The following is a 104,333-nucleotide window of genomic DNA, read 5'->3' as shown; positions in this document are numbered from 1 at the left end:
GGGGGAGTCAATTAGATCACCCCGGCCTCAGGGAAGCAGGAGAAAGAATCCAACGGAATGGAGGACAAAGATCCGGTTTCTGGGGCAGTTCCAAAGCAGACAGATAGCAGCCAGGTGCCCCGAGCTGAGCAGACAGTGATCAGGTGGGTGGAGGCCCCACCCTCCCTCTCCACCCCAGCAACAGCTGGGGAGCTGCCAGGCCTGGTTCCAAGAGCTTCACCTGCCTTGGGTCTTTCTTAATCCTCAGCCCCCACTTTATACACGAAGAGTGAGGCCCCGGTGAGACGGCTGCACTTTCCCCAAGTCACACTGTCTATCCTCCCCGCTAACCACCCTCTCTTGGGCCAAGTCTCCTCCCCGACACTTCCCAAACTGGACTTTGAGAAGGGCTAAAAATCATGGGGCTCAGGGGTAACATTTCATGAAACCTTTAATGAAACTGAGGGAGGGGCACGAACAAAGGGTCTGGGCACGGGGCACAGGCTCTGGGGCGAGGGAGATGGGCGTGGGACGGGGCAGGGGCTCTCCTCTTTCCCGCAGCAGCCCTCCCCCAATCATCCCACTGACGGGGGAGGGACACAGGAGACGGAGCCATAAATACGTCCAGAATTCCAGAGAGGCAGCGAAGGAAGAAAGGGGCGGGGCCGGGAATCTCAGAGAGGGGGCAGGGGCAGGCCTGGGCCGCCTTTGTCAGGGGGCCCTGGCTCCTTGGGTGGCCGTGGGGGCCCCGGAGGGTCCCCTGGCTTGCGGCCATGCTTGCGGAAGTAGCGGTAGCGTTGGACGTAGGCGCGCACCAGGTTGCTCACCTTCACTGGGTTGATCTCCCCACTTTTGCTGTGGCAGATCTGGGGGGCAAGGGGCAGCCGCAGTCACCACCAGCCCCCAGGGCCCCAGGGTGGGAGGCCCGCCCTCAGGTCCAGGCTGTCTGAACTTGACCCCCTGATGCCTGCTGGAGGAAATCCTATCTCCCTCTCACCTTCCAGACTGACCCACCGTCCCTGTCTGCCTGTCTGCTCACGCCCATCACGCAGTCTCCCCCCGCCCACCCCGTGCATCTGTCTCCTCTGGGCCCCACCTTGTGGACGGCCTTCCTCAGGATGTCCTTGTACTCCTCCTTGGTGATGTCCTTCTTCTGATAATACGGCTTGATGGCCAGCTTCACCTCCTCCACCGCCCGCTCCTGTGTGTGCAGCTTCTTCAGATACTGGGAGGTGGTGACAGGGTGGGAAGGAGGAACAGCAAAGGCTGGGTGAGTTTCTGCAGAAGCCTGCCTCCACTCACCAGCCTGCCGGTTCAAACTTCCTGCCCACCCAGCTACTCCCGGAGGTGAAGTCCTGATGAGGGTCTGCCCTTGCTGCAGCCGCCCCGCCAGCCAGGCCAGGCCTGGGCCTCTCAGGGTCACCAGCATTTCCTCCAGGCTGGACCCTGGGCTGGCCCAGGCATCCCTGATCAGGATCCACGTGTCCGCTGCCCTTAGTCTATCAGGGAGACAGACCTGAGCCAGGCGGCTGCTCCCTGCTGCCTCAGAGAGATGGGGGCAGCAAAACTGAGGCCTGGGAGGGCAGGACACCCCACACTTCAGGGCAGGATCTCCCTGGAGACAAGAATGCCAGCTGTCGGGCAAGCTGCTGGGGGAGCCATGGCCACCCCAGGGCGTCTCCTCAGGCCTCCCCAGCCCCACAGCAGTGGGTTTGAGACATGTGGCCAAGAAAAAGGGGTCGTGGCCCACCTCTGTCTCGGATGTGCCGAGACGACGACGGCAGGGCACAAACAGGGCAGCCTCCCCGGTGGCACAGGGACCTGCTGCTCGTCACAGAGCCCATACCGTCCCTGTCCTGCAGCCCATGGCACCGGCCCCAGGCAAGCGTCCATCAAAGCTGTGGCCCATCTCTGTTTATATGGGGCTTACAACACAAGGGTTTGTTCTGCCCGCCTTCTGGCACCTCACGCGGGCTGCAGAAAGGGTGAACAGCGCCATCATCTGGTGACAATAGTGACCAGCGTCCAGACCGAAAAAAAGGCACACAAGCCCTGAGACCCAGGAGCAGCCAGCTAGAGGAGCAGAAAAAACCCCCACTTGCCCTGTATCCTTTCTTCCTCCCTCCATCCACCAACAGACGCTTGATCTTTCGTTTGTATACCACCCCGGGCCCCGCTTACACAAAAAGACTGGGGTCAGAGAAAGAGACAGTTAACCAAGGGGCAGACTGCAGTGGGTACGTGCATAAATACCAGTGTGTGTTCATATCCATCTATCTCTCTACCCCCACCCCTATATGAAACTCTTAAAAAACCTGCCTAGGACCCCTTTCCCACCCTCTCGTCTAATCAAGAACAAGTTTCCTTCCTTACAATTGAATGACTTCCCTTCCATCTAAGTCCTCATCTGCTGGCATCAGTCCACAGCTCTCCTCAGCCCTGCATCTCAGTATCTGGCTGCGATCTCGGCAGAACCGTCACCATCAACCCACCTCTCCCGAGCCCAGTTCACCTTGTCTGTGTCCCCTCGTCCTTCGGAGCTGCTGCTGCCCTCTCTCTTGTCAGACGCTGCAGCCAGCCCAGTGGGGGTGGGAGGGGTGGAGCCGCAGCCTCCCAGGGGGAGGCTGCCAGGCAGCAGGTAGCTGGAAGGGCCAGGGGGCAGACCCAGGGAGGTGGGCACAGGAGCTGGGGTCACTCCCAGACTCGAGGGTGGCTTCCTGTGGCTGAGGATCTGTGGGGAAAGTTCGGAGGATAAGCAGGAGGGGACGACGGAACCGGTACCCCTGCTCCCGCCCTGATTTCCCAACAGTCCCAGAGGCAACAGGCTCCTCTTCTGGTCGATACTCTGCTCCAGAGCCTGCCGGGAGCTGTAGTCCTCTCCTAACCTGAAGCAGGGGACAGGAAAGGGGGCAGCGGGGACTCCTCCCCAGGAAGCCCACCTGGTTGGTGGCCTGGATCAGCTCCTGGGCCTTTGCTCGGCTCGCCAGATTGGCTTCTTCCATCTTGAAGAGAAGTGCAGTCACTGCAGGAGGTGGGGAGCGGGAGTTGATGCGAGAGGAGAGGGTGCGCCTCCCCCAACCACTGCTGCCCCCTCGCTCCCACCCTGGCTGCAGGTCTCCGCTCAGGACCAACCAGGAGGAGTGGGCCTCAGGCACTGAGAGCCTGCCCACAGCCTGTGTTCTCAGGACTTCAGGTGTGTGGGGTGGGGCTGGTCCCGAGCCCCCGTGGCCGCTCCCCACATCTGCAGTCTAGCAGACTACTGGCGGCCCCTAAGGGACCCTGCTCTCCCCATTCTTCCCAGTTCCTCCACCAAGCCTATTCCAGGCTGCCTCTATGCAGACCCCAGGACACAGACCACCTCTCCCGGCTGTGTTGGAGTAGCCTGGCTGCCTGCTGCCCCTGCGACCCTGCTGCTCTCTTCCAGCACACCCAGACGTCGTGGAGTCTTCTGGACAGATGTTGACTGGCCCTCGCCCACCTGAGGTCCTCCTGGTCCTGGTCATTATACACCCAGCCCTTCCAAGGTGTCTCCACCACTGCCTCCAAGCTCATCCCCAAATGACCTCCTCCTCCTGGATCCCGTCTGTCTGCCCCCGCCTGCCCTAGGCCCCTGGGGGACACTCACAGGCCAGGACGCCGCTGGTAGTGCAGTCCACACCTGCGGGCAGGTTCCAGGGCATGGGCGGAGGCAGGGTGGGCAGCTGGGAGACGCGGGGAGCAGGCCCGTCCTCCGCCCCCGAGTCACCAGCTGTGGACCCTGCACTTGGGGCGGTGCTCGGTGCGGCGGCCGCCGTGCTGGTGGCTGTGGTGGTGGCCGGCTGCTGCTCCTCCTCCTCTTCCTCCTCCTCCTCCTCTTCCTCCTCCTCCTCCTCCTCCGCCCCACCTCGGACCCCAGCCTCCTCAGCGGCCTCTTCTGGCAGGAAGGAGACCTCGGGTGTCTTGCAGCTGCTGTCCACAGTCTGCGAGTCAGGCGTCAGCGCGGGGGGCGGAGGGGCCACCTTGGGGGGCGGGGTGCTGGGGGCCTTGGCTGCCCGCTCTTCCCCGGACCAGGAGGTCTCCTCAGCCCCCTTGGCTCCCGCCGCCTGGCTGCAGCTGTCCGCCTTGGACTTCTTCAGCGTCACCGGGCCACTGCTGCCCCCACTACGGATCTTTTTCCTAGTCTTGGATGGCTTGGTCTTTCCCTTGGTCCCCTTGGTTTTCTTGGCCCCAGCCTTGGCCTTGACCTTGGTCTTTTTGGGCTTGGTGCTGCCCTGAGCTGCTTTGGCCACCTCCGCAGAGGCCCGCTCGTCTGGCTTGAGGAAAGGGGAGCGGCTCTCTCGGTCGCGGCTGAACTTGACTCCGATGGAGCCCAGGCCAGCAGACGAGGCCTCCTTGGCCGGCGTGGTGCTGCTGACGCCCTCGCGGATCAGCACTGCCACCTTGGACTGCAGCTTCACCTTCCGGGAAGATGACGAGGATGAGGAGGACGAGGAGCCCGAGCCGCTGCTGACCGGAAGCTTTGGCGGGGGCCCCGAGGAGGGTGCCAACTCTTTGGGGGGCCGGGCCTTCTTGGACGACCTGTCCCTGTCCCTGTCCCTCTCCCGGTCCCCACCGTCCAGCGCCTTCCGCCGCGATACCTTCTCCCGGGAGGAGGAGGAGGAAGAGGCGGCCCCCGAGCGCCGTCGGTCCTTCTCGCTGCTCTTGCCGCCCCGCTCCTCGGCACTCAGCCCCTCCGAGTCGTACAGGACCTCCCGCTTGGGGGATGAGGCTGGGGCCGGGGAGGGGCCTCGGGGGTCAGACTTGTCTGGCCGGCCCACGGTGATGGTCCGCTTGATGGCGAAGAGATCGTGGTCCGTGAGGTCCTGGATGGAGGGCGGAACGGCCCCCCGCCGGCGGCTGTCCCGGTCACTGCCCAGGGAGGTGGAGCCGGAGGGCGGCTGGGCCGGGGTAGGGCCCTTCTCGCTGTCCCCCGAACGCTTCTCGCCCCGGGACCGCGACCGCTTCTTCTTCTTCTTGCTGCCACCGCCATCGCGGTGCTTGCCACGGTGCCGCTCACGGCGGGAGGACGAGGAAGATGAAGTGGCTGGAGGCGGTGAGTTCGAGCGCCTCCGCCGACGCCTTTTCTCCCGGGACCGCGACCGGCGGCTGCCCCCGCGGCGCCGGTCGGTGCTCCGCGAGCGGCGGCGGGTGGAACGGGACCGCGAGCGGCGGCGGGTGGACGATGAGGCGTGGGAACCCGGCTTGCGGTCCCGCGAGCGGTGCTTCTTGGAGTCCCAAGGGGAGGCCGGGGCCGGCGGGGCGGGCTGCGCGCCGGAGGAGGAAGAGGCGGCCTCCTTGGCCTCGCCACCGCTCCGCTTGCGTTCCCGCCTCGACTTCTTGCGGGTGGGTGGGCCGGTGGGGGCGGCGGGGGCGGGGGCCGCGGCCGGTGATGGTGATCGCTGCCGGTAACGCTCGCGCCGCTGGGTCAGGATCTTGCGCCGCAGGTCCAGGCCGCCCCAGCGCGTGTCGGCGGCGGGCGGCGCGGGGGCCGGCTCCCCTAGGTCCACCTGCAGGGCGCCCTCGCCGTCCGACTCCGCGTGCAGAGACAAGAAGTCGTCGCCCTCCGGAGCCCGGGGGGCGGGCGGCGGGGGCGGGGGCTGGGCCGCAGGAAGGGCCACGGGTGGGGGCCGCGCTGCCCGGCCGCTGGCGCGGAAGAGGGAAACCGCCATTCTGGGCTCCTCCTCGGGCTGGACAATCTCGCCCTCCTCAATCTCCGAGTCGCCCGGAGGCAGCAGAGGGGGCGGGAGGGCAGCTCCGCCAGCTGTCACCACCTCTACAGAGACCTTGCCTTCCCGACAGGCCTCCGCCTCAGTCCCCACTACAAAGACGCGCCGGCGGGTGGCTCCGTCAGCCCGGGTGGAGTCGGCCTGGGGCGGTGTGCCAGGGGCTGGAGTCGGCTGCAAGGGCTGGGGGTCGGGCCCCGGGCTCTCGTCACCTGGGAAGTCCTGGCTCAGGCTGTTGTCGTCGTAGATGCCTGCCAGGGTCTCGGAGATGCGGCTGATGCTCTGTGACAGGCCCTCCTCCTCCTCTTCTTCCTCTTCCTCCTCTTCTTCCTCCTCAGGTGAGGGAGTCCCCGCTGATGAGCTGGGGTTGGAGCCTGTGGGCTCGAAGGGGTCGTACTTCTGCTCCGGAGCAGGTGGTGGGGAATAGGCCTCGTCGGTGGGGTGGAAGGGGTCATAGATATCAAACCGGGGTGCAGGAGGAGCTGGGGGGGCTGGGGGTGGTGGAGGGGGAGGCGGGGAAGGGGAGGATGAGGAAGGCGAAGGGGAGGGGGAGGAGGAAGCAGAGGAGGGGGCAGGGGGAGGGGCAGGGCCCCCGTCTCCGGTGCCCAAAGTGAGGAGGTGGCGGGCACAGGTGGGTCGAGAAGAGTCAGACTGCGGAGAAACTGCAAAGGAAGAGCGGAGACAGCAGGGGTCAGGGGCCTGTCCTCGTGTGGCAAGGGGCCTGCAGGCGGTCAGCACCCCGTCTGCTGGGCCCCCTCACTCAGCCCTCACCGCTCCAGCAGGCACTGCCCCCAGTGCTTCACGGAGTCAACACGGAGGATGCTCCTAACAGCTCCATGCCGTAGGTACTATGACCCAGAGTGGCAGGATTTCTCCTGAGGGCGCAGTCAGCATGGTACAAGTGACCCCTGGAGGCTGCCCTCTCATATCCTGAGAGGCAAGCAGGCCGGCGACCCAAGACCACCCTGACCAACAAGAGCACTGACATTCCCACAGGAGGCATGGGCTGGGACTGGAGAGCCAGGTTCCAACCTAGCGCCACCTGCAGGGTCAAGCCCCTCTTATGGGAATCCATCCCTTTGTACAGAAGGCCTGAGAAGGTGAGGAGTGGCAGAGCCAGTAAGCCCGGACAGGCTGAGTCCTCATGTGCCCCCGGCCATCTGATGAGCCCCATCCCAGGGGCAGTATCTGCTCAGGACTCAGACATCAATGACCCGGCCTAGCAGTGGGCTTTCCTCCCTTATTTCCTCTGCGCTCCCGAAATCTTGCTTTTGAAGCACTTCATGGCCTCCACACCACAAGTCATACACATGTAGAGCCAAGTGACCAGGGCTGCCCCCAGGCCAGGTGATGGGGCCAGGGTTCAGACACACACATCAGAGTTCAGAGGCCACTCTCTCAACCACATGTAACAGCCAGGCTCCTGCCCCAGGAGGGACCTCGGCAGGGTCACGTGGACCTCAGCAGGGTCACGTGGACAGTGCTGGAGAAGCCCGGGGCTGAGAGGGTAGCACCAGGAGCCACTTTCCACCTGGATCTGAGGCTCCAGCCCTCAACCTCAACCTGCCCACAGGCAAGCGACTCAACCCGTCTGCCTCAGTTTCCTCATCTATGAAATGGGAGTCTACTCATTCATTCAGCACTTTTTTCTGATCGCAGATTAGGAGCAGTTTGGGGTACTGAGAGATAAAAATCTCTGCTTTCAAGGACTCTCTGGCCAGGAGCTCTGACAACCCTAGCTGTTATTACAACCACCTCAGGCAAAAACCAAGCCTGCAGACTGAAGCAAAGCAAGACATCTGCTTCTTTACTTTTTTTTTTTTTTGCAAAATAGGACTACAGGTGAGTTTCTTTTCTTTTTCTTGCATTCTTAATATATTCCAAATAAAAACCAAAAAACACCTAAGATAAGAAAAACAAGCCCATGGGCTTCCCTGGTGGTCTGCTGGATAAGAATCCACCTGCCAATGCAGGGGACAGGGGTTTGATGCATGCCATGGGCAACTAAGCCCACGTGCCACAACTACTGAACCCGTGCTCAGCAACAAGAGAAGCCACCGCAATGAGAAGGCCACACGCCACCACTAGAGAGTAGCCCCGCTCCCCGCAACTATGGCAAGAGCCCGAGTGCAGCAGTGAAGACCCAGCACAGCAAAAATAAATAAATAAACCGTTAAAAAAAAAAAAAAGACAACAGATCATAACCTCAGGGTCCTACTGAAGACAGCTATTCTGTTCCAGACATATCTAAGGATATCACTTTGGCCCAGGGGCCAAATCCCACCAGCCATCTGTTTTAGTAAATAAGGTCTGACTGTAAATAAGTAAATAAGGTAACAATACCCGCCTACTTGTTTACTTATCCCCTATGGCTCCTGATTCTAAAGGAAGAGGGTGGCCACTGGTGACCCAGGCCTTAGGATTCCGGGCTTTCACTGTCAAGGCCTGGGATTCAACCCTTGGCTGGGGAACTGACAGCCTGCTTGCCGAGTGGTGCAGCCTAAATGAATAAACTTTTTAAAATGATAAAAGAAATGAAAAGACCCCTGAAGGCCCCCAAGAGTCTGATGGGCCCCCAGCACCATGTTCCCTGAGTCTAGTGGATAAGGAAGTCACCCTGCATATGTGAGGGAAAAAACAGACAAAACCTGACCTGCTTCACAGGGTGTGCGAGCCGCTGGCAAAACAGCTGCTCACAGCTGACCCACTGCCCTGCCTTCCTCTGCTCCCCACCACTCCCGATATGTATGGGCACGCAGAGGAGAAGTCTAAACCCAGGGTTCTCATCAGGGCCCCAGCGACCAGTGGCAGCAAAACCGGGGAATTAGTCAGAATCCACCTGCAATGCAGGAGACTCAGGAGACGTGGGTTTGACCCCTGGGTGGGGAAGGTCCCCTGAAAGAGGGCATGACAACCCACTCTAAGATTCTCGCCTGGAGAATCCCATGGACAGAGAAGCCTGGCAGGCTGCAGTTTATAGGATTCCAAAGAGTTAGACACTACTGAAGTGACTGAGCGCACGCACACACACATCCCTGGGCCAGGTCATTCATGGATTAACAAATCCTCCGTGGTGATTCAGACGCCCAGAGTTGGGAGACCCTCTGCTCTACAGTGCTCAGGGGTTCAGCCTGCACTGTGTGTGGGGCTGGGAGCAGACACTCCCTCAGACAGGTGCCCACCTCGGAAGAGAAAAACTCCAGCTTTACAGAGAAGGCCCCAGGCCCAGGACCACCATGAAGCAACTGCCTGTGCCACCTTGAAGAAGAACCTTCCCTCGTTCAGACTTTTCTCCCCCTGAAGTCAGCGCTCCTGAGAAGCCCCCATCCTGGAGAGCTGAATTCCTAACACAGCTACACTGACACGCAGAGCCCTGGACAGGCGCTCACTGCTCCCGGGCAGTAACTGTCAGTTTCAGCTTTATTTACATTGACACGTGCGTGCTTACGGCCTTTCCTGAAGTCCAGTGGGAAAAAGACGTTAAAGTACAGGTTTTGTCTAAATGACACAAACTGCACTACCACTGCAACCAACAACAGCTAAGGCCCCCTCAAGGCCTCGGCTGACCCCTGCCAGGGCGATTCTGGCCCCACATACCCGTTTTGCCTGTCCTCCAGGCCCTGAGACGGGGCAGCAGGCTGGGTACCGGCAGAGGGACTGGATCCCTGTCCCCAATTCGGACCTCGGCCACCAGCTCCAGCATGTCCTCGCTTCTGCAAGACAGGGAGGGCGGAGCCTCAGAGGTGCATCCAACCCCCATGCCGGGGCCTCTCCCAGTCCAGCAGCCCAAAAATACTCACTCGCCAGGCCGCAGGTCCATGTGGCTAGGAACCCAGGTGTCTGGGGGATCCAGGATGCTCACCAGGCCTGCAAGGAGGCCGTCGGCAGCCACGTCCAACACCTGGAATAGGCCAGGAGGGGCTCCACCCTGTCCTTGCTCACATGAGGACCACACATCCCATTTCCCCAGGCCCCAACCTCTCGGTAACCCAAACATCTGAGACAATAAGAAAACACGAGGATCCAACCAATTCCCTCAACCTGACTGCCCCCAGGACCCAAGGGACCAGGCCCTCAGACACTCCCACACTGCCCCTGATCACCACCCCAGATCCAGGAGACTGAGTCCCCAGCCCCATCTCTGGGGTCCAGGCCCCAGAGACCTTCCTGCCCCAGCCCCAGGAGTCCAGGTAGCTAGCCCCGTCTTCTTACTTACTGTAGCCGTGTCAGTCCCCCCAGATTCCTGGGAACGGGGCTCCGATCGTGGGCTCCGGCAGCGCCTCCATCGAAGGCCATGACACCGAGAGCCATCTGGAGAGAGATTGAATGGGGGACTGGAGACAGGGGACTAGAGGCAGAGACCTGACAGAGCAGAGAAGAAAGAGACTGCCTCACTCTTGACAAGAGAACCGAGAACATCTGCCTACGTTCCCGGCCTCCATCCCACCATCTCCCAACCCAGGTCCCACCGACACTCTTCAGAGGCCCCAACTCTCTCACCCGATTTGTCCCCTCAGCCATCCTTGGGATAAAGTCCAGACAGGTCAGCCTAACCTCTGAGCTTTGCTGTGACCCAGTCTTCTCTGCCCGCCAGCCCCAAAGACCCATAACTCAGTCCAGCGGCCTCTGGGTTGTGTGCCTGCTGCCTCTCAGGCTTTCCTCTTCACCAGACAGTGCTCCTACGGCCTTAGAGACCAAGGTCACCTGTCACTTCCTTGCCGAAGCCTTCCCGGACTCCATCTCTCCCCACACTAGCCTAGTTGGGCTGCCTTGGGTTACCTCTGTGAGGGGACTGTGTCTCCCCTCCACCAGACTGTGAGCACCTCCAAGGCAGCCACGGAGGCCAACCCATCTGGGGCTCCCTGTGCCAGCACCAGTGGGGGCACCCGGGAGACCTCGAGAAATCGTGTATGAATGAGAGCAGGAGGAAGAACACAGAGATGGGGCAGGAGTCTCAGAGGAACCAGACACCATCATACCTTTATCATTTGGCAGATCCCCCTGCAGGGAACTCCCCACAGCCTGCTGAATGGCCCGCTGAAGGCAAGGTGAGAGGGAAGAGGGTGGAAACAAAGACAAATCAAAGATGCAGGCCAAAGGTCACAAGCTCTGCTGCTGGGAGACAGCCACTCCAGATACCTCTACAACCAGACTCAAACCCTACAGACAGGCCAAGAGTCCTGGCCCCCAAACCTCCTCCCCCGGGGGTCCAGGAGTCAGGGCCCAGGAATCTGGGCTCCCCACCCCTCTCTCCCCTGGCCACAGGCATCTGACAGCCTCACCAGGATAAAAGCAGGAGGAGAAAGCGTAGGGTCTCTGTCTGGCGGACCGTCGCCCCGATCCTCGCCTGACTCTTCCGTCTTCCCTCGAGACTCATCCTCTTCCTCCATGGTCACCTGGTGGAGGAGTGGAGCAGAGTCTGGAGTGGAGGCCCATGGGCAGCACATGGTGGTGTCAGGTGGCGGAAGGAGACGATGGACTGGAGGCCTTGGGGGCCCCCAGTACTGCATCTGCTGCAGCATCCCTCCTCTCCCAACCCCACCTCACCCCTGGCCAGGGCAAGTAAGCCCCAGGCCCAGGGCAGACGCTGGAGGGGCTCAGGCAACTCTCTTTGTCTGAGTTTCAGTTGCCTCCTTTGTCAAAGGGCGGCCTTCCCAGTATATGTCCACATCCCACTCCCCAGTCCCCACAGCTTCCCCCACAACCAAACTTTAAGACCCCACAGGAGCCGAGACTCTTTTCTGGTGAGTTGTGATGTCAAATACTGCATCCAGAAGTCTCGGAAACCCACCTTTCCCAAACTGAGATACGTGCCAGTGTGCTTGCGTGTGCCTCAAACACCACGCCACTTCCTCAAGCATCGATTTTCCTCCATGGTGAGGGACCCAACAGAATGTATTTAAACACACAAGATGGAACTAGGATAGAATGATCTACAAAACCAGTATGCCATCTTGAAGATGAAAACACCCATTTCAGGAATGCTGTCCACCAGACACCACAGGGAACAACCTCTGATCACCTAGCTGCCCCCTGTATGGAAGCGTGGCTGCCTTTGTGTTGTCACAGAAATTCTTAGATAACACGCAAAGGTTGAAAGATCACTCTTCAGACTGATTGGGGGGGCTTGATTAGGGCTTCAGAAAACATGACTGTTTCACTGTATGTTTCCCTGCAACCATCAAATCTCCTACTCTGAAAACAGCATCCAGTCCCACAGTTCCTAGAAAGTGTCAAAACCTCTAACCCCCAACTCCATCCACTTAACTCCAAGTGGGTCCAATAGGAAACTCTAATTCAAGAGAAAGGAGACTGCCTCCTGACACAAGAGTTAACAGCCCAAGCCCTCTATACAGAGTAACAATAATTGTCATTAGCCTTTAATGCCCAGGTTTCCCTTACTGTGGTCTCCCCCACACTGCTAGTTGCATACCTGCAAAACAAAGAAAGCTCCTGGTCGGCCTCATACCAGATTTTCAAAAAGCTCTTGTGCCGCCTCCCAGCTCTCTAAGAGCTTGTACCTCCTTCCCTAACTCCGAGAGACACCTCTCATCCTGATCAGCGGCCCCCCACCCCGCCCCCCAACAGTTCCCAGCCCTGGAGCTGCTCTCGGGCTCCTCTGGGGGGAAGCACATACTATGTATGGTAGGGCAGTGTCTTAAGAGGTAAGAGATACTCAATCAAGACTGTGGCTGTTGACTACAGACCTACATAGCCTCAAACCCTCTGTGGTATCAAGATCCTCCCTCGTGTATTTAAATATGCCTCAGGCTTTGCAGACACACCCTGGGCTCCTTACTTCTTTTAAGACCTGAGAAGCCTCTGCAGACACTGCTTGGTCACTCTAGGTCAGTTTCCCAAACTTGGTAGCAATTCAGCGCTTCACAAATAGCTTGTCATCAAAGCAAATTGAACACACAAGGTTCTTCACCATACAGCACAAGTAGATGGAAATATTATTAATGGGATTTGAGTACTAAGTTCGTATGACGGTGTACCTGGGTCTCAATGAAAAATGTATTTCTCACTGTAGATCAAGGTCAAAAGAGTTTGAGAAGCACTGCAATAGATGGGTCTAGATGATCCTATGGACTTTCCCAGACCAATGTGGGCTAATTTTAACTCTCTCTGTAGCCCCAGGGCCATGCAGAATTTTTCAACATTTTGCATTTCAATTACTTTCCAAAGGACAAGTACAACACAGCCCAGGAAAATTTTCAAATCTCTTCATTGTCTTATTTTCCATGCAATTATCGGATCCCCAAAGGCATTCAAATTTGCTCCAGACATAGACTGCACTCCTGCAGTCACACTCAAAGCCACCTAGATGGTTCCAGGTCTTTCTAACTGCCCCAAGCCTTCTGTCACCCAGACTAGACACTCCTCAGACAGCTGGAGACCCATCCACGCCTCTCAGCACATCTCAGGATTTGTCTCCTTCCCTTAGTGGATACATCCTGCTCCTCTGGGTGACTATAAAAGACTTCCCAGTCCTGAAACAGTTCTTCAGAGCCCACCTAAATGGCTCCTACCCATGTAGGTGAGCCGCATCCTTAGGTCAGCCCGTGCACACACTTCCCAGCGCTAACAGACATAGCCCAGGCGCTATAGTTGGCTCTGCAGATACTTCCCAGCTCTTGAAGATCTCTATAACCCCTGGGACATATCTCAAGATCTCAAGATGGCCCCAGAACCCTCTAAACAGACCCTAGCCTCCGGTCAGCTCATAAAGACGCTCAACAGTGCCCACAGAAATGACCCAAGGCAGCTATATGATGGAAGGCAGGCTTCAGTCTCAGTCCAGGCCCTGTGGACGCTCCCAGTCCTTTCGGGGACGCCCCGTGGATGCCCTCCGGCACCACAGACGCGTCCCGGGGCCTTCAGAAGGCCCCTCTCTGGGCGCCAGCTTCTGCCGCCGCTACCGGGCCCGAGGCCACCCAGCCAAGCCCTCCAGGCCCTGCGGCGTGCCGGGAGGACCCCTGGACAACTAGCGACCCGACTCCGCCCCGCCCACCCCAATAGGCCCAAGCCCCGCTGCCCGGACCTCCGCCGCCATCTTACCCCGCCGCTCGGGCTGCGGCTCCGGCCCCGGCGCGGGGCGGGGCGGGCTGGGGCGGGGCTCGCGAGCAGAGGGAGGAGAGGGGTGGAGCTAAAACGCCGCCGAGCTTGCCGGGACTTCAAGTACCGAGCACGGTGCGGCGAAGGCTGGTGAGAAGGCTCCGGACTCAGTTTCCCGGCAGCCAACGGGACACATGGGCAGGGTGCGCGCGATGCACGCCGGGAGGCGTAGTCCTCGCGTCGCCTTTGCCGCGAGGGGACGGCAAGGGGATGAGGGGTGAAGTGGGCGGGGTTGCGGTAGCCCGCGATTAGGCCCCATAGTGCCCTGCACGCGCGCGGAAAGAGCGGCGGTAAAGGAAGTGACGTAAAGAGCGGTCAGCCTGACAGATGCAAGGGAGTTGTAGTTCCGCGGAGTGTGCCGTAGGGAAAAAAATGCAGGACTGGTTGGGAGCTGCCCCGCCTACATTCTAGGGATCCCCGAATCCCGATACCAAGTCCTCGCTAAATTTAGAACCTAGGAGCCCGACCCTACAGCCTCCTCCTCATTTAGGACAGAAAAGCCCAAACTCCTCTCAGAGCATATTTCCCTCCTCCATGGGACTGTTGTTCAGCCGGTAAAGAATCCGCCTGCAATGCGGGAGACCTGTGTTCGATCCCTGGGTTGGGAGTATTCCCTGGAGGAGGGCATGGCAACCCCCTCCAGTATTCTTGCCTGGAGAATCCTCATGAACAGAGGAGCCTACAGTCCATGAATCTGGCGGGCTCAGATTGCGTCCATGGGGTCGCAACGAGTCGGACACGACCTAGCGACTAAGCACACATGGGACTCAGAAATCTGAGCCCTTCTTGGTTTTTAGATCCAGGTCTCAAGCAAATATCTTACACTAACACAGGTGTTCGGGTTCACTAACCCCCTCGGGTCCAGAACTTTCGGTCCCTAGCCCCTGCAACCACTGGATCCAAGAGTCTGGGTTCTCAGTTCTCTCCTTTACGAACCTAGTACTAAGGACCCCCTGGTCCCCTCCTTCCAAGGATCCAGGAGTTCAAACCTTCAGCCCAATTCTCTCCTAGGGACTCAGGGGTCTGGGCTTCCCTCCTAGAGACCTTGGGGTCTCAGCTTTCTCCTCTCTCATGACCCAGACATCTTGACCCTAGACCGTTCATAACCCAGGCATCTCGGCTTGAGTGAGCTGGCTCATGAATTAGGAATGCAGTGATCTCACGGCCCCTCCCTGCCCAGCTAGCCTCTGTCCCCATCCAGGGCCCCATCTTCCCTCCCAGTCTGTCTTCCGCTTGGCTGGGACAGCAGGGACCGGAAGCCTGGGTCCCTTAGCGGGCGGAGCCTCCAGCAACCAGCCCAGACATCCGGGTCGGGAGCCTGGCTAGGATCCCAGGTCGGAGGCTGAGCTTCCCCTCAAGACTTGCTCCTTTCTCGGAGCGCGCCTATATACGGCCGCGCGCGAGTCCTTGAGCTCCGCCTACTAGAAGGAGGCCTCCGGGATGGCGTCCTAAGAAACTGCATCCCCGAGTTTCTTCTTTGCATAGCCCCACCCCGAACGAGCTTCTCAACCCGTCCGCCGAGAGAATGAGGCCTTTATTAGCATAGCTCCGCCCCCAGGCGGCCCGGCAGCCGAGAGCGCGTGGCGCCGCTCCGGGTGAGCAAAGCTCTCTATTAGCATTCTTCTGCTCCACTTGGAATTCCCCTTCTTGGCTAACCCCGGTTGCCTACCCTTATTAGCATAGCTCCCCCTATCCCCAGGCCTTGCCTCCTCCTTAAGTGTCCGGAGACACAAGCCCTTCTCGCTGGAGCTCATGATTATGCAGTAGCCTTATTAGCGTGGCCCGCCCCTACGCCCCGCCCGGTCCCCCCCCAGGCGGTAGCGGCGGCAGAGGCAGCGGTGGCGACATGAGCAGCGGGGCGGCGTCCGGGACAGGGCGGGGGCGGCCCCGGGGCGGGGTGCCGGGACCCGGGGACCCCCCACCCAGCGAGACACACAAGCTGGTGGTCGTGGGCGGCGGCGGCGTGGGCAAGAGCGCGCTAACCATCCAGTTCATCCAGGTAGAGGGCCCTCACCCGGGGGGGTGCCCCCGGGACCTAGAACTGAGCCCTTTGCGGGATCCCAGAGCTCCCGTTTCCCCTCGACCCATCACTCAGCCCCTCCTATGAGGCCCTCTAATCTTAAAAGAAATCCCCTCAGATGTGACTCTGAGCCCCTTGTGGCCTCCACCACCCCCCAAACACGAGGGACGTTCCTCCTGTACTTGTGTCCTGAGACCCATCACCCCATCCCTAGTACTCAGAACCCCGCTTCCCTGCTGACCTGACCCTGGGTGCCTCCTGGGAGCACCTTAAATCCAGAAGTCACCCCATCCAGACCCTAAGCACTCTCATGGGCGCCCACCCCCCCCATGGTGCCACCTCCCCCCAGCCTGAGCCCCATCTCCCCCAAATCCCAGATCCCAGCTTCTCCTCTGAGCCACCCAGAACCTAACTGGGAGAACGCCCCTGAGATTCCCCTAGTCAGATTCTGCCCTCTGGCCATTCCAGAGAACTCTGAGATCCCAAGTTCTGGGAATCCCCCATCCCTCCAGACCGAGACCCTCCCCCCTGCCAGCCTTCCCCAAGGAAAACCAACCACTCTTGCATCTTGAGTCGTCCTCCACTCCGATTCCCCGAGTCCCTCTCTGAAAATCTGGCTAGTCCTCAAATCATCTCCATGGAGCAGGCCCCCAGATTCTTGACACCTCCAGACAGACCTGCCCCTTGAGAGTGTCTCTGATATGTTAAATGCGTCTCCAGGGTCTTTAAGACTCTCTAGACTCTGTATTCTAGGGCAAATCTCCCAGATGCTCCTGAGCGCAGCCCCCAGTTCTCACCACTGAGCTTCCCCTTTGCAGACACACCCCTCAGTCCCCTAGGGCTAGATCCCTCCCTCATCAAACACTCCTCTAACAGGCAGAATGCAGCCTGCAGACCCCCAGCTGCCAGGTCATCACTTCTCTCCTGAAAACCCGCCTCTGCGTGGGAAACTTCCACCCCATTACCAAGAGAAACCCTCCCACCTCAGAGAAACCCGAGAAAGGTGTCTGTCTGCTACTGAGACGCTACCACAGAGCTCTCCACCAAGAGACCCCACCCAGCACCTGCCTGGGAGCCCCTGTCTGTGTAGAGAAAGGCCCCAGCCCTGGGCCCCTTGCACCCAGGGGAAGACCCAAAACTGGCCCAAAGCCTGGCTGGAGGCGGGCGGGACCGGGCAGGAAGGGAGGGGCCGGCCTGCGGGCGGGGCAGCTTCTCGCCGCCGGATTGGAACCGGGACCTTCCCTTGGGAGGAGAAACTGCCCGAGGAGAAGGAGGAGGAGGGGAAGGGGGAGGAGGAGGGGAACGGGGAGGAGGGGGGGAAGGGGGAGGAGGAGGGGAAGGGGAGGAGGGGGGAGGAAAGGGAAGAGAAAAAGGAGGAGAAGAGAAAGCTAGACAGGCAGATTCTGCACAAGAACAGCTCCCAATAACCAAGCACCTACTATGCCCAAGTGATGTGTTGAATACTGAACAGGGGTTTTCCCTGAGCCTACAGCTATTTTTATCCTCATTTTCCAAATAAGAAAACTGAGGTTCAGAGAGGGGAACTGATTTAGAAGGGAAGTGATTCGTCCAGTGCCACACAGCCAGGATGTAACGACGACGCCAGGAATGTACCTTATACCAGAAAAACAGAGAGAGGACCAGGAGACAGAAGAGCCTGGGGAAGGCAATGGGAAGGCCCAGAGACCCAGAGAGAGGGAGACAGACTCAGGGAGAGGAAGAGACCCAGAAGGAAGGAGGCCGATAAAGTCAGGGCTCAGAGGCTGGGCTACGTCACCTTTGCTGGGGTGCTGCACTAACGAGGTCCTCTCCCCGTCTCACCAGTCCTACTTTGTGTCTGACTACGACCCCACTATTGAAGACTCCTACACGAAGATCTGCACTGTGGATGGCGTCCCAGCCCGGCTAGACAGTGAGGGCGGCAGGGGCGACGGTGGGGGGAAGGGTGGCAGGGCTGAGGGCTCTTGGGGGTAGCTGACCAGACCCCCGTCCCCTTGGAGACCCTTTTCCCTCTCTCTGCAGTCCTGGACACCGCCGGCCAGGAGGAGTTTGGTGCCATGCGGGAACAGTACATGCGTGCGGGCCACGGCTTCCTGCTGGTGTTTGCCATTAATGACAGGCAGAGGTGAGAGTGACAGGATGGTGGGGGGGTGGGTAGGGAGGGGGCGCGGGCAGAGAGCAGCTGGCTGGACCTCTGGCTTCATCTGCAGTTTCAACGAGGTGGGCAAGCTCTTCACGCAGATCCTTCGAGTCAAGGACCGAGACGACTTCCCCATCGTGTTGGTTGGCAACAAGGCGGATCTGGAAACACAGCGCCAGGTCTGGGATTTCCCCCCTACCCCCGACCCCAACCCCATCTCAGTCTGGGAGGTTCCTTCTGGCACCACCTCCTGAGGCTCCTCATGTCAGCATCTTCTTCTGACTCCCTTGGTCTGCAGCCACACACCCCACTAGTCATAGCTTCTCAGTCCCCACCGTTGCCCACATGGGAGTTCTCAGGAGAAGTGGCTGAATGGGAAAAAGGAAAAAGGGTGCCTCCCCCAGGGTCTACCAGCCCCAGCATTGTTCTGTCCTGACCCCTCCTCTTGTTCCCACCTGGAGCCTGCCCTTCACCTCCTCTGGATTTCTCCCCTCCAGTCAACCTCCCACTCCACCTGCCCCTCCCCTGCTCACACCGCAGCTCAGCCACCTGGCCTTGGATGCCCACCCCCGCGGCCCTGTCCTCTCCGTCCTCTGTTCTCACCATTTCCCTATCACACAGACTCTGATTTCCACACAGAACTCATCTTTTCGATTAAGGCCTTGGAGCTTTGCTTGGGTCTCTGCCGGGAACACCCTGACTTTTCTCTGCCCGACAACTCAGGAAGGTCTGTGGAGCCTTCTCTGACTCCCTTCTTACATGGCACCCAGCCCCTTGGGCTCCTCCGTCGTGATCACCAGGGACCTTTTCCTCTACACTTGAGCCTCCGCAGTACGTTACCCCAGTTAGAGCACACAGTGTGTCTTTCTGCCTCCCCACCCTGGCTGGGACTAGCCTTGACTGCAGGCACCTGACTCTTCCGTATCCCCCTTGTGCCCCAGGTCCCCCGATCTGAAGCCTCCACCTTCAGTGCCTCCCACCACGTGGCCTACTTTGAAGCTTCTGCCAAACTGCGCCTCAACGTGGATGAAGCCTTCGAGCAGCTGGTGCGGGCCGTCCGGTGAGCTGAGCCCCCTTCCCGTGATCCTCCTCATCCCCTAAGCCCCTACTCCACCCAAACTCACCAGCCTTTTCCCACAGGAAGTACCAGGAACAAGAGCTCCCGCCCTCCCCGCCCAGCGCCCCCAGGAAGAAGGCCAGAGGCTGCCCCTGTGTCCTTCTGTAGGGACCAGCTGCTCTCACTGAGCACCCTTCCCGATCTGGGTCTCCCAGGACACACTACACCCGCACCCGCAATTCCTGGCCTCCCCCCCGGGGGCCGTGACCACCCTGTGCCTTCTGTCACCGCTGCCTTCCCCTACCCGAGCCCAAGGGTGAGGGCTCCCGGGCACCCGGGTCACTGCTGTATATAACTCCCCTCCCCAGAGAAATAAATGTCACTGCCAAGGAGGTGTTTTTTTATAAAAGGGACCAGGTGAACTCCAGGCCTGTGCACACTCGCTAAAGCCTAGCGCCACCAAGAACCATCGGATCTAAGACCGATTTGCTCAGGGCAGGGTCCAGCTGAGCCAGCCGTCTGACCCCCCACTTCCTCTCTTAACAGATTCCACCCTCTTCTGTCTAGGTGGGCATTTTGTTGGGATGAGGATAGTTTGAGGGGGGACTTCCCTGGCAGTCTAGTGGTTAACACTTTGCCTTCCAAGGCAGGGAGTATGGGTTGGATCCCTGGTCAGAGAACTAAGATTCCCACAGGCAGGCAGGGAGGAGCTGGTGACGGGGGCAGGGGTAGGGGGGCGGTAAATAAAAAAATCTTTTTTTCTGGTAAGTTCTAGAACTGCACTTTTCAGTCTGGTAGCCAGAAGCTACATGTGGCTATTTAAATTAACTTCAATGTAAAAACTCAGCTCCTGAGTCACACAGCCACATTCAAAAGCTCAGTATTCACACGTGTGACTTAGTGGCTACTACCCACACCCCACCCCCACCGCCATGGGCAGGGCACACACACAATACTCTCATACTGCAGAAAGGTCTGTCGGACAGAAGTGGTGTTCTAGACCTTGGAGACAGGCAGCAACTGCTACAAACCGTGCCCACCTGCCTCCCACCTCCAATGTGTATTGAGAAAGGCGGTTTGGCTGCGGAGGGGAGAAGGCACAGGTGGGCTGAATGGTGTTTAAGCCGCCGACAGACAGGTTCTCAGTTCCAGGAAGCTCTCGTTAGGATGACATCTGACTCTCAACCTTGAATTCAACTGGAGGCTGGTGTGGAGGCACCCCCCTGCCAGCCTCTCCTCTGGGGGTGGGGGGGTGGGGCTGAAGTATAGGGTGACAATGGTTTGGGGATCAGGACCCCCAATTCTGTACTGCAGCTGCTAACTTCGAAGACTGGAGCCAGAAGCGGAGAACACCACTCCCCCATTGCCCAGGTCCATCAGACAGGCCATCTTTTTTAAAAAATACTTCCTTATTTGGCTGTGCCAGGTCTGTTTTGCTATGTGGGATCTAGTTCCTGGACCAGAGATCAAACCCAGGGCCCGTGAACTGAGAACGCAATCAGCCACTGCACCACCAGAGAAGTCCCAGACAGACCATCTCTGAACTCCAACAAACCAAACCAGAAATCCCAACCAAGATGTCCGTGTCTCCTGGAACTTTGGTCCCCGCCTGACTACTGTTAAACAGTCAATGATCTCTTCCCCCCACCCCTACATCGGCTAATTCTCAACAGAATCTCTGGGCCCTGATCCCAAAATGCTCCCTTCACACCCATCCACCCACCCCAGAACCTGCTTCCTGGTTCTGGGGTGGACGATGACCCCGCGTGGCCCCTCGCAGCAGGCTGCCTGGGTTCCAATCTGGTGCTGACCCTCCTAGGCAAGTGCCTTTGTGCGTGCTTCTGTTTTCACATCTGCAGAGTGGGGGAGACTGCAGTTACTTCCCACTGACTTTAGGAACCAAACCTGCACCCAGAGGATGAAAGCAGCGCCTGGGAGGTACTCTGCGCTCAGGAGCAATGACAGAGTTCTCCAGTCTTGGAAGCATGAAGGTCCCTCTGTATTCCAGATTAGAACAATGATTAGCTAAAGATCCCTTTCCGGGTTTCATTATCACAGAATCCTTGGCCTGGGTTCAACCTTCTGCCCTGGGAATAAGCGTGGCTCAGACATATTGTGCTGAGTTTCCCCTCCCTTCCCCAGCGTCCACTCCCGCAGAAGAACCTCTGTTCAGCAAAGGCCTCCCCTGTGGGACGGGGATGTTTCATTTAAGATCTGATATCTCCACCTAAGCCCCAGTCAGGGGCGAGCTCCTCTCAACAGGAACCTGGGGGGCCCCTGCTAACTCCTCTCCCCCCAGCTCCTACCAGTCTCGCCGCTAGCAGTCTTTTCTGTGTTGTCTAATGGGGTTAAGTTCTGGCTGGGACACCTCTTTTCTCAGAAGACCAAGATGCACTCCGAGAAAGTGATGAAAGCTACTGCTTGCCCCTAAAAAAGGCACAGATACAAAACCCACATGACAACTGGCAGGCCATGTTTGGAAAGTTTGCAGCCACCACCATGCCAAAGCTCATCAGACAACAGCGAACAGGCTGGGCTGGCCCAGTTGGCATCTGCCTACGTGAAGTGTGTGCCTGTAAGTCTCTGGATCCTGCCCTCCCCTGGGCTTAGCAGGGCTTGTCAGTGATTTCAAACCCCTTGGGAGTTTTAATGTCCCCCGCTTTAACCATCTTTGTAGTTCTTTGCTTCTCCTCCCTTTCACCATCTCTTGGACCGTTACCAAACCTCTCCGGGTCTCCTGCTATGCACTGAACAGTGCTTCAAACAAATAGCTTTCCTTTGTCTTGACAGCAGCCCATTTTACAGATAACAAAGCTGAGGGTAGAGGCTATTATCCAACTTGTCTGGTCAGTGCTGGAGCTGATATAGGAATTTGGACAGTTGAATTCTGAAGGCCAACCACAAGATAATTCTGTCCCCAAAGGGATGATACTGCCTCCGCAGGTCACCTTCTGAACATTTCTTCCAAATTCTACCCTGGATCTCTACTCTGGGACAATCCAGGGACCTTTGGTCCCAATTTGACATCAGCAGCCCAGAGTCAAGAAGTGTGACTCCCTCACAGAGGCTGCACTCATTTGCTATAGTCAGAGTTCAAGGACACTAATGACTCATCTTAATTCCATGATTCTAGAAAGTAAATGGCTCATCATTCACTCTGTCATGGTCCTCAGATGTTACTAGCAGTCCTCTATTCTATAAAACCAGGTCTCTAGAATTTATCACATTGGTTATGATCTAGCCAATATCCAAGGTTCTAGAAGAGGGGTTCTTCCTCAGTTTCATCTGGAAGAGAATCTAGAATGCGGATAATCCACCTTACACTTCCTGTTGGGTCTCTACCCCTTGACCAGCCACCCTCAACACTGACTCCAGAGTTCTAAAATACCAATGGTCTCCTTTTGAGGATGCGTTTGCGATCTAGAACAATGGCTTACTCACTACCTTATAGGCTGGGTTCTAGAAGACACCAGTTGACCTCCAAATTGTTAACACTCTTATTCTTATTCTAGAACATTGTTCCTGAAACTTGAACGCATATTAGAATCCTCCCAGGATTTTATTTTAAAAATGGGTTCTGACTCAGGGCTGAGAAAGAACCCGAGTCTACATCTCTACCAGCTCTTTGAGGATTCCAGGAAGGTGTGAAAATACAGGAATTCACATTCAACTCTGCAGGCTGACCTCTAAAATGCCAACCCACTTAGGATCTTACAGTTCCAGGGTTCACCCTGGAACCCTTACTTCAAGTTCAAGAACCCTCAAGCCTTGGGAGCCAAGAGAAACCTGGTTAACTCCTGACACCCATCACAGCCTGGACTGGTTTAAAGGTAACACCCCAAATTCATATACTTTCCCCTTCACAAAGTAGAGCTTGATTCCCCTCAAGTGTGTGCTGGGCTTAACGACCCTCCTCTAATGAACAGTGTGGCAGCAGCAGTGGAGCACAGTGTCTGAGTTTAGGACGTAAAGATTAAGTGGCCTTCTCCTTGATCTCTCCTTTCAATCATGCACTCTGGGGGAAGCCAGCTGTCACGTCTGGAAGACTCTTAAGCCATCCTATGGCACAGTCCACACGGCAAGCAACTGAGGCCTCCAGCCAAGAGCCACATGAGTGAGCCACCTTAAAGCAGACCCTTCAACCTCAGTCAAACCCATGAGGGCTGCACCCTCACGACTGACCCTAATACCACCCAACTAACTGGCTCCCAAATTCCTGAACTCAGAAACCCTAAGGTATAAATGTTTGTTGTTTTCAAGGTATTAAGTTTTGGGGTGGGCTAATTTGTTACCACAGCAAGACATAATGGAAAACAGTGACCCCAGCCCAACCACCTTCCAGGGCTCCAGAAAAGCCACATTCCAGATTCCAGACTCTGCCCATGCCAGCCACCCCTCACCCCCCGCCCCGCCACGTCGCAGGACAGAGGCACTCCAGCCAGCCGATAAAGTGTTTGCCGTTGGGTTTTCGTTTGGCTGGTTGTGTGTACACAGTGTATACAAGTTGAGTTGTACAGAAGCCCAAGAAAGAGCAAGAGACGAAGGGTGGTGGGGAGATGGGAGCAGAGGGGTTAGAGAGAGGGAGGAGGAGAGAAGAGACTGATAAAAAATAGAACCACATCCAGATGACAAGGGGATGGGGGTGGAGGGGGCAGACACAGACAAATCGCAGTAGAAAAGGAGTGGGAGGGGTAAAGGGAGGGGACCCTCCTCCCCCCTCCACCTCCCCAGACCCCCGCCCCAGGTATGTACAATAAATAAGATTAAAAATAATTAACAAGATGCGTTTTCCCCCTCCCACCCGACGCCAAATGCCCTGGGGAGGGAATGGCCTTTAGCAAAGATCTTGGCCTGTGAGGGAGGGCTTGCGGGGAGGGGGAAAGGGGTCCCCCAGCTCTCTGAAGCCGCCCGCCCCCCTCAACCATACATAGACTTTTCCTATACATTATGTACAAGGTGGAGGGGGCTGGGGCTATGGCCATGGAGGGGGGATCGGGGCAAGGCGGGGGAGGGAAACCGTTACTAAATAGACATTTATACATATATATAAATAATTTCTCTGTACACCCGACAGTGGGAGGAAAGGGGAGGGAGTGGAGAGGGCTTGGGAGGTGGGGGGAGTCGAACTTTGAACCCTGCCCTGCGGGGGCAGCACAAACACACCCTGACCAATGACCCCCCCCTTCCCCAGCAATGGGGCCCAGGGGTTAACTCCTGAGGGCACAGTTCTGTCCCCATTCTCGGTTCATGGAGGAGGTGGCCCCCCCCAGGCCAGGGTGGGGTCACCCGCAGCGGCTGTGGGCCTGTGCTTGGGCCAGCAGGTCGCTGAAGGAGTCAAAGAGCTGTTCCAGCCACGGCTGATTCCGCATGCACTGCTGGACTACCTCCTCCTGGCCTAGGTCCTCTGCGCCGCCCTCGATGGCCAGGGTCTGCAGGGGATTAAACGTAGATCTGGGGTGGGAGGGGGCTGGGGGCCTCAGGGTCAGTGTCTCAGGGAGAAGGGGGCTGGGAGTGGGACTCCTGGGTCTGAGGGAAGATGGGTCGGGGACCTGGACTGCCAGGGTCCAGCCAGGAGCCTGTGATGGGCAGAATCCCAGAGTGATACGTGCGGGGGCGTGCGTGGGCTCACCTGGTCCCGGCAGCGCAGGAAGGTGTGGTACTTATAGTGGTGGAGTGAGTGGTAGAGCGTGTAGTATCCCGATTTGTCCAGTTCAACCTTGAACTCCTGGGCAAGTGGAGTGGAGAGGCCTCAGCCACCCTGCCCAGCATGAGGCAGCCCCTCCTTCCACGCCCCACCCAACCCCGCCCTCCCTCCCAGGCCACGCCCCCGACCCACACACCTCCAGCCCAGGCCCCGCCCCTGACCCACACACCTCCAGTCTGGGCCCCGCCCCTGTCCCCCCACCTTCCCGTCAAGGCCCCGCCTCTCCGGTTACCCATCGCACCTGGGCTCGGACCACGCTCCTCTTGAGCTTGCTGAGCGTCTTGCGGTTGTAGGGTTCCCCGGCTGGCCGCAGCCGCACGGCCCCCTCCTCAGGGGAGCCCTCCCCACTCTGCTCCACTTGCAGCTGGGGGAACGTGTGCAGGGCGTCCTGCAGGAATCCGGGGGTCAGGGGGACCTCCTTGGACCCGCCCACCCCAGACCCACCCACCTCCCCGGTTCTGAGATTCCGAGTGGTCAGATGCCTGGGTTTCACCCAGAAAACCCGTCAGAAAAGACACAAGCATCTCGGTTTCCTCCAAGGACAGCAGAAACCTAGGCCAGGCTGGTGACCCTTATCATGCGCTCTGTGGCCCAGCCCAGGCCTTTCTGAGACTGCTAACATCCCACCCAAGCTTCCAGAGTCACTTGCAAGTCCTACTCAATATTCTGAGTTGGCCTGAAACCCAGAATCCCTAACATCCACCACAGAATTATACAACCAGACTCATATTCCATCCCATAATGCTCAGACCTACCCTAATGTTCTACCATGTAAATTTTTTTTTGTTTGGAGAGGGGGGCATGCCAACAAGACTTACAGGATCTTAGTTCCCTGACCAGGGATTGAACCTGTGTACTCATCAGTGAAAGTGTGGAGTCCTAAACACTGCACCACAGGGAATTCCCATTACAGTGGAATTTTTAATCCTAGCACAACACCCAGCCCTGTTTTCTCAGAGCCAGACGAATAGTCAATCCCAGGATTCTCAGAGTCACCCTGACATCCCACCCAGAGTTCCTGAACCAGATTACCCCATGTTTTCAGTCAGGCTAATATCTCAATAAGAATTTTTAAAGCTAGCCTAAAATCCATCCCAGAATTCTCAGAACTAGACTAACATTCGCCCCCCACAAACCTTCAGGGCCAGACTAACATTCCATGGCTGAATTCTGAGCCATCCTGATATTTTACAGCCCAATTCTCAGCACCACAGTAACATCCCCATCAGAATTCTCAGAGCCAGATTAGTGTTATCTCCCAGAATTTCCGGAGCCACCCTAACTTCCCATCCCAGAAGGGAAATTACATAGACAACTTCATGCTCCAGCCTGAAATTCGAAGAGCCTGAATTATGTTGACAAGAGAAGCCATCAGAATCTGCTCAACACTCTGCCCCAGCGAGCCCTGGGTCCAGGCCCTAGTTCACCTTTTGTCCCCAAATTTGTACTCCATAACCACGCTCTGCTGGGCCTGCCCAGCAGCCCAGCCCAGACCTTGACAGTGACCCCTCCAGGCCATCCCAGCTTTTCTCTATCTGGGTGGACGGGGATGCTGGGCCCAGAGATCCCCATGGAACATCTCAGCCTTCCACTATTCTCCTGGCCAAGCCTGAGCCTTCCAACGATCGCCCCCTCCAGGGCCCAAAGCTATGGGAAGAAGCACAGTGGCTGACGGGCACGTGTCTCCTCTGGGCCTGAGCTCTGGGTCCCAGAAACCGCTTGCCCAGCCCCCCAAGCACCTGCAGGGCTGGGCTCAGCGACAGCCGCTTCAGGACTTTTTTCTTGTGCTCATTCAGGAGGCCATCAATCTTCCGCATGGGTGGGAGGTACAGCTCGTCTGAAAGGGGAGGAGGGACATCATCAGAAGAGCTTAGCCCCACAATGATACACGGTGGGAGGAAAGCAGGGGTTGAGGGTCTGGGTTCACTTACCATGTGTGTCCTCCAGGGCCTGGATCATGTCTGGGTCAAGTGCCGTGCTCACCAGCATCTCCACGTAGCTCCGGTACATTTCCCGCATCGCCCGGGTTTTCAGCAGACGCCCAGGTACTGCCCGCTCTGGAGGGGAAGAAAAGAAGACATGGATCCATTATTCCAACTTCTGAGTCCGCTGAGGGAAGACTCTCCAATACCAGAACAATAAACTCTAAGGGTAAATCACAGGTACCATCACGAGCTCAGCCTGGCAAGTCAGGGAAGGCTATTAAAGGTCACACAAGCATCAAACCTTGAGATCAGAAAGAGAATTCCAGGTCGGTGACCTTTGTGTTTGACCAGTTCCATGAAGTTTCTGTAAAGTCTAAAGCAGCAGCAGAATTGGTTTCCAAACCAGTGAATCAAGTTCAAGAGATCATATCACAAAGGACAAGATTGAGGGAAGAGGTGGGAACTGAGACTACAAAGGTTAGTGTAGGCCAGACCACGTGGGGCCTCCAAAATGAGGAGCAAAGGGCAGGGGCTTTTTTAGGGAGGCATCCTAGGGAGCCATGGGAGAGAGCTGTGAGCAGGGAAGGGTGAAGGTAATTGGAGACCAAGCTTTCCGAGGCCATGTTGATGGATCAGAGGGGGAGACCAGAGGCCAGGACAATGGAGCAGCTAAGAAAGAACAAGGCGGGGATGGGGCTGGAGGGACAGGTACAGAGATTTTGAGGGGCAGGAGGGCCAGTGTCTGGGCCAGGGCTGTGGGACAGGGCAGTGGTGGTGGGGGCAGTTGGGGTCAGAGGGGTGGGACTGGGGGTTTCCCAGCTGCAGAGGTGAGGGAGGGGCCTGGAGGGTCTGGCCTGGTGAGCAGGTGGCTAGTGGGGCTGCGTCTGAGATACAGAGACTGGGACCTGCTCCGTGAACTCTGGGAGTGGGTTGGGGGTAGGCTGGGAGGGTGGCCAGGGTAAAGAAAGGAGTCTGAGGCTCACGGAAGTGAAGGGAGCCTGCCAAGTTGCTTGACGGAAGGTCAAGCAACAAGATGGAATTTTTGTAGTGTATGCTACCTGGTTCATGGGATCTTAGTTACCTGACCAGGGATGGTACCCGGGCCCCTGTGGTGAAACCTCAGAGTCCTAACCAGAGAATCCCCCAAGGATAGCACTGGAGGGACACCCACTAGCAACTCAAGGAGCAATGGGGAGAAAACAGAAGCAGGAGGCCCACGCATGTTCTTAAGACCCCAAAAAATCCCTTAGGAAGAGGCCTGAGAAATGGCCGCCTGATTTATCCACATGGACGGTCCTCGCTGACAGCGGTTTCAAGAGCCCAGAGTGACGACCTGGCAGCAGAAGTCACACCCTGTCAAGCCTCGGCCTGAACCTTCCTATGGTTCCTGTCTCGCTCGAGATAAAATCCTGCCAGTAGGGCTGCAAAGTCCCAAGTTCCTTGTCTCTCCAGGATCTGGTCTTGTTCCTTCTCTGCCCTCACTTCCTCCAGCGCCTGGCCTCTTTCCTGATCCTCAGACACGCCCAGTCCAGAATGTTCTCTCCCCTAATGTCACACCACCGCAGCCCTGTTGCATTCAGAGCTTGGCTCCAATGTCACTTCCAGAAACCTTCCCCCACTCCCCCCTCTCCAGAAAATAATCACCCAGGATCCCACTCGGATCCTGTTTACCAGATTTATTTTTCTCTACTGCCCTTAATCCCACCCAGCCTTACACTGATGATTTTTCATAGTTTTCTATGAAATTCTATTACATAACATCTTTATCTGATCGATTCCCCCAGAGAGACTAAACTCCCATGGGGATACATGCTTTTGTCTACTCTGTGCAAAGTTAGAACCCTCAGTTCATGGCACATAGTAGGTATTCAATTAACATCTGCAGAAAGGGGCTGAGAAAGCCAGATTGAGAATGGACTAAAGGAAGGGAGAAAGGGTACAGCCCCTTCTTAGAACTTTCATTGTGAATCCAAGGAGACGCATCAGCTTCTAGCACAGAGAGTCACCAGTCTTAGACCAGTGAGAGGGTTGCTCTGAGGTCTCCTTGTCTGGGCAGAACCTTCAGGGCATCCAGACAGGAGTCAGGCTCACCCTGCCCTGGAGGGGCTCCTGGTGAAATGGGGTGTATGGACAAAGAACCAGACTGAGAGAAAGATACTGACCCTTGGCTGGGGAACAGCTTCCCCAAAGGGTGTAGAATTTAGTTTCTCCCATTTCATAGGTTCAGAAAATTCTGGGCTGTCCACATAGGTTCACAGCAGCAGTAGCCAAAAAGTGGAAAACAGCCCAAATGCCCATCAACTAGTCCATGAATAAATAAAATGTGGCATATCCAAGCTATGGAATAGTATTTGGCCTTAAAAAAGAATGAAATACTATAAACAACTATGTATAATAATAAATAAGCTACAGGGATATAGTGTACAAGCATCAGAAACATAGCCAATATTTCATAATAACTTTAAATGGAGTATAATCTATAAACATATTGAGTCACTATATTGTACACCTGAAACTAGTATTGTAAATCAACTGTAGTTCAATTTAAAAAAAAAGAATGAAGTACTGATACACACTACAACATGGACGGACATCCAAAACACGCTAAGCAAAGATGCTAGTCCTTCAGGAGTGCACATCGTGTGATATCCCTTACAATGAAATATACAGAATAGGCAAATCTACAGAAATTAGTAAATTACTGGTTGCTTAGGGATGAAGAAGGGGAGTAAGGGAAGTGATGGACAAAGGAAGCAGGGTGTCTTTCAGGGGCAATGAAAATACTCTAAAGTAGTTGATTGCCAGATGGATACACAGCTCTGACTATACTAAAAGTCAAACAATTATGGCTTTTAAATGGGTGAGCCACACGGTACATGAATTAGATGTACAAAACTGTTTTAAGAAATAAAAGTCCTGCAAATCTGGGCCTTTGATTAAGCTCCTCCCTTGCCAGCATCTTCCCCTGACCCAGCTGTAACCAGCCAAGGGGGTTTCCACCTGGTCAGAATGAGCCCACCACCCACAAAAGACTGGATTTCCCAGGCTCCTTTGCAGCTAGACGTGGCCATGTGACGAGTTCTGGCCAGTGGGATAACGAGGAGACCGGATGTGGGCCATCCCCAGATCTGGCCCTGAGCTGAAAGGTCAGTCATACCCCTACCTTTGGGTCCTTTCCTACTGGCAGGACTGCAGCTGTGGGGCTGCTGAGCTATGCCTCCCACCACGTGCTTGACGACAACAAGCTTGGGGGTGGCAGAGCAACAAGAGGAAAAGAAACCTGGACCTGGACAACCTTGAGAGGAGCCTCTTATTCTCCACAAATCTTCTACTTCATCAGGACTTCGATGGAAAGAGAATTAACTCCATCTCTCTCATTTGACTGACTAGCTGTATATTTAGCCTCCGTTAAAACAGCTACCCCTGTACTACACCTGAAAGAGTAGGTGACCTTGGGCAAGTCACGGCACCTCCCACGGCCTCAGTGTTCTCATCTTTAAAATGAGGATAATAAATAAATTAATTAATTTAAAAACTGTTGAAAATAAAATGAGGACAGGGACTTCCCTGGTGGTCCAGTGGCTAAGACTCCCATTGTAGGGGGCCTGGGCTCGCACTCTGGCTAGGGAACTAAGATCCCACATGCCACAACCAAACCCTGGCGCAGCCAAATAAATAATAAATATTTTTAAATGAAATGAGAATTCTAAAGTACCTAACCCCACAGGGTTTATCTAAAGGTGAAATGAGCCAATGTGTAAAATGCTTAAAATGATGCCTGTCACTTAAAAGCACTAAGTCAGCTATTATATTTTTATACATATGTGCACATATATTTTTGTTGTTACTGTCATAATAAACCAGACATCATTCTAAGCAATGGAGCTCCCATCTGGTGCCCACTATAGTCGAGTACCCTCGTACATGCTCTACTGTGAACACCCACTTGACTTTATTATTAACCCATTTTACAGGTGAGGTCACTGAGGTGCTGCCACCCACTTCCTAGAGTCACCCAGCGGGTCATAGGGAACACCACTGTCTCTGGGCTTCCAGGACAGATGCTGGTCCCCAGTTCTCCTCAGAACCTGCTTACGCGTGTGCATGCTCAGGCGCTTCAGTCAATTCTTTGCAACTTGCAACTATTGGACTCTTTGCAACTCTATGGACTATAGCCCTCCAGGCTCCTCTGTCGATGGGATTCTACAGGCAAGAATAGTGGAGTGGGTTGCCGTGCTGTCCTCCATGGGATCTTCCCGATCCAGGGATCGAACCCCTGTCTCAGGTCTCCTGCACTGCAGGCAGATTCTTTACCCACTGAGCCACCTGGGAAGCCCCAGAACGTGCCTGTTCTGAGACAAAACAGTATGGAAGCACAGCCTGAGACTCTGCTGGACGCAAGCCAACTCAGGTGGGATTCCACACCCAGCTGTGAACTCTCTCTACGTCAGTTTGCTCACCTGTATTTGAGGATAATATGGAGTATCTATTTCATAGGGCCACGGTAAAAAATCAAGCAAGTTAACATGTATAAACAACTTATGGGACAGCCTATCACGTGGTTAGGTGCCAGATAACCATCAGCTATGGCTATGATTTTTAACTCATTACTACCATGACTGTCTGCTGATGCTGCCTGGAGTCCTCTGTATAATAACGACCCATGCCTCTTTCTGAAAACCACAGGGTCGCCTCCCCACCAGCCCCACAGCTGCCGATGGCCTTACCGTCCTCACTGGGGGCCCCGGGGGATGACTCCGAGTCCGAGGAGCTGCCCGGTGGGCCCCCGCCCGCTGAGGCGTTGCCTGCCGCCTCCTTCAGCCACTTCTTCCTCTTCTTGGGGGGCGGCTCGGCCTTCACCTTGGTGGGTCGGGACTTGGGCAGCCGGGAGGTGGCGGGCTGGCCCGTGGTAAGGTTACGATCCGGCCGAATCTGCCGGGCACCCATGCCCCGCTCGCCCCGCAGCGGCCGTTCTGCGCGCGTTGCCCTCTCTTTCTCCTTTTCCTTCTCAACGGGCCGTGGTGGCGACGGCTTCGCGGGGGCAGGGGGCTCAGGCATGGCCGTGTCAGTCGTCTGCTCGGGGGGCTTCTCGGACGTCGTTTTGTCAGGGTTCTCGGGCTTAGGAGGTGGTACCGGGGCCTTGGGGGGCGGTGCGGAGCTACCCCCAGCGGACATGGGACCCTTGGCCTGCCCAGAGCGCCTGGAAGGAGACATAGATGGGACTGTGCTCAGCAGCCCCTGAAACGCAAATTGTCCCCCTTGGGGTACCCCGGCCCCCACTACCTAGCCCACAGCTGAAAGCACAGACTCTTGCGGAGTTGGTTTCTGTCCCCATCTCTCTGAGGCCCCCACTCTCAGGGTCTCTGCACCCTCTTCCCGACTCTTGCTTTCAAGCATTTTGTACTTTAAAATGGTTGATCTTATGTCAATATCTTAGTATGTTTCACCCCTAGGCCTGTTGGCACCACCTACGACCTGCCCCGCGGCCTCCAAGGTACCTGACAGGCACTGGGGGCCGGTGCCAAGGTTTCCGAGCACAGACCCTCACGTAATCCTTCTTGTTGACGTTTTCCAGGAACTTGACGTACAGGCGCTGGTACCGGTTTTTGGCGTCCCCGAAGTACCCCAAATACTACGAAAGCAAAGGAGCACGTGAAGAACTCCGTCCCCTGCAGATGGGCAGCCCAACGCCCTGAACTCCCAGCCCCACCCTGCGCTACCGCGGGAGCCTGCCAGGGGCTGGAGAGCAGCTTCTGGACGCCTCGTAGACCCACAGTAAATCAGAGTCATGTGTGAGGGGGACCCCGGCTCCCCCCGCCCCTGGCCCTCGCTCTCCTCCACAGGCTCACATTACTGGTGGCACAAAACTGTCGCTGTCCATCCTTGATCTCTGGAGTGAATTTCTGCAGCAGCGCCTTCTGGACTCGCCAGATGGGTGGGGGCTCACGCCCAGTCTGCAAGGCCAGCTGAGGAGGGGCACAGCAAGACCACAGGGTCAACCCCCACCCCAGCCCTTCCAGACCCAATTCCTGACCTCTCTCCTCCCTTCACACCCCCTGAAGAAAAAAGACATCGTCGTCAACAAGAACCAACGAAGACCCAGCTGATGGGTATCTTTGGCATCCTGATGCTCTCAGCTCTGGGGCTGCAGCTTGAATCTTGCCCTGCCTTCCTACAGCTCACCCAACACAGAACTTCTCTGACTTGCCATGGAGTTCCCTCCCAATAAACCAAATACACCTAAATACATCATACAGCATAGCTTCGCCCAGCCTGCCTTAAACGTTCTCAGAACACTAAGTCATCTAACACAAAACCTATTTTATAATAAACTGTAAAGTATCTCATGTAATTTATTGAATACTGGACTGAAAGTAAAAAACAGAATGTTTGTCTGGACACGGGAGGCTTGAAAGTGTATCACTTCTTTACTCTTGTGATTAACTGCGTGGCTGACCGTGAACTGGAGGTTTCTGTTGCTCCCTGCTACTTGCCCACCATCACAAGAGTATCAAAGCATGTATCATTAGCCGAGGAATAGAAAAGAATTCAAAATCAAATGCGTATGGCATTTGCATCACCACCAAATTGGAAAATCCTGAACCGAACCACTGAGGACAATGTGTATTTCCAACCGGGCTGTTCATTCTACTGTTTTTTGTCTGTTTCTTTGTATTGAAGTATAGTTGATTTACAATGTTGCACTAATTTCTGCTATACAGCAAAGTGACTCAGTTATACATATTCTTTTTTTATATTCTTTCCCATTATGGTTTATCACAGGATACTGAATATAGTTCCCTGTGCTATAGAATGTAGTTTATCCATCCTATATACAACAGTTTACATCTGGTAATCCCAGACTCCCCATCCTTCCCTCCCCACCCACGACCACCTTGGCAATCACAAGTCCGCTCTCAATGTCTGTGAGTCTGTTTCTGCTTTGTAGTTAAGTTCATTCGTGTCGTACTGCAGATTCCACATGCAAGTGTTTTCACATGGTATTTGTCTTTCTTACTTCACTCAGTACGATAATCTCTAGTTCCACTCATGTTGTTACAAATAGGCCGTTCATTCTGTGCTACCAGGTTTTACTTATCATAGCTTTATGGTGTGATTGTTGTTGTCGTTCAGTCATATCCAGCTCTTTGCCACCCCATGGACTGCAGCACGCCAGGGTTCCCCGTCCTTCACCATCTCCTGGAGCTTGCTCAAACTCATGTCCATTGTGTCGTTGATGCCATCCAACCATCTCATCCTCTGTTGCCCTCTTCTCTTGCCCTCAGTCTTTCCCAGCATCAGTCTTTTCCAATGACTTGGCTTTTCACATCAGGTGGTCAAAGTACTGAAGTTTCAGCTTCAGCATCAGTCCTTCCAATGAGTATTCAGGGTTGATTTTCTTTAGGATGGACTGGATTGATCTCCTTGCAGTCCTGCAGTCCAAGGGACTCTCAAGAGTCTTCTGCAGCACCACAATTTGAAAACAATTCTTTAGCACTCAGCCTTCTTTATGGTCCAACTCTCACATCTGTACATGACTACTGGAAAAACCATAGCTTTGACTAGATGGACCTTTGTCAGCAAAATGACGTCTCTGCTTTTTAATACTCTGTCTAGGTTTGTCATAGCTTTCCTTCCAAGGAGCAAATGCCTTTTAATTTCCTGGCTGCAGTCACTGTACAAAGTGATTTTGGAGCCCAAGAAAATAAAATCTGTCACTATTTCCACTTTTTCCCCATGTATTTGCCAGGAAGTGATGGGACCAAATACCACGATCTTAGTTTTTTGAATGTTGACTTTTAAGCCAGATTTTTCACTCCCTTCTTTCACTCTCATCAAGAGGCTCTCTAGTTCCTCTTTGCTTTCTGCCATTAGGTATCATCTGCATATCTGAGGTTGCCAATACTTCTCCTGGCAATCTCGAGTCCCACTTGTGATTCTCTCAGCCTGGCACTTCATATGATGTACTCTGCATATAAGTTAAATAAGCAGGGTGACAATATACAGCCTTGATGAACTCCTGTCTCAATTTTGAAGGAGTCTATCATTCCGTGTCCAGTTCTAACTTGACCTGCATATACGTTTCTCAGGAGGCAGTTAAGGTGGTCTGGTATTCCCATCACGTTAAGAATTTTCCACAGTCTGTGGTGATCCACACACTCAAAGGCTTTAGCGTAGTCAATGAAGCAGAAGTAAATATTTTTCTTGAATTCCCTTACTTTTTCTATGATCCAACAGATGTTGGCAGTTTGACCTCTGGTTCCTTTGCCTTTTCTATATCCAGCTTATACATCTGAAAGTTCTCAGTTCACGTACTGTTTGGAGCCTAGCTTGAAGGTTTTTGAGCAATACCTTGCTAGCATATGAAATGAGCACAATTGTACAGTAGTTTAAACTTTCTTTGGAATGAAAACTGTCCTTTTCCAATCCTGCTGTGTTTTCCAAATTTGCTGACATATTGAGTGCAGCACTGTCACAGCACCATCTTTTAGGATTTTTAAATAGCTCAACTGGAATTCCATCACCTCCACTAGCTTTGTTCATAGTGATGCTTCCTAAGGCCCACTTGACTTCACACTCCAGGATGTCTGGCTCTAGATGAGTGACCACATCATTGTGGTTATCCGGGTTATTGAGACCTTTTTTTGTATAGTTCTTCGTGTATTCTTGCCACCTCTTCTTAATCTCTTCTGCTTCTGTTAGGTCCTTGCTGTTTCTGTCCTTTATTGTGACCATCCTTGCATGAAATGCTCCCTTGGTGTCTCCAATTTTCTTGAAGAGATCTCTAGTCTTTCCCATTCTACTGTTTTCCTGTTTCTTTGCATTGTTCACTAAGAAGGCTTTCTTATTTCTCCTTGCTATTTTCTGGAGCTCTGCATTCAGTTGATGTATCTTTCCCTTTCTCCTCTGCCTTTCGCTTCTGTTCTTTTCTGTTATTTGTAAGATCTGCTTGGAGAACCACTTTGCCTTCTTCCACTTCTTTTTCTTTGGGATAGTTTTGGTCACTGTCTCTTATACAGTGTTAGGAACCTCCATCCATAGTTCTTCAAGCACTCTGTCTACCAGATCTAGTTCCCTGAATCTATTCTGGAACAAGCCATCTGCATGACTCAAGGAAATGACAGGATCTGAGCACTCACGCACCCACCGTCTTTGAGATATGGTGATGGGGACCACGGTACGGCAGAGAACAAGGCTGACAAAGCCTTTTTCGGGGTCGTCATTACAGACATAATAAGACAAGCAAAGAAACAAAACAGGGTGAAGTAGTGGCTTGTGCCTAGAAAAGACACGTGGCAGGTAACCTGAGACCATTTATTTCATCAGCCTGTCCACTGCAGGGCTGGACAGTGACACAAAGGCTCCCTAATCCACACTCCCCTTAGCATACTCAGACCCCCATCCCCAAACCCTTATGTATCCCAGTAGGGCACTGAGAGAACAAAGGATGTCAAGCCCAGAATTTGATCTCAGGGAGTAAGAGGGGTACCTGGGAACCAGGCTTGGGCATAAAAACAATAACAGCACGAGTAATAAATGTGCTGATGGCAGGTGTCCAGAAGCCTAGAAGGACTCAGGACTCAGGCTCAATCCAAGAATGCTTCCTTGAAGAAGTGACACCTAAATGAGGCTGTGTCTCCCTTGAGGGGGCTGGGTGATGACCAGGGACTGCCAGGTAATCTGTAGGACAGCTATGGCTCTAGAAAAGAGCAACTGACAGGCATCAGTAAGTAAAGAATAAGAATACAGTGGGAAATATGCACTGGGCTTTGTGATAACCCAGAGATGAATGACAGGCAAGCCCTGGCATCCAAAGAATCCACAGTCAAGTGATAAACAGGACTCAGATGATAACGCCAATGGATTGATCATGGCTGCCCTGAGCACTAGGCTCAGGAGCAGCAAGTGCTGGGATCAGTTAGTGATGTCTGCCGCTGACAGCAGCTGCAGCTCAGAAGCCTGAATGCCACGTACTGGTTATCTACTCTTGGTTTTTGGTCAAATGTTTTCACATCCACGAATTTTTGTATCCTTCACATCAGCCAGGGGAACAGAGAGGAGGAGTTAAAATAACCGAATGAAAATGAGGGCCAGAGAGGTTCTTGGCTGCAATCTCATTGGAGAGAATGAGGCAGAAAGGGGAAAAAAAAAAAATAAGGAGGCAGGATGAGACAGGGCTGTGAACCTCTCACCCCAAGTGCGTTCCCCAATGATGCCACAGTTTTCAATCCTCACTCCTGGCTCCTCAGGTCGAAGCCTAAACATCAAAAAGTCTATTTCCAATCCTTTTCAAGGACTGAAAAGTTGATTTACATCCTGCCTGCTCTAGAACCTTCCACCAGGGCCCCCAAAGCAGATTCCACAGCCTGGCACAGAGACTGCCTCAGTTTCCTTTCCTTTCTCCCACCCCAGGCCATCCTGGGGTGGTCCTCAAAGCTCAGCACCCAAAGCCCAGACTCTCTGATTTTCAAGTCTCTGAATATGCAGGGGCCCCTGACTAGGGGTGCCTTTTTTTCCCTCTCATTGTGAATACAATGTTCCTCGTTCCAGTTCTCAGATGTTTTTGAAAAAAATCCATCAGAGCACCTCTTCCTCTGTCTCTTGCCACTGCCAATCTCCTTTCTCTAAGGAGCCAGCTATTTCTCTTAACTGGACGTGGGGCCCTCAACTCACCACATCCCGATTGGGCTTGGCTTCTTTCCCCAAACCACTCTTCCTCCCAGGATCCCACCATCCCCCAATCATCCAGGCCCTGGCGACATCCTCCCTGCCTTCTCCCCAACCAGGGTCCATTAGTCCCAAAGCCACGTCTTTCCTTTCTTTCCCCATGTCAATCAAATCCCAGACCACACCCACTTCCCCTAAGTGGGAAAGTTGCCCCACCCATGGCCCCTATTCAATGGAAGCCACAGCTGATTGGAGGAGACCTGACAAGGGCAGCCAATCAGCAGGCACATCATGAAGCTCATCTTTACTTCAAATGCTGTGCTGGACCAATCAGACTGTCTTCTGGGAATCTGAATGGTGACAAAGCTGAGACAAGGGGAGTAAGCAGCAGGATATGAGTAAGGTAGAGGCACCCAGCTTGGCCATTAGCGAGAAAGCTACAGGTTCAGACACAGGGGAGTCTGTGTCACAGAACTAAGGCAGTGGACAGACTGTCGAACAGGACTGCAGTTTCCCGGCCACCTCCCTGCTGGCCGGGGCAGAGAAGCAGCCAGACAACCCAGAGCAGATTCTCAAGCAGGCACCCCCTGATCTCACCCCAGCATGATCTGGACTCTGCCCACCTTCCCAGCCTCAGCTCCTGCTGTCCAGCCACTTAAGCCCTTGCTTCCATCCCAACAGATCACAGAGACATGCCTCACCACAGGGCCTTTGCACAGACTATTCCCTCTGCCTGGACTGCCCTCCACATACTTTTCTCCATCCAATAAACTTACATGCTCAGAGATCAGCTCCTGATAAATCTTCAACATTCCTAAGGACTGGGAGTTAATATTCTCATGCTCATTTTACAGGTGGGGAAGCTGAAGCAGAGAGGGCTGTTAACCCTATACTGTCCAGTTCAGTAAGCCCTCCCCACACGTGGCTCTTGAGTACTTGAAACACAGTTCATCTGAATCAATGTTCTGTAAGTGTAAAATATAGTCTGGATTTCAAAGACTTGGTAAACAAGAAAGATCGTAGAACAACTCACTAACTCTTCCTAAACTGTCCAGAAACTAAATATTTCAGATGTACTGGGTTAAAGAAAACCCTATGGCTAACCTCACACATCTTTTAACATTTTTTAAAGAAGTGTAGATATAAGAAAATTTGAAATGAGGAACATGGCTCGTATGATTATTTCTACTGGGCTGCCCTTGTTTTACCATAAACTATGGCCAGTGGCCCATTTCTATAAATCTATGAGTTAAGAATGGCTTCTACTTTAAAGGATTGTGAAAAAGAAAATCAAAAAACAAACAAAACCAAAAGAATACCTGGCAGACACCGTAAGCAGCTTGCGAAGCTTAAAGTATTTATTATCTGTGTGCTGTGCTTAGCCGCTCAGTCGTATCCGATTCTTTGCGACCCCATGGACGATAGCCTGCCAGGCTCCTCTGTCCCTGGGATTCTCCAGGCAAGAACACTGGAGTGGGTGGTCATGCCCTGCTCCACAGGATCTTCCCAACCCAGGGATCAAGCCCAGGTCTCTAGCCTTTCACAAAAAACGTTTGCCAAGCTCTATGTTAGAGATTTGCCCAAGATCACTGAGATGAATAACAGAAGCAAAGTTCTGTTTTGTTTTTATTTGGCTGTGTGCCCATGAGGCATGTGGGATCTGTTACCTGACCCGGGATAGAACCTGTGGCCCCTGCACTGAGAGTGTGGTGTCTTAACCACTGGACTGCTAGGGAAGTCCCAGAAGCAAAGTTTACAGGGTGCTTTTGATACGCCACCCACAGTCAGAACACCGGACAGGCTGTAAAACCTGAGTCCTCGCATTATATGAAGGAATTCTAACACAGTCAGCTCCCATTTTACAGATGAGGAAACTGAGGCTCAGGACAGTCAAACCCTAGTCCAGCTTGGAAGTGGCACAGATTTAAGACAATGAGTTTTGCGCCAAAGCTGGGCTCTTAATAATCATGCTGCCAGCCCACCTGGAATCCAGAGACACGAACAAGTCCTCATCTGCACGAGTGGCTCAATCCTGGCGCTCTGAGTTCCCCATCAGAACACATACCCGAGTTGTATTTTAAGCATCTGAGTCCTTGGCTGGCCCCCTCCCTGCCCCATGCCAGCTGGGAGATGGTATCAGATGGCCCTGGCTCCAATCCTGGCTTGGCACTCGCCAGCCAAATGATTCCCTCACCCTGAATGTGAATTTCCTCATCTGTATACTGAGGATGGTCAGGGTCCCAGAGTTTGGCTCATCTGGTCCAGTACTGGGTGCCCAGAGGCACTACCAGTGTTTGCTAGAATTCTAATACCCAGAGAACAGCTGACCCTGGTGCTGAGAGTGTGGGCTCCCAGAGCCAGTAACTGTATCCAGATCCCAAGCTGCAAAAGCCTGGAAAAGCCACTTTAATGCTCTGAGCCTCAGTTTCCTTCCCTGTAAAAGAAGGATAGTAATCCTTATAAAAAAGTGATTATAAAGATAAAATTTACAAGTGGGGCGATGGTTTGCATGACAATGTGAAAACACTTCATGCCACTGAATGGTACACTTAAGAATGGTTAAAACAAGGACTTCCCTGGTAGCCCAGTGGTTAAGACTCAGTGCTTCCACTGCAGGGGGTGCGTGGGTTCAATCCTTGGTCAGGGAACTAAGATCCCACATATGGTGTGGCATGGCCCCCCTCAAGGAAAAAGAATGGTTAAAATGATAAACTTCATGATATGTATCGGTTATCATGATTAAAGAAAAAAAAAAAACAAATTAAATCCTGAATGTGATGTATCCCGAATCCTAACCCCTGGACTTCCCTGGTGGCCCAGTGGTTAAGAATTCACCTGCCAATGCATGGGACCCAGGTTTGATCCCTGGTCCAGGAAGATCCTACATGTCACAGAGCAACTAAGCCCATGTTCCACAACTGCTGACCCTGAGCTCCAGAGCCCATGCTCCACAACAAGACAGCCACAACCAGAGAAAGCCCACGTGCAGCAAAGAAAGGCCAGAGCAGCCAAAAATAAACCAAAACAAAAAAAAAATCCTATCCCCTGAGAACTGGTAGCAGTTCCCATCACTGCTGTTCATTTGACATCATCGCTTGTCCCAGCTGATGGCCAAAGAGTCTCAGAAATCTTGACGTCAAATGAAACGATATACACAGGGCACTAGCAGAGTGAGCACGATCCTGAGGGAGGTGGGAGGACCGGGCAGGGAGGGCACTGAGACTCCAGGCATTGGGAATGGTCCCATCGCTGGAGGAGGGGTGGGGATGTGAGAGGTCACTCGAGCATTCACTCTGCTTTACCACTTACATATCTCTTGTGAATGTTCTTTTGTATGTTATCAAATACCATGATATGAAGATGATAAAACAATGGGTGAGAAGACACAGAGCCTGGGATTGTCGGGATGGGGCGGAGGAGGTAGAATGGTAGAACCTTCCTGGTGGTCCAGTGGTTAAGACTCTGCATGTCCAATACAGGGAACATGGGTTTGATGCTTGGTTGGGGAACTAAGATCCCACATGCTGCGATGTGTGGCCCAAAAAACAGAAAGGAGCAGAAAAAAAATGCCAGGATGGAAAGGAAGCAGGACCAACAAAAAGGCGATAAGGTAAGAGCTGAGTGATGGATACACACAGCCCCCCTACTCTATTTGCTCTGCTGCTGCTGCTGCTGCTGCTGTTGCTAAGTCGCTTCAGTCGTGTCCGACTCTGTGCGACCCCAGAGACTGCAGCCCACCAGGCTCTCCCATCCCTGGGATTCTCCAGGCAAGAACACTGGAGTGGGTTGCCATTTCCTTCTCCAATGCATGAAAGTGAAAAGTGAAAGTGAAATCTCTCAGTCGTGTCCAACTCTTAGCCATCCCATGGACGGCAGCCTTCCAGGCTCCTCCATCCATGGGATTTTCCAGGCAAGAGTACTAGAGTGGGGTCTATTTGCTCTACTCTTTCCATAATAAAATAAAGTGAAAACAACATAGGAAAAAGCACATTAAGCTCATCTCCCGAAACACACTCTTAGTAACAAAGTATAATAATAGTGTCTATCTTTATAATGAATGCAGTCCACAACCTCTCTATCTATAACTGACAAGAAACAACACCCAAGGTGAAATTAAAGTTAAGATACATGGTTCCTGCCCCCTAGTGAATATCCAGTCAGTGACAGTAACCAACATGAAGAATGGCTTTACTTAGCCTTTGGTATCTTGACCAGGGCCATCATGACTTGCTGACCTACTGAGAACTCCTTCTAGCCCATGCCCTGTGAGAAGCACCACACAGGCATCTGAATTCACCTACCCTTATCAAAAGTAAGTCAGTCAGTCAAGTCACTCAGTCGTGTCCGACTCTTTGTGACCCCATGGACTGCAACCCACCAGGCTCCTCAGTCCATGGGATTCTCCAGGCAAGAATACTGGAGTGGGTTGCCATTTCCTTCTCTAGGGGATCTTCCCAACCCAGGGATCGAACCCAGGTCTCCCGCACTGACATTAACCCTCTGATGCAATTACCTTATTCAATGAACAAATGACCACAGGACAGGTCAGTACACTTTTTCTCTAACAAGTAGACAAGAAGTATTTTGGGATTTGCGGGTCAGCTCAGCTCTGCTGCAAATACCCCACTCTGCTATTGGATGGGAAAAGCGGCCTATGTATATGATATGTAAATAAATGGGCGGGGCCATGTGCCAATAAAATTTAATTTCCAAAACCAGGTGGGGTGGGGTGTGTGTGTGTGTGTGTGTGTGTGTGTGTGTGTGTCATAGTGCTCCAATCCCTGTATAAAGTAACTGGAAGTAGTAAATGGGCTGGTGTATATAGAGTATTTAACAGACTTCCCTGGCGTTCCAGTGGTTAAGACTGCCTCCACTGCAAGAGGCACAGGCTCCATCCCTGGTCACAAAACTAAGATCCTACATGCCCTATGGTGCGGCCAAAAGAAACAAAAAAAGGGCTTAAGATGTGGCCTGACACACAGGCATTCCCAAACCATCAGCTGTGACTGTACAGGTGTGTGTTTTCAAAGGTACGGGTCACATCAGTACCTCACCTTTCCATCTATAAGTGACAAGTAGCCTTTACAGCACCCATCAGCTTGTGTTAGAAGCTCCCGCTTCAGCTTTGTCCCTCAGTATGACCCTAACACTCACAGCAAGAGTATGTGGAACAACTGCCAACAATCATTTCACCCTATTTACCGCTGACATACGCGTACACACCCGAGTAACAGCTCAGAGGCCGGGATTCTCCACACTGACCAGCAGGTCCCATCCGCCTGCCCCGCCACGGGTCTCAGGAGGTGCAGGGGGGCAGGCCCCGCCACCGCGGTACATGCAGCCCCCAGCACCGGGCCTGTCATCCAACAAGCGCTCAGCGAACGCTCCGCTCCAGCGGCCGAGGCAGCAGGCTCGCTGGTCGCCCGCGACGCCGGGGCGGGGGGCTCACCTTGAGAGAAGGGATGTCCTCAGCGCGGATGACGAACTCGTCGCGCTCCCGGAAGATGCCCTCCCCGCCGCTCTCACCCGCCTCCTCGTCCGTCTCCCCGCACACGGCCGCCGTCTCCTGCTTCTTGGCCAGGTGCAGGGGCCGGGCGTCTGGTGGCTCCGGGTCCTCGGGGGACGGGGCGGCGGGCTCCTCCGGCGGTGGCGGCGGGGGCGCGGTGGCCGGCGGCGGTGGCGGTGGCGGTGGCGGCGGCGGCACGGGGGCAGGCGGCGACGGCAGGGCCCGCGGGGCTGGAGTGGGCGGCGGCGGCGAGCTGGGTGCGGGGGCCACCAGCGGGGGTGGAGAGGGCAGGACTGGCGGTGGGGGCGGCGGCTGCGGTGTCGGGGCGGGAGGCGGCGAGGGCGGGGGCTTCTCCTCCAGCAGCGGGGGCTCTGGGGCGAGAGGGGCATCAGGGCTGGAGCACCCCCTCAACCCACCCCCCCACCAAACTTGTTACCTGCTGACGGTGAAGTCTCTCAGCCTATTCTGGGGGGGTCCCAACACAGTCCTCTTCCTGCCCTGTACCCCAACATCCCTCCTGATCAAACTGAGCTCTTCACCTAACAACCATCTCTGGCCCCAACCCCCCTCCATCTCCTTCCCATTCCTTCTGTTGCCCTTTCTCCTCCTTCAAAGAGGGTCCTGTCTGACCCACTCACTGTCCTCTCCCTGACCTTCAACACCCACCCCGTCCCCTGACACCCATAACAAGCCCCCGTTCCTTTAACTCCTCTTTCCAATGTCTGAATAGGCTTCCTTGGTGGCTCAGATGGTAAATAATCCATCTGCAACGCGGGAGACCTGGGTTTGATCCTGGGTTGGGAAGATCCCTGGAGGAGGGCATGGCAACCCACTCCAGTATTCTTGCCTGGTGAATCCCCATGGACAGAGGAGCCTGGCGGGCTACAGTCCAGGGGATCACAAAGAGTCGGACATGACTGATCGACTAGGCACTCAGGCAGACACGCCACTCTGGTCCTCATCTTCCCCCGGTCTCCGCAGACCCCCAGTGTCATAGGACAGTTCTGCATTACTCAGTGTCCCCTACCACAATGGCCAGGAGGCCTCTCTGGTCCCATCAAAGCCCCCTCCTGGCTCCCTAGCCTGGCCCCTACAAATCTGGCCCTACCCTGCCCCCCAGTCTCTGAATAGCATTCGCCATCCCAGCACCTCTGCTCTTGTCCCTGAATGTCCCTCCCTGTGCCAACAGCCCCTCGGCTCCTTCCTTATTGCCACTCAACTCCCCAGCAATCCTTCTGCCACACCAGCACCCCTCCCTGAAACTCCAGTGGGGATTCTGAGCCCCTGAAATGGGCTCCCAGAGTCCACTGTAGTCCAGAATTACCTTTGCTGTTTTGAGGCCCCAGTCTTGTGCTTACTTTCCATTCGTTAGTGTCCCTCCTGGGTCATCCCCTCTGTATACCTGTTCCTTATCTCCTCGGAGATTTCATCCTCCTCTATCCAAGCTCTCCCCTTTGCTTTCCTTTCCTCAGCCTGCTCTTCACTCTCGAATTGCCAATGCCCTCTCTTTCCTGTTAAACACCCATGATATTTGAAACATCCCCACCGGCCCAGCCCAACACCTTGAGATCTCCTGACTCCTCAAACTGCTTTTGATCCATCCTTGGGTCCTTAGCTGTGAGCCTTCCTGACCCTTCCAAGGCCCTCTCTTCCTCTGATGCTCTCCCATTACAGCCGATCCAGACACTCTGCATAGAACTTGCCAGTGTTTCCCATCTCTTCCCCGATGCTTTCCTTTTAGTCTCTCACTGTCTTACTCCCCATTTCCCACCTTCCAGAAGACGTCACCATTCCATAAGATTCCTCTGAGCACCCAAGCCTCCTCATTCACTGCTCCAAACACCCTCCCCCAAACCTCATCTCTTTCATCCCCAATGCCCCTATCAAAGCCCCTGAAATTTTGTCCAACACGCCCTCTCAGGACTGAATGCCATTCAGACCTGACTGTACCCCTAGCCTTTCCTGATGCCCCACACCCCACAATCTGACTAGTCGTTGTTGATGCATGTTTCTTTAACCAACCCTCTGCAAATCTGTCTGCTCCCCCAGACCTTCTCCTGTCCTCTGTCATAAATCTCTAACCCCTAGAGGTCTTCTCACATCCCATGTCCCCTCATCAGTATTAAAGGCTCTCTCCGACCCTGTCACCCACCTGTCCCCATCACTTATAACCTATGCTGACCAGCGTGTAATCTATACCATCAGACCTGAGCCCTGAATCTTGGGGAATCCCTGGCCTGCCCCCACAGACTCCCTTCCCAGCTCTTACCAGGTGTGCCACTGCTGCTGGCGCTGGGGAGCCCCGGGAGCGGGGGTGGCCCGGGGACCGCAGCCTCTGCAGCCAAGGGGGGCCCATCCGGAGTGGAGGCGTCCTTAGGCCCGGCCAGCGGCGGGTCATCGAGAGCAGAGATGGCTGAGGAGATGCTCTCCTGGAGGTCCCGGTTCTTGGCAACAGAGTCTTCCTCGTCAGAGGAGAAGGAGGGCAGGGTCTCCAGGTTCCGCTTCAGCTCCTCGTCCAGCCGTTTACAGGGCGAAGGGCAGCCGAGCCCCAGCCCCTCGCTCTCTGCGGCCTCCAGCGCGCCCCCCAGCCCGAAGGCGCTGGCGGGTGGGGGGTGTGGCACAGTGGGGGTGGTGGGGGGCTGGGGAGGCAGGCCCCGGGCCGGCACAGTGGGCGGCACACTCTTAGGGGGGCTGAGCGGGGGTGTCAGGCCAGCCTGGTAGAGTGGTGGATGGCGCTTGCCTGACTTGAGAAAGTCTAGGAATGAAGCCATGAAGCCGGACTTCATCTCAGGCTGCTTCTCCTCCACCTCCTTGATCTTGGCCTCGATCTTCTCCCGAGTGAGGCTGGAGTCCAGGCTGTTGTGGTCAGCTCCCGACACGGCATCACCCGAGGAGGCTCCCAGACCCTCGCCGGCCTTGGGCACAGACAGCTTGATCTAGATGTGGGGGCAGTGGGCAGTCAGAGCCCACGTGTCCCAGCCCCTAAGTTCCCTCCTCCCTCTGACTCAGGAGTCTGGGGCCCCAGGCAGGCCTCTCCCTGCTTAAGACTACGAAGTTCAAATTCTCAGCATTCTCAGCCTGCAGACCTGGAACGCAAGCCCACAGACCCTTTTGCTCAGATTCTAGAATGACAGGACTGATATTCCTCCCTCATTACTCACTGACCCCCTCCCACAAGACCCAGGAACCCAGGACTCCCACAATCAATAGTCCTGCGGGACCTAAAACCTAAGAAAACAAGCACTAACTCCCAGCCTCCCTCTGGACACACAAATTTCAACTCTCAGATCTCTCCAAGCATGGAACTCTGGAGTTTGAGCCCTCTGATTCATTTTCTCCTGGGAGTTAGTTCATACCACATTCTCCATCCTGCCCAAGAACCTCAAATGTGGCCCCAACCCCCAGGCATCATGGTCCTACTCCCCCTCACCTTCAGTGGTTTCAGGGGCTCCAGCCGTGTGCCCCCCGCCTCCTCGGCCTTCCTGCCCCGGCCCCGGCCCCGGCCCCGAGGTTTCTTGGCCCCATCAGCAGGTGCGGAGGCTGAGGCTGGCCCGGCAGTGGTGGGGACCTCCAGTGGGCGAATCCGGGGTCTCCCGCGGGGCCGGGGCGGCCCATCACGCTTGGCCTTGGTGGGTTTTCGACCTCTACGCCGGGGGCCGTCCGGGCCTGGGTTGGGTGGACAGAAGTCAATATCACCCAACGGGGAGAGAGCCGGGCGGGAGCGGCAGCTGGACACGAGGTCAGGCAGGCGCCGGGGGTTGAGGCGGATGTCGGCGGGCACGTCGGCTTTGTCCTCGTCGGCCTCAAACTCATACTCCTGGGCATACAGTTTCTTGGGCGTCTGGAAGGGGGGGTCGCGGCGCCGCAGCAGGTGGAAAGAGGACGTCTTGAGCAGCTTCTTTGGCTTGGTAGAGCAGAAGATGGGCGAGGTCAGGCCTCCCTTGGGCTCCGAGGCAGGGGGCGGCGGTGGCGGAGGGGGAGGCGGGGGCGGGGGGGCTGCCTGGTGCGGCCCGCTCTGGATCAGGCCCAGAGGCTCAGCGTTGACTGTGGAGGGCAGCTCGGGTGGCTTGTTGGGGTCCAGGCCCATGCCCGGAGTCTCAGGGCCGGCTCCGGATGCCCGGCCAGGGCAGTAGGGCCCATAGGGATCATAGGCAGGGGGGCCAGGGGGCGGCCCAGTGCCCGCCTTGGGATCACCGTCGTCCTCGGGCGGCCCAGCCTTGCCATAGTCATCCGCCGGCCCTCCGCCGAACATCTCCTCCATGGTGGGGAAGAAACTGCGCTCCTCGTCTTGGAGCAAGGAGTCAGGGAAGCAGATGGAGGTGAGTGGCACGAAGCGGGGGGCCTTGGTGCCTTGCGGGCTGGGGCTGCGGTAGGCACCGGAGGGATCCTTGCCCTCAGTGTTGGGTGGGCCCACACCAGTGTCACCGGGCCCAGCAGGTAGCGGCTCCAGGGCCCCCAGCAATTCTTGCATGGCACCAGGCGGCTCCAGGCTCTCCTCCGGCCGCAGACGGGGGCTAGGGGCACCAGGCTCTAGGCCATGGCTGCGGAGGTGGGCCTCAAGCTGGAGGGGCATGGGCGGTGGGGGTGGGGGAGGTGGCGGGGGCGGCTGGGGTGCCCCATCTCGGGTGGCCGGCTCAAGGAGGTGGACGCCGACTTTGGGAGCACTGGAGGAGGGGCTGGGAGCGTGGCTGAGGACCGAGGGGAGCAGCTGGGGAGGAGGGGGCGGCAGCACCAGAGGGAGGTCGGGGCCCCCCGCCTCTAGGAGGAGGCCATGGGGGGCAGACTGGGCCGACTGGGCCGTGGGTTGCGGGGGCGGAGGGCTCTTTTGGAGGAAGGCCCCCAGCTCCTTGGCACCTGCCCCATAGTGGACAACTGAGGTGGCCAGCCCCTCGGGGGTCTCGCCACCCCGTTCTGGCCCTTTCTTCTTCTCCTTCAGCCGCCCCAGGCCCAGCTCCAGGGCTGCGGTGGCACCCTCGTCAAGGCTGGCGCTGGTCCGGATGACGCTCTGCAGATGGTACCGCTGGGGGTCTTCCTTGGCCAGCTCATAGGGTGTGCCTGGGGGACCCCCAGCCCCACCACTCCCCCCAAGTCCCTTGGAAGCATCTGCTGCCCCGTCTTCGCCCACCAGGCCATCTGCCCCTGAGGTCCGCGGGGGGCTGGGCGCCTGGAGGAGGTGCTGAATGAGGAATTCTTCATCCTCCGTGCGCTCAGCAGGAGGCCCACCAGGGCCCGCCAGCAGCTCGGAGCCGTCCCCCTTGCCCTTGTAGCCACCTGCTCCAGCTGCATAGCTGCTGGCCCCTGGGGGTGCCAGGAACGGGGCTGAGGCCAGGACGGAGCTCAGGTATTTGCCAGGGGCTCCTGGAGAGCCAACTCCGGGTGGGCGGCCAGGGGCAGGTGGTGACTGTAGCGGGCGGATGATGTGAGAAGGGCTGGCCTCTCCGCCGCCCCCCAGGGAGCTGGGCCCCCAACCGCCTCCATGGCCCGAGAGTGCTGGGGAATGGCCAGTACTGTAGCTGAGCGAGGGGCTGGCCGTGGGCAGACCCTGGGAGTGGGCAGCTGGCCCCGGGTACGGTTCACCCTGCACCCCGTACAGCTGCCCCTGCAGCTGGTCTGGGGAATAGCTCTGACACGTGGCTAGGCCAGGAGGCGGAGGACCACTCGGGGGCTGCTGGGGACCCCCTGAGTAGCTAGGGCCTTTGCTCAAGTCCTGTGCTTGACCCCCTCCGAACCCCTGCCCATAGGCCTGGGGTCCTAGAAGCCCTTGGGGCTGACCGGGGGAATAGGCCTGGCCTCCGGCCCCTCCAGCCCCCGAGGCCTTCCCAGTGGCATAGGCCGCTGCTGGCCCACCTAGGCTCTGGCATTTGGGCGTGGCGGTTGAACGGGCTGGTGGGGGCCTACTGGCACTGCCCGCAGCTGCCCCATAACCACCTTTGCCCGTCTTGTAACCAGGCGACTGAATGATGGGGCGGTAACCTCCACCGCCACCCCCTGCCCCACCTCCTCCGGCTGCCTCAGGGCCCGCAGCCCTGCCCGATGCCCCGGCCGTGGCTCCACTGGGCCCAGCTTTGCTAGGCTCACCAGCGCCAGGGGAGGGTTCCCCACCGCCCAGCGGGCTGCAGGCCAAGTTGGCCCGATGGCCCATGGAGGCGTAGCTGCCTCCACAGCTCAGGTAGTGCTGGAGGGCATGGGCTGGGGGTGGGGGTGGGGGGGGCTGGGCACTGGCAGGCCGCTGGTAGTGCTTGATGACGGTGTCCTGGCGGGGCAGGGCCCGCTCGGAGGGCGGCGGGCCGGGGGCAGCACCCGAAAAGTTGTAGAGCTGTGGAGAGGACTGTTCAGCAGCAGCAGCAGCGGCAGCGGAAGAGGAAGCCAACAGGTTGAACTGAGTCGGGAGGTGGCGAGGAGGTGGGGGTGGGTCTGGGGGACCAGGGCGGTAAGGTGGGGTTTGGGCTGGGCCAAGACCAGCGGGCCCCAGGACACCACCCCCCGCCAGGCGCTCAAAACCTAGCGAGGAGGGCACCGTGGGTGCCTGCGAGGGCTTCAGGTGCAGCACGTCATGAGGGGACAGGAGCCCATTAGCTGGGGGACTAAATGGGGGATCCTGGAGGCTGAGGGAAGAGGGAACTGGAAAGGGGCGGCTGCCAAAGGAAGCCGGGTGCTGATAAGCCGACAGGGCGGAGGAGGATGGAAATGTGCTGGAACCGGGCAGGGCGCCTGAGATGAAGAGCTCCGTGGGGCCTGGCGTGTGCATGGCTAGGGATGAATGAAGGAGGAGACCACAGGTGAGAGTCGACCACAAGCCAGCCCCACCCTGGCCCTCCTGGGCTGGCAGCGGGCTTACCTGTTTGCCAGGAAGGACTGCGGAACTGGGAGAGGAGAGAGGAGGCAGAAGGGCCAGGCTGGGGACCCCGGGACTCCAGGGCCGAGATGAGGTTCATGACGGAGGCGTCGGGCCCTGCTGAGCCTGCGTGATGGAGGCCAGTGTCGAAGAGTCCAGAGAGGCCTGGCAAGGGTTGGGGCGGGGGTTGAGTCAGCTAGGTGGGGGATAGGGCAAGGTTTAAAGGGGAAAAGAGCAAGCCAAAGGCAAGTTGGGTCAGGAAAGGGGGTTGGATGGAAGGTGCAGATTCAAAGAGGAGAAAGTAGGCAGAGACAAGGAGACAGTAAGCAGGATGGAATAGGATGCAATCCTAAGGGCAGGGAGCCCAGGAGGGGAAAGGTAGACAAAGGAGTAGAAATATCCAGAAGTGAAAAAAAGTGGGAGAAACAGAGTTCCTACCGTCCAAGGGAGGGCAAAGGAGTTAGGCAATTCTAACAAGGAAGGGGAAGAGATGGGGTGATACTGGAGCCACTGGAAGAACCAGAGAACAAGTCGAAAGGGGTTGAGTCCAAGTGAGAGGGTCCGGATTTAAAAAAAAAGGGGGGGGGAGGGATAAAGGGAAGGAGCCAACCAAGAGGGTCGTAGGGTCAAACTGGACAACAGCCTGGTTGGTGATCCATTTAGTAAAGGAAGCGGCAGGATCAAAGGAGAACCAATCCGAGGTACTAGAGGCCCGGTCACAGAAGAATCAGGCAAATCTAAGGGAGGAGGGGGAGGTCCAAGAATCGGAGCCAATCAGGAAGAAAGGGAATCAGGAAGAAAGAATTCAGGGAACCAAGAGGATGGACAAATCCAGAGGGAAGGCACCGGGGTGGGCTGGAGAGGCGGAAAAGCCTGGAAGAGAAGGTGGGATTTGGGGGCTGAGAGGACCGGACCAATTGGAGCGAAAGAGGCGGGACCAGAAACGGGGGCGGACGAATCCGGCGAGAAATTGACCAGCCTCAGAACCACCAATCAGGGAAGAAGAGGCAAGGGGCGAGCCAGGACGGAGGGCACAGCCAATTAGGAAGGGTGGAACTTTCAGCAGCCAATCAGCCGCTTCGGAGGGAGGGCCAGGAGGGGCGGGACAAGGGCCGTACCTGCCGGGTGGTGGTTGGTGGCATAGCTTTGCAGTGGGTGGGGGGCCGCGTAGGCCTGGCGGTGTAAGATGTCCGTCTCGGGGTGTGAGGTCCTGGAGCTGCCATAGACCAAGCTGGGGGGTAGGGGGGGGAGGGAGGTGTTAGGGTTTCCTCCGAAGCTGCCCTCGGAGTGAGGAACTCAGCAAATCCCCCAGGGAGTTCGGGAGAATCTTCCAGCTGACTGGGGGTTATCCTCAGGAACCTTGGGCCATAAAGGAAAGACAAGGGAATCGGGGTCCCCAACTTCAAAGATGATCCCCACTCGAGCCCCAGTAAATAGATCCCAGAGAGCCTCACAGACATGCACAGGAAGGAGACAGACAGGCTGAAGAGTCAGGGAAAAGTGTCTTAAGTTGAAAACAGGGAGTTTGCTCCCAGGGCCCCCACCCTGTAGGTGACACAAAGCCCTGGGGCCAACCCCCGAGGGACGCCCCCTCTTCTTCAGACACGTGGGAACAGAGGCCCTGAACCTCACGAATGGTGCAAACCGAGCCAGGGGCAGCAGCAGATTGTTCCCCAACAGCAAGGATGGGGGAGGTGGGGAGAGGATAGGACTCCGGGAAAGTACCAGGTACAAGTGTGAACATGAACGTCGTCCATCCCCCGGGTTGAGGTTCAGATGCATGGGCCCGTGCAAGGCCAGGTATGTGTGAAAACCAGTATTCAACTCACTCGTGGGGAAAGATACAGAGTGAGGAGTCCCACATGGAAAATACTAACTCACGTGGGGTCCTGTCCTGCCAGGCTGGGAAACCCAGGTGTGTGGGGGGAGGGGGGCAGGGGGCAGGTAAAGAGTGAGGGCGTGACACGAACAGCAGAAAAGGGGCAGATTCGCAGGTGAACTGGCTGCCAGCTATGTACGCTTAGGCCCACGCTCACACACACAACCACACACTGGAGAAACAGCCTCGTCTTCCTATGCAGCGGCCCCCATCCATGGCCCCGACTCAAGAGGTCAAACACTCCACTCCTCGCCATCAACTAGGATTCTCTCTGCGGGTGGGGGAGCTCAAGGGGGCGTGTCTCTGATGCCAGGACCCCCCCCCCTTACATACACAGAACCCCAGCTTAGGAAGGGGGCGGGGCCCCGTGCCCACTCAGCTCGCGGAATTTCTGGGGGGGGGCCCCCGCGTAGCGCGGCCTCGCGCAGTCCCGGAACAATAGGATCTGGGGGGGGCGCGCCCCCCAGGTCTGCGTTCTCATTCTCTTTTCCTTCCCACCTTTGCAAGAGTAGAGCCTGGGGCGCGAGGGGGAGGGGTCAGCAAGCCGGGAATCCAAGGATGGGGGGAAATCCAGGCCTTGCTTCGCCAGTCCCTCCCACCTTCCCAAGGCCTCTCTGTCTGAAATTGTTTTGCACCCCCATTTCCCCGCTGCATCTTTCTCTTTGCATGCCGGAGCTGGCTTTGGCGGAGTTTGCAATTTGCAAACTGGGGCGGCGGCGTTGTTGCAAACCGAGGAAGGCCGCTCCCTTGCAAGCCGGAGGGGAGTTTGCGATGCACGCGTAGCCGGGCGGGCCCGGCCGGGCTGGGCCCCCACCCCTTGGCCCCTTCCTCCAGGCCACCCCCGGCTCCTTACCTAGCTTTCGCTGACCTCTCGTAACTCCATCCCGCCCCGGCGCCGAGCGGGTCCCCGAAGCCGGCGCTGGGGTAGTTCCTGTCCATGAATTGGCCGCGGTGGAAATTGGGGGAGGGGGAGGGAGGGGGGAGGGAGGGGGCGCGCGCGCGCTCTCCTCCGCCGCCTCTCCCTCCGCTGTTGCTTTTTTTTCCCCTTCTCTCTCTCTCTCTCTCTCTCTCTCTTTTTCTTTGCAGCCGCCGAAGGCCCGGGAAGGCCCCGGGCGGGGGAGGGAGGGGACAGGGGCGGAGGGGCGGGCAAGGGAGGGGGTGCAGCCGCCGAGCCAAGGAGGGGGGAAGGGGGGTTCCCCCTGGAGGGAAAGAGGGGGGAGGAGGGACCCCGCTGTCTCCGCCTTTGCCCCGGCCCTTGCAAGAGAGAAGGGGGGGCGCGCGCTCAGGAGGGGGCGTCCCGGGCGGCCCCGGGGTGGGTGCGGGCTCTGGGTGCTCGCTCTCGCCGCCGCCGCCGCCGCCTCCTCCTCCTCTGCGCTCACGGTGCAGCCATCTTTGCACAAGGCGGCTGGGGGAGGGGGGAGGGGAAGGGGGGGCGGGCGGCGGGGTGTCTGGCTGCGCTCCGCTTCCTCCCACAATCCCGTGCAAATGCAAAAAAAAAAAAGAGAGAGAGAGAGAGAGAGAGAGAGAGAGAGGCAGACACAGGGCGCTAGCAGGGCCTGGGGGTGTAGGGTGCAGCGTTTGTACAGAAAGCCAGCTCCGCCGTGCGCAGACGCGCCTGGGAACGCAGTTCAGTTTATTTGATTTTCTTTTTAATTTTTGCATTATTTCACTCTTGCATCTCTTCCAAGATGTTTTTATTTGGGGAAAGAGCTCAACTCCAGTCCCCCAGGTGCAGCGCGATCGTGCCCCCAACCAAGCCCGCTTGCAATACGCACCCCCCCCATCTTTTCCTGGATTGCAAAGTGCCCCTGTGCGCGCAGGGGGAGCGCAGGGAAACACGCGTGTGCACAAACGAGTCTCTGCGTGTCCGTGGTTCGTGACACTGAGGGCGATGGCCGTGTCACACCCTCTCACATGCGAGTCTGTGCACCCGGACTGCGCTCCTGGGTCCGAGTTTTCACGCACTCCTACCCCGGGGGCGGGGCTGGCGGATACCCCCAGGTCAGAAGACCGTGGAGGCCTGCGAGGGGCCGGGACGCGGGAACACGTTGCCTGGGAACTTGCGTGTATCCGTACGCAGCGGAAACACGTGTGCTAGGGTAGGCCTCGGGCCGGACGACCCCTACTCCCATCACCCCTCCGAGCTCAGCTCCGGAGTTTAAGAGGCCTGGGGGTTTCCGGAATCCGGTGCGAATCTGGGGCACGGTTCAGAGAACCCCTGCTCCGCTCCGAAGCCGCTCTTCAGCTGTGTCTCCTGAGACTGCAGGGGGAGGATAACAGCGGAGTCAAAGGCCCGGCTGTTTTTGCCCCATCAACCAAGACCACTTCGACCCGCCCTGGGTGTCTCAGCCAATCCCGGACCCTCTGGGTTCAAGACCCACCCTCCTGTAATATACCAGACATACACACACACACAAGACCCACCCTCCTATAATATTCCACACACACACACACACAGCTGGACCACGCCTCCGTTCTCCAAGCCTCTCCCTGGATAATAAGCTCAAAATTCTAAGTCCCGCCCCTAAGCCTATGCCCCTCCCCGGGCCGTGCCCTCCCTCTGCGCCCCGCCCCCAGGCCGAAGCCCAGCCCCATACCTTGTGTAGGGGGGTGGAGGTGCGTCGTGCACCCCTGAGGCAGCCAGCGCCTGCTCGTAGGTCGGGAGGCCTGGAGGTGAGGGTGGAGGCTGGGGCGTCTGCGGGCTCAGATCGCTAAGGGGCCTAATGAGTTCGACACTGGGGACAGAAGGTGCACTGTTAGCAGGGGAAACCTACAGGAGAGAAAACCTTGGGAGAAGGTCAGACTTAGGGAGACCGAATCTCTGAGGGTGGTAGGGGGACAGAGTAAGGGAGATAGACCAGGGAAAAAGAGGGTCACCTTCAACTGAACTCTGCACACAGAAAAGCACCACGCAATGACAGGCAGGCACAGAAATCAACAGTTGCTGAGACAGGCTTATTCACAGACACATGTGCCCCAATACAGGCAGAGTCATGGAGAAACAGTCCTGCAGAGAAGCAGGCAGACACACACAAGAAACAGACACAACAGAGAAACACTCAGGCGCAAATTTCCCAGATCCACTCTTCCAACAAACTCTTCCTGGAAACCTCCAAATCCACTCCACTTCGAGACGGATGCTCGAGCACTCTCTGACACTCTGCCACTGAGAAAGACACACCTAGACAACTCACACGGACACACACACAAAGACAGCCTCATCCTGTCACCCCAGAAACTGACGTCCCACAGACACCCACAGACCACAGGTTGAAGCCTCATCAGATACAACATCCACAGGATGAAGGTCACTGGTAAACCGGGTACTGCAAAGACAGCCAGGCAGCAAATATTGACGGACTCCCTATTTGGTGCCAAGCACTGTGGATATAATCGGATGCCGCAACCAGACACAGAATCTCACAGACTCTTCACAGGACGATCTCCTCAGATCTTTCAGCAGTACCCACCTGCCCACGATTTGGTCCGTCTCCTTAGGATGACCCTCCCTCCCCTGCTCACCCTGCTCTAAAGCTCTAAAGCCCCCAAAGCCCTCTTACTCTTGAGGACAGGAATGCTGCCTGCGCCCCCGACGGCCATGTAGATACCAGAAGGCTCCTAGGCCGGCCAGGATGATGAGCACAATGCCTACTGTCAGCCCCACAGCCAGGCTTGCGACATCCACTCGTCCACGTCCTGTGGGGGGTGGAGGGGTGGGGGTTGTTTGCAGTTGACATACTTAGTTAAAGTAGGGAGTTCAGATAGACAATTTTCTGAGCCCCCATGCTGAGTACTGCCAGATTTTAGCAAATAATAATGAGGAGACCCAGTTAAATGTGAATTTTAGATAAACAATGAGTAACTTTTTTGTATAAGTATGTCTCATGGAATATATGAGATATACTAAAAAAAAAATTATCCCTGTGTATTTGAGATTCAAATTTAACTGGGGGTGTAGGGCGGGGAGCAATCCTGTATTTTATCTGGCAACCCTGTCCCCTCTGGAATGCAGTCCCTTTTACCAACCAGCCCACAGAGGGGCGGGGCCTCACCAGACAGGTCAGAAAAACTCATCTGTCAAGGCGGACATCCCCTCTCAGTCACAGAGTGATGGGGTTTAGGACTCATGTGGACCCTTGGCTAAGGTGAAGTGCCTTTAGCAATCAAGGTTTCATATCTGAGGAAAAGGGGGGTGGGGCACAGGGAGGACCCTGGCTTCCTGAGGCCTTGCTACGTCTTGCTGCTGAGGAAGCTTCCTTTAGGACTGGGTTGGGGGGAACTTTCCTCAAACAGTAAACCCCAGGCTTTTAGCCCTCTTCGCAAAAAGCTGCACTCAGAAGGTGGCGCTTCCTGATTCGGACACGCTTCAGGTAGATTCAAGAAGCCACCAGGCCTTGATAGGCCTGTAGCAAACCAGTTACCTCCCCTAGCAACCAATGTGAGGATTCTAGCCCAGACTTAGGGCCTGTTGCTAAGGATACACTCCTAGCAACCAAACCACTAGGGGGGTGAGATGCCTGGTACCTGGAGGGGGGTCCTCCTGTGGGCAGGAGGCCTTGGGTCCTGAGCCTGGCTAGGTGTGGTTGCTAGGGAGAAGGCCTCCTTAGCAACCAGGGCAAAGCCAGGATGGAGTTGTGGGGGAGGGGGAACCAACCAGGTAGTGAGTGCTGCTGGCTTCTTTGGTCCGGCCTGGCCAGGCTTGGTTGCTAAGGAGCACCCCCCCCCCCTTAGCAACAAGGCTGCAGCCACCACGGGGGCCTCAGAACTCAGAGGAGGGGTTGGGGTTAGGCCTGGGCTGATCCGGCAGGTGAAGACACACAGGCTTCCAACAACTGGCCTACCCCAGCCCCGTTGCTAGGGAGCAACCCCTTAGCAACCAAGCTGCTGAAGCTCTCGACTCCAAAGATGGGCTCAGGTGGGCCGGGGCTTCTGAGTCTGAGGCCTCAGGGCTGTAACCTCTCCTTCCAACTGTCCCCCTTCCTGGGAACAGGGGACCTCCCCCCAGTGAGGTATAGTGGGATTCTGAGGCAAGGGGTCTAGTCTCAGAGGAAGGGCTTTCTTTGACAACTCCCTCCAGGAACTCAGGGAGCCTGGAATCTGGAGGGAGCCAGTTTTGGGTGGGGGGTGGTGGTTCAGCCTCCTGGCTAAAGCCTTCCCCTAGTTGTACAGGATGACAGAGCTCTCCCAACTCACCTCCTTTACCATTGTAGATGTAGCTCTCCCAGAAGCGATCCTTGAATGGGCAGGAAGAGGGAAGTCTGAAAAGCATCAACTGGAAGATTCCACACCCCCAGACCAGCCCGCCCTGATCTCTGAGGCAGGAGGGCAGAGGGAGTTGAGGGGCAGGACCCAACCCCCAGGTCCTAGAGGGGACTCCTCCGGGGACCCTAGGTCCTCACCGTCAGAATATTGTCCTCAAAGTACTCTCGCGCCTCTTCCCAGGAACATATCTCCTCTCGACATTCCCGTTCCAAGTTCCCTGGCGTGAACAACTCCAGGTCCCAGTAATTGGCTCTTGGAACACGCTTATGGCTGCCCAGGAAGCTCTGTGCCTCTGGGGAGTCCAGGAAGACCTCTAGGCCCAAAAGACACACAAGCCATTAGTCACTCAGTTGTGTCTGACTCTTTGCCACCCCACGAACTGTAGCCTGCCCTGGTTCCTCTGTCCATGAGATTCTCCAGGCAAAGATGCTGGAGTGGGTAGCCATTCCCTTCTCCAAGGGATCTTCCGGACCCAGGGATCAAACCCTGGTCTCCTGCATTGGAGGCAGATTCTTTACCATCTGAGCCTCCAGGGCAACCCAAAAGACATAAGGGACAGAAAACGGAGGTATCCTAGGACTGAGGACACATGTATGTGTGTGTGTGTGTGTGTGTGTGTGTGTGTGTGTGTGTGTGTGTGTGTGAGTCGCTCAGTTGTGTCTGACTCTTTGCGACCCCACGGACCGTAGCCCGCCGGGCATCTCTGTCCATGGGATTCTCCAAGCAAGAATACTAGAGTAGATTGCCATTCCCTTCTTCAGAAGATCTTCCTGACCCAGGGATCGAAGCCTGGTCTCCTGAATTGCACGCAGATTCATTCCTGTTTGTACTACCCCTTAAGCCTGAACTTAAGGGGACGGAGACTATGCGGTCCTGGGGAGGAGGCGACTGGAGCCAGGGTTTCTCCTGGGCCAGAGGAAGGTGGGCGTTGGTGCCTGGACGCTGGCTCTTCCCCCCAACACTCACCTCGGCCTTGCTTCCCACTGGGTGAGGTGTCCAGGCAGGTGGCCAATCCCAGGTATAGCAGCAGCACAGAGGGGCGGCCCCTCATATTTTGTGGACACTAGGAACCAGGTGTGGTTAGATGAGAAGTGCCTCAGCCACTGAAGAATGAGGCCAGGTCTCCCTGATCAGACTCTGTGGTCCATGAATTATAATAAGAGCAGACACTTACGTGGCCTGTAATCTGGACCAGAGACTGTTCAAGGTCATTTACCTCTATCAACTCAGTTTCATTTTCATCACAGTGCTATTATTATCTCCGTTTGATACAGGAGGAGACTGAGGCACAGAGAAGAAAAAGAACTTGCCCAAGTTCACACAGTTTGCAAGATTCAGAGGCAGGATTTCAGCAAATGCAGTGTCCCTCCAGAGACCAGAGCCAGGAGCTTATCTTTTTCCCAGCTGTTCATGCAGCACCCAGCATGGGTTTGGGCACATAGCAGGCGCTCGTAAGCACTTCCATTGATTGGATCCCTTTCTTCCTGATAATCTCCATGTATACCCATCTCTCTGTGCCCATTGCCACATCCACCTACAGCGTTTGTCGCTCAGTCGTGTCTGACATTTTTGCGACCTCATGGACTGTAGCCCATCAGGCTCCTCTGTCCATGGGATTTCCCAAGCAAGAACACTGGAGTGGGTTGCCATTCCCATCTACAGGCGATCTTCCTGACCCAGAGATTGAATCCAGGTCTCCTGCACTGTAGGTAGATACTTTACCGCCTGAGTACCAGGGAAACCTTTCCACCCACAGAATCAGAGTATATAAGAAGTAAAACCAGAGGGGCATATCCTGGGATCCAGCAGTTGAGGGAGGGGGCAATGATCCTGGACTCCTGGATTTGGGGGCTCCAACAGCCAGGTCGCCAAGATGCCCAAGCCAAACTCTGCCTCCAGGGACATCCACTTACCTGCCTAGACTTGTGAGCACTGTCCTCTCCTTAATCGGGGCCTCCTCGGCTAACTGCGGCCAGCTGTGAAGAGGGGCAGGGGAGAGGGGAGGGGAGAGGAACGAGAGGGTACTTTGTTCATTAAAGCCGGCACAATCCTGGTTCCAGGCAAGAGGGGCGGGGTTTTTTATTACCTGCCCTGGGCGGGACTCAGGTAAGGGACAGAGTATTTAAAGGGACCTTATGAAAAAATACATAAATAGAGAAAGGGACCTTATAATTAAGGGTATAACGTCCAGAGCCCCATAGAGAGCCTGGGTCTCCTGACACCATGGGGACACTTAGGGTGTTGGATAGGCGCCTCCTCCCCTTCCCTCCTATAATTTCCTCCCTCCCCACCCCCAGAGAGCTCGCCAGGCTGAGCTAGGGAAATGAACATCTAGATATCTAGTTATCTAGAAACTGGAGGGAAACGTATGCCTTAGTCCCTAGAGATAGGTAGGTATGCCGCAGTAAATTCCTGCTTCCTGAGACAATTTGAAGGGCTTTGACTTCCGATTTCTCAACTGCTCCATTTACAAAGTGGGGACAGAGGAGCCGTCCCTTCTCTATTGTTTCTTCTTTTGCGGCAGAAAAGTGGATGATACATACTTTGGTAAGCGGGCTTTTCAATTTCTGGGCAAAGTGGTTAGTCCTTAAACACAGGCTTGAAGAGACGCAAAGCCTAGGAACAAGCAGGAAATTGCCCGCCCAGGGAAACGCCTAGTGTTTACTAAGCACGCCCCCTATTCACGCCAGTTTCACCGGCCGGAACCCTCGAGTTGCCACTCACGTTTCCGGAGGGAGGGAAAAAAAGAAGGGAGAATTTACTAAGCCAGAAGAGCTATCTCCGCCTTTAGGGGCAGAACTACTTCCGGTTTCTTCGCCGGGCGGAAGCGTCGGAGCGGAGAGGGAAAACAGCGCTCCTTTCCGGTGAAGGGGTACTGTTGAAGTAGCCACCGAGGAAAGAGGGGTCGTCTGTGAGGTGAGTTCCAGGCGGTAGAAGAATATTGTTAGTGCGATTGCCTTCCCATGGGCAAGAGTCTTGTGGTCCTGAGGGAGACTGGGACAATATTTTGAAATCCTGACTTCCTGGCAGTTATTAATAGAGCACTCTAGGTGCCTCAAGTTTGAAGCCGAATTGGAGGTTCTTTAAATCCCTTTAGGTAGCCAAACCTTCATTCGTCAGTTCTCCCGAGGGTGTTAATTCCAGTGCAGACGAATGGGCTGCGGATCCCAGGGCACGGAAGAGACTGGGACTCCTGGATGTCTAAGGAGTGATATTGAATGAGAAGCAACCCCCACCCCCCACCACCACCACTTTCGTGGCCTCAGTTTCTCAGACCGTGATGGGGAGAGCGGGGAAGGGTTGTGCAGTCGCCGCCGCTGCCTCCTTGCACCTTTTTGACAGGCCCTTCCCTCTTGGAGTTGCTGTAGGTTAACGTTTTCCTCTGTGGAGCTTTGGGGTTAGGCAGTCATAGGTTCTCACCTTGATGGTACTGCTGATTCGTTGTGAACTGAGGCCTTGATGGATCCTTAAAGCAGTTTTACTTTAATATTTTATTATGAAAATGTCCCACCTGTCAGGTTAGTTTCTTTCTCTTCCTCCGTTCTTGTCGCGTGGCAACAAAAATTTGGAGCAACGGACGAAAAGGTGTAGAACAACAGACAAGTTACAGCTCCATTCAGCTCAAGCAGATAATCTTTTATTAATCCAGCACTCCGTAGGAGTCCTCCTCATCCTTCCTGTCAAGCCCTCTTGGCTTCCCTTTTTACACTTCAGTCTCCTCCTTTTGGCTTTGCCCCGTTCAAAGTAGGGCTTGTACCGACCATCAGTCAATGAAAGGGAATAAAAATGGGCATATGCTCAAGGCCAAATGATAATTATAAGTTGTATAGCTTCAGGCTGTGTTGGTTATGTCTTAATAGGCTCCTAACTGCCTAACCCCAGGTAAGGTTACTTGGAGAGGCCCCTGTGGTCATGTTATATCCACTGTGTGAATAGGATACATGTGCAGGAGTTGAAAAGTCTCTGTGGTTATATTTGTAGCATATTTGTGAGCTCTCCTGGCTGTGTCTCGGAGTTTAGAGACGGCTTGCATCCCTTTCAGCCAGGCTTCCCCTCGTTGCTCATGTCTAACTTCCTACCTAACACAACTTACATAAAAGTGGGATCATAATATAAAAATTCCTATGTCCAGAGTTTCTGTTTATTAATACTTTTGCCATACTGGCTGGGTATTTTTTTTAATATATAAGGCAAAGCCTGTCTATCGTGACATGTCACCCCTAAATACTTTAGGATATATGTGTAAAAAGCAGAGACATTTTCACAACACTAAACTAACTATACTTCAACTTTTTAAAAATGTTTCAGCAATTTTTTTTTAATTTTAAAAAGCATACAGGCACACAAAAAAGCAGGAACATTTTCTTCCCTGGCCATAATACTATTATCATAATCATATTATCATATTATATCATAATTATCATACTATTATCATAATACTTACAAAAGCAACCCTAATAAAAATGTCAGTTGTTTGAATCAGAATCAATTCAAATAATTGTTTTGTCTTTTAAACTCGTCTTAATTTCTAACAGGCTCCCCCTCCACATCATCCTGTTTTGTTTTTTTTTTTTTAATATTTGTTTGTTTATTTGGCTGTGGTGGGTTTTAGTTGTGGCATATGAGATCTTCGATCTTCGTGGTGGCATGTGGGATCAAACCCGGGTCCTCGGCATTGCGAGCACAAAGTCTTCTTGTCACTGGACCACCAGGGAAGTCCAGTCATTTCTGTTACTATAGTGCTTTTGTGATGTATTGACTGGATGGGTGGTTCGTTTCATTGATTACACACCTACCCGGGCCCTATTGTTGGAAGTCATTAACTGATACTATCATGCCATCTCTGTGCCCAGCCCCCATCCCCAGGTGCCAGGCAGTGCTGAGACCCAGCCTAGAGTCCAGCCTGGGCCCCACCTCTAGAGGACTCCTAGTCTGGAGGGAGAAATTCTGAGATGGCTGTAATGGAGGTAAATCAGGGCATTGTCAGAGCATCAGGAATACCTACCTCAGGCTTCCTGATGGGGCCTGGGAGGAGGAAGCGGATGGGATTTCCAGAGTCGGGTAGGGAGAGGACCAGGCCCATCCACAGGGATGTCCAGGAGTGGAGCCAGGCCCTGCCTGTAGGAGCTGCCCCATTCCACACTGAGAGTCAGCACAGAGCCTGGGGCCACCTGCAGCCAGGCGGCACCAGCGATGGCCGTGGCCACAGACGCAGATGCCTGGGTCAACCCCCGGCTGCACTGGGCACCTTCTCCCTAAGCGAAAGTGAAAGTCGCTTGGTGGACTCTTTCCAACCCCATGGACTGTATTCTCTAGGCCAGAATACTGGAGTAGGTAGCCGTTCCCTTCTCCAAGGGATCCTCCCAACCCAGGGATCGAACCCAGGTCTCCCACATTGCAGGTGGATTCTTTAATGTCTGAGCCACCAGGGAAGCCCAAGAATACTGGAGTGGGTAGCCTATCCCTTCTCCAGGGGATCTTCCCAACCCAGGAATTGAACCAGTGTCTCCTGCATTGCAGGCAGATTCTTAACCAACTGAGCTATCAGGGAAGCCCTGGGATTCAGTGGAGTTAACATGTATAAAAGGCTTATAACAGGGCTGGGTTTACCAGACCTCTTAGATGAATACCAGTCACTATTAATAGAAAAATCTCAGATGTTCCCTTTTTGCTTTTAGGGAGCCTCCCTCCTTCCTGCTTCCGATACTTCCTATATCTGTCTGTGAGTTCCTTGAATGTAATTGGCCCTTTGGGTTCCCTTAACACAGGCCTGCACCCCCTGGGACAGCCAGCAGCATCCATGTGACCCCATGCTCTTCTCGGGAGGGGACTTGTAGCGTCCTTTAGTTCTTTATTTTTCTCATCCTTTAGTTCTAAGAGGGATCTCTGACCTCAGGAGATTGAGGACTCAAACAAATCGACTGCAGAAAAAGACCTGGGGAGATAATAAGGGAGATTTGAATACCAGCTGGATAGTAGATGATGTTAAGGAATTATTAATGCATCCATAGTATTGTGATCATGTTTTTTAAACACAGTAGCCACGAGTCCCCAGAGGCTGTGGCGCGCTTTGATACTTGTCTCAGGGCCCCGAGGGACTGTATTTTTTTTTTTAATCACTTCATTTTAATTAATTTACATTCAAGCACCAATACTGGATTCAGTCCCTGGGAAACTTTTAAGTATGTCTGGTGCAACCAGGACGTGTGATTGTACATTTGCTCCTGTAAATTTTATGAAATCTAAATGTAGGACAAGTTCCTCCAGTGAAAATTGTTCTCTGAGTCGAGACATACTAAAAGAGTGGACTAGACTGTGGATTTTGAAGATTTCATAGGAGAATGGGAGCGGATTAGCCTTTATTCTTGGATTGTGACCTCCCCGGGAGGACTGCCAGCTGTCACGTGACTGAGGGGGCCGTCTCTGGAGCCCCGGTGCCCGGGTTCAAGTCCAGCTCTGTTGCCGGGGGGCTCCATGGGCCTGGTTTCTCCTCTATAAGAGGGGAAGGTTGATAGGTAATAGCTGCTCTTACTTGGCTGTGTCCTCTCTGAAGTGCTAGTGACAGCAGGTGGTAGTAGTTCAACTGAGGAGACCATAAACCTGCCCACCCCAGTCAGCAGTTCTCAAACTTCTTGGTCTCAGGATCTTAAAAATCAGCAAGGACTCCAAAGAGCTTTTGTTTGTGGAAGTTCGATCCATCACAGTTTGCCCCATCAGGGGAGTTCCCTGGTGGTCCACTGGTTAGGATTCCGCACTTCCACTGCTGAAGGCCCGGGTTCAATCCCTGGTCTGGAAACTAAGATCCTGCAAGCTACAAGTGCAGCCAAAGGAAAAAAGATTTGCCTTATAAGATGAAAACAGACATGAAAGGGGCTTTATTGAAATACTCATATAACAAAAAATTCATCTATTTAAAGTATACAACTCTGGTTTTTCATATAATCACTATTTTGGTAACCATCTCCACTTTCTGATTTCAGGACATTTTCATCACTGCAGAAAGAAACCCCATCCCCCTTAGCAGCCACTCCCCACTCCCGTCCTCTCTTCTCCCAGTGGGTGGCAGCCACCAGTCTCCTTTCTGTTTCTATGGATCTGCCCATTCTGGACCTTTCATATAAACGGAATCAACAATAGGGCCTTTTGTACCTGGCTTCTTTCACTCTGTACCAGACATCTTTTAAAGCCAGGGTTGTACAAGCACAAGTTGCCCAGCCTCTGGAAAACTCCAGCAGACACTCATTAGGGAACGAGAGGAACAGAGGCAAACACATACTGGTGTCATGGAAATCGTTCTGTGGGCCCCCTGAAAGTATCTTAGGGACCCCTGGCGTCTTCGCAGACCTTACTTTGAGAACCACTGGCCTAAGCAAGTGGCTTCACTTCTGTCCCTCCGTTTGCCTCTCTCCAAAGTGGAGATGCCGATGAAACAGACCTCAGAGGGTGGCTGAAGTTAGACGATTGATGAGATGAGGCCGCGGGGAGTTGGCCTGGGGGTCAGGGGTCAAGCAGTGTCCCTTGTGCTTATTCCCGTGACAGCCCAGAGAAGTAATGATCCCTCTCTAGCGGTTCCTCTCTTCTCAGAGAGAAAATGTCCCAGTCTACAAAGCCAAAGAGCTTGGCCACAAGACAAGCAGCCCAGTGCCAAATACCACGGAGGGTCAAGGCAGTTGACAACTAAGAATAGAGTGGGGAATTTGTCCCTGCGGAGGTGAACTCGACCTTCATGAGTGGTGATGGGTGGGGGGACGGGGGCGGAAGCCAGGGGGCCAGGGCAGAGGAGGGGGCTGGCAGGTGAGCCGGGGAGGTGGCAGGTGCCAGGTGCCGGCCACCTGCTCCAAAGCTGGGGGGTGAGGGGAAGCCGGAGGAGGGGCCGTGGGTCGAGTTGGGGTGTTTCACCAAGGTCAACCTCTGCACGCAGCACAGTGGCCGTGGCTGGAGTGACAGGAATGTTCCACATCGCAATTGGGGTGTAGTTAGGAGGGTGTATGCATCTGTCAAAACACATCAACTGCGTCCTTACGGGTCTGTGCGTCTATTCCCTGTAAATGTACCTACTGGGAGGGAGACGCCAGTAGGGGGCGTGCAAGGCCCATAAGTTCCAGAAGAGGTTTATGTTTTGAAAGAGAAAGGCAAGTTTCTGAAAGCATCACAAACCAGGGAAATAAAGATGTAGTTGCTTTTTTATATTTTGGGAGCCCCTGGTGGTGCCCCCACCCCTACCTTCTGGATCCTCCTTGCAGCCGGAGAACTGGGGAGAATAATTTCCTGAACATTCCATATGCCAGACTCTGTGTATGACTTCATTTAGTCCACACAGCCATCCAGTTAACGTCAGGTACAGCCCATGGTTCTGCGCACCTCTTACCAAAGGGCTCTGAAAGGGAATTACCCGTCCCAGCGAGGAGAGGGCCCAGGCCAGGCAGAAGGTCTTATTCCGTTGATCCCATCAACCCTCAGCTTGTTCGATTGATTTACTCTTGTTAAAAGGGGCTTACTCAAAAAAAAAAAAAAAGGGGGGGCTTACTCTTGTAATCCCCCTAGTCTTCCACTAGCCGGTAAAGACCCTGCCTACCAATGTGGGAGACGTAGGAGATGTGGGTTCAGTCCCTGGGTTGGGAAGATCCCCTGGAGGAAGGCATGGCAGCCCACTCCTATATCTGGCTTGGAGAATCCCATTGACAGAGGAGCCTGGTGGGCTGCAGTCCATGGGGTCTCAGAGTGGGACAGGACTGAAGCGACCGAGCATGCGTGCATCCGTCCCCTAGTCAATCCCCTCCCTTCCATGGGCAGCCATTGTTATATACATGACCCTTTTGTTTGCAGGTGTTCAAAATGTATTGTTTGGGGCACGTGTAGATTGTTTTCTTCCTTTTTGCCCAGCGTCATGGTTTTAAGATCCACCCATGATGCTCTGTACACACCCAGTCAGTTGCACCTCACTGCTGGGTGGTCTCCTTGGTGGGCAGTCACTGCCCGTTCCACCAGGGCGGGATATTTAGTTGCCTTCAGCTACCCCCCAGGATAAACGACACCACTGTGAACATCCTCGTACATGCGCCCTAGTGGGTGTCGTCTCTGCAGAATCGCCTCCACTCGCTTTGTGGAAGTCCCCCAGCATCCCCTGCGGGGCGCCTCTCGCCAGCCCTCACCCTGGTCTTGGCGCGCGCTCACAGCGCCGCCCGCCGCCCTGGAGAGAGGAGCATAGTGATGTCCGATCGTGGCTCTCCTGTGAGGAGAGCTTGAGGCATCCACCCGTCCGTCTTGGGCCGCTCCTGTAACTCGCCTGTTCTCACCCTTGGCGCGTTTTCCTATCAAGGTAACTGGGTTTTTCTGGTTGATTTACCAGTCCGTTCTCCCTCTAACACTTGTTTTGAAAACTCGGAATTTATTCCAACACGAATGATACGTGAGGGAACAATTTGAGCAACAGGCACACTGCACCTAAGCGAATCCAGACGCGCTCAGTTGAAATGCGCGTGTAGCATCCACACGCACTCGAGAACCCAGAGCATCTGCCCGGCGCTTCGGTCTCCCATGCGTGTTCTTGCCCCACCCATCGCCTCGGATGCCAGAACTTTCCGTCAGATAGCACGTAACCCTCCTTCCACCACCTCAGGATAACTCGCAACTTGTGCCCCTTCCAACACCACTTCCAGAAGCAAACTTCAGGCCTTTCTCAGGATGGAGTGCTTTTTTTTTTTTTTTTTAAAGGTAGAGGCCTTTCTTAGCCATTTAATGAGTGGAAAACTGTCTTCCCCTGCCCCACTCCCAGCTTCCCCATCAGGTCAGATCAGGAACCATAAAGATCCAGTCCTCTCTTGGGCTCCCTCCGGTTACCACCACCTTGCAGCTACCTCTTCCTCCCCCCGGGGATGACAAGGCACGGCAAGAACTGCACAGCGGGGGCCGTCTACACCTACCATGAGAAAAAGAAGGACACAGGTACTGGGTTTGGCGAGGGGGGCAAATGGACCCCATAATGCCCAGGTCGCTCACGTTGCCCCTCTGGTTGAGCTTGGTATGCGTGTCTTTCTCCTGACCCTGTTAACACAGCCCACATGACTGATGGTCATAACCAGAGACATAACAGCCCACACAAGCCAACAACCTTTTCCCTGCCTTGTACATTAAGTGCCTTCCTGCTTGAATTCATCTAAGCCTCCTAAACACCCACAGAGGAAGCAATCAGTGCTGTCAGCCCATATTCCAGACAGGGAAACTGAGGCCCAGAGAGGGGCGGGCACTTGAGCTTGTTCCCAGAGCCAGAAGGCCTGAGGGGAGTCAGCCACGAGCCTCTTCCCCCAGCTGGCTCTCAGGCTGCCTCAGAGCCTGTCTGTCTGTCACACCCTCTGGGGATGAACACCTGCTGTGGGTGTGCCCCGCCCCTGACACACAGACCCCCGGCACAAGCTCCTGACTGCACAAGCGCCCCCCACCTCCGCTGTGTCCTCGCTGTGCCTTTCTCTCCGGGGTTGCACAAGGGCGCATCCCCTGTCCATCCCTCTGTGTGTTCCTGTCCCCAGCGGCCTCAGGCTATGGCACCCAGAACATTCGACTGAGCCGGGATGCCGTCAAGGACTTTGACTGCTGCTGCCTCTCGCTGCAGCCCTGCCACGACCCTGTTGTCACGTAAGCTGGGCACGTGAGTGGGCTGGTCAGGGGGCAAAGGGCAAGGGAACCGCTGGAGGGGCTGTACAGCCAGGGTGCCCTAGGTAAGCCACCTACCCTCCCGGAGCCTCGGTGTTCCCCTCTGATAACCTGGGCACGATCCTAGTGTACTTCGTGGGGTGTGGAAGAGAATACGTTCATAATAGAGGGTAGGGCTCCTGGAACACTGCCAGCCCGTAATAACTGTTCGTGGAGTGCTTCCTGTTAATCTGCCTCTTGATTGCAGAAGCTTCCCTGGTGACTCACATGGTAAAGCGTCTACCTGCAATGTGGGATACCCAGGTTTGATCCCTGGGTTGGGAAGATCCCCTGGAGAAGGAAATGGCAACCCACTCTAGTACCTTTGCCTGGAAAATTCCATGGACAGAGGAGCCTGCTACAGTCCATGGAGTTGAAAAGAGTCAGAGACGACTGAGCGACTTCACTTCCCTCACTTCACTGCAGAGATCCAGCTGATGCCACATTAGCCATACCCCCCAGGCAAACCCTTACCAGGCGGGACATTCCAAGGACTTAGGAGTACCCTTCCAGGAGCCAGGCACAGGCCAGTCCTTTGGTTGAAATATGCAGGGTGTGGACAACCTTGGCCTCCTGAGCTAACCCTTTATGGCACAAGATTTTCCCCTACCCTTTGGAGCACATTACAAACGGCGCAGTCACCTCAGAGCTAAGCAGATCCCTGAGTGAGCTGCTGCCTGTAAGATGCTTAGGGGGTCTCCAGGACAGGGAGCTGATGTTTGGCGGGTGGCTGTTAACTGCTGGCCATGCTTTCTCATCCTCTCTTCTCTTGGCAGCCCAGATGGCTACCTGTATGAGCGGGAAGCAATCCTGGAGTACATTTTGCACCAGAAGAAGGAAATTGCCCGGCAGATGAAGGTGAGCCCGTTTTATGGGTGAAGAAACTGAGGCCAGGAGATGTCACAGCACTTTCTAGAGGCCACAGAGCTCATCAGTGACAGAGGCAGGGTTTGAGCTCTGGTGGTCTGTCTCCAGCCAAGCTGTTGACCACTGCTGCCAAGGGACAGAGAAGCCACCGAGTCCCAAACCAGCTAAATGGGAAATGGTTTGGGTGTCCTACACTTGATGGGAGGAGGAACCAGCCGAGGCAGCAGAGACACACAGCATATGACTGTGCGGCCACCAGCCTGCACCAAACAGCCTCTGCCCGGAGTGTCCCCTGCGTGTGTCCCGGTTTACCCTCCTTTAAATTCAGAGAGCCACCCCGCCCCCACCTAGGGTGCCCCAAACCCACAACCCACAGAAGAGTGCCCGGCTCACTGCTCCCTGGCCACCTGCAGGCCTACGAGAAGCAGCGGGGCGCCAGGCGAGAGGAGCAGAAGGAGCTGCAGCGGGCGGCGGCGCAGGACCACGTGCGGGGCTTTCTGGAAAAGGAGGCGGCCATTGTGAGCCGGCCCCTCAACCCCTTCACGCCCAAGGCCGCCTCAGCAGGGAACGGCCCAGGTGAGAGAGAGAGATGAGTCTGCAGGTAGGTGGGGCGGGGGGGTCCCACAGGTGCCTCTGTGGGTGCGGCATCCCAGCCCCTCCCCGCTGCAGACGATGCCCAACCCGGGTCCAGTGCGGGCCCCGCAGGCAAGGACAAGGACAAAGCGCTGCCCAGCTTCTGGATCCCGTCGCTGACTCCCGAGGCGAAGGCCACAAAGCTGGAGAAGCCGGTGAGACCCGTACCCCAGCACGCGCCCGTGCGTCCTCTTTGCCAGAGAGGGCCAGGTTCACCTCTCTGACCCCTGCCCAAACCAGGGTCCTGAAGGCCCCCTCCCCATCCTCCCACCACCTGGCTCCAGCGCCACCTGCTGACCCTGCCTCCCTCTCCCACCCCCACCCGCAGTCGCGCATCGTGACCTGCCCCATGTCCGGGAAGCCACTGCGCATGTCCGACTTGACGCCTGTGCGCTTCACGCCGCTGGACAGCTCCGTGGACCGCGTGGGGCTCATCACGCGCAGCGAGCGCTACGTGTGCGCCGTGACCCGCGACAGCCTGAGCAACGCCACGCCGTGCGCCGTGCTGCGGCCCTCGTGAGTCGTCAAGGGGACAGCCCAGGGACATGCTGGACGCGGTGGGTGTGGGTGTGGCCCACTGTCTGGGGCGGGGCCCCTGATCCTCACCCCCTCACCCTCACCCTCACCACAGTGGGGCGGTGGTCACCCTGGAGTGCGTGGAGAAGCTGATTCGCAAGGACATGGTAGACCCGGTGACTGGGGAGAAGCTCACGGACCGCGACATCATCGTGCTGCAGCGGGTGAGTGGCGCCCCTCCTCCCCGCCCCCTGGCCTTCCGGTAACCCCGCCCTCCTGCCAGAGGCCCCGCCCTCATCAAGCCAGGGGCCAGGGATCAGCCTCACCTCCGCAGCTAGGGAACCCTCATGGCACCCTCTCCTCCTACAGGGCGGCACGGGCTTTGCGGGCTCCGGAGTGAAGCTGCAGGCGGAGAAGTCCCGGCCGGTGATGCAGGCCTGAGCGTGGGAAACCAAATAAAAGGGGCTTGGACGCGACTGGCCATGTGGCGCCTTCATTCACCGCACCGGAGCCCAGGAGCCCGGGAATGGCGTGCGCTCCGGAATGACTGCTTTGAAAGCGTGGGCTAGGAATGTTTGGTGTGGTCTCACGTTAAGAGTGAAGTCTGAGTGGAATGCAAACGCACAGATGTAAATGGGTTGAGTGGCCGCAAGTCGGAATGTGAGCGGCGACCACCGGAGGGCGCCACGTTAACGGGCTAAATGGAAATCCCCGCGCATTCCTTTTGAGTTAAACCAAATTTGAAGCCTGGGAGCTTCAGCGGCACGTGTCTCCCATTGCAAAGTGTAATAAGACACCCAAAGGTAATGAAGTGCCGTGTCTGTGTGAGAAAGGCATCCAGTCTAGAGAAGGCTGTGAGGAACACCCCCTCCCCCGCCACCTGACGGCTGGAGGGTGGAGAGGAAGAGGAAACCGCAAGTGCAAAAGCCCAGAGGCAGCAGGTGGGTGTGAAGAGTGGGAGGAGGTCAGAGCAACCGGGTATGGTGGACCTGCCTGGAGCTCGGACTCGGCTGGGAGGGCAGGGGGGCCCTTTCAAGCTATGTTTTTAATAACCGTTGAGTAAGAGAAACAGACCCAGTGCAGTGTGGAGAACCAGAGCTAAAAGCTGCAAAATATGGCAAAGAGTGTAAAAATAAAGACTGGAAGTCCTGCCTCTCAGAGCGATCCCCGGGTTCTGTCCTTCCAGGTCTTCCTCTGCCAGGTCTTTCTCACAGGAGTTTTTTCCACCAAAGAGATTTCCATGCACATAGTGTTCCGTTCATTGAACAGTCACTGCTCTTTCATTTTGGAAAATGGTCTTGTCATCTAAAGCCCAGACGAGATTCATAAGTGTCCTTGAATGCTGGGCAAGCTCATGTCTGGTGTAGGACCAGTGGGTGCATCTGGGGTGCTGCAGGGAAAAGTTATCAGTAGGAGGGTGGATCATCCTTGCTTGCACTCTGGGGAGCCCCCAAAACCCAGCATTTCCTCCCTCAGACATTTCTAGAACCTTCATGCCCTGCCCTTGGGATCCCAGTCTCCAGAAACTAGCTCAGGTGCTGCTGACACTCAAGGAGGCCTTGCCCTCTGGGCCTGTCGGTCTACAGTGTGTGTGAGTCCTGGCCACAATCTTGAGGGAAGAATGCTTGTACCCATTTTGCAGAATAGCTCACTGAGGCTGAGGAAGCTTGCACAAAGTCACACTGCTCAAGGTGATAGTTGAACCCAGGTTCCCCCAGAGATCAGCCACCTCTGGATCCCCTCGTTCAGTCCTGCCCTTCCCCCCATCATTTTACGCTTCCTCCTCCCTCAGACTTTACACATGGCCACCCACACACCTCTCCACTGTAGCAAGCTCTCACCCCATCCCTTTATACCCAGAATGAAAAGAGATCAGCCCTCCCTAAACACCCCCAATCCCTGTCCTTCCTAAGAGCCTTTAACCATCCAGAGTCTTTTCTCTTGGGACCACATCCACCCAATGACTCCAATCCCGTTTATGTGTGGTACAGGCCACTCACCACCCCAAATAAAGACTTAAAGGTGCAACTTGGAAATCCCAGATTTCCACAAGGAGCTCAAATCTCACTCCTTAATTCACAGGCCCTTTGAGATACCCTTTCCTGGGAGGGGTAGGGTGCAAGTCAAGGTCTTGGCTCTAAGAGGTTTTCTTTAACATTTCAAATGTAACAAGGAGAGGAAGCAAGAGTCAGACCACAGCAGAAGCTGAAGGGAGGAACGGGAAGTGGAGACAAATTTTGTCTTTTCTCAGCAGAGGTTCTCTAGATGCTGGTCTACAGTTTAGAGCAAGAAATAGGCATGGGGGGGTGGCACTCATCTTGACCATCAGCATCAGCTAGCCCACAGACAGCATTTTAGGACAATTATAATTACTGGTTGAGATTTTTTAATGGGGAGACTTTTCTAGAAAGGGAAAACTATATAGACAGGGAGCAAACTGTTGGTGTCTAGGGGAGCTGGAGGGATTGACTGCAAGAAAGGCTAATGAGAACTTGAGGCGTCATGATGGATCTATTCAGTATCTTAATTGTGGTGGGATGACTGATTTATCAAAACTCATAGACCTATACAGCAAAACAAGTGGACTTTATCTGAATCAAAACTTTAAAATGCAAAAGGGGATATCGTAAGAGTAGATTTTCATATCCCTTTAAAAATGAGCATAGCAATTCCAGTCTTACACATCAGTTCAGTTCAGTCGCTCAGTCGTGTCCGACTCTTTGCAACCCCATGAATCGCAGCATGCCAGGCCTCCCTGTCCATCACCAACTCCCAGAGTTCACTCAGACTCATGTCCATCGAGTCGGTGATGCCATCCAGCCATCTCATCCACGGTCGTCCCCTTCTCCTCCTGCCCCCAATCCCTCCCAGCATCAGAGTCTTTTCCAGTGAGTCAACTCTTCGCAAGAGGTGGCCAAAGTACTGGAGTTTCAGCTTTAGCATCATTCCTTCCAAAGAAATCCCAGGGCTGATCTCTTTCAGAATGGACTGGTCTTACACATAGACCCAAGAAAATAGAAAACATAATGTTCATGCAGAAACTTTGACATGAATGACTTTAGCAGCACTAATCCTCTAATAGCCCCAAAGTAGAAACAACCCGAATGTCCATCAGCTGATGAGTGGGTAAACAAAAGGGGTTGAATCCATGCAATGAAATATTACTCAGACATAAGGAATGAGGTTCTGATCCATACTACAACGTGGATAAGCCTTGAAAGCATTATACAAAGTAAAAAGTCAGACGAAAGGTCATACATACTGTGTGACCTCTGTTACATAAAATGTCCAGAATAGGGAAATCCATAGAGACAGAAAGTAAATTAGTAGTTACCAGGGGCTGAAGGGAGGAGGGAAGTTGAACGGTTCTATGAAGACCTACAAGACTTTCTAAAACTAACACCCAAAGAAGATGCCCTTTACATTATAGGGAACTGGAATGCAAAAGTAGGAAGTCAAGAGATACCTGGACAAACAGGAAAATTTCGCCTTGGAATACAGAATGAAGCAGGGCAAAGGCTAATAGAGTTTTGCCAAGAGAACGCACTGGTCACAGCAAACACCCTCTTCCAACAACACAAGAGAACCCTCTACACATGGACATCACCAGATGGTCAATACCAATATCAGATTGATTCTATTCTTTGCAGCCAAAAATAGAGAAGCTCGATACAGTCAGCAAAAACAAGACCAGGAGCTGACTGTGGCTCAGATCATGAACTCCTTATTGCCAAATTCAGACTTAAATTGAAGAAAGTAGGGAAAACCACTGGACCATTCAGGTATGACCTGAATCAAATCCCTTACAATTATACAGTGGAAATGACAAATAGATTCAAGGGATTAGATCTGATAGAGTGCCTGAAGAACTATGGATGGAGGTTTGTGACATTGTACAGAAGGCAGGGATCAAGACCATACCCAAGGAAAAAAAATGCAAAAAGGCAAAATGGTTATCTGAGGAGGCCTTACAAATAGCTGTGAAGAGAAGCGAAAGGCAAAGGAAAAAAATGAAAGATATACCCATTTGATTGCAGGGTTCTAAAGAATAGCAAGGAGAGATAAGAAAGCCTTCCTCAGTGATCAATGCAAAAAAATAGAAGAAAATACAGTGGGAAAGACTAGAGAACTCTTCAAGAAAATTAGAGATACCAAGGGAACATTTCATGCAAAGATGGGCTCAATAAAGGAAAGAAACAGTATGACCTAACAGAAGCAGAAGAGAGTAACAAGAGGTGGCAAGATTACACAGAAGAACTGTACAAAAAAGACCTTCACAACCCAGATAATCACGGTGGTATGGTCACTCACCTAATGCCAGACATCCTGGAATGTGAAGTCAAGTGGGCTCTAGGAAGCATCACTAAGAACAAAGTTGTGGAGGTGATGGAATTCCAGTTGAGCTATTTCAAATCTTAAAAGATGATGCTGTGAAAGTGCTGCACTCTATATACCAGCAAATCTGGAAAACTCAGCAGTGGCCACAGGACTGGAAAAATTCAGTTTTCATTCCCATCCCAAAGAAAGGCAATGCCAAAGAATGCTCAAACTACCAAACAATTGCACTCACCTCTCACGCTAGTAAAGTAATGTTCAAAATTCTCCAAGCCAGGCTTCAACAGTATGTGAACTGTGAACTTGCAGATGTTCAAGCTGGTTTTAGAAAAGGCAGAGGAACCAGAGATCAAATTGCCAACATCTGCTGGATCATCGAAAAAGCAAGAGAGTTCCAGAAAAGCATCTACTTCTGCTTTATTGATACGCTAAAACCTTTGACTGTGTGGATCACAATAAACTGTGGAAAATTCTGAAAGAGACAGGAATACCAGACCACCTGACCTGCCTCTTGAGAAATCTGTATGCAGGTCAGGAAGCAACAGTTAAAACTGAACATGGAACAACAGACTAGTTCCAAATAGGGAAGGGAGTACGTCAAGCTTATATATTGTCACCCTGCTTATTTAACTTATATGCAAAGAACATCATGAGAAACGCTGCGCTGGAAGAAGCACAAGCTGGAATTAAGATTGCCGGGAGAAATATCAATAACCTCAGATATGTGGATGACACCGTTCTTATGGCAGAAAGTGAAGAAGAACTAAAGAGCCTCTTGATGAAAGTGAAAGAGGAGAGTGAAAAAGCTGGCTTAAAGCTCAACATTCAGAAAACTAAGATCATGGCATCTGGTCCCATCACTTCATGGGAAATAGATGGGGAAACAGTGGAAACAGTGTCAGACTTTATTTTTTTGGGCTCCCAAATCACTGCAGATGGTGAGTGCAGCCACGAAATTAAAAGACGTTTGTTCCTTGGAAGAAAAGTTATGACCAACCAAAATATCATATTAAAAAGCAGAGACATTACTTTGTCAACAAAGGTCCATCTAGTCAAACCTATGGTTTTTCCAGTGGTCATGTATGGAGGTGAGAGTTGGACTATAAAGAAAGCTGAGTGCCGAAGAATTGATGCTTTTGAACTGTGCTGTTGGGGAAGACTCTTGAGAGTTCCTTGGACAGCAAGGAGATCCAACCAGTCCATTCTAAAGGAAATCAGTCCTGACTATTCATTGGAAGGACTGATGCTGAAGCTGAAACTCCAATACTTGGGCCACCTAATGCGAAGTTCAGTTCAGTTCAGTCTCTCAGTCATGTCCGACTCTTTGTGACCCCATGAATCACAGCACGCCAGGCCTCCCTGTCCATCACTAACTCCCAGAGTTCACTCAAACTCATGTGCATCGAGTCGGTGATGCCATCCAGCCATCTCATCCTCTGTCGTCCCCTTCTCCTCCTGCCCCCAATCCCTCTCAGCATCAGCGTCTTTTCCAATGAGTCAACTCTTCGCATGAGCTGGCCAAAGTATTGGAGTTTCAGCTTTCGCATCAGTCCTTCCAATGAATAGTCAGGACTGATCTCCTTTAGGATGGACTAGTTGGATCTCCTTGCAGTCCAACGGACTCTCAAGAGTCTTCTCCAACACCACAGTTCAAAAACATCAATTCTTCGGTGCTCAGCTTTCTTCACAGTCCAACTTTCACATCCATACATGACCACTGGAAAAACCATAGCCTTAACTAGACGGACCTTTGTTGGCAAAGTAATATCTCTGCTTTTCAATATGCTATCTAGGTTGGTCATAACTTTCCTTCCAAGGAGTAAGCGTCTTTTAATTTCATGGCTGCACTCACCATCTGCAGTGATTTGGAAGCCCCAAAAAATGAAGTCTGACACTGTTTCCACTGTTTCCTCATCTATTTCCCATGAAATGATGGGACTAGATGCCATGATCTTAGTTTTCTGAATGTTGAGCTTTAAGCCAACTTTTTCACTCTCCTCTTTCACTTTCATCAAGAGGCTTTTTAGTTCCTCTTCACTTTCTGCCATAATGGTGGTGTCATCCGCATATATGAGGTTATTGATATTTCTCCCAGCAATCTTGATTCCAGCTTGTGCTTCTTCCAGCCCAGCATTTCTCATGATGTACTCTGCATATAAATTAAATAAGCAAGGAGACAATATACAGCCTTGACGTACTCCTTTTCCTATTTGGAACCAGTCTGTTGTTCCATGTCCAGTTCTAACTGTTGCTTCCTGACCTGCATATAGGTTTCTCAAGAGGCAGGTCAGGTGGTCTGGTATTCCCATCTCTTTCAGAATTTTCCACAGTTTATTGTGATCCACACAGTCAAAGGCTTTGGCATAGTCAATAAAGCAGAAGTAGATGCTTTTCTGGAACTCTGTTGCTTTTTCGATGATCCAGCAGATGTTGGCAATTTGATCTCTGGTTCCTCTGCCTTTTCTAAAACCAGCTTGAACATCTGCAAGTTCACAGTTCACGTACTGCTGAAGCCTGGCTTGGAGAATTTTGAACATTACTTTACTAGCGTGTGAGATGAGTGCAGTTGTGCGGTTGTTTGAGCATTCTTTGGCATTGCCTTTCTTTGGGATTTGAATGAAAACCTAATTTTTCCAGTCCTGTGGCCACTGCTGAGTTTTCCAAATTTGCTGGCATATTTAGTGCAGCACTTTCATAGCATCATCTTTCAGGATTTGAAAGAGCTCGACTGGAATTCCATCACCTCCACTAGCTTTGTTCGTAGTGATGCTTTCTAAGCCCCACTTGACTTCACATTCCAGGATGTCTGGCTCTAGGTGAGTGATCACACCATCATGATTATCTGGGTCATGAAGGTTTTTTTTGTACAGTTCTTCCGTGTATTCTTGCCACCTCTTCTTAATATCTTCTGCTTCTGTTAGGTCCATGCCATTTCTGTCCTTTATCGAGCCCATCTTTGCATGAAATGTTCCCTTGGTATCTCCAATTTTCTTGAAGAGATCTCTAGTCTTTCCCATTCTGTTGTTTTCCTCTATTTCTTTGCATTGATCACTGAGGAAGGCTTTCTTATCTCTCCTTGCTATTCTTTGGAACTCTGCATTCAGGTGCTTATATCTTTCCTTTTTTCCTTTGCTTTTTGCTTCTCTTCTTTTCACAGCTATTTGTAAGGCCTCCCCAGACAGCCATTTTGCTTTTTTGCATTTCTTTTCCATGGGGATGGTCTTGATCCCTGTCTCCTGTACAATGTCACGAACCTCCATCCATAGTTCATCAGGCACTCTGTCTATCAGATCTAGTCCCTTAAATCTATGTCTCACTTCCACTGTATAATCATAAGGGATTTGATTTAGGTCATATCTGAATGGTCTAGTGGTTTTCCCTACTTTCTTCAATTTAAGTCTGAATTTGGCAATAAGGAGTTCATGATCTGAGCCACAGTCAGCTCCTGGTCTTGTTTTTGCTGACTGTATAGAGTTTCTCCATCTTTGGCTGCAAAGAATATAATTAATCTGATTTCGATGTTGACCGTCTGGTGATGTCCATGTGTAGAGTCTTCTCTTGTGTTGTTGGAGGAGTGTTTGTTATGACCAGTGCGTTCTCTTGGCAAAACTCTATTAGCCTTTGCCCTGCTTCATTCCATACTCCAAGGCCAAATGTGCCTGTTACTCCAGGTGTTTCTTGACTTCCTACTTTTGCATTCTAGTCCCCTATAATGAAAAGCACATCTTTTATGGGTGTTAGTTCTAAAAGGTCTTATAGGTCTTCATAGAACTGTTCAACTTCAGCTTTTTCAGCATTACTGGTTGGGGCATAGGCTTAGATTACCGTGATATTGAATGGTTTGTGAAGAACTGACTCATTTGAAAAGACCCTGATGCTGGGAAAGATTGAGGGCAGGAGGAGAAGGAGGTGACAGAGGATGAGATGGTTGGATGGCATCACCGACTCAATGGACATGAGTCTGAGTAAACTCCGGGAGTTGGTGATAGACAGGGAGGCCCGGGAGTGCTGCAGTCCATGGGGTCGCAAAGAGTCAGACACGACTGAGCGGCTGAAAGGAGGAGGGAATTGTTAGTGACTAATTAAAGCCACCTGCCTTGGAAGTGTGGCATCTCAACAGCTGGACCGCCAGGGAAGTCCCTGGGCAGCTTTTAATCATAATTTGTTCCCTACAAATTTGTTGCTATGTCTATTGTTTTAATTTTTTTTTAAGTTTTCAAACAGTGTTGTTCAATCGCTCAGCTGTGTCCGACTCTGTGACCCCATGAACTGCAGCATGCCAGGCTTCCCTGCTCTTCACTATCTCCTGGAGCAGACACAAACTCATGTCCATTGAGTCGGTGACGCTATCCAACCATCTCATCCTCTGTCACCCCCTTCTTCTCCTGCCCTCAATCTTTCCCAGCATCAGGGTCTTTTCCAGTGAGTCAGCTCTTTGCATCAAGTGGCCATGCAGCTCTCAAAAAGCTACAAATCTGCCCTATGCCTTCCTATATGGGAGAAGTACCAATAACCTGAGATATGCAGATGACACCACCCTTATGGTCAAAAGTGAAGAGGAACTAAAGAGCCTCTTGATGAAAGTGAAAGAGGAGAGTGAAAAAGCTGACTTAAAACTCAACATTCAAAAAACTAAGATCATGGCATCTGACCCATCACTTCATGGGAAATAGATGGGGAAACAATGGAAACAGTGACAGATTTTATTTCCTTGGGCTTCAAAATCACTGCAGATGGTGACTGCAGCCATGAAATTAAAAGACACTTGCTTCTTGGAAGAAAAGCTATGACCAACCTAGACAGCATATTATTTTTTTTTTATTTTTTTTTTTATTTTTATTTTTTTTAATTTTAAAATCTTTAATTCTTACATGTGTTCCCAAACATGAAACCCCCTCCCACCTCCCTCCCCATAACATCTCTGTGGGTCATCCCCATGCACCAGCCCCAAGCATGCTGTATCCTGCGTCAGACATAGACTGGCGATTCAATTCTTACATGATAGTATACATGATAGAATGCCATTCTCCCAAATCATCCCACCCTCTCCCTCTCTCTCTGAGTCCAAAAGTCCGTTATACACCGCTGTGTCTTTTTTCCTGTCTTGCATACAGGGTCGTCTTTGCCATCTTTCTAAATTCCATATATATGTGTTAGTATACTGTATTGGTGTTTTTCTTTCTGGCTTACTTCACTCTGTATAATCGGCTCCAGTTTCATCCATCTCATCAGAACTGATTCAAATGAATTCTTTTTAACGGCTGAGTAATACTCCATTGTGTACATGTACCAAAGCTTTCTTATCCATTCATCTGCTGATGGACATCTAGGTTGTTTCCATGTCCTGGCTATTATAAACAGTGCTGCGATGAACATTGGGGTACATGTGTCTCTTTCAATTCTGGTTTCCTCGGTGTGTATACCCAGCAGTGGGATTGCTGGGTCATAAGGTAGTTCTATTTGCAATTTTTTAAGGAATCTCCACACTGTTCTCCATAGTGGCTGTACTAGTTTGCATTCCCACCAACAGTGTAGGAGGGTTCCCTTTTCTCCACACCCTCTCCAGCATTTATTGCTTGCAGATTTTTGGATCGCAGCCATTCTGACTGGTGTGAAGTGGTACCTCATTGTGGTTTTGATTTGCATTTCTCTGATAATGAGTGATGTTGAGCATCTTTTCATGTGTTTGTTAGCCATCCGTATGTCTTCTTTGGAGAAATGTCTATTTAGTTCTTTGGCCCATTTTTTGATTGGATCGTTTATTTTTCTGGAATTGAGCTGCATAAGTTGCTTGTATATTTTTGAGATTAGTTGTTTGTCAGTTGCTTCATTTGCTATTATTTTCTCCCATTCAGAAGGCTGTCTTTTCACCTTGCGTATATTTTCCTTTGTTGTGCAGAAGCTTTTAATTTTAATTAGATCCCATTTGTTTATTTTTGCTTTTATTTCCAGAATTCTGGGAGGTGGATCATAGAGGATCCTACTGTGATTTATGTCTGAGAGTGTTTTGCCTATATTCTCCTCTAGGAGTTTTATAGTTTCTGGTCTTACATTTAGATCTTTAATCCATTTTGAGTTTATTTTTGTGTGCGGTGTTAGAAAGTGATCTAGTTTCATTCTTTTACAAGTGGTTGACCAGTTTTCCCAGCACCACTTGTTAAAGAGATTGTCTTTACTCCATTGTATATTCTTGCCTCCTTTGTCAAAGATAAGGTGTCCATATGTGTGTGGATTTATCTCTGGGCTTTCTATTTTGTTCCATTGATCTATATGTCTAGACAGCATATTAAAAAGCAGAAACCTTACTTTGCTGACAAAGGTCTGTCTAGTCAAATCTATGGCTTTTTCAGTGGTCATGTATGGATGTGAGAGTTGGACCATAAAGAAAGCTGAGGGCCGAAGTATTGATGCTTTTGAACTGTGATGTTGGAGAAGACTCTTGACCCTTAGAGTGCAAGGAGATCCAACCAGTCCATCCTAAAGGAAATCAGTCCTGAATATTCATCGGAAGGACTGATGCTGAAGCTTCAATTCTTGGCCACCTGATGCAAAGAGTTGGCTCATTAGAAAAGACCCAGATGCTGGGAAAGATTGAAGGCAGGAGGAGAAGGGGACGACAGAGGATGAGATGGTTGAGTGGCATCACCGACTCCATGGACATGAGGTTGAGCAAGCTCTGGGAGTTGGTGATGGACAGGGAAGCCTGGCGTGGTGCAGCCCATGGGGTGGCAAAGGGTCGCACACAACTGAGCAACTGAACTGAACTGAACTTCCTAAACAGAGTCACCACCTTCTGCCACTAGGTGGCAGTGTGTTATAATTAAAAGCTTTGAGCCACCGGATTAAAAAATTCCAACCCTCCAACAGGTAACAATTATAAACTCTGGATAAGACAAAAGAATTACTGTCTAGGCCTAACCCAAAGTTAAATTAGTCTCATGACATATTTTACTAATGGTCCCCTTTAACATAGGATTCATTTTCTCAGTTTTTCCTGTTAATTGTAATCTCCAGGACAAATATACTTTCCAATGTATGTGTAATCCCTTAGATATCTGTTTCGTTACACTGGAGACAAAAGCAAGCACACTGTCCCTTTGAAGGAAGTTGTTGTTCAGTTGCTAAGTCGTGTCCAACTCTTTGCCACCCCATGGACTGCTGCATGCCAGGCTTCCCTGTCCTTCACTATCTCCCAGAGTTTGCTCAAACTTACATCCATTGAGTCAGTGATGCTATCTAACCATTTCATCCTTTGCCACCCTCTTCTCCTTTTGCCTTCAGTCTTTCCCAGCATCAGGATCTTTTCCAATGAGTCGGCTGTTCGCATCAGGTGACCAAAGTACTGGAGCTTCAGCTTCAGCTTCAGCATCAGTTCTTCCAATGAATATTCAGGACTGATTTCCTTTAGGATGGGCTGGTTTAATCTCCTTGCAGTCCAAGGGTCTCTCAAGAGGCTTCTCCAGCACTGCGATTTGAAAGCATTAGTTTTTCAGCACTCAGCCTTCTTTATATTCTCTCACATTGGTACATGACTACTGGAAAAACCATTCAGTTCAGTTCCGTTCAGTTCAGTCGCTCAGTCATGTCCGACTCTTTGTGACCCCATGAATCACAGCACGCCAGGCCTCCCTGTCCATCACTAACTCCCAGAGTTCACTCAAACTCATGTGCATCGAGTCGGTGATGCCATCCAGCCATCTCATCCTCTGTCGTCCCCTTCTCCTCCTGCCCCCAATCCCTCCCAGCATCAGGGTCTTTTCCAATGAGTCAACTCTTCGCATGAGGTAGCTAAAGTATTGGAGTTTCAGCCTCAGCATCAGTCCTTCCAATGAACACCCAGGACTGATCTCCTTTAGGATGGACTGGTTGGATCTCCTTGCAGTCCAAGGGACTCTCAAGAGCTTTGACTGTATGAACTTTCATCAGCAAAGTGGTGTCTTTGCCTTTTAATATGCTGTCTAGGTTTGTCATGTTGTTTTTTTTTCCCCAAAGTGCAAGGGTCTTTTAATTTCATGGCTGCAGTCAACATCCGCAATGATTTTGGAGCCCAAGAAAACTGAAGGCTGTAAGGCAATCTTCATTGGGGAATAATTTCTATAAGGAGGGTTTTCACCACTTCAGAGGCTTTTTCTGTCTGGGTGGGAAATGCCTCCACTTGTCCTGAAAAAAGACTGTCCACAAGCACTAGCTGGTATCTGAAATTTCCCACAGCTTAAGGCATTTGAGTAAATCCTATGTGCTGATCCTCAGTGGACAGGTTGACGTTGTGTCAACTCTGTGTCAACTCGGTCCCTTCCTTTTTTTCCTGTGTGATAGATATTATCTTGGGTTTCTATTACCATTAAGTGACAACTGTCTTTTTCTCACCCTGCTGTAATACACAAATGCGTGCCTAGATAATTCCATTCTTCTTCCTTGCTTCACCACAGAATAGCTCCAGAGCCAATCAAAGACCCTGTAAAACCACACATAGCAGCTGAACATCTCTAACCATTACAAGATGCCTTTTGGCCTTGGCATCCACCAAGTGGGCTGAATTCTGGGATAAGGCCTTCAGTGATTTTAGGAATCAAGTAAAACCTTTCTCTTTTCCCTGGGCATGTCCCAGTTTGGGACAGGGATGGACAGGTGTGTGTGTGTCTATCAGCAAGTGTGTCTGTATATGTGTATCTGTGTCTGTCTTCCTTTCCTCCATTGGACATCAGTGTGTAAATAAAGAAATGGTACCAAAGCAAAATGAAAGTAAAAACCCCAGACCACAAGCAAAACTCTAAATAAATCCTCAAGTTTGGCCTCGAGGTTTTACGTATCACAAGAACCATCAACTCAACCCCTGTGCAATGTGACTCCTTGGAGAGCTGCTGTATCCAGACCAGTGGCCCAGGAGACCGCAGACAATGGAATTAACACAGCAAAGGTGACGGTACACGGGGCAGAGTCCCAAGATGGCCCCTCAACCCTCTTGTGGAGATCCTAAGAGGTACTGTGATCACACATTGTAACCCATTATCTGCCTCTCAGTCATGGGTCTGTAGCTGTAATCAGATCATTCACCCAAAACGTGCCCTAGACGGTTTTCTTTAGGGATAGTCGGAACATTCCTCAACTTGCAAAGGCAGAAACACAAGAAAAATAAAAAAGCACATGGCACACACAAATGCCAGCATCAGACAAACCAGTTCACGATTCAGGGGAAAGTTCAGCAATCATTGCCTCTCTCCAACAGGGTACCCCACTTCAACACAAAACAAACTGGCTTATTCTGGAGGAAAGAAGCCCCAACTGGAGCAAAAGTTTCCTCCGGCAATGACTTATCCTACTGTATGGAACCCAGCGGCTCCCACAGGTCAATTTCTTGCTCCAACTGCCAAGCGATGGGGCAGCTGGTGCTGCTTTGGGGAATTCTGAAGGGAAGATCCTCAGGACAAGTGGTCCCATGGCTGCTAGGGATTTACCCCAAAATTCCCTAACAGGGGTGGGTTGGCCAGGAGCAAGGAGGCTCCCAGTTGGCTTTGCCAAAACTGGTACTGTTCCCCCCACAACAGGCCAATAAATCCAGAGGTAAGTTGTCAGGGCAAAGAATAGTGACTTTATTCACAAAGTCAGCAGACCAAGAAGGTGGTGGGCTAGTGTGTCTCAAAGAACCATTTTCTCCAAGTTAGAATTCAGACTTCTTTTATACTAAAAGGGGAGAGAGCAAGTCCTGGTTCTGGGTCAGAGCCTGGAGGGGATGTGTTCATTTCTTCCTTCCCACAATCATTCACAGGTGAACCTAAGTAGGTTTCTCATGAGTTAAATAGGTATTCTGGCTTAATGCTCAGTATCTGGGAGGCAATGACAACCCTACACAGCATATTAAAAAGCAGAGACATCCTTTTGCTGATAAAAGTCCATCTAGTCAAAGCTATGGCTTTTCCAGTAGTCATGTATGGATGTGGGAGTTGGACCATAAAGAAGGTTGAGCACTGAAGAACTGATGCTTTCAAAATGTGGTGCTGGAGAAGGCTCTGGAGAGTCCCTTGGACTGCAAGGAGATCAAACTAGTCAGTCCTAAAGGAAATGAATCTTGAATATTCGTTGGAAGGACTGATGCTGAAGCTGACGCTCCAATACTTTGGCCACTGAGGGAAAGAACTGACTCACTAGAAAAGACCCTGATGTTGGGAAAGACTGAGGGCAGGAGAAGAAGATGACAGAGGATGAGATGGTTGGATGGCATCACCAGCACAGTAGACATGAGTTTGAGCAGTCTCTGGGAGACAGTGAAGGACAGGGAAGCTTGGCATGCTGTAGTCCATGGGGTGGCAAAGAGTCAGACATGACTGAGCAACCGAACAACAACCTGGGAAGTAGGTTCCCCGAGATGGGTCATTATGTATAATTTAAGGGACAACCTCAAACCCTGCCCAACCTCTAGAGCCCCCTCTTCAAATGCCTAGTCCCGTCCTTCAACCCAGAGCAGTCCCCCAACTCCCAACACGTTCCTCTCCCAGTCACAGCCACCGAGGCCCGTGTCCCCCCTTCAGAGAGACACACAGGTGAGGCCCCAGCACTGGATTTTATTGCCTCCCTGGCAGAGAAGAGACATCCTTTGGGCAGGTGCTGGGGGTGAGTTCAGGGCACCTGGGGGTATGTTTCTCCGCTGTGTGGGGTGAGGCTCAGATTTGGAGCTTGGGGGTTAGTGGAGGCCTTTGGAGGCTGAGCTTGATGTCGGGGGGCCTTGGTCTGGGCTGGGAGACTCTGCCAGTGAGAAAGGGGTGGTCCCTCATCTCATCATTTGGGCCTGTGAGCCCCTTTGGGGAGCTGGGAGGGGCCGCGGTGTCTCAGGGAGACAAGTTGACGCAGTGGTGAGTCCGTGGAGAGCCCAGGGGCAGGGGGACGCCGAGGTCGGTGTCCACCTCCTGCAGGGCTGGACAGGTCAGGGCCTGGCCACTGGGGCGCCCCAGCTCAGCCCGCGGGGCAACAAGGCGCCAGTGGGCTCATGGGGCTCAGAGCTCGTCGTGGTGCCGTGTCAGATCCTCGCCATAGTTGGTGGCCTGGCTGCCCACGAACATATTCCAGTTGCCCAGGATCTCAGCCTTGCTCAGACGTCCGTCCTGAGGGGGTCAGAGGTCAGGGGACTGGCAATGGACCCCATCTGGGAGGCTCCTCCCTGAAACTAAGGATGGCCTCCCGATCTCCATCGCCCTCTGAGTCCCTGGTCCCCCCTCTTCTCCCTCCCCATCTCAAACTCTCTGTCCCTTTTCCTTTCTCCAAACAAGAACCCCAAAGCCCCAGGCCCGCATCTTGGTCATTTCTGCGCATCCCACAGCGCCGGCCACCCACTAGCCAGCCACCCCTTCCGCGCACCTTGTCTGTGTCGCTCTCGTGCAGTAAGTGGTTGGCCTCCACCAGGGGCTGGTCCTGGGCGGGGGGCAGCACCCAGTGGCCCACTTCACTCCCATCCAGCTTCCCGTCCTTGTTCAGATCCCGGAAGTCCCGGAACTGCTCTCGCTCGGTCTGCACCCAGGCCGGCTCCTCCTCCCCGGGCTCCGCTGTGTACAGGTCAGCTGGGATGGGGCAGTCAGGGGCGAGAAGGGGTGATGTCAGGGGCGGTTCCCAGGACCTCCCAGCATGGTTCTGACATTTCCGGATCCCGGGCCTTTCACTGTCCTTTGCCTTAATTTCTTCTTCTGTTTAAATCCGATTAGGAACATACCTGATTTACAGGTGATCCCTTATGCATGCATGCTATGCATGCTAAGTCGCTTCAGTCCTGTCTGACTCTTTGCGACCCCATGGACTGTAGCCCACCAGGTTCCTCTGTCCATGGGGTTCTCCAGGCAAGAATACTGGAGTGGGTTGCCATATCCTCCTCCAGTGATTCCTATGCTACACTGACTTCACTGATGGATTGGTCATTTGATTGACTGAATCATCCATCCATTTGGTTGACACACCCGTGACACAAGAGTGTGCACTGCTTGGCACATAGTAGGTGCTCATAGGAAGGAGGAATGAGTGAAAATTTTTATAGGCGATCTTCTGAAGCTACACTTTGAACAGCTCACCATATCCAGACCATCCCTCAAGATTCTAGGAGCCCCTCCTTTGTGGCAGTCATTTGTAAATGTTTGCAAAACCCTTCACCCCAAGGGCCCACAGATAGATCTGGAAGACATTACAAACAGACAAGTCTTTTTATACCAGACACAAAGCCACCATAATTAGGACAGAATGCTTTCTTCTCCTCTGGGTTTGAACCAGGGAGCTGTCTTAGAGATGTCATCAAAGATGGAGCAAGCGGGGGGGAAAAAATAATGGAGCAGGTGCTGGGCATACAATTACCCAGTTAACCTTCAGACTTCCCTTTTTTCCTGCCACACCTCACAGCTTGCGGGATCTTAGTTCCCCAACCATGAACTGAACCTGTGGCCATGGAAGTGAAAGCGCCCATTCCTAACCACTGTACCCCCAGAGAAGTCCCGGTCATCATTTCCCATAAGAAATGATGACCTACTAACTGGAAGTACATGGGGTTCTTTTATTTTTATTTTTGGAATTGTGGTAGAAAGCCCACAACCTAAGATTCACCATTAGTGACACTTAGCACATTCTCAGTGTGCAGTAGCCCCCTCCCTCTAGTTCCAGAACATCTTCATTTCCCCAAAAGACACCTATGCCCATTCGGCAATTACTCCCTATTCCTTCCTCCCTCCAGCCCCCTGGAAACTGATTATCTGATTTCTATCACTATGGATTTTCCTACTCTAGACATTTCAAATAAATGGGATCACGTACGATGTGGCCTTTTATGTCCACTTCTTTCACTCGGCCTGATGTTCTCAAGGTTGATCCACATTGTTATATGGATGGTGCTTCATTCTTTTTTCACAGCTGAACAGTATTCCGTGCCCTGGCTGGATCCCCTCCTGTTTACCCATTCATCCACTGATGGGCATTTGGGTTGACTATATATACAGCTCCTACATGGTAGGTGGTCTGTTATCTCCATTTATAAGATGAGGAAACTGAGGCACACGGTAGGTGCTTGATACATGCTTTTCTGCTCTGGCACACCAAAGGAAGTCAATAAATGTTTCCTGGGCCTGGCACACAGTGGGTGTTTGATCAAGATTTGCTGGAGGGCTTCCCTGGTGGCTCAGTGGTAAAGAATCCGCTCGCCAATGCAGGAGTCACAGGTCCGATCCTCGATTTGGGAAGATCCCATATGCCCCAAGGAAACTAAGCCTGTGCACCACAATTACTGAGCCTGAGCTCTAGAGCCTTTGTGACGCAGCTAGTGAAGCCCCCACGCCCTACAGCCTGTGCTCGATAACAAGACAAGCCACCGCAATAGGAGGCTCGTGCACCACGACTAGAGAGCAGCCCCCACACTCTCCGCAGCTAGAGGAAAGGCTAGCCACGGAGACCCAGCACTGCCAAAAATAAATAGATAAATACACAATTAAAACAAATGTGCCCAAACCCTGCAAGTATACATCATCGGTAAAGGCCCCCCAGGCCTGACCCACAGCTGATGCTCCGTGAGTGTTTGGGTGAATGGATTCAGGCAGCCTCCACTTCAGAGGGTCTTTGCTCTAACGGCTGATATGTATCAGCTGCTACCCGTGGCTGGGGAGAGGACAGGCATCCTTGGGGGGAGAGCTGGGTCCACTCACCGATGTACTCATCCACTTGCACGTAGCCGTCTTTGTTCCTGTCCAGATCCTCCAGGGTTTCCTGGGGAGAAAGAGGCATTGGGGCTGAGAAAATGCAGAAACAGAGGCAAGCAGTCAGACAGGACAAAATAATAGGAGTTTGGTCGTTAAGTTCCTTTTCAAGAGCTATAGATAATATTCTGAGCCATAGAGACTTCCCTGGTGGTCGAGGGGCCAAGACTCTGCACTCTCAATGCAGGGGACCCGGGTTCGATCCCTGGATGGGGAACTAGATCCCACATCCTACAACCAAGAGTTTGCATGAGGGTTTCCCGGTGGCTCAGTAGTAAAGAATCTGCCTGTCTAGAGCCCGGGAGCTGAAACTACTGAGCCCACCCACCCATGCTCCACAACAAGAGAAGCAATGAGAAGCCTGCTCACCGCACCCAGACAGTAGGCCCTGCTCAGCGCAACTAGAGAAAAGTCTACCCAGCAACGAAGACCCAGCACAGCCAAATATAAACATAATAAAGTAATTTTAAAAAAAGAGTTTGCATGCCATAACTAAGACCCAGCGCAGCCTAGTACATACAAATAAATACTAAAAAATATTCTGAGCAGTATCCTTTGAGATGTCTAATGTAATAAAGATACTGAAACCCCCACCAGGTGAAACAGGTGGAAGAATTTAACTCCCCCTAGCATGGGCAGGGGGACAGGGGAAATGTCTGGACTTTCCATTCAACTTTGCTATGAACCTAAAATGGCTCTAGAGATTAAAGTCTAGTGGAAAAAAGAAAAGGGAGAAGAGGAAAAAAAAAAAAAATCCTGTCACTCTAGAATACAGACAGTGTTGGCAAAAAAATAATAATAATAATAACAGAAGATGGGGGGCAAGTAGAAATGGCCTCAGAGTGGACACTCCATGTCTAGGGTTGGAATTTTCCTGGGATTCAGCCTGGACAGGGTCTCCTCTAAGGCAATTACGGAGGGGATGATCTTCTGAAGATAGCCTGGGTGCTTGGATCCCCAATGTGAGCACAGAAAGGGGGAGGCCAGGGACTTCTCTGGTGACCCAGTGGCCAAGACTCTATGCCCCCAATGCAGGGGACATGCATTCAATCCCTGGTCGGGGGATGGGATCCCACATGCCACAACCAAGAGTTTTCAGGACACAACTAAAGATCCCACGTGCCGCAACAAAGACCCAGTGCAGCCAAATAAATATTAAAAAAAGAAAAGAAAGGGAGAGGCCAGATTAGGAGAGATTAGACACTAGGGGGTGGAGGGTGGGCACTGGGGGCCCCAAGGTAAACGCTGGGAGGCAAGTCTTGGCGTCAGAAGCCTAGGTCCCAGGAAGGGAGGTAAGAAGCCGGATTCCTCAGGCCCCACTCACAGCAATCACAATGTCCCTCATGTGAGGGAACTCCTCGGGGTGCAAGAAGGCCGTCAGCTCCTCCCGAGTGGCCATCGAGTCCCCATCCTGGTCAGCCACCCGGAAACGCCGCTCGTCCCGAGCCAGCATCTTCTTGTAGGTCTCCGCATCCTCCACGTCATGAAATTCTTCACCTGGGGAAGGAGGGGTCTTGGTGGACTGGGCTTTAAGATAGAGGGATCTAACTCAGGGGAGTCACGGCAGGAAGACCTCCACCGATTAATAATAATTAACAGTAGCTACCTTGTAGTGAGAGCTGATGATGTGCTAAGCTCTTTATCTACAAAACTGCAATTCATTCTCCCAAGAAGCGAGTACAGTGAGTTATTTTTGTTAGTCCTCACTTTATGAAGAAAACTGACTCTCAGAGAGAGGAAATCACTTGCCCAAGGTTATGCAGTCAGGAAGGATGGACTTTGAGTTGACACTGGCCCTCTGGGCCCTGAAGTCACACTCTGGTGCAGTTTACTGACTCAGCTTGCTGGGAACAGAGGAAGGGAAGAGCATTTTCAGCAAAGGAAATGGTATGTGCAGAGTACAGAGATTTGCAAAGCATGGTGAGTTCAGGGGAACTGCGGAAGATCCATTTAGCTGGGACAGAAAATGCAGAAAATTGAAAGTGGAAGGTTGGCTGAGGTGGGGCTGAGGTTGGGTAAGCCTGAGGACCCTGGGGAGCCATGGAGACTGTGAGCAAAGGAAGGTCAGGGTCAGCTCGGAGTGTGGAACGATCCCCCTGAGGGTATGTGAAGAAGTCTGGAGCGGGGCTGGGGTGAGGGTTCAGGTGCCAGAGGATAAGAGCCCTGCTGGGGCAGAGGGCTTGGGCCTGGTGATAAGAGGCGGGAATTCAGAATCAGAGGCAGAGGAAATGGCTTTGGGGTTCTCGGAATGAGAAGTCAGAGGTCAAAGGTCAGGCTGATAGTGCTCAGGCCGTTAGATGTCCCTGGTCAAGAAACTGAGGTCCCCAGTGGATGTCAGGATGAGAAACCAGAGATCAGGGATTGGGGGTGGGCCCTAGTCAAGGGTCAGAAGTCAAAGGTTAGGGATCTGGTTAACGTGGCTTGAGGGTCTCAGGATGAAGGTGTCACAAATGTCCGGGTCACGGTGTGTGAGGGGACCAGGGGTCGGTTCTCGCCGCGTACCCGGCTCATAGTGGCCGTAGGTGGCGTTGCGCAGCTCCTCCCAACCCACACGCCCGTCGCGGTCTGTGTCGTACGTGTTCCAGGCCGCGCTCACTGAGTCCCGTATGTGCCGCTGCTGCGTGTGTGCGATCCACGAGCGGAGCTCGGCCAGCGACACCCAGCCATCCCCGTCTCCGGCGCGGTCCATGCGGTCCACGATGCGCCTGCGAGCCGGAGCGGGCGCACGTCAGTTTCGGACCCCGCCCACCCCGGGTCCCGCCTTCTAGACACTGGAGACACAACCCCATATAGGACTGAAAATGCTGTCCCTGCCGACAAACCGGGGGGAGGAGTCTGTCAATCCCAGGACCACTCCCACCAGAGGGCTCCGCCCTCTCAATCCAGGCTCCGCTCCCAGAGGCGATAACCTCTCTGCCGAGATGCAGCGGGCCTGTGGCTGGCGCTCCGCTCTACAACTCAACGGCTTGGGGGAAGGACCCATGACAATCCAGGTCCAACCCTCCACTTTGGCCCCACCTCTCAACCCTGCGCGTGTTCCATCTCTCACTTGAAAGAGCTGGGAGGGGACGGAGGGCAGGGAGTCACACCGCGCCCATCGCCCGCAGATTCCCTGTCCCAATATCCACTCCGAACTCCGACTGCCACTGCAACACGCGGTCCGGACGGCTCCCCATCCCTGGCCCCGCCCCCTTCCCTGGCTCCGCCAATCTCCTGGCCCGCTAGCCCCGCTAGCCTCGCCCTCTTCCCCGCCCCCTCCCTGGCCGCGCGCGTCTATCTCAGGCCAATATCCCTGCAGTCCCGAGTTATGCTGCGACTCTCCCCTTGCGCCTGGTTTTTCCTAGCCGTTATCAGGCTTTGCCCTATGACTGTCACCCCCAACACGGCGGGCTCGGCCTTCAGCCACTCCTCTCCGAGCTCCAGCCTGATCCTGCACACCTCCATGTCTCAGGTCAAGCCCCTTTAGGCCACCACCTCATGCCCCTTCTCTCAGGCCACGCCTGTCGGTTGCCAGGTTCCATCCCTGGTAACGTCCCGTCATTGGTCTGTGTCCTCGCCCGACCGCTAACGGAGCCCTTCTTCCGGTCTCCATCCCAAAGCCCCTCGACCCAGTTCCCAGAATCCAATTTGAGATGGCCCTGCCTAGATCGCTGACCCGTCCCTCCAGCGTTATGTTGTCTCTGCTCTGCTCCGGCTACCCTGAGGTTCGAGCTGTGGTTAAGAGTTTGGACTCTAGAGCCAAACATTAAGGTTCAAATCCTGCTGCCTCTTCTTGCTGGCCGTGTGACTGTCGGCAAGTCATATAACCTCTCTGTGCCTTAGTTTCCCCCTCTGTAAAATGGGAATAAATAATAGAACATACCTCACACTGTGGATGCTGGGATTAAATGAGTTAAGCCTGGTAAGCCCTTTGCACGGTGCTGGGCATTGTAGTAAGCGCGACCACAAATGCGTTAGCCTACTTCATCCAACTCCATCCATGCACAACATTCTAGTCAGCATAGCTGACCACCACGGACATCTCCACCCTGAGTTGGGATACCCTGGTCTCTTATCTCCCACCTGGAAGACTGCAGTCCCTTCCTCAACGTGCTCTCTACTTCTTGCTCCCTATAGTCTGTTCCCTGCATGGCAACCAGAGGGATCCTGTTAAAACTGAAGTCGGCTCACCTCCTCCTTCAGAGCCATTGCATAGCTCTCATCTCACTGGGTCCCCTGCACAACCTGATCCCTCTGTTCTCTCTGCTACTACCTCCTACTTTCTTCCTCTGCTCACTGGGTTCCAGTCACATAGACCTCTCCCTTTTTCAAATACACCAGGCACATAATTCCCCCTCCTGCCTCAGGGCCTTTGCACTTACAGTTCCCTCTTCCTGGAATGCTATTCCCCCACATACCCATGTGGCTCAAATATCACCTTCTCACTAAGGGCTCCCCTAACCTCCTCTTGAAAATTACAATCCTCCTTCCCCTCCATCTCTCCTACCCCAGACGAGCTTGACTTTCCTCTGGGGTGAGTTGGTCGAATTCCTTGGCCACTTCTCGTCCCAGAAAAGCCTCATGATCATATTGGAAGTTCCCGTGAGCGTCATCATGAGGGGCTTCGCTCAGGGGGGCCGCGTGGTGCACCCTCCCCTGGCCATGAGGGCCGGCGTCAGGAGATGGCTTCCCCTGGGCTCCACGCCTGAGCAGCAACAGCAGCAGCAGAAGTGAGGGTGGCCACATCATCAGTCCCTGAGAAGTGGCGGAGGCTAGGAGTCAGAGTCACAGAGAAAAGGACAGAGAGGGGATGGGAGGGATGGGGACGCGGGCAGGGGGGAGCCCAGGACAGGACAGAGAGCTGGTAGCTGGTTGCAAAGTTTGGGCCTCAAGAAGAGACAGGAAGGGGGAAAGGAAGGCGGGATTCTCAGAGGTTAACCAGCTGTAGGGACCGAATCCTCCGAGGAAGTCCCAGAGAAGTACCCCAAGAGGGTAGGATTCAAGCGGGAGACGTGGCGCACTTCCCACGCGTAGTTCAGGGCAGGGTCGTGTCCAGAGAGAAATCTTGCAGGTTCCCGGGCATCGCTTTCAGCCTGGTCCCCAATCCTCCACCCAAGCGGACCCAAACCGTCCTCCCTGGACAGGCCACCCGCCCCCGCCTGCCTTTACCGGGTCAGATAGCTTCACTTCGCTCTCCACGTTCCACCCTGCGTTCTCCAAAAAGATGCCCAATTTGGCGGCTCTCCAGTCAGGCCCCGCCTCCTGAAGCGCAGAGGCCCCGCCCCCAGCCAATGAGCGCTCTTGAGGGCCTCATGGGGCGGGGCCAAAGAAGCAGGGCGGGCCAAGGGCGCCCCTCGCCACGTCCACAAAGGAAAGCGCGGCTCCGCGAGGCTCGGCCCCGCCCCTTCCCAGTGAAGGCGAAGTGGGCAAATCCGGAGTGACACGGCCGGGGGAACTACAACTCCCGGCAGGCGTCGGGGCGCCCTGCCCGACCACCTCCAAGTTGCTCTAGCTTCAAAGCCTCACGGGAGATGTATTTTTATCTCCTTCCCTCTGTCCGCAGGTTTTAGGAAAGGGAACCTAGGAGCCAGAGGAGGCTTTCCTTTCCCTCAAGGAGGGAACATCTCTTCCGCTACACCAAGAAGTCAGATCAGACTCCAGCCAAGAATTCCTCAAAATGCCTGGCACAAACATCCAGTAAATATTTGTGAAATTTATTCATTAAAAATACATGACTTGGTATATAAAGTTGGCAAATTCCACTATGGCAACAAGTTAGCCTCAGGAGAGATTTGAAGCCCAAGGCTTACACCATTTATGCCCCCTCACAATTCCCTAAAAAAGTTGAAACGATGAGAACACAACGATTCGAGCCTAAACCCATGTTATATGTGGAGCTGGAAAAGAACCATATATATCAGGAAGGGGAACTGAGGCAGATCACAGGAGGAGAAATCCAGAGGGAGGACATCGGGCTCCTTCCAGAGGCTCAAAAATACCAGGATTCCCGGAGGTCTCACAGCATGAAAAGGACCTGAGGACATTAGCTGGTAACAGCCAGGATGGGGGATGATCGGCAGTTGCTGGGAATGCATTTTTATCCTAAGATTCACCATCCTTGGACACGTCGGGAGTGGGCAGGAGGGCCCCTACATCCTCCCCACGGAAAGAGATCCAAGAAGCTGAGAAAAGAGGGACAGGGGAGATGATTAGAATCTTTGAAATCCTTCAGGTCTCTGACTGCCCCTCCCCACGTATGTGTATGTGTGTGTGTGGTGTGTGTTGTTTGTGTGTGTCTGTGTCTTTTTCAGTCTCTGTCCTACGCTATGGATTTCTATCCCCTTGAGTCTCTTTCTCCCCTCCAGTTTTCTTTCTCCCCATCTCTCTCTGGGTCTCTGTCCCCCTCTGTCCCTGCAGGAATGAGTCTCCCGATTTTGGAGGGGGTCTCTACCCCTCTCTCTGAGGCACCTCCCTCTTCCTGTCCCACACCTGGCAGCCCCTTCCTCATCCTTCTCCACAGGAGAGCTCCTCCCGCAGCCACTGTCAGGAGCAGGAAAAAGCCGATGACGATTCCCACCACTGGCACCGAGGTCCTGGCTGGTGATTCTGCAGTCAGACAATGTTGTGAGATATTTAAGGGACCCTCCGCCACATCTGAGTCAGGACAGGGGCCTGGGGGGTTTGCAGTCCCTCCCAACCCCAGAGGTCCCAGCACCAGGTTGTAGAGAGTGGGTGTGGGTAAAGGGAAGGCCACTCCCAGGATGTTCTAGATCTAGAAAGCCCCCAGGTTGGATATAAGAACCAGCTGTAGCAAGAGGGGTCTCAATCACTCTGGTCAAGGGACCTGTAGCAGCGGAGTGGGCGGTGTTCCAACTTGGAGAGGAGGGATGGACACAGAGCAGTAGAACAGCAGACTCATAAAGGCCTGGCAGCAGCACACAACGAATGGTCAGACTCCTGAAGACTAGCAGCAGCAGGACGGAAGGTGGTCAGACTTAGGGAGGACTTCCCATAGCGGTTAACGAGTGGCCAGAATCAACGAAGCCAGCAGCAGCAGGATGGAAGGCAGTCAGACTTGGGGAGGCAAGCAACGCAGGACAAGAGGCTGTCAGGCTTTGGACGAACTGGCAGCGGTGGGGCAGAAAGCAGTCAGACTCAGGAAGGGTTGCTGCAGCAGACGGAGAAAAGACAACCGGAAGTCGGGAGCACAGTTCCTCAGCGGGACCTCACCCAGCTCCACCGTGAGGGGCTGGGCCAGCCCCGCGTGCTGCACCACGCAGCGGTAGTGGTGCTCGTCGCCACTCTTGACTGTGAGTGATGACCAGGCGTAGAAGGAGCCGTCGCCGTTGGGGCCCATGTCTATCTCACCAGAGCCAATGGCCAGCCCGTTCTGCAGGAAGTGCAGCTTCAGCTCAGGTGGGTAGAAGGAGAAGGCGCTGCAGGTGAGCACAGAGAGGCCGGGACTGCTGGGTCTGGCCTTCAAGCGCATGGAGGGTGGCTCTGCAGACGAACAGGCAGACAGGCCTAAGCCCCAGGCCCAGAGACCCCCAGGACCAGGCCCAGGGTTGTGCAGAGACGGAGAGAGGCCTCCATTCCTCCCCCTCTACCCAGCAGGCCCCACCACGTGCCACGTGCTGCTCTGTGCTCTGTGCTCCGTCGCTCAGTCGTGTCTGACTCTTTGTGACCCCATGGACTGTAGCCCACCAGGCTCCTCTGTCCATGGAACTCTCCAGGCAAGAATACTGGAGCAGGTTGCCATTTCCTACTCCAGGGGATCTTCTGGACCCAGGGATCGAACCTGCGTCTCTTGCATCTCCTACACTGGCAGGTGGATTCTTTACCACTGTGCCACCTGGGAAGCCCGCATACCACATCTGATCGTGCCCTATGCTGGCCTGAGCCTAGAGAACATAACGATAAAGGAGGAAAGGCCTTCTTAGGGGTACTGATATCCGACGTGCCCACCACAAGGGTATCCACCTCTCTTCCAGTCCTTCCTACAATGACACATACACGCATCTACCACGGGACGTGCAGGCACTCTTCCGGGCACTAGAGATACAGCAGTGAACAAGAGAGACAAAAGTCCCTGTCCTCGTGGAGCTTGTGTTCTAATGAGAGGAGTGTGTTAGTCGCTCAGTCGTGTCCAACTCTCTGTGACCCCATGGACTGTAGCCCATCAGGCTCCTCTGTCCATGGGACTCTCCAGGCAAGAACACTGGAGTAAGTAGCCACTCCCTTCCCCAGGGGATCTTCCCAACCCAGGCATAGAACCCAGGTCTCCTGCATTGCAGGCAGATTCTTTACCACCAGATTCTCTGAGCTACCAGAGAAATGAATATTTGTGTATATGTAAATGAAAGGGAGGACTTCACTGGTGGTCCAGAGATTAAGATTTTGCCTTCCAATGCAGGAGACGTGGGTCCAATCCCTGGTCGGGGAACTGAGATCCAACATGCTGCAGGACAACTAAGCCTGAGCACTGCAACTACCCAGCCCATGCCCTACAATTAGAGAGAAGCCCACTCACCCAAATGAAGACCCCGAGCACCACAAGGGAAGATCCTGCATGCCACAACTGAGGCCAGACACAGCCAAAAATAAATATGTTTTAAAATAAATGAAAGGGAAACAGGCTATGAAAGTGTGCTGAGGGAAAATAAGACAGACCCTACAGTCATTCAATAGATAGTGAGAGGATATGAAAATTTCAAGCCAGCACACTTGAAATTTAAATGAACTTGACAAATTCCTGAGAGACACAATGTTCCCGACCAGACACAAGAAAAAAGTTTTACAATTGCGTAGTGGTCCTGTAACTATTTAAAGTTTTTAATCCATAATATAAAACTTCTTGACAAATAATTCCAGGTTCAGGGACTTTCCTAGTGGCCAGTGGTTAAGACTCTGTGCTTCCAATGCAGGAGGCACAGTTTTGATGCCTGAGTAGCACAGCCAAAAACAACAACAAAAAATTGAGCCATGTACTTTTTTTTTTAGCCACACTGTGTGGCATGTGGGTCTAGTTCCCTGACCAGGGATTGAACCCTTGCCTCCTGCATTGGGGGCTCAGAGTCTTAACCACTGAACCACCAGGAAAGTCCCTGAGCAGTGTACTTTAGATAGGTAAGTCACACCTCAAGAAAAAATAATAATAATAATAAAAGATGCTATAATGAATGAATGGACAAAAAACAGTGGTATGAGAGACAATAATGGGGGTTGGGAGGCACCCTTTAGCCAGGGAGGGCCCTACTGAAGAGTGGACATTCAAGGTCAAACCTCTAGCATGAGAAGGACCCAGTCCTGGCCGGAGCCCAAGGAAGAGAATCAAAAGCAAAGGGAACACTGAGGACTACTCTAGTGATCCAGAGATTAAGAATCCACCTTGTAATGCAGGGGACAGGGGTTTGATCCCTGCTCGGGGAACTGAGATCCCACATGCCGTGAGGCAACTGAGTCTAGGCACCACGACTAGAAAGAAGCCTGCAGTGTTGCCACAATGAAGACTTGACACAGCCAAAAATTAATTAATTGTTTTTAAAAAAGGCAGCGGGAACAGCTGGAGCAAAGGCCCTGAGGGAGGAAAGAACCTGACAAATTGGAGGAAAGGGAGAAGTCCAGTGTCACTGGGGGCATTGTGAAATTACAGCGGTGGAAAGTAGCCAGACCATGCAGGGCTTGCAGGCCTCGGAGGAGAGTTTGGATTTTCATCCAAGATTAGCGCGAATCTGTGGTCTGGTTTTAAGCATGGGTGGGATGCGAGCTCATTTATGTTTTTAAAATGTTCATCTGACTCCTGGGTGGAGGAGAGTCCGAACTGAGGGCTGAGACAGAGCAGGAAACTCAATGTTGGGGAAGCTGAGGACAAAAGAGCTCTAAACTGCAGCCCTTGAATTCCCTAGACATGCCTGTAATTATAGCTCAGAGTGACACGTGCTGTATGGACTGGAGGTCACATAAGGTCCTGAGGCGTCTGAAGGAGGCAAGAGAAAAACCTCAGGGCCAGAGTGGAAGCTGACACCAGTGGCCCCTGGCACCAGTGAAACTGGCAAAGGTGGAGAAATGGGAGGGCTGGGGCGAGCTCAAGGGGCTCTGGGTGGCTGTATCTGGCTGAGTGGAGCAGATGGAGACAGGCGAGGGTGAGCTGAGGGGCAGAGGCCATGCCACGTGGGATCACAATGCCAGGCCGAGGGGCCTGAGCCGTGCCCCGAGGGCAAGCTGTGTGCAGGAGAAGGGCTGGGGACCGCTGGGGGTGGAGGAAGACCCTCAGAGATAGGATTGTGGGAGAGCAGGGTGGACTGGAGTCAGGGGGGCCAACGGGGAGAGGCTGGGGAAGAGGATGAGGCCCTGGGAATGGAGGGGGCCTGCAGTGATCAGGGGGTCGCTCACCCTTCCACTCCAGGTTGCCTCGGCCCCTCTCCAGATGCCCCAGCAGCCGGTGTGGGCAGGAGTAGAGGAGGAAGGTCTTCTCCTTGTTGACCGCCTCCGGCTGCTTTGTCCACTGGATACTGACCGTCCGGGACTCAGGCCAGTCACCATCCCAGATGCCCAGCTTGGGGTCAAACATCATGAACTCCTCGCCGTTCAGGGCAAACTTGGCCACCGGCACCGAGACATTATCAGGGCCCAACTCGCAGCCCAACAGGCCCTGCAGGGTGAAGGGGCCTGGGGTGCCCACACACGTATGAGCGGCCTGGGAGCAGGGGGCCCGCCGTCCCCTCCTCCCTCAGACCCGGGATCCAGGCTCCCAGCCCAGGAAGTCCCCGTCTCACCTTCGCCTAAAACTTGGAGCGCTTGGAGGAAGAGCGTCTCCTGGTTCCTCAGGTCCGTGGTCTCTTTCTCCCAATACCAGGACACCTGGCTTTCCCAGACCCACGCGCCATAGGGCTCAGCCTGCGCCCGCAGGTTATTGTAGCTCAGGTACTGCTGGGGCCCTAGCCAGCCCGAAACCCAGAAAGCAGGGGTCCCCGCGGCGGGGGCCGACACGGCGGTGAAGTGGTACTGGAGCGAGCGATGGTTCTCTGCCGGCGAAGAGAGCAGATGGGGCGGGGGACCTAGATGGGACAGACACCCCGGGAGAGAAAAGACCCCACCCCAGACAGAGGGGCCAGACCCTGGCGGGGTCGGGGGTAGGGTGGTGGGGGCGGGTCCCAGGAAGAAGGGGACAGGTGTTTTCCAGACAGACCGCCGGAGGGAGAAAAGATCGTGGGAATCCAGACGAAACGCGGCCGAGAAGGAAGTCCCCCGGCTCGAGCGGGGGATCTCGGATTTCGCTCATTTCCCGGAGGCTGGCACCTCCCTCGTGCCCGGCAGCCCCTCACCTGCGCTCAGCGCCCCAGGCAGGAGGACGAGAAACAGACAGAGCCCCCAGGGCTGAGGCAGGGGAAGCCGCATCCTGAGTGGGAGACCTGGGGCGGGAGGGGGCGCGTGACTCCTCCGGACCCCCGGCCCGCCCCTCCCGCAGCTCTGGCCCGGCTCGGCCCGGCCCGGCTCGGCTCGGCTACCCCGCGCGCCCGCGGCTGCAGGTGGAGGAGCTCGATCCCGGGGGCGGGCGGGGGGGGGGATGACAACAAGGCCCTCCTCCTCGGTGAACTTTCACCCACTAATTTGATCCGCGCTGGTTAATTAGTTACAGAGCCTGGATAGGCTGAGATTCCTGGCTCAGACTTCGGCCCCGCCTCCTCCTCCCTCCTCCTCCTTCCTCAGACCCGCGAGTCCCGTCCCCTCCTCCCTCGGCCCCCAAAGTCCAGATCGCCGACGCCCTAGTCCCTGAGACCGGGGAGTCCTGCGCCCGGCCCTCTCCTCCCTCGGTCTGGGGGCCCCAGCTCTGGACTCACTGGCAGCCGCGATCCCTTCCCTCTGCGGCCCCAGCTGGCTCCCGTGACTGGAGACCCCAGTTCCTCTCTCACATCCTGTCCAGAGACGACGGCTCCTCGACTCCAGGAATATCCAACCCCGCCCCTACAGCTGTAGGGCACACCCCGGGCCCAGGGGCTGGTCTGGCTGAGTGTCCGTCTCTGCCTCTCTCGAGAAACTTTTGTCTTTTTTTCTTTCCTCTCTTGCACTGTTGCTCCCTGATTTTCTTCTCTTGAGAATGTCCGCCACCCAGCAAATTCATGACCAAGTTGAGAATCAGTATTATCCGAGTGCCAAATTTGGAGGTCTGTGTGGGTCCCCTCCTTACCTCCTTGTCTGCCCCCCACCCCAGCAAGGTCACTAACGCCTGCGGTGATAAAAGTCCTCCAGCTTCCACATTTCTTCCTTCCTCTCCCAAGGGGCCTCTTAAAGTGCCCCTGCAGTTCCTTAATATCTTCTGGTATGACCTCAGTAATGCACAGACCCAATATTCTACATCATACTTGGGGCATCATCCGGCCTCCCACTTCCAGCCCACCTTCCCGCTATAATGCTTCCATTCACTTGTTTTATTGTGGTAAAGTGCCCAAGACAAAGGAGTTACTATTAGTGACATTTGGTGCACTCACAATGTTGTGCAACCATCACCACGATCTAGTTCCAGAACTTTTTCATCATCCCAAAGGAGAGCCCAGACACATTAAGTGGTCGCTTCTCCCCCCTGCCCCTGGCAACCACGAATTTACTTTCTGTCTCCACGGATTTGCCTATTCTGGACATTTCAAATTAATGTGGCATTTTATATCTGGCATCTTTCATTTCGTGTACTGTGGGGGTTTTCTTTCTTTTTTTTTTTTTTTGGCCTCCCCGCAGGACTTGCAGAAGATCGCAATGAAAATCCAGAGTCTTAACCATTGGTTTGCCAGGGAATTTCCCAGCATGCTGTTTTCAAGATTTAGCCACATGGTAACATGCGGCAGGACTTCGTTCCTCTTCACGGCTGGATGATATTCCGTCGTATGGATTGACCACACTTGGCTCATTCCTTCAGCAGTTGATGGACATTTGGTTGTTTTCACTTTTTTGGCTATTGTGACTAATGCTGCTGCAAACATTTGCTTGCAAGGTTGTTGTTTTTTTTAATTTTTTTTCCTGCATAGCTGTATTCAATTCTTTTGGATATGTACATAGAAGTGGACTTGCTAGGTCATATGATGTATTAGTCAAGGTTTCTTGGAGGAACAGAATCAACAGGATGTGTATATATATAGAGAAAGAGACTTAGTATAAGGAATTGGTGCACGTGATCAAAATGTGATAGAGGTGGCCGGAAAGAATTACAGTCCAAGTCCAAAGGCAGGCTATCTGGAAAACCCAGAAGAGCTCATCTTGCAGATGAAATCTAAACGCAATCCGCTGGCAGCGTTCCTCTTTGCTTGAGGGGAGGTCAGTTTTCCACCTTTGGCTGACTGGATGAGGCCCACCCACATTATGGTGGGGGTGGTCGGCTCTACTCAGAGTCCACTGATTTCAGTGTAATTTCACCCCCAGACACCCACACAGAAACATCCAGAATAATGTTGGACCAAACATCTGGGCACTGTGGCCCTGCCAAGTTGACACGTCTTTAACCGTGTGTGTGTGCGCGCTTAGTTGTGTCCGACTCTTTGCAACCCCGTGCAGTGTAGCCCATCAGCCTCCTCTGTCCATGGGCTTTTCCCAGTCAAGAATACTGGAGTGGGTTGCCATTTCCTCCTCCAGGGGATCTTCCCGACCCAGGGATCGAACCCATGACTTCTGTTGCCGTCTCCTGCATTGCTGGCGAACCAGGCAAGAAACTTTCCGCATTTCTCAGGAACTTGCTGACCTTCCCTCTTCTAAGGACCCTTGTGATGACATTGCTCCCACCTGGATAATCCAAGATTATCTCCCCATCACAAGATCCTGAATTTAATCACATCTTCAAAGTTCCCTTTATTAAACAAGGTCATGTAATCACAGGCTTTGGAGCTCTAGGGCATAGGCAGCTTTGGGGAACACTATCCAGCCCAGCATGGTCACGGCCACGGAGGGTGCCCTCCCTTGACTCTGCTGTAGTGTCCCCATTTGGGTCTTCCTTTGCTCCTGTCAGAATGACCTCGGGGTTTAGCCACAAGGCCTCTCAGAGGTCCGACCTGAACATTCCTTATAATGTTCCTCCTTCTTGCTTCAAAAGAAAAAGCTCTCAAGGTCCCTTAATACCCACCAGGAATCGCTGCTAAGTGTGCTGGAAGCTTCTGTGTCTCCAGGGACCATTTACAGCATCTCATATCTTATCCCCAGGGTCCTATGCTCTAATGATCCCTGCTCATGCATGTTTTTCCCCCCCCCCCCCCCGGGGGGTGGTGTTTGCAGGGTGTGCCATGCAGCTTGCAGGATCTTAGTTTCCCTGATCAGGGATTGAACCCTGGGCCCCAGCGGTGAAAGCACCGAGTCCTGACCACTGGACCACCAGGGAAGTCCCTTTGCCTATGCCTTTTAGATTCCGTGGGGTCCTACTATCACATCGCCAGGGGCCCACAATAAAGTAATAGAAAACAGCAGGACAGTTATGAAATGTGCAGGGCCCAGGGGTAAATGAAAATATGGGCGCTTAGCTCCAACTTCAAAACGAACCAAGGTGCCTTTGGAACATCGGCACAGGGAGCTCACTCCTGATGCTGCCCTTGGTGTCTGGGAACATAGCCCCTGGCAGCTCTGAGCTGTCTTCCTGAATCACCACCTTATCTGCCCCTCCTCTCTCCCCTGCACTGTAGCGCCCCCTCCTGACCCCAAGATGCAATCACACCAGAGTTTGAAACCAAACCCCCTCTCTTTCCGGTGGGCTTCTCTGTGCCTCAGTTTCATCTGGGAGGTGGGATAATAATCGTACCTCCTTCGGTAGAGAGGCTTCAATGAATGAAAGGTTTCGCACGAGGCACATAGTAGAGCGTAGTAGTAACCTGTTCCCCACACTGCCTGCCTCCCACTCAGTGCAGTGAAAGTCCCCAGGGTTCAGGCCCTGGCTCTGTCTCGCTCACTCTTGCATCCCCAGGGGCCAGCACAGGAAGCATCAGCAGAATGAAGGAAGCCGGTAGTGAAAGACCCGGGGCTGGTTTAATAGGTCCCTAAAACTTCTAGAATGTTCTAGCAGAATCTGTATGCACCCCTGGAACAATCTGTGGGCCTCTGTTTAAATACCGCAGAGCTCGGACCTACTGTAATGCCAAACTCGAGGGTTTTCCAGTGATGAAAAACTCAGGGAAGTGCTAACATACGATAGCAAGGCTGCTCACACATCTGAAGCCGCTCCAATTCCATATTCCTAGACTCCACTTGCAGTCCTAGGGCTAGTTAAATGAATCCAGGTGCCTGCTCCACACATAAGACGCATGTGCTGGCTCTCATCTAACCCAGATATTGCGACCACCAGTTACAATGGACGTACTTGGTGGTGGTCCAGTGGTTAAGACACTGTGCTTCCAAAGCAAGGTGCACAGGTTTCATCCCTGGTGGGGGAACTAAGATCCCACATACCATGTACTGTGACCACAGGGAAAATTAAAAAAAAAAAAATGTTACAAGACCCTGAGGTTCCACTATAATCTATTATAGGTCGTGCTATAATACCACACGGGGCTGCAATGATGCTCGCCAGTCTGGCTATAACAGAATATTCCTGTGGCCTGTTCTGATAGATGCGAGGCTGCAAAACATTATGATATAACCAATATCTGCCCTGTTTTCATGTAACAGGCCTGACACCTGCTGTCATCATAACCTGGGAGCCTGCTTTGAAACATGCTTGGAGCTAATTTCCCTGGAAAATGACCACTGGGGACACCTATAAGAGGCATGCAACAGAATACTCCAGAGCATGCTAAAATAGTCTCAAGATCCCATGACAAACCACCAGGATTTGCTGTAGCAGATCCAGGATTCCATAACCATTGATACTTCTAGGGCCTTCTGCCAAAGACTTTTTAGTTTTTAAATTTGTTTGGCTGCACCAGGTCTTATTTGCGGCATGCAGGATCTTTAGCTGTGGCATGTGGGATCTAGTTCCCTGACCAGGGGTCAAACCCGGGCCCCCTGTGTCGGAATCGTAGAGTCATAGCCACTGGACCACCAGGGAAGTCCCCTGCCAAAGCAAGGGTTCGCCAAGGTCTCACTAGGCTTTACTCTAACAATAGGCTCAGGAATGTGGCACAATCACTTCCTTAAGAAGTATCACTTACTAGAACTAGTTCTACCCCCGATAACACAGGTAAGTCTATTTCATGTTCCCAAAGGGGCAGGGAGGCAAGATTTTACAGGTCAGGAAACTGAAGCCCCGAGGTTCCCGGAATAACATGCCCAAGGTTATGCAGTGAATGAGGGCAGGGCTAGACTCTGCAACAGAGCCTGCAGTCTTCATACTAAACATTGGGAGGTTTCTGTGCAAGTTCACTGCTTCCGGTTACTCTGTGCCTTGAGACCCAAGTGTAAGCGGATAGGTTGGGGGTCCCTGAAGAAAAAGAACCAGGAGTGACTTTCTTGATGTAAGAGAAGCCATTTTGGTCTAACCCATCTGTGATCTAAGCCTGGCCTCAGTGCTTGCCCTTGAACAGGTCTCAGTCATCCGTGATCTTCAGGGAAGTAAAGTGTGAAAGTGTGAGACACTCAGTCGTATCTGACTCTTTGCGACAGGCTCCTCTGTCCCTGGAATTCTCCAGGCAAGAGTACTGGAGTGGGTAGCCATTCCCTTTTTCAGGGGATCTTCCTGACCCAGGAATCAAACCTTGGTCTCCTGCAGGCAGATTCTTTACTGGAAGAGAGGGCATACAGAAAAAAGGAAAAGCTGTCAAGAAACAATAAAACAGTCCTAATTCCTCCTCAAAGTATATACAGA

The 104,333-nt window shown here is 53.6% G+C and overlaps 7 protein-coding genes and 2 non-coding genes across 10 annotated transcripts; 3 read left to right on the top strand and 6 right to left on the bottom strand.

Moving 5' to 3' along the window:
* Positions 1-453: 453 nt before the first annotated feature.
* Positions 454-13,792, bottom strand: SCAF1 (SR-related CTD associated factor 1). Its single transcript, XM_068992130.1, has 11 exons — positions 13,782-13,792; positions 11,003-11,116; positions 10,700-10,757; positions 9,937-10,031; positions 9,521-9,621; positions 9,318-9,433; positions 3,605-6,382; positions 2,919-3,001; positions 2,492-2,710; positions 1,076-1,204; positions 454-845 (listed from the first exon to the last, which is right to left on the bottom strand). The coding sequence occupies exons 2-11, from the start codon at positions 11,108-11,110 to the stop codon at positions 654-656; spliced, it is 3,879 nt and encodes a 1,292-aa protein (XP_068848231.1). The 5' UTR covers positions 11,111-11,116; positions 13,782-13,792; the 3' UTR covers positions 454-653.
* Positions 13,793-15,674: 1,882 nt separating this feature from the next.
* On the top strand, positions 15,675-19,425 carry RRAS (RAS related). Its single transcript, XM_068992414.1, has 6 exons — positions 15,675-15,837; positions 17,683-17,770; positions 17,881-17,983; positions 18,069-18,177; positions 18,940-19,058; positions 19,139-19,425. Exons 1-6 carry the CDS (start codon positions 15,685-15,687, stop codon positions 19,221-19,223), a joined length of 657 nt encoding a protein of 218 aa, XP_068848515.1. The 5' UTR covers positions 15,675-15,684; the 3' UTR covers positions 19,224-19,425.
* Positions 19,426-24,017: 4,592 nt separating this feature from the next.
* PRR12 (proline rich 12) lies at positions 24,018-52,526 on the bottom strand. Its single transcript, XM_068992125.1, has 14 exons — positions 52,426-52,526; positions 50,812-50,924; positions 49,697-49,858; positions 46,289-49,608; positions 45,128-45,794; positions 42,802-43,229; positions 32,534-32,650; positions 32,183-32,316; positions 31,412-31,884; positions 26,691-26,816; positions 26,499-26,596; positions 25,001-25,147; positions 24,685-24,780; positions 24,018-24,484 (listed from the first exon to the last, which is right to left on the bottom strand). Exons 1-14 carry the CDS (start codon positions 52,509-52,511, stop codon positions 24,338-24,340), a joined length of 6,114 nt encoding a protein of 2,037 aa, XP_068848226.1. The 5' UTR covers positions 52,512-52,526; the 3' UTR covers positions 24,018-24,337.
* A 783-nt stretch (positions 52,527-53,309) lies between these two features.
* Positions 53,310-59,465, bottom strand: PRRG2 (proline rich and Gla domain 2). Its single transcript, XM_068992690.1, has 8 exons — positions 59,378-59,465; positions 58,748-58,810; positions 57,801-57,897; positions 56,972-57,147; positions 56,766-56,805; positions 55,133-55,268; positions 54,170-54,307; positions 53,310-53,832 (listed from the first exon to the last, which is right to left on the bottom strand). The coding sequence occupies exons 3-8, from the start codon at positions 57,883-57,885 to the stop codon at positions 53,814-53,816; spliced, it is 594 nt and encodes a 197-aa protein (XP_068848791.1). The 5' UTR covers positions 57,886-57,897; positions 58,748-58,810; positions 59,378-59,465; the 3' UTR covers positions 53,310-53,813.
* Positions 59,466-59,645: 180 nt separating this feature from the next.
* On the top strand, positions 59,646-70,643 carry NOSIP (nitric oxide synthase interacting protein). Of its 2 annotated transcripts, XM_068992455.1 has the most exons (9): positions 59,646-59,750; positions 66,610-66,779; positions 67,361-67,466; positions 68,300-68,381; positions 68,804-68,966; positions 69,060-69,178; positions 69,352-69,539; positions 69,655-69,763; positions 69,909-70,643. In XM_068992455.1, the coding sequence occupies exons 2-9, from the start codon at positions 66,710-66,712 to the stop codon at positions 69,978-69,980; spliced, it is 909 nt and encodes a 302-aa protein (XP_068848556.1). In that variant the 5' UTR covers positions 59,646-59,750; positions 66,610-66,709; the 3' UTR covers positions 69,981-70,643. The 2 variants fall into 2 exon arrangements, with proteins under 2 accessions (XP_068848556.1, XP_068848557.1); XM_068992456.1 differs by lacking the exon at positions 59,646-59,750 and having other exon boundaries at positions 66,648-66,779; positions 68,305-68,381.
* Positions 70,644-84,435: 13,792 nt separating this feature from the next.
* Positions 84,436-92,788, bottom strand: RCN3 (reticulocalbin 3). The gene is made up of 7 exons (XM_068992460.1): positions 92,735-92,788; positions 92,073-92,320; positions 90,089-90,291; positions 88,911-89,083; positions 87,536-87,596; positions 85,224-85,423; positions 84,436-84,970 (listed from the first exon to the last, which is right to left on the bottom strand). The coding sequence occupies exons 2-7, from the start codon at positions 92,312-92,314 to the stop codon at positions 84,863-84,865; spliced, it is 987 nt and encodes a 328-aa protein (XP_068848561.1). The 5' UTR covers positions 92,315-92,320; positions 92,735-92,788; the 3' UTR covers positions 84,436-84,862.
* Positions 87,731-87,803, top strand: TRNAE-CUC (transfer RNA glutamic acid (anticodon CUC)). Its single transcript has one exon. It is a non-coding gene; the product is annotated as a tRNA-Glu (tRNA).
* Positions 92,789-93,269: 481 nt separating the features above from the next.
* On the bottom strand, positions 93,270-99,507 carry FCGRT (Fc gamma receptor and transporter). Its single transcript, XM_068992054.1, has 7 exons — positions 99,406-99,507; positions 98,890-98,976; positions 98,341-98,589; positions 97,958-98,233; positions 94,796-95,065; positions 94,055-94,171; positions 93,270-93,747 (listed from the first exon to the last, which is right to left on the bottom strand). The coding sequence occupies exons 2-7, from the start codon at positions 98,960-98,962 to the stop codon at positions 93,668-93,670; spliced, it is 1,065 nt and encodes a 354-aa protein (XP_068848155.1). The 5' UTR covers positions 98,963-98,976; positions 99,406-99,507; the 3' UTR covers positions 93,270-93,667.
* A 2,341-nt stretch (positions 99,508-101,848) lies between these two features.
* Positions 101,849-101,921, bottom strand: TRNAE-UUC (transfer RNA glutamic acid (anticodon UUC)). Its single transcript has one exon. It is a non-coding gene; the product is annotated as a tRNA-Glu (tRNA).
* Positions 101,922-104,333: the final 2,412 nt, after the last annotated feature.

This window comes from Capricornis sumatraensis, chromosome 20 (assembly GCF_032405125.1).
Source record: "Capricornis sumatraensis isolate serow.1 chromosome 20, serow.2, whole genome shotgun sequence".
NCBI classification, from domain to species: Eukaryota; Metazoa; Chordata; class Mammalia; order Artiodactyla; family Bovidae; genus Capricornis; species Capricornis sumatraensis.
The sequence above is the reverse complement of the archived record's forward strand: the minus strand, read 5'-3'. Positions and strand labels throughout refer to the sequence as shown.

What these genes read in the sequence shown, in the direction of transcription:
- SCAF1 (XM_068992130.1), bottom strand. Translation starts at nt 11,110, where the DNA reads ATGGAGGAAGAGGATGAGTCTCGAGGGAAGACGGAAGAGTCAGGCGAG. An exon ending in TACCAGCGGCGTCCTGGCCT is followed by an intron (nt 3,002 to 3,604) that starts GTGAGTGTCCCC and finishes CACCTCCTGCAG; the next exon opens with TGACTGCACTTCTCTTCAAG. An exon ending in TGAGGAAGGCCGTCCACAAG is followed by an intron (nt 846 to 1,075) that starts GTGGGGCCCAGA and finishes CTTGCCCCCCAG; the next exon opens with ATCTGCCACAGCAAAAGTGG.
- RRAS (XM_068992414.1), top strand. Translation starts at nt 15,685, where the DNA reads ATGAGCAGCGGGGCGGCGTCCGGGACAGGGCGGGGGCGGCCCCGGGGC. An exon ending in GCCATTAATGACAGGCAGAG is followed by an intron (nt 17,984 to 18,068) that starts GTGAGAGTGACA and finishes CTTCATCTGCAG; the next exon opens with TTTCAACGAGGTGGGCAAGC. An exon ending in ATCTGGAAACACAGCGCCAG is followed by an intron (nt 18,178 to 18,939) that starts GTCTGGGATTTC and finishes CTTGTGCCCCAG; the next exon opens with GTCCCCCGATCTGAAGCCTC.
- PRR12 (XM_068992125.1), bottom strand. Translation starts at nt 52,511, where the DNA reads ATGGACAGGAACTACCCCAGCGCCGGCTTCGGGGACCCGCTCGGCGCC. An exon ending in GGAGCGTGGTCCGAGCCCAG is followed by an intron (nt 24,781 to 25,000) that starts GTGCGATGGGTA and finishes CCACTTGCCCAG; the next exon opens with GAGTTCAAGGTTGAACTGGA. An exon ending in TCCTGCGCTGCCGGGACCAG is followed by an intron (nt 24,485 to 24,684) that starts GTGAGCCCACGC and finishes AATCCCCTGCAG; the next exon opens with ACCCTGGCCATCGAGGGCGG.
- PRRG2 (XM_068992690.1), bottom strand. Translation starts at nt 57,885, where the DNA reads ATGAGGGGCCGCCCCTCTGTGCTGCTGCTATACCTGGGATTGGCCACC. An exon ending in TTGAGGACAATATTCTGACG is followed by an intron (nt 56,806 to 56,971) that starts GTGAGGACCTAG and finishes TGCCCATTCAAG; the next exon opens with GATCGCTTCTGGGAGAGCTA. An exon ending in CATCTACAATGGTAAAGGAG is followed by an intron (nt 55,269 to 56,765) that starts GTGAGTTGGGAG and finishes CACCCCCCACAG; the next exon opens with GACGTGGACGAGTGGATGTC.
- NOSIP (XM_068992455.1), top strand. Translation starts at nt 66,710, where the DNA reads ATGACAAGGCACGGCAAGAACTGCACAGCGGGGGCCGTCTACACCTAC. An exon ending in AAATTGCCCGGCAGATGAAG is followed by an intron (nt 68,382 to 68,803) that starts GTGAGCCCGTTT and finishes GGCCACCTGCAG; the next exon opens with GCCTACGAGAAGCAGCGGGG. An exon ending in CCACAAAGCTGGAGAAGCCG is followed by an intron (nt 69,179 to 69,351) that starts GTGAGACCCGTA and finishes CCCCACCCGCAG; the next exon opens with TCGCGCATCGTGACCTGCCC.
- RCN3 (XM_068992460.1), bottom strand. Translation starts at nt 92,314, where the DNA reads ATGATGTGGCCACCCTCACTTCTGCTGCTGCTGTTGCTGCTCAGGCGT. An exon ending in GAAAGTCAAGCTCGTCTGGG is followed by an intron (nt 90,292 to 92,072) that starts GTAGGAGAGATG and finishes TCCGGCTCGCAG; the next exon opens with GCGCATCGTGGACCGCATGG. An exon ending in TGAGGGACATTGTGATTGCT is followed by an intron (nt 87,597 to 88,910) that starts GTGAGTGGGGCC and finishes CTTTCTCCCCAG; the next exon opens with GAAACCCTGGAGGATCTGGA.
- FCGRT (XM_068992054.1), bottom strand. Translation starts at nt 98,962, where the DNA reads ATGCGGCTTCCCCTGCCTCAGCCCTGGGGGCTCTGTCTGTTTCTCGTC. An exon ending in GCCTGGGGCGCTGAGCGCAG is followed by an intron (nt 98,590 to 98,889) that starts GTGAGGGGCTGC and finishes CTTCGCCGGCAG; the next exon opens with AGAACCATCGCTCGCTCCAG. An exon ending in GCTCCAAGTTTTAGGCGAAG is followed by an intron (nt 98,234 to 98,340) that starts GTGAGACGGGGA and finishes TGGGCACCCCAG; the next exon opens with GCCCCTTCACCCTGCAGGGC.